Below are 144179 nucleotides of genomic sequence, written 5' to 3' on the forward strand. Positions count from 1 at the left end.
TTGCAAAACTAACCTGAATATATAAAATCCACATATTGGTATTAGATTAAATGAGGCTGGGCTGTTAGGTTGAAAAACTTAAATAATTCGCAGAAGGTGATACATATAAACTTATGCCTTGGCAGATGCTTGCACAGAAAGAATTATCCCTCCAATCACACACCATCAAACACCTTTGATGGTGCTGCTATCATACTGTACATGCATCTTGTATGATTGTCTCAAATATATAGCATAGTGAGCCTGAAGTATAGTTTTTTTAGTCTAACTTGAGTTTCGGGCTTGATCAATTCTGCTCATTGAAAAGTGCCATACTTTCTAAGGGAGTTATTAAATAAGTGAAACAGCAAACAAGGTAATATTTTTTTAGGGAAACTGAAAGTGACAATATAACTAAAGTAATTATTACAGTATATGAAATATGTAGCGAGAGGCTGCCTGTGTGTAAATAAATGAGAATCAAGAGTAAATAGAAACATCACAAGCACAGACACACTTATAAACTATGCTACAACTAAATTGCTTCCACACTCCATGGGCTCAATATGCGATTTAAAAGAACCTGGCGGTGGCAATATTCCTCTGATATGGTGTTTAGTTTTAATAGGAACCCTCAGCTCAAATATGAGCTGACAAACACAGCAAGACAAACACAGTCTCTCTCCGGCAATGAAATATACACTATCAAATAGACCTGTACCTTTTTGAATCCGCTGTGTGGGTGAAACTAAAGCGCAGAACAAACAGCATTCTGATATGGCTTTGAGGGTGATAACAGCGTCTGACAGGGTGGAGAGAGCAGGCTTTGGGCTCGGTGCGAAAACACAACCTGTGATTGACATGATTCCCTGGCCTTAGAGAAGTTTACCTTTTAATAAGAGCTCAGAGAGGCCCCCTCAACAACCTGGTCTGGGCTCTCTCCGACAGCAGGCGATGGTTGGGGAGGTGTATGCGCGTATGTATTTGTGTGTGTTAGGGCTATTTGTGTGCGTGTGTGCATGTGTACCGAGGCACGTGTGGATGTGCACGTGTGTCTGTGCCCACTTGTAGCAGATTTCAATCAAGGATTTCAGCCATGCCCAAATATCCCTTCTCTTTTGGGCCGAGTTGTTTGAAGAAAATGAGTGGATTCAGGATCAAGAGCCTTTCTGGAGGAATTTAAGTCTGTTTGAGGATTATGACTTCTTCATCCTGTACAAAGCCTGCAGAGAGAGCTATATACTAGCCCTTGGAGGCCTGGCTTAGCAATGCATTCCAGACCGCGATATAGAAGTGATAAAACCCAGGGAAGACATCACAGTTTTGGACACAGATCTTCAAAAATAAATAGGGAAGTAGAAACCTTTTCCAATTTTACTGTAGAGGGATAATTCTTTTATGATCTAAGAATATGCATGCTTATGAAATGTGTGAATGTGCAGTAATAGGAGGATACACAAGAAGAGGAAAGTTTTTCCTCGCCTCACATAATGTCTGCGAAAATGTTGCTCTGGAGGTAATAAACATAATTGCAAGGCGGCTTACTATGTTTGTGAAATTCTGCAAACATTTCTCTATACTTCTGACTCATGGCTTCTTGCTCATGCCAGGGCTTTTTTATTTTCTCTCTCTCTGAACTCAAACTGATGCAAAAGCCACACCTCTTTTCATCTAACTTATGAATTACAATTAGCACGCCAACACATCCCCTGCCAGCTCTGCTCAGTATCTTCAGGTTTCAGCCAGACTTCCGTTAGCATCGACAACATGCCCGATCTGCTTCTGAGGGACGCCGCCACTGACCTAACCTTCACCGAAAGCCAAAGTGACTGTGACGGCCAGGCCACAGAAACTTCCGCTGATGACTGAACTGTGTCAGCAGCACAGCCAGCTAGTTCTGGATCATCTGTGGAACGAGCTCTGCTCAAATCTGTCATTATTTACCCTGTTTACAGCATAACCTGAGAGCAAAACAAGAAATCAATAGAAAATAGGGACAAATTACTGTAAGCGTCAATATTTAAGACAGCTGAGATAAAGGGGCTCTCAGCCTGTAATAGATTCTTCCCATTTACCTTAAGCTTATTGAGCAGAGGGTTTGTCAATTGCTGATAAGCCCATTAGTTAGTTGTTGATAAAACAATTTAGTATCATTATAACTCTAAATATGACAAATGGAGGCTGTTCACATAACATCAACATCCAACAGTCACACCGCCTTTCTTTACAGCATATTCTGTGTTCTTGTTGTCACATTTGACAAATTTAAACGTGATCCTTGTTGAATACCATAAGGAAAATTTAGGCATTCATTGCATAGGCTGGTTCTGCAATTTTGTTATGTAAGAAATAGGATTTCACACACCAAGGTGCCTTAAAGTCTGGTGTGCAAGATGAGAAGAATTTAATCTATTGTTGATATGTTTAAAATCTGCTACCAAGAATCATGGATATCCCCAATATATTATATCATTAAGCCTAAAATGGTATGATAAAAATATCAAAATGCCTGGAAATATTCATGTCCAAAAAGTTGTTACTCAGTATTTTATAGTACACAACATCCACTTAAAAAGATAAAGACACACAACCTCCCAACAGTCTGTGAGTCTCAAGGGAGCTTTGCTTTGTTGAGAAGGTTACGGGACTTTGTTTGGTCCCAGAGCAGAGTGACTCCTGGAACTGTGGCTCTGCCGTACTTCACACTAATATCGTTTGTTCTTGATCAAGTGTACCCGGCCCCACACAAAATGCAGCCGAACAGACCGGGCGAGGTGATCATCCCGGGCAAAGGAAGCCACGAACGAGCAGGAAAGAGGAAGTAGCATCTCCAACAGACAGTCGCAGCAGGGGACGGACTAACTATAGCCACATCAATGACTAACTCTCACAGCAAGGACACCTCCCTTCACTTTGAAAAGAAAATAAATTAAACAACAAAGGGGGACACTGACATTCACTGCCTTTCAGTTTATTGCACCAAATAAGTGCTAGTCGTGCGTCCGGCTCGGGATCATTGTTGAGTTCAGTGGCCAAGAAGACAACAGTGAAATGAAGAAGGATTTTAAAAGCAAAGTTTCCTTCCCAGCAGGAGTGATGATTGCTATATGAATTCAGAGTTAAGGCAGGAAAAAGTTCTGTCATATTTTGGCCTAATATGGTCATTCCAACACAGGAGGACACCCATCTTTGTACTTCTTCATGCATTACACACACAATCAATAATGGAAAAATATACACTGCGAAAGGCCTTAGTCGCACTGCCTACAAGAGGCATTGATTAATGATTTTGTGCCAGTTATGACAGCAAGGTGCATGCAGTGAAGAGAGTGGAAGGCCTTTTTAATAGTGCAAGGAGAGAATTAAATCAAACCCAGGAGGGCCTCCACTGGAAAGGAGAGATGCTGCATCTCTCTGCTCTAAATCACAGCTCTACTTAAGCCCAGCCTTCTCTTTCCCCATTTTTCTACATTATCAAAGGAAACCTGTCACTGCTGTCTATGGGAAAGTTTACAAATCATGATTTATCAGAGAGAGGATCTCTAAACACCTGTGTGAGAAAATAAGCATCCCCTGCATTATTATTTATAGGCCAAAAACTTTTTTTAGTTAAAGTATTTCAAACCTGTTAAAGCACAACACTTAAAGATGCATTTGATACAATCAAGTCCTCAATGTTAAACCCAGCAGAGTAGACCTTATTATATTAGAGTGGGAAATTTTTTTTTTAAAGGGTGGCTTAAGAAGTAAAAATATTCCAAAGGTCAAAAATTAATCAAACTCATTACCTGTGGAGAAGGATCCTTGTTGTTGCGAACTTGTTTAGTAGATTTTTAACCTGTAGGGGTTTTTTTTTCAAAGAATTGGAGATCACCAGAGGAGGAGACGTCACAACTCCTTATTTACAACCGCATATGTGAATCATAATCATCCTCCCTGACCTGTTTATGGAGACACAAACGTCACGGTTTTAGTAATTGTAACAAAAAAATATAGCAGCATACAATCATCTTATGTATATATAAATACATTATATAGTACTTGATGGAATACTGCATCACTTGAAACCTGAAACTTTATGCCTCAAGAACCCTAAACCACAACCCAGTTTCCAGCCACTTTGTGCAGTACAAACTGGAAAAGCCACAGCAGCTGGGGAGAGAAAATCCTTCTTACTGGCCACCAAGGCCAGTTGCTACCACTTTATCCAGTAAATACTGCAGAAGAAAGCGACAGAGCGAAAGCCATACGAGGAGAGGAAATGAACCCAGGGTGATGGGCACTCAGTCTACTGTCTTGCCTTTGTTCCGAACACAGAACTTTCTCTGGGCAGGAGCTTTCTTATCGAGTTGGATATATATAAGCCAGGATAAGCACAGAGATTTATATTTATAGGAAATATATTAAGAAACCGCGGCTGCAAATATCTTAAAAATACTTAAATGTCAAGAGTGAACAGTGTGTAAATACAAATTGCTAACTGGAGACTGATGGCAGATAATAAAATCGAATAAATAATTAATATTAAATCTACATGATAACTGTAAAAATATGTAACTAAACAAAAACGGCAACCAAATAAATAAAATACACACAGTAAAATCTTCTGCTATAAAATCCACATTAAACATTAGCAAGGTTTTACACATATAATCAATTTGAATGCATTTGTTTTATTGTTTTGATGCTTCACATTTCAGTTTAATACTGTTACATTTCTTTAATTGTTCTAGTCTGAAAAAAGAAGCTGAAATTAATTTATTCTAAAACCAGGATCAGGCTAAATTGTTTTCTCACAGGGAAAAAGATACGAGGCAGCATTTAGGGTAATTTCGTATGCATAAATAGCTATGAGCCTAATTTGAACTGATTTGTGTCGTTAGGTTTATGGCCTAAACATGCCAAATGTTTGACGGTATAATTCTGACTGGGCACAGAAATGTGAAGACAACACCACTGTTAAAAGTCTCCATATGGTAAAACAGTAAACCAGTCATTGAGTCTGATTAAACAAACAATTAACCTCTGAATTCATCCTCCTTTCTTTTAAAAAATAGGATCTAAATATTTTATAGCAACATTTTTTTCTAACAATTAAACTCAGTCTCTGGTGCAAAAATTATTACATTTGATTTAACAGCTAAAAAAAACTTCAAACACTGTTATACTAGGCCTAGACATCAAAAAATAAAATTTATTAATTATTTTATTATTTAAAAATTGTTAAACTTATGTTGTATTTTCCTACAGGAAAAAAAAAAGAACACAAGAAACCCATTAATGCTCTAAGGGAAGTCCAGGCTGTAAATGTGCACAATATTCCACATTATATACATGTCATTTCAGAGTGCACTCCAAGTGACAGTGTCAAATCTGTGTGACAGATTTAGGTGAACGCTGGTGAAGGGAGCCCTGCGTGGGGAGAGCGGCTTAGGGCTGACTCAAGCAGCCAGTACAAGATCTCCAGCAGGCAGGAAGGAGCTGTGCTCTGTGCGGAGCCGCTGCCTGTCCAGCCCACCAACACTGACAGCCAGGCAACAACCTGACACCATTGCCATCTTCTGACTATGTTCACACACCACTTTTTATTGCAAGTCCTGTATTTGGTGATGGATTGACAAGAAAACTAAATAGCAAAAGGAAAATTTCAGAATTCTACAAAAAGGCCAAAGTCAAGCGTAATATGTTGAAAAAAGAAAAATAAAAAAAGATAATAAAATATAAACATGTGTAATAAGACTGACGATTTCTAAATTTTAAGCTATGTAGACTACAAAGAGACGTGGACTGAGACACTTTAGGCACATATGTGGAGGTTTCATATGACCTAATACTTTTCCTTATTTTTAATGTAATGTCTCCCTCTTTTGGTGGATGCTGCAGCAGTTCGTAGATGAAGTACAACAGAAGTAAAATTCACCTTGCAGTGTTAAGTCCAAACAGGAGGATTTACATGAGAGCAGACTTAAATATTTTCTGACTCACAATGATTTTTGTAACTCTCAGGATGATCTATCTTTTTATTATTTTAAACGTGCATTTGCAACCGAATTCAACAGTTGTAACCTAACATCACCGATACATCAATAAATTTTATTTAATTTTTTTTTTTTTTTTTTTTTTTAACAAATAAACACACATGATTTCAGGATTTTTTTTGACTTGGATCCTTTTTGGCCAATGATTTCACTGACAGCAGGATGCTGGTGAGTTCTTTCTGAAATCTGGGACCTTCCTGACATCTAGTGGAGAAAATTGAGACTTTATCCTGGAGTAGTACAAGGCAGCTGTATTGTTTCTGAAAAGCTTAAAATGCCATCTACCTTTTTCCAGTTACAGCACGTCTGGTTCAAATATCCTGACAGACTGTAAGTAGATATTGCACTTACTGTAGATTATGAATTTAGGAATCTTCTACTAAACTTGAAGTCGTCAAAGACGGAAAAACATGCTCTGCTTTCAATAACCAATTGTACCTTAGACATCATTTTTATAGTCATATATTAATGGTACTGTATTTGGCAAATGTAAAATAAATATTATAGCTCATTTGTTGGGTTGGGAGAACTCAAGACAAACAGAAGCATCACTACTGTGTGTTGCCGAGGTCCAGCAAGTACCAGTAATCAAAAAAATGTCAAATTATGGCTCATGGGAAATGTGCGAGCTTTAAAATGACGTGCCAAAATTCTTCTTCCATGTTTGACAGTAATTTACGCAAAAAACAGTATATATTGTTGTCAAATCACTGTCTCTCTGTATCTTTGTCAAGTCTACATCAAGAAAGTGAGACTTTACTGTTTAATCCTTGATACACAAAATTAATAGTTTTGCAGTATGTGTGAGTTGTTCTCCTTCCCATCATGCTCAAACTATTCAACAGCAAACAGAGCTAAAGCCATCTCAAACTTATCCAACTACTCAACAGTACATGACTCACCCAAAAAGAAGACAATACCAAAAGCTAGAGTGAACAATTTCCTCACTAGAATTATACTGTACATATGTTGTTTTTTATTTTGCCAACTTCTTTAACTGACAATGCTAACAAAGCAGAAGCATCAGAACCAAATAAGAGACTGGAAATTAATACAGTAACTCAGGCCAAGAAATTGCTCAGTGGAGGTAGATTTAGTAGTTAAAGATCAATCAATAATTGTCAACTACTGGGCTTTTAGGGTACATTGAAGTGTGGCATATTTACCCAATGAGTTGAAGTTGAATACATGGCTAACAATGGGCTATTTTATCTAATAAAGGAGCACTTTGTTGAATTTCATCAGCATAAATCAAAATGACTAATGAAGAGTTCTGTCTCCTCATATTGAAATGCAACTGAACTGGAGAAGCAACAGAAATTTAAGTTCAACCAGATGACACTGTAAATTAAAACCAACAAATGTTGTGTAGCACAATGGCAGTAACACAGTCACTTCACAGAACAAAATGGTTCTGGGTTTGAGCCTGTTGGTCAGCTGGGGCCTTTCTGCATGGAGTTTGCATGTTCTTCCTACATCTGTGTGGGTTTACTGAGCTCCTCTAACACTCCAAAGACATACATGATAAGTTCGAGGTGTTTCTAAAATTGTGGCAGAGATGAATGCACATGCTTGTCTGCTCTGCTAGCTTAGACTGCAACTTCATTCTCAGTTGGCTTGCTTGGTCTACAAAATGTAGAAGTCACTTACACCACACACTACTTCAGTTTTCTAAAGTTGAAACACTTCACAACCATGTTGCACATACACAAACAGATGACAACACATAAGTCTACATTTTTAACAAGACAAAACAACACATTCATGGTTTATATAGCATTTGTTGAAGGACGCTAGCTCTACTTGCAGCGCACACATTTAGTTAACGCTTTCGCATATTTAACACTATGTTGACTTAAATTGTACTAATTCTTTTGGCTTTACCTGTGTAGAGATATCCAAGCTTCCAACTGAGGCCTCATCTGACTGACTTCTGTCAAAAAGTGGCAGCGAGAAAGTGACAGGTTTAAACACAACAGCTGGTAATCAGGCTATACCAAGCGTCCCCCACATGTAGGGGGCAGGGATTCTTTGATTTAAATATTATGTATTTAAGTTGAGTATTTAGATATTTCATAGGTGTGTCAAATTCTAATATTTTGATAAAGCAAACTAACTGTGCTGTTTCATGTTGTTTGTAGTTTGTTCAGGTGTTAGTGTTTATATTCCCCCCCTGTGGTGTTCATATAGTTTGATCAGTTAGCATCTTGGGTTAGCAATCATTTCTGAGTGTTGTTGAGTGAGTACAGTTGCACTGTAAAGTCTTTTGTTGCTATAGTTTTTGTATTGTTCTGTGTGTCTTTTTTATGGGCCCGGAGTCTTAGTAGTTGCTTTTGGGACTTTGTTTTAGTGTTGTTTTTGGGGGGAATTCCAAATTTAGCCATGACCAGGCTTCACAATAGAGCAATAGTAAAAATGTTAATCTGCACTTCCCAGAGTTTAAGGTGGCAACCTCAGATGTCTTGTTTTGTCTGTAGCCCAAAGATATTCAGTTTACTGTCATAGAAGAGGAGAAAAGTAGAAAATATTTCACTTCAAATAGCTAGAATCACTGACACTTTTTCTTATAAGAAAGTACTCCAAACTGTTTTTAAAATAAGTTATCTTTGTTAGACTATAGTTGCCTAATCAGACCAGAAGACCTCACTGGAACAGGCTTCAGACCACCATAGCCCTAGATAAAATGGGTATAACTGATGTATAAATGGACAAACACAACCTGACACATGATATGATCACTGACAACATATTTCTTTTCTGCCTAAATATCTAGTCTTCCAGTACAAGAGCTCCTTTGTAGTGACTAAACTTTTTTTGTTATGTGTAGGCACTGACCACATTTGGTAAATAATGTGATAAATGTCTTTTCTCTTTTCCTAATAACTAAAGTATTTTTGTTCCCTAAACCTAACCACAGATGGGAGTCTGGATGGAAACTCTAGTCTCCTGTGTGAGAGTTATGTGCTTTGTGCAGCCACCCACCACTCCAACCAGCAGCCTCCTGCCAACTCTGATGCACTTCATAAATGTGCGGCTTCATTTGTTCAAAGCAAAATGTTTCCTCAGCATCCAAATAACAATTACACTGCCACCACAATGCAATTGGGAAAGCAATTTCGTTGTACGGGAATGTAATTTCTAGAATATGGGGTCGAAATGATTCATTCTAAAACAATTCAGGGTAAACTGCCTCTCGAAAAAGGCAGATAATGTGTGTCAATTATTATGAGAGCCCTTCCCAGAGTGATTCTAATGTAAGCAAGGAAACAAAATATACTTTGTTTTATACTGCTGAATGAATTCTGAAGTTTGGCAGAAATTGTATAATATGAGGCATCAGCAGTCTTAATTTGCCAAATCAATTGGGTTCAGTCTGACAGCAGGTTTTGTACAGAGTTTACTTCATTGCTATTTGGGACCCCCCTCATCTAAGTCGTGTAAAAGTTTTGAGAATTTCATGGGGTTTTTTTTATACCTGTTTTGTATTTTTTCCGTCAAAACATGTTACCTATGAAGCAATTTTAAGGATTCAGTATCTCAAGAAATAGAACTCTTACATTTTTAGCTATTGGCCCCTAAAATGGAATAAAGTGCAAGATTTTCAAACATCAGTAGCACTAGGGCTCAAGAAAGTTACTGTAAATGTTTATATGGATGTGTATAAATAGTATTTATATATCCATATATTTCCTACTATAAAGACAGTCTTTGGCCAATGTTTCACTAACTTTTGAAGCCTCTCACAGCAGTAGAATTTAGAGCCAAGGTTTCAGTTATTTTCCTATGCTGACATGCTAAAATGACGATGTGGACTAATTTGCAGGAACACAAACTAGTGTGCACAGGTTTCTGTTGACTGCCATTATGTGCTGCGTTACATGCTGTCTTCATGTTGAAATTAAACACCATACATGGCTTCTTTTGCCTTGCCTAATGTTCCCATGCATACTAGTATGCTTGAAATGAACACTGAACAGAGAAACAACATGTAACAATAAATTTCATGTTTATTGAAACCTATCATTACAAGTATTATAACAAAGACACACATGAAGCGTATATAAATGCTGTCCTTAGTGGATTTACATTCAATTTATTTTGTGAATCCATTTTCTTTTCGCTATCTTTCTTCCGGGCTTGTGCCAATACCAGCTGAATTAGGGCATAAGGCAGGGTGCACCCAGGACAGGTTGCCAGTCCAAATTAGAATCACCAATTAAAGCTGCAAGCAGCGTTGGACGGGTCCTCGCATCCTTGCCGGTCGGCGAATCCGCGCATGTCCACCAGGCGGCGCTGCGACCGAGAGTGCATGTCGGCCTACAGATGCGATGAGGGCCGGACTCTGATCACACGTGTAAAATTTCAGGCAGATTGGAGCATGTACAGCAGAGTTAGACACCACTTCCTGTGTCATGGCGAAGGATCAATATTTTTGGGGGCTGCTACGGCCACGCCCTTTGACTTTTGCGGAGCATTTTGATAACTTTTCATCAGGAGGCAGTGTTGCATATACTGGCCAAATTTGACGTCTCTCGGACTTACCCTCACGGCGTTATTAATCTCAAAATATTTATAGCTAATTCAAGATGGCCGACTTCCTATTGGGTTTAGGGCATGGCCGTGATTGACTTTTTCGTGTGTCCTGATGGCCTGAATATGCATCCAAAGTTTTGTAGCTGTAGATGAAACACTCTGCCAGTTGGCCTAATGACCACTTTTTGCAACTTTGTAGGGGGCGCTATGGAGCCATTTTACCACACACATGTGCAACTCCCATAAAATATCAAATTTTTCGCCAGTCCTGATGAGTATGCCAAGTTTCACGCATTTTGGGATATGATAAAGCCGCCAAAAAGGCAATTCAAAAGACGGTAAAAGAAAGAATAATAAATTAAAGCTGCAAGCAGCGTTGGACGGGTCCTCGCATCCTTGCTGGTCGGCGAATCCGCGCACGTCCACCAGGTGGCGCTGCGACCGAGAATGCATGTCGGCCTATGGATGTGATCAGGACTGGACTCTGATCACACATGTAAAGTTTGAGACAGATTGGAGCATGTTTAGGGCAGTTACACAGCAGTTGATGTTTCATGGCGAAGCATCAGAATTCACGAGGCCGCCATGGCCACACCCTCAGACTTAAGGTGAGCATTTTGATAACTTTTGATCACCCATGCCTGGAGTACATCCTGGCTGAATTTCATATCTGTCGGTGTTACCCTGTTTGAGTTGATAGCTTTTCAAAATGTCAAAAAATGACCCAAAATTTAAGGTTGGTGTAAAATTCTAGAAAGAAGAAGAAGATTAAAGAAAGAAAATACATAAAAAAGAAGCAATTAAATAAATGGGAAAAAGTTAAGACAATTAAACTTTTATAAAGTATGGGGGGGAAAAAAGATGTAAGAAATTAAAGAATTGTATTTAATAAAGAAACAGGAAATTTGTAAAAAAGTGTTGTAGTCTTTTGCAGTTAATTGATGGATAGGCGTAGTGAGAGACAGCCAGACAATGGGGTAGAAATAAGAATGAGAACAATTCATACAGCACGGGGTTGCGAGCGGGAATCGAACCAGGGCCTCAGCGTTGAGGACCTACTACATGCGTCAGTGGCTTAACCCGCAGAGCTACATGATCACACATGTTGCATGTCAGCAAAGGTGTACCAACCCAATAGAAGTCCAGGAGAAGGGTTAGGGTTGGAGAGGTAGGTCCTGACAGTTGTAATGTATCATAAAAAATTGATATATAAATTAAAATTTTTTCATAATTTAATATTAAGCCACTCAACCCAAAAAATTTATAAAATAAAGTTGGGGTTTTCCCTTCAGCATTGTGGTTGCACGTCTCCGTTAGAGGATATTGTGGTTGCACGTCTCCGATAGAGGATATTTAGACCCACAATGCTGAAGGGAAAACCGTGGATTAATTTCTCGGATTATTCTGTTGCTTAGTATTAATATTAAAAATATTTATGTGTCATATTAAATTTACCTTATTTTTCATTAATGCTGTAAGGACCTTGCTCTGTAACCCTAACTCTATCCCTAGACTTTCTATTGGATTTATACACGTTTACAAGGCGAGAACATATGTGCTCATGTAGCTCTACGGGTTACGCCTCTGACGTATGTACTTGGTCCCCGCCGCTGAGGCCCGGGTTCGACTCCCGCTTGTACACCCCATGCTGTATGCGCTGGCCTACCTCTTATTTCTAACCCTGTTGTCTGGCTGTCTCTCACTACGCCTATCCAAACAAAAAGTGAAAGAGACTACTACACTTATTTAAATAGTTAAATGTTTATTTACAAATAAACACCTTAAAGACAATAACACTTTTACTAGGAATTAAACACAATTTACTATGAAAACTTTAAATATACAATTACACATTAAAATCTACTACAAGTTCTTAAAATTACAAACTACAACAGTTTATCTAAACATTTAATATTGAAAATAATATTTTAACTCATCACATCCAATAATACTTTTGACTCAACAATTACACATTAAAAAGACAGAACATTTGGACATCTAATCTAATATTATAAAATCATACAGAATGACAAAAGACCAAGACTACACTTTTAAGATGAATCTAAATACAGACAAAAAATTTGAAAAACACCAGTGACACTTTTGAATATCTAATTACACAGAAGACACAATAACAAAATCCAAAAAAACAAATAAATTTACATATCTTAAAACGTTTTCTATTCTGAAACAAAAACATCTGGTTGTTTCTTCAAACAGTTCCTCTTTCAATGTTCTGGGTTGCACTATGAATTGATTTACTAATAACTCTTTTCTCAAAACTGCTTCCCTCATAAAGTCTACTAATAGTTGAAATCATTGATCAAACTAATGTTACCTTCTGATCACCACTAACTATACTTTTCAGTGAATACAATCAAAGTTTCTGGACCATTTCTAAATAGCACACAGGTGAACATCTCACCAAAACTCAAATGGATACTCTAAATGTGAAATCAAGACTCATGTTCACAACTTTTAAGGCTTCGATTAAACAGAAATTTCTAACTAACAGAGAAGTACTAAGACACTTTGCACATTTCAGTCCTCACACTATCTGACATTTCAAACTAACAGACAACTACACATGGACATAGAAGACACGAGTCCTTGGACTATCTCAAGGTTCTAGTTTACAGACAGCTACTGTGAAACTTTGAAAATTTCAGCCCTCACACTGTGTGAAAGCTCATCTCCTCAGGACTCAAGAGGTCTGTACACTTAGAACATCTTGGAAATCAGGGTTCAACCCTCCAGCACAAAGCCTAAAGTCCAACCTCCTCACAAAAACTGTCGAGTCCAAACTCAAGTTAAAAATTAAAGCTGCAAGCAGCATTGGACGGGTCATCCGTCTTTCTCTACAAAACTCCTTTATGTCCCCGAACTGTGGCCGTGAAAACAAAAAAAATAAAATAAAAGCTTTGCGCTCTTTGCGCTCTTTCGGGCAACTTCTGGGTTCTGCCAGGAACCACCCTTCAACTCCAATCCACTGACACTCCACCCCACAGACCACAACCTTTCCACTCCGCTATCATCCTCCGCAAGGTTCCCAGTGGGGATTCGAACCATGACCCTCCACATGACAGACACACAACCTATGTGTGAGCTATCTTTCACACAAGGTCCTTCGTGGACTTTGTTGTAATGATGGTTGAAAGAGGTTGTCATACAGCCAAAGTATGTATATATTGTAAATAAAGCTGCTGTAACAATGTAAATTTCCCCTGGAGTGGGGAGAAATAAAGAACTTTATCTTATCTTTATCTTATCTTAAAAAGTGTCAAAAGAGCCCTGGGCTGGATTCGAACCAAAAACCTCGTGGATGAGAGGCAGATAACTTACCACTGCGCTATCCTTCCTACTGGGTGTAACTGTTAGTTTTCATAAATGATGGTACACAAAACTATTAAGGAGGTGAAGATAATAAAGGTGCTAAGGTGGATTTCAACCGGGGACCTTCAACATGCCAGGCAAAAAACTTAGCTCTACACCACCTGTCCTACAAGATGCTGCTCTAACTTTGCTTAAATGATGCTAGCAATTAGTACTGGAGCATCCAAAGGACACATAAAAAGTGTGAGTGGGGATTTGAACCATGGACCTTCAACATGTGAGGCACAGAACTTACCTCTGCACCACATTTCCTACAAGGTGTTGTTGTAAATTGGCTTAAATGATGGCATCAATCAGTACTGGAGCAATCAAAGGACAAATAAAAGGTGTGAGTGGAGATTTGAATCATGTGAGGTACAGAACTTACATTGTAGGTTTGTTTCTGAGACTGAATACACCCAATCTCATCTGATCTGCAAAGCTAAGCAGGGTTGGGCCTGGTTAGTATTTGGATGGGAGACTACCTGGGAATACCAGCTGCTGTAAGCTTTTTACTTCTCCTCACAACCTGAACAAGACACTGCTGGTCATTCACTAGAGACAGCTATCAACTAAAACCTCTTGGTTTCTTTATTATACACTCTATGAGGTGGATAAGCTGCAGCTCATGCTGATTTATTGCTGGTTCTGGTTGGAGCCAAAGAACAAAGGCGTCACCTGTTGGAGCAGCTGATGTCCTGCAGCCTCTTCACCACAGAAAGCCTCTGACAGCTTCAATTCTTTACACTCTGACTGCAAGACACCAATCACATAGGAACATATACATGTGTGGAACAAAGAGCTGAGCTGACACTCAACATGTGTTTGACCATTTATTGATAAAGACATTCAAACATGTCTAGAGATAGAACACCAACGCACGGTGTAAGAAAGGTCAGAACAGACTTCACCTGCTCAGGAAACTGAGGTCCTTCGGGGTGCAGGGAGCAATTCTGAGGACCTTTTATGGTTGTGTGGTGGTATCAGCCATCCTGTATGGAGTGGTCTGCTGGAGCAGCAGCATCACGGCTGCAGACAGGAAGAGACTAAAGAAACTGGTTAAGAAAGCAAGCTCTGTCCTGGGCTGGTGTTAGACAGGAGGATGATGACAAAGCTGTTGTCTATCATGGAGGACATCTCCCACCCCCTGCAGGAAACAGGACCATCACCGGCAGCTCCTTCAGGGACAGACTGCTTCACCCACGATGTTTGAAGGAGGTCCTTCCTTCCTGCAGCAGTCAGACTGTGTTCAATCAAACCTGCTCCCAGTAGTTCAGATCACCCATGAAGTAACTGCAATAAAATGTAAATAAGTCAATATGTGCAATTTCACAAGTTTTTTTTTTTTTACAAGCATTTCTATTTCTTCTCTAAGGAGAAAGCATCTATTTATATCTGTGCACTGAGTGCTGCTTTTCTTTTTACTTTTTTTCCTATCTGCTACTGCCACACTGAAAATTTCCCCACTGCAGAATCTACCTATCCATCCATCTATCTATGGTCCATCTACCTCCCTACCTATCTATCCATCCATCCATCCATCCATCCATCCATCTCTCTCTCACAGGTGTGGGGGTTGATTCACCTGTTCTCAATCACCTTAATCCACGAAGGCCCGGTTCTTCATTCTTCCGCTCTCTGCCAGACCAGAGACTTTGAAACCAGAACCTTTCTCCTACAATTAGTCTGGTTTCCCCTTTTTGTTTTCACCTTGGTTTAGTTATCCTTTCTGTGTTGGTTTTAGTTTCATTCGTTAAATAAACTCCTTGTAATCTTTGACCTGTGTCTGCAGATGTCCTGTGACACCAATGATCCCATCTGATATTTAGCATGTTTTCAATTATTGGTCCCATTTCTTAAAAAAAAAAAAAAAAAAAAAAAAAGCCCCCTGAAATCTGATCAGATAAATGAATGTGAAACTACTTTGGGTCTGCTGCAGCTGCCTCCCTCTGATCTTGTTCCTGCCCACAGCACAATCTGATCAGTGAAACACTGAAGGACAACTTCAGCATGTAAAACATAAATAAGCAAAGGCTGCAACTCGTGATTATTTTAATTTTAACTTAACTTTATGTGCTGTTCAAAAACTTTATTTTTTCTGCAAATGTGTAGTGATTCCAAATCTTGGTTATTGATCTCCTTGATTACAAAAAAAATCTGTATCGACCCGGAAAAAAAACAAACATGTCAGGCACCCTATGATGTTAACTGTTTGCCTGAATGTTTTTGTTTAAAATCCTCAGTAATAACCTTTGACTGGTTGCTCTTAACCCTGTAAAACTCACTGCTGCAAAAATACAACATCAGCTTATTTTTTAATTACTATTTTCTATTATATATATCTGAAATAAACCCTAATCTGGGGTCTGACAGCAGCGTGAGGTCAAAGAAGCTGCCATCAGCTGCTGCACTTCTGTCCGTCCAGCAGATGGAGCCATGGAGCTGCAGTGAAGTGAAGAGCAGCACAAGGCAACCACCACTTCCATCCACTGACGCATTCAATTTGACTGACGCTAATGTTTTATTGACTTCCAACCACTAAACCAATAAAAGCTGCAAGCAGCGTTGGACGGGTCCTCGCATCCGAGCGGCCCGACTGGCCCACGCATATCCACCAGGAGGCGCTGCAACTGAGAGAGTAAAGTTTCAGGCAGATTGGAGCATGTACAGGCTACTTACACAGCACTTCCTGTTTCATGGCGAGAAATCCAAAATGGCCGCCAAGTGGTGCAAAGATGTGATTAGGGCCGGACTCTGATCATACATGTAAAATTTCAGGCAGATTGGAGCATGTACAGGCTGGTTACACAGCACTTCCTGTTTCATGGCGAGAAATCCAAAATGGCCGCCAAGTGGCACAAAGATGTGATTAGGGCTGGACTCTGATCATACATGTAAAATTTCAGACAAATTGGAGCATGTACAGGCTAGTAAGACAGCACTTCCTGTTTAATGGCGAGGAATCCAAAATGGCCACCAAGTGCCACAAAGATGTGATTAGGGCCGGACTCTGATCATACATGTAAAATTTCAGACAAATTGGAGCATGTACAGGCTAGTTAGACATGACTTCCTGTTTCATGGCGAGAAATTCAAAATGGCCGCCAGGTGGTGCTATGACAGTGAGTCTATATCGACCTATGGATGTGATTAGGGCTGGACTCTGATCACACATGTAAAGTTTGAGGCAGATTGATGCATGTCCAGGCTAGTTAGACAGCACTTCCTGTTTCATGGCGAGACATCCAAAATGGCCGCATTCTGCTGGTCACCATGGCCACACCGTCAGACTGTTGCAGAGTATTTTGATAACCTTTGATCAACCATGACTGGTGTCCATCCTGACCAAATTTGAGCTCTCTCGTGGTTACGGTGTTTGAGTTAATAGCTTTTTAAAATGTCCAAAAATGACAAAATGTCCAAAATATGAATCATATTTCAAAATGGCCGCATTCCGTGGCTCGCCATTTCCACGCCTTCAGACTTTTGCGGAGCGTTTTGATAACTTTTGATCACCCGTGATTGGAGTACATCCTGGCCAAATTTCAGCTCTCTTGGAGTTACGCTGTTTGAGTTTATAGATTTTAAAAAATGTCCCAAAATGACACAAAATTGTCTAAAATATGACTTACAATTCAAAATGGCTGACTTCCTGTTGGATTATGGGTAATGGTACAGGAGGCTTTTTTGTGCGTCTTGATGAGTTACATATGTGTACCGAATTTCAGAAGTCTAGGTCGAACGCTGTCCGGGGGCTGCATTTTCTTAGTTTTCTAGGGGGCGCTATTGAGCCATTTTGGCACGCACGCGTGCCATTTCCCAAAAATATCAAATTTTTCGCCGGTCCTGATGTGTGTGGCGATTTTCATGCGTTTTCGTGTATGTATAGGGCGTCAAAAAGGCCGATTTCGACGCCTAAAAAAAAAGTATAATAATAATAATAATAATTCCTAGGGTTACAATAGGTTCCTCGCACCACTTCGTGGTGCTCGGACCCTAATAATTCCTAGGGTTTCAATAGGTTCCTCGCACCACTTCGTGGTGCTCGGACCCTAATAATAATTCTTAGGGTTTCAATAGGTTCCTCGCACCACGAAGTGGTGCTCGGACCCTAATAATAATTCCTAGGGTTTCAATAGGTTCCTCGCACCACGAAGTGGTGCTCGGACCCTAATAATAATAATAATTCCTAGGGTTTCAATAGGTTCCTCGCACCACTTCGTGGTGCTCGGACCCTAATAATAATTCTTAGGGTTTCAATAGGTTCCTCGCACCACTTCGTGGTGCTCGGACCCTAATAATAATAATAATTCCTAGGGTTTCAATAGGTTCCTCGCACCACTTCGTGGTGCTCGGACCCTAATAATAATAAACCCACGGGTTTCAATAGGGTCTTCGCACCATTCGGTGCTCGGACCCTAATAAACCCACGGGTTTCAATAGGGTCTTCGCACCTTTGGTGCTCGGACCCTAATAAGAAACCCTAGCATTCCAATAGGGTCTTCGCACCTTTGGTGCTCGGATCCTAATTAACCTCAGCATGCCTTTCGACCGTGAGAGGAAGCAATACCACACAGTTAAAGCCATGCAAACACAGGGAGAAAATGCAAACCCCACACAGAAAGACCCCAGCTAAACCCAGGACCCTCTAGCTGTGAGGCGACAGTACTAACCACTGCACCATTTCTCATAATTTATTTGCAGGAGGAAAATTCTGGTCTTAATGCTAAGTTTGTGTTTTCTTCCTTATAGTAGCTGGAGCTGGAGTGCTGACAGATCACACACTACTGGCACCCAACAGAGATCATCCGATGGAGCCTACTTGAATGACCCAGCTGGCCCACTTGGTTGCAGAAACTTCACCCTCACATCCTGCTCCTCTTCATCCTTGTCAATGTTGAGTCCAGCCAACACTTACTGTCACACACACAGGCGTTATCGTTCAATTTAGAGGATATTAGACAAAAAAGCAGGGTATGCTTTAGGGTGCGGCTTCCTTGGCCTTGAATTGTATGGGGAGTACATAGTGTCCTCAAGCCTTCAGTCAGACCCACACTTTGCTTTTTAAATCCGTTTCTAAATAACTAAGATGGCTGTAGCCAAATGCCAAACTTGAAGCTTCAAAACAGCTCATCAATGACATTAAGGTGACTGCGTCCTTCTCTTATATGCAGGCTATGGATATATACAGCTGTCCTGGAGGACGTTATCCAGAACAACTAAATGCACCTTGTAAAGAGGCTATTTTGCCAACTGCTGTTTCTAGCGTCAAAAATGAACTTTCCAGCTCCATGTTTAAGCCACTGTGAAAGAGCAGCCTGTGAAGTGCTACAGGCTCCTGTGGTGAGATTGCTAAACTGCTGTTTTCAACGCCAAGAAAAAGCCTTCAATCTCAATTTTCAGTTGGTTATAAACAGGGGTGGTTACAAATGTCACAGTGCAGTGTAGGATTTCTAAATGATATAAGAAATGATTTTAACAGTTGGTTAACTTAGTTGAAATTCTCTGAATTGAAGTATAGATGGGTGTTGTTGTAAAATCCCTAAATACAAGTGTTTTTACTGATTTAGACATTTTTTAAATCATATCTGATCCAATAAGCACAATTGGTGTCATGATACGATTCCAAGGAAAACATAGGAATGATCTATTAAAGTATTAGCCACCACAGCTTGGGAGATAAAGCCCTTACCAGAGCTAATCCAATTTGAAATATGGCCTTGCTGTTGCTGGGATTAGATAACGCCATTAATCCCAGAGGGGAAACTAGCAGTTTCGGTGGCCAGCGTTCCGACAAATAACAAAAGCAGCACAAGTCCAACAGATCATAGTAAACAATACTCACCAACAAACGTATAGAAAAAAGAGAAACAAAGCAGCAATGTATTTCACACAGCCAATGAATTATTAAACCACTTGAAACAGAACTTCTGAAACGGCCAATAAATGTTAATTGAAACTTTAAATTTAATAAGCAGTTGCTTACAAGAAATAAAACAAGTGTTACCCTTCAGTAGATCATTGATTAAGCAATTAATCTACAGACAGAAATTGAATAGGGATTTACTTAATCATTCAAGATTCATTAAAAAGGTGAAATATTCTCCAGTTGCAGCTTTTCAAATGGAAAGATTTGAAGGTTTGCCCCCAAGAGGCAAATAAAGCTTTTTGAATTGAAAGAATGACTGGGTTTTTTCCTTGTCATTTATTAACAAATTGTTCCACCTATCTGTAAGAACTGGAAGATGAAATGAACTGTTGGTCTGATAAAACAAGCAAACTCAAGGCATTACTGTGGACACAAAGCAATGTTTTTAACATTTTAACATTTAAAGGATTAATCAAGAAAGTTTTGTCCAGGTGGGAAAAATAAGATGAACTTTGCCTCTTTTGACCAGTTGCTCCTCTGCCTTTAGAGGATGATTACCAAATGTGGCACATCACTGAAATTTGTAAAATGCATCATCAAAACTGAAAGTAAAATATCTGCTCCATTTACCTTGTAGTAACATCGTGATAAATCTTCAGTATTTCACTTTCATTTTTATTCCATATCTAATTTTGTTTTGTGCAAAGCTTTTTAGTGTAAAAAGTAGATCATGGCATGCGTAGAAATACAGAAAGATGACATAGCTAGAAGAATTCGGCACAAAAATGGAAATTGTAAGTAATCTTAAATGTGCTGCCCACTGATCATTTTATGTTTTAGTTATAGGGGATTGTGAAGGAATCCCTGATGCATAACAGATGCCCATAATATAAATTAGTAGCTGCTCTGTTGCAGTATATGTTGTAATAATTCCGAAAGGTTTTATGAAAGATAAACAGCCAGTGGTATGTTGTCAATAATCACACTGAGTTATTTTTTTCAATATTTCCCAACTAAAACAGGGCAAGGAAGGTGGAAACAAAAGCTAACATTGGACTGCAATCAAACAAAAAGTATGATTTGGTTTGTTTGGAATAATCCACTGCCAAAAGAAATAATGAGTGTCAGCAGTTGCCAGACAAATATCAGTTCTAACAGAGCAAATTCAGATTTTACAGGGTACATCTTTGATATGTTAATATTCAGCTTTCTTCACCACCACCCACCCCCTTTCATTTTTACAAAATATCACACCACCATAGCAACAGGAGTATTTTAACTGACACTTCAGCTGAAATGTCTTTGCCTACTTTCACATCTTACATTTCAACAAAATCACTGCTTTTGCTTCAATTGCAGTAACTGCTATCAGTGCTTACATGTCAGTAGGCAACAGTAGGCTTCAAATGAAGCTTTTAAACTGAGATATTTCCGCTGTCTATTGCACAGACAGGCCAGATGACACATCACAACAACAGGGTTTAATGACTTTTATCTCCAACATTTAAAGTGACTTTCACTGCCGTCAGTGCACACCAGCTGAAACTTTAGCTGCTTAGACTGTACACACCTCAATTATCTCCAGTACTTTGAGTTCAACAGAATTCTGTGTTGCTTTCACTAGTATAGCAGCTGTCAGTTCACCTGCTTTTATTCCTTTTTTGCTGCACCTCATTTCCTCTTCTCTCTTATATGTGGTGGTGCAATTACAGAGTGAATTATATTGCCATAAATTAATACATATGCAAATGCAAAGTCCATTCCACTTCCATTTTTTTTTAATTTTGAAAGTCTTCAAGTGCAAATTTGGCAGTCTGACTGGAGAATGAAAAGTTGATGTTCTCTGAAGCATTACGGTTCATCCTATAAGGACACTGATTTGAACTGTTTTATGGAAACTGCCATTGCTTTTTAAATCACAAAGCAAGGTGTTGTGGGGATTGTGACCACATGGTGGCACTGCAGTGCCAGGGTATTTGAGTTAATCCTCTGGAAATAGAGATTATCTTTGATGGATATCATAGTATGGTGCTAAAGTTTGACCTTAGAACAACTCAAAGCAAGTATTTAAATACACTTTGGTGTGTTGGTGGAAATTTAGGTAAAACTAGACCTTTTCTTGTATGTGTGTCTCTTTACTGTTTAATGTCTCAGAAAGTCACAGAAAATACTAAAGTATTTCCAAAATAATAAATTTCTGCCTCACCAACAGTTATAGTGCTGCAACAGAATTAGTGGTGCCAACAGAATCTGCATAAGTAAAGTTTAGAGCACAGTGTCATGCAGAAGAAATTCAGAGTAATGTATTCCATAGATTTAACAGGAGGACAGAACGTTACAGGGACATGCAACGTATGCAGAGGGAGAATCCTGACCACACAGGTTCATTTCTAGCCTCATTGCTGGGTGTAATCCTTCCTGACACTCCTCAGCTGTCCCTCTCATATAGGGAAAAAGCCTGGACAAGAGTTACTAAACTTGCATGAGAAATAAAGCCATAGGTTTTAAAAGTTTCCTAAACTTGCATGAGAAATAAAGCCATAGGTTTTATTTCTTAGATGACAAAAGGATGTCTTGGAGAGGATGGCATCAGTAACTCTGATTTTGAGTTGGTCAGTGATGCTAAATGAAGACTTAAATTTCAGCTGCAGAAAACTTTAGGATTAACATTTCCCAAGCAGTCAGTCAACAAATGATTGAAGTGGAATTGTGTGCAAATTAAATAGTAGAGGTTCATAAATAAACTTGTGAAACAAAAGTCCAGTGTTGAAAATAAGTATGGGACAGGCAGCACAGCTCTCAAGGATTTTAATTTAAATCTACTGGCTGACATTATTAAAAACTGAGCTTAGGCTGAGCATAACAAGCACAGAAAGATATTTTTGCAGTGGAAAACCTGGAGTCATTAACAATCATGATGACAGCTGTTTCAGGACTGTGAAAGTGAAGTAAACAAGAGTGGGATTTGTAATAAATTTGAATAGTAGTCAGGTATTCATGTACTTGAAAATAAATCACCTTTTCTGTTATTTTAGATCTTAGATCTGCTTTCCTTAAGTGATTCTGTATTTTATCTTGAACTTGTTTACTATCTACTGATTTTATCTGTTTTGTTCTATCTTAATGTATTTTATGTACAGCGTCTTTGAGCTTTTGGAAAAGCGCTTTATAAATAAAATTTATTATTATTATTATTATTATTATTATTTTTCTAGGATGATAAGGTTTAAAAATAGTTAAAGACCTGCTTAAAATACAGGTGAATATTTTTCACATTAGTAGGGGTCTAGTATCAGAGGTTTTAAGGAAAAAATCAAGTCTGCAGAAACAATCGTTAAGGTGCCAAGAATGGTTTTTAAAAAGTTTGCCAAAAGCAGATTAAAGGGAGAGGTGGATGATTTGATTTGGCTCATAACGTCAACAAACTTACTGGCACAGACCATGTAGAAATGATTTCTGCCAGGGATATTCTGCAGTTAAAGTTAAAATTGTGTTGGTTTTGGTAAATATTGTTGCTGATATTTGTAGTCTTTGTAATGAAGAATTTTGCACAGCCATTACATTTATTTTATTTATTAAAAATCACTGAAAATAGCTTGAGGAGGTCTGTTTCGTTTGTAAATCATTGAGGATAGGGTGCTGATACAAAGAAAAAAATACTTCTATGAGTGTTTGGTGACTTTTTTGAAAAATTCTAGTTGAATCAACATTTTTTGTAACCAAGGTTATGTAATAAAAAATACAATTATAGTCAGAAACCCTGAAGCATTCAATATTACTAAGAGATTACCAGATCAAGGGTATGGCTCCGTTGGTGGGTGGATTTGGTAACATGTTGAATCACATCGATTATATGAAGCACTTTAGTGGACTAGACTGTGGTAACTGATTTACATCAGTATCAAAGTCAATACTTCCAAATACGTTCCTGTAATCAGAGAAAACTCAAAATCAAATAAATCAAAGAAATTCATTTATATTACATCTGGGAAAGCTGGGTACAGAGTCAAAAAAATACAACTGGCACATTGAATAGTCAAGGTCGGCTATTCAAAGTTGTGTACTTCACCAAGTGAAATCTGACAGCAAATGAGACAACAACACCACTCTATTTTACCTAGCTGTGAAGTATTGCACCAAACACTACAGTATAAGCACTGAAGTGAAGAAAGGGACAAATTATTCTGCAGTATGGCGATAATCCCCTAAAAAGCACAGGTACTTTTCAGACAAATGAACTGGAGATGTGGAAGCAGAAAATATCAGTGCAAAGCATAAAAAATATATGAGGGTGGTATCTTAGATGGTTCCTGACGGGGACCATTGATTTCGTTATAAAAATGATTGAAGGGAACTTACAGGTTGACCTGTGCTGGGTTAGGGTCAGAATAAAGTAGTCGGAGTGACATTTTTAAAAAATAATGACGAAGAGTTTAATATAGAGAGCTCTAATTACTTTGATGTACACAACACTGCAGGTATACAAACAAAATCAGTATTTCTACATAATTTTATTCCTGCCCCTGTCCTCTATGCTAAACTTTTTTTTTTAATTTTTAAATTTTGCACAACCGTTGTATTTATATATTTATTTATGGGTATTATATCCTCTCTGAAAATGGCACAAACCACAATTATCTGATACAAAAAAAACTCAAAGTATTTTTTTTTTTGTATCTCAGCAAAGGGAAAGCCTGCTTGCTCCCACCACACAATGCTTTATTGTAATTCTGCCAAAAAATTAAATAAATAAATAAAACGAACATGACAACTACTGAATGTGGAAAGGGCTTGGCAACCTTGTCATCTCCATGCCTATGGAGAGTGCTGTCACTAACATTACTGTAGTACCTGTCTGGACTGATGGAGAGGCAAATAATGAGCAGTGACACATGATTTGAAGCCACCGCACTCCGCATTCAATAGACTACACCAGCCAGCTTTTGGCTTCGAACCAAAAGTGGCTGGGGAGAGGGAGATTTGAGGAGAGACTTTGTCGGGCTTCAGGGAACGTGATGCTGAGGTCAACCTGCTGAGCGTCTCTGACTGAAATACTTCAATCCCAGAGGGAGATGAAAGGACTGATGAAGGGGCTGGAGGTGGTCATTATTTTCCTCCAAGAAGAAGAAACAAAAAAAGGATAATAAGCCAGCACAGTGCTTTAGTTTGAACTTTGAAATGACAATTCTCCCTATGTGCGTTAGATGGCGCTATTGTCCATATAATGGTTAAACCTATGGTCAAATCCAAATGTTCTCAAGTCAGTATTACAGGTACAAGGACTAAACATAACACTAATATGAAGATGGTTTCTGTTTTAATATAATATGCATTTTATGACATGCATTTATTATGTAGCATGGCAACAGTTTTGGTATCATTAATACTAAGTTTGAATAGGGTTTGATTGCATGCTTATGTAATGACGACTTCTAAGCAAAGAAGAACTGCAGTCAACAACAGAAATAAACTACCGAATACAAGATAGATACTGTAACAAATGAGCATATGATTGTTAAAAAAACAATAAACCTTCTTTGACAATGAAATGAATATCAATGTATGTGTTCGTGCTCAGTTTTCCACTCCTGAGGTTCCTGCATAATTTCTGGTGATGTAACTAATTTGACATACCATAAACAGCCCCTTTTTCTTGTGATGCTTCCTGACTGTGTGCAGGCTGGTTTGTTTGCTTCATGTACCTGGGGTTAATATGGCACAAGCCCCATGTTGTCATATTAAATGAAGATGCATGGCACTAAAAGGCTTACATCCCGCAGCCACTTTGCCTTCATGTGATCTTGGTGCATTGAAGGATTACCTCACGTTCCCTTCCTTCTTGTACATGCTATAGGCTCCCACTTTAATGAAGAGGAGCAACTGTAAACACGCAGTATGTCATGATTGTGCTCATGTATTATTTGATATTCACAAAGGAATTGGCTTTGAATAGACAGATCGTGGTAATCCCATTTGCTTGGAAATATCTGTGAAGGTAAATGAAAGTGTCAAGAATGCCTCATTATAAATGATTCAGAAAGCATGAGAAGTGTACAGCAAAATTATAGAGCACACATGCAAACACTGACTTCATTACTGAGAAATTGTTTAGTTGCCTTTGAACTTATCTGACTGAACTTGCGACTTGTATGTAATTTTGTCTGTAATGTACGTGTTTTTTCGTAAATCCTATTAAATCTAGGATTTATGCACTGAGAATACAACAAGAATACAACATATCCAAAATGACAGAAACATACATTGATAATACCAGCTGTCTAACTGCACTTTCTGTTAATGTTAACCCTATTGTAAAAATTACAAAAAAAGTTTGAGTCCTGAAAATGCACAACTCTTAATGAAAAATTGATGTGCTCTTGGGGCTGTATAGTCAAAATTGTTTCTCCATGAATCTGAGATCGGTTCCAGGTGTACAGTAGAAACAGCATGAAGTATTATGCAGGAATGAGAGGAACACTTTCTCACAACCTCAACGGAGCAAGGTGGCCCGCTCCACATCAAAATGGAAAATCTTCTACACCTGACAGAGCTCATCTGACAGGAGAGCGGTGTGTCATTATAGGTGACTCATTATCTGCTCTACTTGGTGTGTGTGTGTCCGTGGTTGTGTGTCTGTGTGTGTGTGTTTTGCCTGAGAATTAGCTTGTGTGTGCACAACTGCATGGTATGACATTTTCCCTTTGAGTGCCAAAGCAATTACAAAGGCATCATGTTTGATGCAAATAGAGTGTTACACATCAAAGAGGTGGCAAGTTTTCTACATGTATAAGATGCAGCAGTGACAAAGGGAGTCAGCATTTTACTAAATGTGACAATTCTCTGACCTTTACTGCATGTCCACTGCTGTAACTCACAAACATGCTCACATTTTCTCTCAAAATGTGACAACTTTTCTCTTTCTTGTCCTTCCATTCATCTCTATATGCTCACAGGTGTATAACTCACCTGTGATCTCATAAGATCTTGCTTTGACTCTGCCTTGCTGGGGAGAGCTGTTCTCAATCCACAATTTACTGATTTCAATAGGTGGCGTGGCCGAAAAAAAAGCAAGCAAACAAATAAAACAAAAGGCGTTTTTCACTGGAGTGGCTGTGAGGATGATATTAATTAGCATAATTGCAATGACCATGTGGACTGAGATTATTGTGTGGCTGCTAGGCTGTCTGTTCTATTGTAGCTCCTCTTAGAGCCTGTGGATTGCTCATTGACTCACCCAGCAGTAGCGTTTCCTAGCAACGCCTCTTGAATGTACTGTACAGTACTTCCCCATCTCATGGGCGCCTTTAATAATCTGCTTTGCTATTTCCATGTAAGCTTTGTTAAAAGATTTATGGTGCATCTGAAACTGTAGCTTTTCTTGCTACTGTTTTAGTTCAAGTGTGTTGCAGGAAACATTGCAGGTTCATGGGACAAAATGTAGTTTACAGCAGGGCTTTTCCATGCACGCTTCTCTGACAAGAGAATTAACATGCTGCAGGAATGTACGGACTCCGGCTCGTACAGTGAGGGAAAAAATGCTGATTAACGTTCACTGCTCACTCTGAATTGCCCCAGAATGATAGCACTGTTCTGTTGAAGAATGGCTTTGACCGGGGCAATTTAATTAACTGTACCACATGCCTGATAGACAGTTTTAATAAGTGGGGATAATTTCACTGGAGGACCTCGCTGTCATGACAAAGCTCCCTGAATGCAAACATCATGGTGTTACACACTGTAACTGTGCTGCGGCCTCGGTATATTCTGATACAGAAGTGCGGCACGATTTAATGGATAACTAAATGTGATACTCCTCGGTGTCTCAGCAGCAGAGAGTGTAAAACTAGTGCTTTAGAAAGCTATGAGCTGAGGGCAGTAGCGATTGGAAAATGGTGATCTGTTTACAGGTGATGAATCTTGGCATTACATGTATTGTTGTTGCCTGAGTCTGGCTGTGAAATTTATGGCCCGTATAAGGGCTCCTCATCATGTGGCTGACAGACAGTATATATTCTCCCGGACAGGGAATCATGACTCTTGCTGCCTTGTGAAATTGCGACTGAGACCCCTCTAAATCACCATACAGGGAGTCTGTCTGCATGTGGGTTGCTATGTAGACTTCAAAGCTTCGGTCTTGGCATGGAAGTAAAGTGTGCATGCCTTTATGTTTTCATATTTTTATTTTCCAACCCCCTCACCTCCATCGCTTTACCTTTTTTCCAGGGTGATATATTTGTATTCTACGACCATGATGACACATCCCTCATGCACAGCCAGATTCTTCACGGTTCTATCAGCTGTTTTTGTCTATAATTAACCGGACATGTAGGGTCTGCGGCTTCACAAGTGCAACGTGTTTTCCCACATCGTGTTCACCTTGCTGCTTGTCCACCTCCTCTCGTTGCTTTGTTTTATTCACGTCTCCTATTGAACTTCCCTTCCTCATCGGGAGCTAACCCAGCCCCGTGACTGCTCGACTGCCACATCCAACATCTTAGTGTCACACACACTGAGCTCCTCTAATTCTGCTTCAGTTCCCTATTCTTTCTCTCTCTTTTCACCTGTTTCTGTCCACTGCTTTTCCCTGCGGTGAAGAAGATGTTGTCTCCCATCTGGCTGACTTCACAGCAGACTGACAGTCTCTTGCAGTTCTCGTGTACCTCCCTGCTGCACAGTGCCCACTGCCAGGAGCCCCACTGAATTAATCCAGGCAAATTTCTTTTAATGTAACCACCGCCAGACAGCCAGTAAAATCCGGAAAGATTCTACATTGTTGTAATACAGAAAAGGCCCTTTGTGGCTTTAGTGTGAGTAAGACATAGCACATTACTTTCTGCTGCCTGTATGTGAATAGGCCATTCCATTAAGTGTCTTGGATAATAAATGTACAGTGCAGTTTTTTTTCTTTCCTTTTGGATCATCAGTCATCTTGCATGCTTAATCGCTCTTTAGCTTCAGTGACTGCAGGGAAGAAATCTGACACTGATATTACCCCACTGAGATAAGATCCTTCAGCATCAGTTTTACAAGGATTTCAGAAATCATGTGAGCATTAGGCTTCCAGCATTAGTCACTTTTTTCTCCTTAAATATCCTCAAAACATTTTACTTCAGTATATGTTCATAATGCAACAACTGTGTACCTTTGATGTGAAGGTGCATTTAAAGAAATTCAAGTCCAAATCCTGCAGCACACATACAGCATAGTACTGGAAGATGCTGCCCTGCACTGTGTCTTAATTAAGCCATTAGGCAGCGCATTTTCGAGACCTGGACACGTCTGGTGTTAATGAGCCACCTCAGCTGTCCACTGTGGTTACTTTCAAGACCATGTGGTTATCTTTGGGCGAGGATAAAATGGAATGAGGAAGCATGAGCCAGCAGTGAGAACTCGCAGTGAGGTGATTAAAGGTAGTAGTGAAGGCCCTTTCTGGGAGCAAAAGATTAAGACGATGCTACTTTTCTCATCTTCCTCAAAGCCGAAGCCATTTCATGTGGCCTCTACAGGCTGCTTCATCCGGAGCCAACATTTCTCGGCTGCAGATCACAAATGAAGATACACATATTCAAATATGTTTTGATGAGAGTGGCTATCATTAGACGATAAATTGAAAGATTGGCTTGGCACATCACAGAGTGCATTTGAAATTCCTCCTGCTGAGGATTTGGCGACAGAAGAGATTTTATGTGTCCAGAGCCAAATATTTGCAAATATGCAAAGTACAGTAGCTCTTTTGACAGTGAGGTATCAGACATTTATAAAATAGTGTGCATTTCGAGTTGATTATCCCAATAAAAGGAGGCAGAAAGTATAAAATTATTTGCAAGAAAAAATGTGCAAACAAAAATGCCTGATTTTATGTAGTGCTGATTTGCTGTTTTTTTTCTGTTTTAGAGATATTTTCCTTTGGGATTTTAGTTGTAATGCTTGCTCTTATCTGCTGTAAGTTTGTTTTACACTATCAGTAGGTTTCATGACATTGCTATGGGTGAGATTGTCCTATTGATGGCTTGGCTTTTATATCCCTGGAACAATTACAGTCTTCGGTCCTGTGCCCTGTGGCAACCAAAAAATAAATAAATATCTCAATGTTAAATTGCTGAAAATTTTTGGTATTCATGAAAAATATATAACAGGTATCGTGTAGGTAGCATGGAAGGTGTTGGCATTTCTTGGGATCGCAACAAACTGAGTAACTGAAGAAGTACAAAGTCTACAGTTCATTAATTACACACCAGAGAAGAAGAAGAGGTGATGACATGCGACAAAAGGCCATGCAATGATACTGGATTTTGCCAATTTCCAATATGCCAATATTTCCCTGCTTTTTTAAGCCAATACTGAAATATACAAGTATATTTTTTCCATTTAATTGCAGAGAAAAACACCTGTAGTTGATATAACACATTATTCTGAATACTCTTACCATGTTGCCAGTTGTAGACAAAATACAGTGTTTTTCAAATGTACACATTCAACGAGCAAAAATAGGAAAACTATTTCAACTTCTATACAAAACAAATCACTTCCATTTTTAGATAAGATTTTCAAACTAAACTGGACACTCTAAGCCTGACAGTCATTATCTACCTGTTGGTGTTCATTTTGAGCAGAAGCCAATAGTTCATTTTCAAGCCTTTACTGGCTAATATTGATGACTTGCAGATACTATCAGGCGTCTCCACCATAGAGGGTGTAATGTATGAATCCCACCCGCTCATTTCAATGTCACTGGGGGTTGTGGGAACTTGTACAGGGCATTTTTCAAAACTAAAGGATTGATTCATTGAGATTTATGGATTTATTGATAATGGAAATAACTGATAGTTGCATCCCTGTACATAAGTGTTAATGGAAGATAAAGCTAAAATCATTCTGACCCCACTAATCTGCTTTTTAAGCCCTTTGTTTGGCTTTTCCCTCTTGCTTGTTTTATCTTTCATACGCACAGCTCCTGAGGTGACAGGCCTTAAGGACTTAAGTTTTTTAATCCGCATGCTGAAAGTCTTTTCCCTTTATGGTGATAATTTGTACCTATCAGAGGAAGGTCAGCGTCTTTTCAGGAACCGACACAAGCAATTTCTTCCTTGTGTCTGTAATTCTGTTCGGCATGATAGAAAATGCCTACGTGAACATGTACTTTGTGCATTTAGGGCAGTATGTGTGTGGGAGGTATGTGTTGATGTGCATGTTTTATATAGTGCATGTATGAGAGAATGTGCTTGAAAGCCCATTACAGATTCCAGTTCCATACATCCTTCATGTATCACTCAGGGGGATAATCAGATTAGAGTGAGTCACACTTGACCTCGCATGCAAAGGACTGAAATAGATCATAAATATTGGTGCAATGTGTTCACATTACTGATACGTTACTAATATGTCACACGAATGTTTGATAATATGCCACTTGAATGGCAGAATGGTGAATTTGTAATATCTTTTAATTTATGCTATATATTTCAGAAGGACAATTATTTCTGGGCTTTGTCAGTTTCAGAGGCGACAGAGCAAATGATTCAGATGAAAGGTTGTTTTGAAGGCATTCATAAAGCCAAGGTCTCCCTTCTTCGCTGCTTTCACTGATTTCCTGATGTGGAGCCAGCCATTGTACTGTACATAGATGATGCCATTAGCACAGATACATTAAACATGAGCCATGAGTCGGGCACTGGAATAAAATGGAGCAGATGGTAAGCATATTTTGAGCTGAGCTCGAATGAATAATTCCCCCAACTGATGACACAGCAATGCCAGCGACAGCTTTGAAAACTTCCAACTTGTTGTGTGAAAAGTTTCAGCGAGTATATTTGATGCCTTTTGTTCGTCTAGATGTTTCAAACCTTGGAATGGCACGTTTTGAGGGATTCTTTGAGAGATATGAATGCGAAAACACGTCAAAGTGTGGAAATTTGAAAAGAAAACACAATCAAGAAAAAGCCCAACACCTTTCAAGCTCGACTTCAAATTGAATCCCTTTCGTTTGCACTACGCTCACCGTGATGATCTTTGGTTTACCTTTATAAACAAGCTGTTGCTGTGTGTGACATTCTCCTTTTACAGCGGCTTAGCTTTGCAGGTTCAGATGCTGGATGCTTGTCCTTGAGGGGACAGTTGCCCTCAGACCCACCTGTCAGTTTAAATAAGAGGTGGCAGGGAATTTTGCAGCGCATTTCCTGGTCGTACTGAGGGTACAATCCATTACAATAAAGTGTTATACCTCAATAGAATTTCTTTGCAGAGTGAGGTTTGTATTTCCAAAATCCAAACTTTCAACCGATGCTTAGATGAATGACTTACTCACACACTCAGTCTGGTCAGGCATGCACAGCTCATTATGTGTTGAGGCCGATTTTCTTTTCCACATCAGCTCACATGTTTGGTAAAGGTTCTAGTTTTTGTCACTCCACTGGGTACTAACAAATCAAAGAGTGACATTGTGCTTTCAACAGTTTGCTTTTAAAAGCTCATCTCTGTCCGTAAACACTTCGTTTCATGTCACTGGGAAACATCAGAGCTAGCTCCCTCTAATAGCTCATTGTTAAAATCTTATTTGGTCTTGGCAGCTTGCTTTTTCAGTCATGATGAGCTTTGACATTCGATGGCAAGGCAACTCCGCGAAAGCACCATAGTCATTAGTTCTGCTGCATGGGAATATTTTTTACAGTAAAGTTTTGTTTGACTGCATTATGCATTACAGTTGCTGAATGATTTATTCCATCTGACAAGTAGCCCATAATTGAATGTAGCTTTCAAATGCAACGCTGTGAAAGCTATCACACTCACCCACGTTCGACTCCATCGCCTCCAGGAAGTATACTCCCCATTTCCCCCCAATTAAGATCATTTCTGTGTGTTATTACTTTCAGTATAACTCTAATAATGAAATCCGCAGAAAGCAAAGAAGGGTCAAATGTAAGTTTGAGAAAATGTATTAAGTTGTATATTAATACAGCTGCACTTCTCTGAAAACTTTTTCTTTTTAATAGAGAAGCTGCTCAGTCAAACAGATGTAAACAGTTGAAATGTTCTTCTTCTCTTGTGTATCTGTGGGGATTTACTATTCCCAATCTGACTCAGCCGCTCATTAGCCCATTTAACCGAAGTTAAACTGAAACACATCTGTTTCCTTTTGAGAGCCACCATACGTCACTCGTGCCAAAAGTGACCTTACCTTCCTCAGCTCATCTATATCTGTTATAGTCCCAGCTTCTGTCACTTCTATTGATCTAATCAGTCCTTCAAAATAACAGCAAGGGAAGAAAATTAAGCCCTTTTTGTGGCCACATGACCTTGACGCAAAGGAAGACAGAAAGGGAAAAGAAACAGTGCTTCATTCTGCAACATTTAGTCCAATCAGCTCCCTGAGGCTGAACGCCAATGGGAGCTCTGGCTCCTGTGGAGAAGGAAAGTGGAGGCTGTAAGCCTGCTCTATTTTTCTATAACATCAAAAATGCATGCGAGTGAAGTGCATTATGAATTACATGCAGAGCCACATCTAACAAATTCATATAGCCTTTAAACACCTGGCTGTTCAACAGCTCGGCATAATAACTAACTGCCACCTTCATTATGGAACATCCGGGGTGGATTATTAATGTTCTGCTGTGTCTGCTTTGAAGAAATATACACCGAGGAGACACAAATGTGACTTTTATTATTATGTACATGGCTGTTTTTTTCGCAGCAATTTACACACTAGCAGCAGAGATTCTTCACCATTTATTTTACATTGTTGTTTGGGATTCCTACCTTTTTATCTGAATGAACAAGTAATAGTAGCTGCACAGAACTTTTGATTTATTCAGAATTGTACTAACTAGGTAGAAAATAGGTAAAAGAAAATTGTACAGATGCCAAAATTCTGTTGTAATTGCATATTAGCAAACAGTCAAGTGTTTGTGTACAGTGAAGGGAGTTTTTTGGCAGCATGTAAACACCTGACTACTGAGGGAAGAATCCAACACTGTTTACAACCAAAGTAACAAATGGAACACAGTGTAGACTCCTGAAATATTCATCCCACTGCCACAGCAGACGCTGCAAAGGCAGTGAAAAGACAATGATGAAGTGAATGACCAACAGCAGGGCAGAGACTTTGTTCAGCCAAGTGAAACAACCCTTCAGTCGACTGTGGGTTTTATTCCTTCTGCTCTAAGTATAGAGAGAAATGGCTCGCCAAAACCTCCTTTCTAAAGAAAACATACAATATGCAAAATGTTTCTGCCTCTAAATTACAACATGTAAGGTCGTGGCAACATGGAGATGCAATGCATTCTGGTTGCAGTTGCTAGGTAACAAGTGTTTCATGGGGAAACCCTCATTATGAAGTATTTAAAATGCGTCATTAATTGCTAATTTGCAGATAGAAGTATTTGAACACTTATCTTAAATACTAGTGTAGTACACAGCAACAGCTTTTGGGCGTGTAACTTGATTTCATTGCATGTTTTTTTTTTTAATGCGATGTAAGTTTTGCTCACAAATTACCTCTATGAATGTAAGACTCCTTATGGACTTGGATGAGGTACTGTATTGTGTGCTAGATCAAAAGCCTTCATGTACGCTATGTCACGCTTGCAGAAGAACAGAGGCACACAGTTGCGTACAATCTCTTTCTCTTAGCTCCACATTTATCAAACAGTTGCCTCCACAGCCACAGAGCAGAGGATGCAGCCGAGAATCCGCCACCCTCGTCTGAACAGGCTTATTTTTAGCAGGCATGGATTGTGAGAGAGTACTTATTTTATTTCAGTCCTACTGGCTGTGCTTGAAGCACCACAATTATTTGGTGCCCTTCGAGTATGCAGAGTCATTTTCCTCAAGCATACATCTACCACATGGATGGACAAAAGGTGGCAGGAGCCGTTACTGCAGAAACATTCCTCTTGGCCAGTTGTTATGATAAGGTTTTGCTTATCCTGTAATATCACGTCAGTGTGAATGATGGTGTGTGGCCAGATTGGAATTTAGATGTTTCACAAATTTTCATACATTCAGTTCTTTTTTTCAGTTACACACGCAACACATTAAATTAAACCGTTACTCATTCTTTATGCCAAATTATTGCACTAATTAATTCCAAATCATTTCCTGCTGAGATTCATAGCTGGACCAAAAAAATAAATAAATAAAAATGGATCCTGAACTTCCCGTGCCCTCGAAGGAAAATGTTTGGCAAAGGAGGGCAACAGTTGCTTACTGATCTTAAAGCAAATATGAAATGGAAGGGGGCAGATAAAGCAAGCATCAGGCAAACAGGCTCAGTATTCTACTGAGAGAGTGGGCTCGGTGTGATGTGTCCTACTCAGCTCCTTTTTCCCTGCGCTGTTGGCGACTAAAGCAGAGATGGATTTTGACTCAGGTGCAAACTGAGCTGTTTTGCAGACACCCACACCAGCCCGTTATCTTACAAATACAATACACCAGAGACAAGGCATCTGTTGTGGCTTTGTGTGCGTGTGTGCTTGTGTGTTTCAGGGTTGGGGGGTAGCCACAGGGGGATGTGTTTGTGTGACTGTGTATGAGGATGTGAAATGATGGCAGATGATAGATTTTTTATTTTTTTTTTGCATCGCTTGTTCTCTCTCCACCTTCTCTTAACTGTACTTATGGCAAACTTCTTCTAACAATGCACCTAAGAAAACAGGAGCGTTGGGGGTGATAGCTGTGTAAACGTGCAGCACTGTGCTGCCTCCATAGCAGCTGCATTAGGCTGTGGCAGCTGTTTCCACATCGAATTATCAAACCTATTTGTATTGCTAAGAAAGGAGCTGAGGGATAAAGTGGGAACGTGTAAATGTAAAACAAGTCATGACAGAATCTGACAAGAGACAGAAATATCCTCTATCCCCCTCTGGTGTTCTCTTTTACACTCTCTCAACCATTTTAATCTCCCCCTTAATACCATCCCTTCCAGACTCAACTTTGATCACTGTCATTTTGCAAACTTACAGGATTGGAGGGATTGAGACAAATGTATTATTCATCCCACACACCAATTTGGGTCTCCTCTGCTGTCTGTAATGCACTTCTCTCATCTCCCTGTCAGTTTTGTCTTTTGTTCACTTTGCTCTGCTGTAGGAAGGCACTGATCTTTGGGGATCTGTAATGGACTACAAAGTTTGAAAGGAAAATGTTGCAAATTCACATGAATTTACGTCAAAGATTGTAAATAAATAATACCATCATCATTCTTTATGTTGAAATGTGTCATTTTAAAGATTGTAAGATTCACATATTACTCATAAATACTTCATTTACAAAATATATCAGCGTGCACAGATAATTTCTTCATTTCATTCCCCACAAACAGTGGCCCTCCTCAGCACTTCGGCTTCAATTTATGTTCAGCGTCACAAGGTATCTTTAAACAACAAACAGTAAAACCTCCCTCATATTTGTTTCGTGAAGCAGATATCATGCTGCACCTTCAGCTGCAGTGAGCGCTAAGCCTCCTGACCCAACCTGCTCCTCAGTAAATCACACCCAGAGCTCATGAGTCGGGAGCCACAGCAATAAAGACGAATTGGAAATCACTACCGAGGCCTTGAAAAGTTGATTTACTCTGTGGCCAGATGGGTTTTAAACTAATCTGACAACTTCAAGGAGATCACTGTGTAAAAACGCTTGACATTCCCAAAGTATGTGACAGCGCACAGTCTGAGCGTCAATCCAACAAGTTTGCATTAATACACTACAGCTGGGCTCATACTGACTGCCTGACGACTCAATTATATAGATGTGCTGGAGTTTTAGTATGTATTTAAACACAAAGAGATAACAGAAGCTTGCCTGAAAGGAATTTGCAAAGGGGAAAAACACACCTTCATCTAGGCTTAAGGTGTAGCATGATGCAAACAATGCAATAAAGCAATAGGCATTACTATGACCTTTCACTAAGCCTCAGCCTTTTCTTAACACTGTGATTTCCATTGACCTCACACATGTGCAGTTACATATGCACGATGATTAGCACTTGGAGTAGACCTTTTTTACAGCAGACATTTTGACTCGTCCGAGCAGGAATAGCAGCGGTGAAACTAATTTGGCTAACAACGGCTCAGTTATCCAGCATTAAGCCACGACAGCGAGCCAGCATGCACAACACCAGGAAGCTGGACTCGGCTCACTGAAATAGAAGGCTGAAATATCTGCAGTGAAAAATATCTTTTCTTAGTCATTTTTGAAATTACAGCAGATCTCCTGGTTTCAAATAGATCAAGGCTGTCCGTTTTATCTCACAACTGTCGATTTTGTCGGCTAAAATGAGAACTACTACCTGCAGATTTGATTATCTGGAGCTTGAAAAAGCATCCTCTCCATCTCTGTCTAATGGCTACAGTACAAGGTATCAAGAAATATTAAAGGCTACTGTACAATAACAGAGGGGCTTTTTAAACTGAAACAGTGCCTCCTCCTCCTCACCATACCTTTCCAGTATTGCAACTGGGGCAGCTAGATCCAGCAATTACTGTAAATTTCTTGAAAGTGGCAGTATGACATGCAAGACGGCTTCATGAAATGGCCCTGTGCGTGGAGATGGGAAAGTAGGAAGGGTTAGAAAATATTCTCTCTTGAGTCCTTTTTTTTTCTCTCTTGACACAACCACCTCTGTTACTTCAGCATATATATATGTATACTTTTGTGCAACAAGTGTGGCTTTTTGAAACTGTCATCCAGCATTTTATACAAACTCATTCTTGCTGCCTGTCCTAAGAAAAAGGTCAGCATCTTTAGCAGTCAATACCACGGGACAGAGAAACAGAAAAGACACAATATTATGCTGTACCTACATTGTAGGATAGTGAGAACTAATAGCCTCTTATAGTTAATAATATAATAAAGAAAAATGTGAGTCCTGATGATTTAGTTCTTATATCACTTTGGCTGCTTAGGTTACATACTTTAGGAAGAAATACAGAGATTTATGTGTTGTTGTTCACTTTTTGATGTTTCATAAGGTGTAGGATGACAATTAACCAATGTGTTTTGTAAATGTAACAGCAAAACACATTGAAGTGAAAACCTCCCCAAAAATCTATAAAATAGAGCAAAGCTTCCACTTGGTTATGGAGATGGTTAAAACAAAGTCCACATTCTATCACTTTTACTGCACCTTTATTTGCGGTTTTAACATGTGCAAATATCCTATTCAATGACTGAATAATAATTATTTAATCAATAATAATTGCAATGAAATGGCTAAATGATTAAAAATAAAAAACATAAACAAAAAATTGTGGCCAAACCAATTCCCCCCCCCCCCCCCGCTTTACTTACAGTTAATAATATTATCTCGTTTAAATTCTTTAATCACCCTGAGGGCCTGAATTTTTTTATTTAATTTGTTGGTTTTTTTGCCATGTAGAAAAGCATGTTTTTTCCTCTAAAATAAATTTTTGTGTTGCAATAAATTGCATACCAACACTTTATGCTAAAGGGAAACACAGCAAACTGCTGTAGCAGTGTGAGGACGTGTTGTTCTGCAGTGCGTTATGCAGCGCAAAAGCCATCAACAGTCAGATCTTATGCTGCAGCATTCTTCATATGTGATGTGTCATATATCATCCCATCTTGACGCTGGCACATAATGACGTGGCGCAAGAAATGAGAGAATTGTCCAACAGTCAGCAGCATGCCATATTTAACTTTGAATGTTCAATCAAGTGTCACTCTTTTTTTTTTTTTTTTTTTTTTTTAACAACATAGCAGTTATAGTTGCACATTTCAAACTCGGAAAACTGTTTCTCAAGAAGACAATGTATTCAACTGTGCACTAATTAGGGAAAGCATTTGGATTCAGTAGAAATTATGGAGGCAAACAGCAAATACTCACAGTTCAGTGCACATTTGTGCTTCATTCGTTAACGGTAATTGTCAGGTAGCGCCAGCTGTTTTCTTTACCACAGGTTGAGTTTGTGTCAAATGTTATTTGTCAAGAAATCATGATGGAAATAATCAAAACTCTCAATTCATTTTTCTTTTTTTCTGGAGTGCTAACAAGATTTTAAACTCTGAATAAACCTTTTGCTGCTTTCTACTACAGTCCTCCCACATCTTCCAAATCTGCTCAGGTCAATTATTTTACCATTTGCATGCTATTCATGTGGAGAAGCAATGACAGAAGACAACCCCAATACCACCATCACTAAAAAAACAAAAAGCAAAATGACATCTGGAGCAAAGATCTCCACGGTGAAAAAGGGCAATTGTTTTATGGCAGAACAAGTACTGATTTAAGTTAGCCTAAAGGGATTTGCACCCCGTCTCCAAAGAGTCAGAGGATAATGCCATCAGCAGTTCTGATATTCTCATTCATCCCATGGGTTTACTGAAGAAATTCACAAGAAAGGGTTATCTCAGGATAAAGACAGAATTAACTGAACTGTCTGTGATACCTACGATAATGGCAACGACTTCATCTTCACAAGTCCTTTAAGGTATCTCTTGAAATACAGTTTCTTGTACACAGCGTATTTAACAGCAACAAAGGGTGTACTGTGGAATATATGAACAGCAGCAGTGATTACACAGAGTATGATCAAAACAATGAGAAGCGCCAGAAGAAAAGACTTCTCACAGTGACGCTGGGTCTGTGTTGATGTGGGATCCTTTATCTGACTTATTTTTGGCCCAGATATAGAGATGGATTATATGAATTTGCAGGCCTGCATGTTGTGTCAATAAAGACAAGTGAAATGTACTAAAATACTATGGTGAATGTTATGTCTTTCATGTTTTTGGAAGAAAAAAAATCTGCAGAATGTACTACTGACTGTAAAAATAAATAAATATGAAAATCATCTCGTAAATAATCCGCATCTCTTCCTCGGAGATATGTGACGGGCTGTAGTTCAGTTATCAGCTATGGCACATGTTCAGCATCAGTTCAGCACAGAAATTCAGACAGATGGCTATTTTTAACAGGGCAGTGATTAAAAATCTATATGTACATGTTCCACTAAATCATTTCAAAATGAAGTATGAACGGATATTGCTGCGTGAATTGTCCGGTTTATGGAGGCAGTGTTTGCTTTTCAAAAAGTATTATATAGATTTTAGCTTTGGGAGGAGAGTGATAACAATATATCTGCACAGCAAACATACAGCTACAGCCAACAGCTGGTTAGCTTAGTGGAGATAGTGGAAAATAGGAAAATGGTAGCCTGGTTCTGTCCAAAGGGGGGAAAAAGAAGTCAAAACAGCAAATTGCCTTTAAATGTGTGTTTCTATGTTCCTACACTCTTTTTTTTTGTAGATTAAAACAAATGAAAAAAACGGACAGCTTAAACGAATGAGATATAATATTAATTAAACAAAACAAGGTCTGAAAGTGGAATATTTTCATGTCACTCTCTGCAAGAAAGCACTGTATTTCCCAAAATGTTCATCCTTTTGACCACCCCCTGTAATATGCATATTGGTAGTAATTTATTCACTGAAAGGGTAAAGCATGCCTTACATCTAGTCAAAGTAGGAAGATGCTAAACAGTTATGTTAGATCTTTATTCCTGAAGAAACTGGGTATCATACAATGTCTTAGATGCATTTAGAGAAAACCAGATTTCATGGCATGGATTCAGTAAACAGAATGAGTATGGGGCTGTGGTAGACCCTGTGGCTATATAAAGATTATAGTCATTATAATATTATTGCTTTCATCACAGAGGAGGGATATTATGGGCCCTTAAAACAAAGGTTATGATTTTCTTACAGGCCCACCAAATCTAACCAGTAACACCTAAGTTGAAATTCTAATGGAGTGTCTTACATGACCACAAAGGCCTACTGCAAATCGTGTTTTGTTATATAATGAAACAAAGTGATTGCACAGTACTAAACTACTGCTCTAAGCAGTTAATTTAAGACGAAATGCCCATAAATGCTTTCTAATATCACAGGGTATTATATAATGATTGTTTTGTGCTTATCAAGTACAAGTGTTGAATCTTTCAACTTAAGTGTTACTTTAATAAGCAAGTGAAAGTCGCATAGCGTTGTGCCCAGTTCAGATAGGACATATGATGCTAACGACGCATTTTTGAATGTAAAAATGCATCATCTAGCAACATATTCTGTATTTGATCACCTAATAAAGTCATAAAATCGCACATGGTAAAATAGTCTATATATGAAATACCAAAAATACAGTTGTGAACAAACATGAAAATGGAAACAAGGTAATATAGTTAAGGCTAAACATCTTTGTCTATTACCTTTGTATAGCTAAGTCAATAAGAGGAGCATGCAATCAACATAACATTGCCACGATTTTACATTAAACAACAAAAGCAATCAACTCAAAACAAATGTATGTGCCTTTCGTCACCACAAATTAGAACCATGTAATGTAGGTTTTCCATGTTGTAAATCATATGGCTTTGTGCAATTTTTCCACTGTCTGTAAATTCACTAATGAAATTGTTTTTGTAAAATAATATATCAATAAATGTCATGCCAGAAATTATTGAGATTCTGTTCTACATGCGCTGTTTCTTACATGCCAGATTGTGCTAATTGTACATCATCCTAAAAAAAAAAGTTAAAAAAAAAAAGAAAAAAAAAGAATCAGAGGTCTTTCATCATAGCATGTACACTTACATCCAGGAACAAATGTGCTTAATTCCATCACCCTACTTTATATAAGGTATTTGTGCACATATTCTACATTTCTTTTAATATAAGAATATTGTCCATTAATAAATTAGGAATTGTACAAGGACTTCAGGTAGGGAAATAAAAGTAGATGGCATAAGTTAAAATATGTTGCCTGCTTTATGTAAAGCGATCTGAATTCATCTTTCTAAGTTTAGGCGGCAGGTGTCCGTCCATCCGGCCCCCTCCTCCCCCAGCCAACCGCTGCAGCTTGGGGGGTAAGTCTGCCACCGACTTACTGATGGGCTCTGTGCTGATCTTGGCCGCCTTACCAGCCTGCTTATCATCAGAGACACCAGGAACAGAGCTGATTCGCTGCAACTTCATGGGCAGGTCTCCAAAGCTGTAAGTCATCTCTGAGGTGGTGGAGCTCATCCTCAGCAGCTTCTTGGGCAGACCGTCCCGCCCTGTGATCTTCTGGAGCTTGGTAGGCAGCTTGGTGGTGCTGTCATTGTCCTCCAGGGTCTCCAGACAGTCCAGAGAGCTGTTCTTCTCCCCGCTGTTGCAGAGAGACGGCGCCATGAGGGGCGAGGAGAGGAGCAGGGCCTCCTCCTGCTCCTTCACGCTGTAAGGGGGAGTGGGCACCTCGAATGTGGCGTGAAACTGAGAGTAGTCCACCTTAAAGAAACCTTCCTCCAAGGAGATGACCGGGAAGAAGCGGTGTCCCCACAGAACCTCGTCCTCGGTGTATGACGTCCTCGCTTGGCAGGTCATTCCTGTCAAAGAAACGCACAAGTGAGTTTGAGCTTCACAAATTACGACAAAGTAAATGTCACGGGCTTCTCATAGATCCATACAGCACAGGACAGTGTATGAAGAATACATGTTTCATGATTCTACTATTAAACAAAAGAGCCATGATTTAATTATGAGCTTGGCACTCTTCCCTGACAATCAATAATATGTTATTCAACAGGATTCTTGCCATTTTTAGATGACAAAGTAAACAATATTGCAAACAACACTGCGTCAGCGAATAAGCATTTACTGTGTTACAGAGCCAGCTGCCTAAATAAAAAGCCTAATTGATTTTTGCTTTCTAAACGTGATGTTTATGAACAATTTGCAGCCTAACTTGACAAATAATTAAAAGTATAGCTGAGTTATTTGCTCTGTGTGTTTTATAGGACTGACTAAACATTTCATCATCAAAGCCCCAATTTATTTTGAAATCATAAGGAACTGCCAGTACATTTGTTATGTATTCATAGAGTATACTTGATGTCAACATCATTTTCATCGTTTTTAATTTCTTCTGTTCTGTTCATTGTAGTTTCCACATTAAAAACTGGGGCTGACCTATACACTGTAATGATAGCAACTCATAAAAGTCAAATTCTTCACCAAGAAGAATACTTAAAAAACTGCTTCTAGTCAAAAACAGGTCCTCCTCACATCACCCCTTATGCTACTTAACAGTTCAGTCCACGCCTTAAGCTTGGCTAGTAGCTACAAAAGATAGGATTAAGATAATCGACAAAGCTGGGGAGGCAAACTCACAGGAACAGTGGCTGCAGGAAAAGGCTTCAGGAAGTCTAGCTTACAATAAAATGTCTCTCTTTCTCTGACACAATGAAGGGAATCCAATTAACTCCAAAAATAACCCAAAATGTACATTAAGTATCCGTTCCATTGCATTGTTGAGCCAAACCACTGTGGCAATTTGAGTAAAAGTGTTCAATTCTGTCAATTGGAGATTAAAAATTAAAGCAAAGCAGCCTGTTCAGTACGTACCAGGTTTTCAGGGTTTTTTTGTGTGTACTCACAATCACGCTTTGCAAATTCGGCAAATGATAGCAGACTGTGATACATTTGGAATAAATGTGCCCTCAATGGGGAGTTAAATCTCTGCTTTAAAACTCCATTCACATCCTCAGACACCAATTAATGCAATTAGCGAAACCATGAGGTTTGAATTAAACAACATTAAACATTCTTTTTCATGCAAAGTTATTGGATGCTTATTAGTGATTACTCATCACCATTATTCAGCAGCTGCTATCATAGCTCTCTGTGCATTATATCACACTCAGCTGCTCACAGCAAAAGCCCGATCTATCCGAGCGTAGTTCAAATTCTGCTGAAAAAACTGTTGTCATTTCTTACTGAAAGTGAGCACAGAAAATCTATAATCAGGTTATGTTGATTGCATGCTCCTCTTATTGACTTAGCTATACAAAGGTAATAGACAAAGATGTTTAGCCTTAACTATATTACTTTGTTTCCATTTTTATGTTTGTTCACAACTGTGTTTTTGGTATTTCATATATAGACTATTTTTACCAAGTGCGATTTTATGACTTTATTAGGTGATCAAATACAGAATATGTTGCTAGATGATGCATTTTTACATTCAAAAATGCATTGTTAGCATCATATGTATACAGTACATAGAAAGTTTTGCTGCAACACTCATGTTAAAACTTGTTGAAATCCATTGGGAAATCAGTGACTGCAGTTGGTTATTATCACTTGTTTTAATTACCAGCTTAATATTGTCCTAGCAGCGACGTTTGAGTCCAAAATAAGGGAAGCGCTCATTCACAGTGAGACACTGCTGCTCATTGCCAGGATGTCATCATCGAAACTAGAGGCATCTGTGATTCCATCCAATTCCCAAGGTCATAAAATAATTCACTGATAGCAGCTCTGTACACAATCACAGATGTGCAAGAGACTGAACATCAAGTGCGTTTAGGGTATTCAAAGTATTACTTCTGCACTATTGCTTCAAAGTCCCGGAGCCTTTGGGCATATGGAAGTGTGCAGCAGTGAATAAAGCGGGCAAAGCTAATGAGAACTTTAGGGCCAAAGCGACTCACAGTTAAGCGTGAATGAAAATCTTATTGCATAGTGAGCCTGCTAAACCGCCTCCAGCCAAACATAGTCACCATCAACAGGCGTGCGTGCATATAGTGATTCTGAGAAAACCGTGCTGTGAAACGCTTTCTGTCTAGGTTCTGTAGCAGCTACTTAACCACTACTAGAAGTCACGTGTACCTGCTTTATCGAACAGTTCTCAATGCCGCCGTGCTAACTGGACATTCATGCTGTATATACATTGCTAAAACATCGATACCAACTTTACTGGTGCATAAGAAAAAAAGCCTAGAACAAGCGAATGAAGCTGTGCCTGAGGCAAAGGGTTGCAACAGTAATATATAAGACCCAAATAGCTTCATCTTTCTATTAATAATGCTCTATTGGTCGTGCAGATGGTGTAGGAGGTGCTGTAAGTCTTCTTTCTCTGGAAACCCCTGAACTCTGCAGGCCTTGGGGCTCGAATCCCCGTTCAACCTGCTCCCCCTCCTCCTCTTCCTCTCGAGCCAGTTAGCCCACAAAACAAAGAAATCTCTCTGATGTGGATGGTCTAATTAGCTGTACCATTCTTCAAAAACTAACAATGGCACTCAACTTAATCATGGTCATTAATATACATTTAATTTCCATAAATTATGCAGGAATTGATGCCGGAGCGGCTGCATAATTATAGACACTGTTGCATCACGTATACAATTGTGTTGCTAAAGACCTGCTGTTCTGCAACGCCCACATTCATATGGCACACGGTATAACAGACACAGCAATGATACTGAACTGTGCACCTCGACTTTCTGTGAGGCCACGAGACAGTTCAGCTTCTGATGGAGATTTGAACATTATGTTAGATAAATTGAAACACTACGTCGGACAGACAGAAGACTGTAGATCGCATAGCAGAGTACAGTTAAACTGCTTAAAATAGCAGCAGTAGGAAAAAAATCAAACCTAATTTTAAAATTTTCTACAGTTACTCTGTGTTATTCCTAAAAATAGGAATCCAGTCAGATGAGAATACCCATATCAGATTGTATGTCGTATTACTGCTTAAGCCTTATGTAACTCTAAAATACACGCCTGCCCAGTTTCTATGGAAACAAAACTGTAGGAATGTGTGCATGCAACAGCCATAAACCTTTTCTCTGCTTAGTTTGGTCAAAAGTAACAGTGACACAACACAAAACAAAAGTCTCTCTCTAAGATCACGACAGGAGGAAAAAAAGACACACACACACACACACACACACACACACACACACACACACACACACACACACACACACACACACACACACACACACACACGCAAGCAAACTGCTCAAAATGGATTTTCCATTGAGAGCATGGTCAGATCATCCATATAGCTCCAGAGTCAGACCAAAATGATTTTACTGCCACTGAAAGCTGACCTTTTACAGCACAGCTCATAGAGCCTTTCTTTTGGTGAAGTGGGAAAATCATATATTTTGGTGACGTCTTCTCAGACGAAGCCCAGAACTCATATTACAAATGTCATCTTTAATAAAGTATTGAGCAATTTTCTCTTCCACTATCATCTATCACTCTTACAATATACTGACCTGGGTTATACTTGTGTCATCTTCATGGACCAGATATTCCCTATTATATACGCCTCGTGTCATAAACACAGAAAGCAGGAAAAAGTAAACAACAACAACAAAATCGTAAAAAAACAATCCTGTCCCATGTGTGTGCTGTGTGCTCCACTGGGGACAACAGCAGGACGTCAGAGCAGCGTGAAAAAACACCTCTAATGTGTAGTGAACAGTGTTGTCACAGCAACTTAGAGGTGTTGATAACATCAGTTCACATGTCAAAAACTGAAACCAAAAGCTCACTCACGACTTTATTTTACAGACACGTTTTTTATTCTACTTATAGTTGATTGCGTGTTCTTTATACGCGACAAAAATTGCCAAATTGTCCTGGGAGTGTTGTTGAACTGGACCCCCATCCCCAGCATCTGTTTAGATGGCATTTAACCCAGTGTATCCACCAGTTAACACATGACTTTGTGTCAAAGTATTTCTGAAGGTGCCATCTATAAGTATTTCTATTATTATAAGCTCACACAGTGGCTAGTTCAGGCCCATTTTGTCTCACATCTTATTGGCATCCAAGATCATCCCAACAGTGATCTGATCAGGGAAACGTGGTGGGTCAGGACTGGTTAGCAGTGATTGAATTTAAACTTAAAAATATGTACAGATGGCACTAATTCAAAACCAATATAAGTATTACATTATCAGATTCAAAATGCTATAGCTGTATTCATGCTGAAAATCAACAAATTGTAATTTTTAAAAATGTTTTGGGCAAAAATGCTAAAGAAAAACAACCTTTCCAACTCTCGAAATATTACGTTTTCTCACTGTTATGAACTGCATGATGGCAAAGAGAGTCTTTTAAAGTATGTCACTTAGACTCTGATATATTTGCTTTTTTTAACTGCCTTTTGCTATCCTATAAACCAAAAACAATGAATTGTTTTAGGAGACAAAACGACTATCAGATTAACTACTGACAAAAACACTATTTTGCAACCCTCAGAATCACCAGAGTGAAATTAAATCAACACATGAGTAGATTCATTCATCCTTCAGGTCATCAAAAACAAAAAATACATTTAAACCACACTAGCTCTATTACAGGAAAGGTGGGGGGTTGAGGCAAAAGAAACCAAGAGGGGAAAAAACATCACTCGAATTGGTAAAGAGGCAATTCCTCATTCAGCCCATTAGGAGAGAAATTTGTAACTCTGTGAATCCATTACACTTCTAATTTCAGTAAATGGTTATCTGTTCCCCTCTGTTACTCAGTGCAAGGCAATACCAGTACATTTCAAATCCTCTATGGATTGGCTCCTCTCAATAAAGTGCTGCACAATAACAGACTCCTGGTAAAGGGTCTCTGACAGAGAAATCAGTAGCATTCTGGCTGTTTTACCAACAACACATTTGTTTTGTGGGAGCAAAATACACTGTTGTGTATTACTTATCAAGTTACAAAGTTTTGTATTTGTCTCCAGGCGTCAAGCATAAATAGTATTTGTGCAGATAACCTTACCAGATACCTTTGCAAATGACTAAAATGCTACACTTTCACTTATGCTTGCAGAGGGTAGACTCAGATCATATTTTTTATCTGCTACCAGTCCTGTAGGTGACCTAAGTGGAGCAAGAAGTATCAGGGTCCTTTAGCTCAAGTAAGAGCATCTATTCAAAAATGGAAAAATACAACATTACAAGAAAATATCCTTCATTGATACAGAAATGAAGACTTCTATATAAACAATGAATAAAAGGTTGTTTGTAATGAAAAAGCCTCGTCAGATGAATGTTTGATGGTTGCATTTTAGCATCTTTAAGCTCACTGTTTTGGTTTATGGCCCCCCACTTTTAATCTTAATGTTTTTATCAGTATCATTTTTGGACTCACAAGCAGCACAAAACCTGCAAAACCAAACAGCAGACAGACAAAGTTAACTGGTGAACATAGCGAAACATTAGGTTTGTGGAACAAGACATGAACAGAGCTAAAAGGAGAGAGAATATATAATAGCAGACTGAGATGTGCCAGGTGGCCAGAAACAAGAGTCTGAATGCTAATGTTGCTCTGCTGGAGATATAATAACCCAACTGTTGACTCACACATTTGCTGTAATGAGTTTATGAGGTGAAAATGTGTCAATATTGAATTTGTAGCTCATTTAGCTGCCCCTAAATGTCAGAAAGCATCAGTTAATAAAGCCTTAAGTGATAGATAAAAACTATTTAACTATCTGTTGATGTAATACAGTAATATGGAAGCAGCATTTTAATGCCGTAACGGTCCAGATGTCTCATGCTGTAATTCTTACTTTTTCATTTTACTGTTGAAATTTAAATCTTGGTTGTATTTCATAGCTGCTTTCTGGCAAACCCTTGTCTCTCTAGTTGTTGAATCATCATTCTATCAGATAAACAGAAGGAGTTTCTCATTTTTCTACACTCTTTTTTATAGCATTTTGTTTTTAATTGTAAAAAAAAAAGAAAGAAATCAAAAAGTGATAGTAAGAATTCTATATAATTATTGATTGTCTTGCACATTCTTTAGGTATTTTTGATAAAACAAAAAAAGACAAAAAAAAATAAATTCCATAGATTAACGAGTAGTTTGAGTTCAGGTGTAAAAAAAAAAAAAAAAAAATACAAGCAAATAATGTGACATGTGAACTTTTAAGAACCACTTCATAGCATCTCCATTCATTTTTTCATAAAATTATGCCTCGAGTTCACTCACCAGAGTATATCTTAATCCTGCAAAAGTATGAAATCCCATCAGAAGTACCCCCGTTTGCGTGTGAGAGCAGGGCACACATGGTATGCAATATTCATGTGACAGCATGAATGGCATTAGAATAATCCTCTGCTGAATCCACAAATTCAAGACAGATATAAAAATGCGTCTCATTAGAAGTAAACTTCAGAGGGGAGAGAACATGAGAGTCAGAGAATAAACGGCATCGGTGTGTGAGGATGTGTTACATGCATACATCTCACCAACAGCCATGTTTTAGAATGAATTTTCCAAGTATGACCGGAGTGGGATTAAGTCGACTCTGGAAAACGACGACACACCACTGAGATGGAGAGATTAAAGGTGCCCTATCTGCACTGTACAGAATATGCAATATTTTACAGACCTTACACACCGATTCCATTATGGATGGCAAAAGGAAAAACAAAACAGCTTAGCAGTAGGAAGTTGTGTCAAGAATAAACTTTAGAGATTTAGATGCCCAAAAGCCATCGCAGCTTGAGACTCTAAATAAATGCACTTTTCTTGATAAGACAGAGCTCGCTGCTTCTCTAGTCTAACAAAGTGGAGCGGAGTGACAGCAAAGATAAAACGGGTTCTTTGGTGGCTGGAATAGAAAAGCACTGTAAACTCTGAGGCAGCCTGCCAGTGTTTCTTGATAGTAGCTGGAAAAAAACAAATGCTGCTCACAGACTCGAGCGTCTAAAAGAAGCTTATCCAGGTTATAGAAGCTGTAGGATCATATCCGTCTGCTGCCTGGCTCTGTCACATCGTCAGCTGCAGCTCTGCGCTTGACACACTGAGGACAAAAGTACAGTCCAGGGCTCGACCCGAGAGCAGAGACCGATTTATTTCAGCTCTGTCAAATCACAGGCAGAGTCTCAATCTAGGTTTTCAAATAAATAAGTCAGAGCTATTGTGTGATTAAACAACCCACAGGCGCAGAGCAAATGACACTCAGAATTGACGGTTATGTGAAAATGAAGGTTTATTCAAATGACTTCTCCAGATGAACTCTCACAGTGCGAGTCACTGAAAGAGGAAGGTGGGTGTCAAAGAGTCCTCAGCAACCTCATATTTAGTGACAAAATCACAAATAGCCTCCTTATCCCTCGCTCACTCTCTCACTGGCTCTCCCTTTCACTCAGTCACTCAAATGGTCATGTACACACACACACACACACACACACACACACACACACACACACACACACACTCGAACTCACTCACCAGCACAGTGCTGTCAGCAAAGTCCCCTGACAGTCTATCACGGCAGTGGAAAAAGCTCAAGTGTTATGTATGAGAAAAATGCTAACAAAAACAAGCACGAGAATCTGGACGTTACATACAGCAGAGCGCCATCGCACAACAACGTCCGAGATTCACCCTTTTTATCTCAGCTCCCATTGTCCGGGGTCTGTTTTAGCTGAGATTATCCACAACGTGCATTTTGAGGTGCAATTAGTTCAGGACAGTTATCGCGTTCTTCATTGTTGGATTCAGTGAGCAGCATTGTCTTCTTTTAGGATCTTTTTTGCAATATGGCAAGTCACCGTGCCGCATTAGGTAACGGAAAGCTGTGGATGATGGTGCGACTACACCTCCTGAAGAGAGGGAAGTTAACTCCACTGATCTGAATAATACAGTTCTGAGTAGTTTGTCTTGTCACAACTGACTTCAGCCGAGTTCTTTTCAATAAAATTCTACAAAGGAGAGCACAAACTGTACCTACAATACAATAAAAAAGCCTCATTTGATACAGATACTGCTATTGTGGCCACAAGTCCTGATCATCTGTTTCTATGGTGACCACCATCAAGTGGTAAAGTGTAGAAAAATCCAGAAGCATTCAGTGACCTGTTTTTCACAGTTTGACTTTTCAAAGATGGAAATAAGTCCCCTCCCCCTCCGTTAAACACTGTTCCAGTGTGCGATCCATTCGTGAAGGTGGCTTCCAGTTGTTTGCGGCGCTGAGATTTGATTCCACTCGTACGGCACGGGCTGAGCAATGAAAACAAGAAAGAAGCTGATGGAGGGAAAAGGCAGGGGAAGTGCACTGCTGTGGGGGAGGGGAGAGCCTGGATGCTGAGGCAATTGCTTGAGTGTGGAGGCTGTTGGAAAGGGAAGGAAGGAAAGGGAATAGGAGCAGGGCTGCCAACGATCTCCACACAAGGTGGGGTGTCGGGCAGGCTAGAGGAACATATGGCTGTGGGTCATTAGCACAGCCAGGAGAGCACATATTACCAAGTGAGGGCAATACTGAATACTGCCATAAAGGGAATCACTTGAGCAAAATGCCAATCAATGGATTTCCTTTAGGCCAAACAGTCCTAATCCGTCATGTAGGAAAAAACACTCTGTATGTGTCCACAGCAACTGGGACTATGAAAGATTTTCTCCTCATTATATATTGAGTGCAAAAATGATCAGAAAACCATTTTCCTGCCATAAAACAGACTGAATAAGTGAAAGCTATAATCTCACATTGATCGTGGCTATTAAATGATCTTAAGTCGAGTTACAGCTGAAAGGGAGGAGACAAAAGAGGGATTTTTAAGCCTTAAGAAATCTCAGACTTGGATGATATTAAAGAGAAATAACTCACTGCAGCCTCTCTATTGTTTTTTTCTTTTTCCAAGTTTGTCACTTGAACCAGAGAGCAGATTATTCCAGTAAACTCAAGCATGTCTGACTGACAAAAATAGAACGAGACCTCCCAGGAGAGGGTCTTGCAAGAAGACAAGCCTAAACAACATGTGGCTCCTGTGTTTAGCCCTCAGCATTGATTCACCTGCACTTCAGGGACGGTCACAGCTCCACCAATCAATGCTGCCGGTGACCAACACTGCAAGTGCATCACAACCTTCTTCAGGGTGACAACCCCTTTAAACAACCAGAGCACAGTATAATCACAGCTATGCTCATGTAGCACTCGCCCCAGGTGTCCATCTTCTGTTACGACTGGAGTCATGTCAACGTTGAGGTCTCCAGTTTGTGTTATTAATCAGCAAAGAAGTGACCTCCTCACAACAGAGTGGCACGCACGTCTTCCAAGACAAAGACAGCTGAGCCCAAGTCAATTATTTCTAACTCGTAAACTGAGGAATTGCTGCTTTCGTCACACAAGTTCATCTCAGGTCCACCACCACACCTCCTCCCCCAGTGATTTATTGCCATCCAACAGGGACTTGACAAATCCCTAAAGACACAATTACCGTGTTCCCCCTTGGGAAGCCAGCACAGTTCATCTAAAAGGGATAATGAATCCAGGATGTCATAGTTGGTTCACTGCAATGCCCATTATGTGGAGTTCAGCCCCAGTGCAATTATTGTATGTACAGTAGACATAGGAGGTAAATCTCAAAGACGCGTTGCGAGAATACCTTTGTTTGTTTATCAAAAATGACTAATTTCAGTGTTACTTGATACAACATGCAGGCTAAAGCAAGCTGCTTTCGTGCTTTGAGCATAATTAGTAGTTGCACAGTAGCTACAATTACACAGGAGTTAGATGAAATACCATACACACCTTTACAATGTAACATAATTAAGTCAGTCTTACAGCAAATCTTTATGAAGCTTAGAGAGCTCAGTTTCGACTGTGAGAGGTGCTGACTCATCTCTGTGGAGATTATGTTTCTGGATTGTTTTTAGTTGTTGTAATGAAGTGAATTATATTGCACATATAACCTGCATTACGCCGCACAGTACAATAACACAATAGGCTCTCTGACAGTATGCTTCAGAAAATTAGCATTGTATTGAGGGACTAATGTGACAGACTCCATTAAATATATACAGGACTTCAGATATTGTGTCTATTCCTTGTAAATGTGTGCACTACAGCCTGTAAATAGTAGGGTCAGATGAGCAAACCTCTGTTTTAGCACTAAAGATTTTTTTCTTTACCTGAGTAAAAGTAGAAATACTGTATTATTGATCTTACAAACATAAAAGTACAGAAGATTTAAGTGCTTAAAAGTCAATGTAAAGCTGAAGTTGAAGGTATATTTAATACTTTTTGATTGTTTTGGGTAGGTCAAGTGCAAAAAGTGTATCATGTTTTATATGTCTTGTAAAATATCGATCCCTATAGTAACTATGAACTGTCAGATGTCACCTTTGACACTTATTTAAAGAAAAAAATGGAAATATTCAAACACAGCTATCTCAAATGTACACATGGCTTGAGTAATTGTGTTATTTTATCTTCTAATGCGGATAAAAATTCCCATAATAAATAGTAATAGCATACATTACATTTAATTGTAAGTCTGCCATTACATTATTGCACTCTAATCCAGACTTTATGTCAGGCTGCCCCACAGTAACTACACATTGTCATGGCATTGTGAGCTTTATCTTTGTTTATTGTGCTGCCATGTTAAAGACAGATAGATGGGAAATGTGTTGTTAATCAAGTGAAATGAAGCAATAGCATGAAATACTTTTTTAACAAGAAAGCCGTGAGGGATCCATCACGTGATTTATCACCTCAGCAGTGCAGGTGGAGCTCAGCGGGGACACACACTTCTCTCCTGAGTTCTCACCCTGAGCACATTAGATTTAATTGGAAACGCCGGCTCTCACCTGAGCTGCAGCTTTAACTTCCCCACTGAACCCACTTTAACCCTTTGACCTGCAGGGCTGAGGCTCGAAGGCAAGAGGACACGCTCTCAGTGTAATGACTCAGAATGAATTATGGTCAGTTTCTCTAGTCTTTCACTGCTGGGCTTCACTTACGCCAGTGTTTACCGAAGCACTGAGGCTCCTGACGTCAGACGGCCCAGACCTCCGGGTCCTCGGCCTCCTGCTCATATGAGTGAATCTATCGGGCCCCTCGCACAACAGAAAGCTCTCAATTTTCTTTTCAATTACTGCTACTGATGATAAAACACAGATCACGCCATGACACTGGCTGCTCTGCTAATCAGTGGCAATAAATGTTTCCAATTAATTATGCTGGCTGGCTTTACTACTAGACAGTTTAAATCAAAGCAATTATTACCCTTAATTTCATTTTCTAAGTATGCACTTTATGTGTATTTGTTGCACCACAATTTAATTGAAGCTATGATGATAGCATTGTATAACAAAATTATTTTTTTCCACCACACAAGTCAGTTGATTACTTTTTTATTTGTCTAAACTGACTGGAAAGCCTCTTTAATTCCTTTTCATTACAGATTCATATATCTCAGGCTTAAATCTTAAAAATCTGTATAAATTGAACTCATAATATTCTGTGTCATCTTCCAAAACTTTAATGCAGGTCCCACCACAGACTTCGATTGGAAGACACACGGCGCAGATTCAAATATTGAGCGAACATGTAGGCAATTCAATATTCAGAGATGTTCTTTCCACTAACACACTGCATTTATGCACACAAAAACACATGAATAAACATTACTAGGTGATCCAGTCTATATGCAACCACCCCTGCCACCTACACTCATTTTAAAATGAGCAGATAGCTGGGATATTCTATTTTTCATTCTGTAGCAGTAATTCATAAGAAAGCCTCGGAGCAGTATGAAAAGAGGGGGCTGACAGAGATCTTTGAAAACAATCAAAATCAGTGCACGACTTAATCGAAGAAAAGAGTGTTTCTGATGTTTTACCCATAATCTGCCTCATAATTAAATCAAGAGACGAAATGTGATTCAGTGTTTCGTGTACAGTGCACATTCAGTGGAAAATGATTTGAAAACATGGCGATTATTAGTTAGTTCAGTAAGCAGACTGTGTTTGCGTGCAGTACAAATGTGCTGTGCCACCAGAAGAGTGACAAAATCCGACTGAAAAGTCACTGAGCAAACGAGCGCAAGCATCTAAATGAAGACAGCCGAGTTTACCATGAAGTAAACTTCATGTCGGTAAACCCCTAAAAAAGCTTGCGTACTGTGGTTGAAAACATTGCCAAATATGACCTATTTGCAGCCTTTATGAATTTCACAGCAAGTGTAATGATCACACTCCACACATTTGCATGAAAGTCCCATCTCTCTGAAAAGATAAAGGGTTTATGCTGATGATACACTTTATGCTCATGAATCATTGCTTTTCATAGCTGATGAGTGAATTTAAAAACACTTGTCAGAGCTTGTAAAGATTTTAACACCATGTTTTGCCACCATGTTAAACCTAAAATACTATACGAAATTTCAGGGACATACTAATGTGCTCCCAGACTTCTTTCTGTTCTGTAATGCAAAATGAGTTCCCTGTAAATTAAATCATCATCCTGTTTATCCTTGGTCGCTATTCTGTCTCTAATCCCAAAAGTGTTAAATTACATACATGCACATCTGATCGTCAGAATACAGCAGCTACGGTGTTGGTGTGTGTTGTGTGAATCATAAAATGAATTTAGTTGCAAAGCACTGATTAGTTCTGTGGCTGGAGGAATGTAAACGTCTGTTGTTGGCAGCTACAGTTTATTTTGGGCTCTCAGGAATCAGCGTCACTAATGAACAGAATGCCTCTGGCTTGGTGTTTAAGCCTTCGTAGTGTTGAACAGCATTACTGGTGTTAATAGGACACTTATCTAAACTTCTGGTGTATTTTAAGACCCTAGCAGTTGAATCAGTTGACAAGTCAAAGGCAGGTCATCATCTGCTCTGCAGCTGAACAGTGAAAATGACCTTTGTGCCAATAACTGATATGCCGATACTGTCCAATTCTCAATTTGTGATTCGGATGTGTAAATGTTAATTAATTAGTGGTTGGTAGCTGCCTCGATATCTCAGTCTTTGTCCGTTATGTCCACTAAGTGTTTTGTTTTTTTTTTTTGTTTGTTTTGGTTTGTTTTTTTTATATATATGTTTTTGTCAGTTATGGTCTTATGATGTTCTCTAATTTTGATCTGCCAATGGGACTCGAGACGGAAATTAGTCATATGGCTACAATCTATCGTATTTACATGAAAATGTACATCAATACGAATTGTCCCATTTTAAAAATAAATGAATAAATGAAATGAAATGAAATGGATATCAACCGATACCGATACTGATATATGTGGGCTATTTAACTAATTTTAGGTAACATATGATTAAATCGGAAGTATTGAAGGAAGAAGCCTTGGTTCCGCCTCGAATAACCAACGCTTTACAGTCATTGCAAATCGCAAGTTTAAAATCCGAAGACACTTGGAAATAATTCCAAACCACAGACATACTGTTAGTCAGGCACAGCAAGCTTATTACTGCAGCCACACTGGTTTACACGCTTCATGATGTAGTTTGATGATGCCATCATTTGCGCCCCGGTAAATGCTGGTGAAATCTAGGCATTATTTTATCAGATTTCATGGTAGGCAAAAAAACGTTAACCATTTTGACTGATATTACATTTATATGCCAATATTTGGTCAATAATATCGGCAGGCTGATATTATCAGACATCCCTAATTATTACTTAATTTGTTTTTGTATTATTTTCACACATGCATGGTGACCTTTATGTATTATTGTCAGGGATGCATGATATTGGGTTTTTGCCAGTATCTTTTGGCTGATTGTCGATTTTTCCATCTAATTGCAGTGTACAACAGACCTACACTCCTGTAGATTAACATAATATTACATCTGCTCTTATCATGATGGCCAACATGAAGATATAGACATAAAATACAATGCTTTTCAAATGTACACATTCACGGAGCAAACTAATATTCGCTTTAATGTGACATTTTCAAACAAATCTGTAAACTTTTAGCCTGACAGGCCTCTCCTTTTAGCAGCACAACTCTAAGTTCGTACATATTTAGAGTCATCACTTTTCATTTGTTGAGCTACACAACAGCAGACGTTTGTCATATCAAGAAAAGCACAGGTGTGCAACTGCATCTCATTCAGGCCAGCTGGATTGAAGGCCCCATTGTTCATGTTGGTTCTAAGTCGTAGCTTGCAGAGACACTTGATGGGACGGAGCCATCCTTAGCCAAATTTGTCGCATTTCTACTTTTCTTGCTATGTCAAAATGTCTTCCATAAAAAGGTGTTTTCCATCATTCTGTCTGATTCGACCTCTCGTGTGGTTAAAGGTGATTGGAGCTACGCTGGAATGATAACAGGGTTAGCTGTTCAGCTCTCACAGGTGCAACAAGACCAACAGGAGAGTAGAAGACGTCAATCAAGCTTAATTTGAACACATCCACACAGCAGACGTCTAATCAGGCAGCATAAGTCAAAACTCACGTCTGGGGGAACTATGGGTGAGCAACAAGAGCAACATTGTTTCATGATTACTGGTTTATCACAGATCAGTCCTGTGTACTACAAGTTACTTGTACATACATGGAGTTAGATTTGCCAATTAGGGGAAATGTAAATTCTGAATGTAAATGGATACTAGTAAGATTTTATAAAATGATGGAAGTGATACATTAATGTGCTTATACTGGTTTATGACTGGTGCGGTTTACTAGAAATGATTCATGCAAAACTACTGTGAAGTTCGGTCACTTCATCAACAAGAAAAGCATTCAGAGAGTCCAGTTCTCCGCCAAGGCTGCTCAGTCTTTGTATCATTTCTGACGAATGAAATCTTTAATAAAAAAAATTACCTTGTGCTGAGCACAGGTGTGTGTTATGCATGTGTACTTTATGTACAGATATTGAATCGCGTGACCTAAATGTGTAGCGGGCGGCGGGAATTGATGGGACTCTGAAAAACCCCCACAATTTAATCAATTGTTCCTTGTACCATTTCTGATGGATAAGTCCCTGTGGATTTGTAGCAGGATTGCAATCATGTGATCGTCAGCTGGCAGGTGACGTAGCGATCACTTGTTGTCATAGTTAAAGTGACGAAATGGGAAATACTTATCAAATCCATGGATCCAGACTATAAGCCGCATCACTGCCAAAATCTAATGAGGTGATCTTCTGTCATTTCTGACCTTCCCTGAAAATTTCATCCAAATCCATCCATTTTTGAGCGATGTTGTGCACGGACAGACAAATTTACGTACACTGATCATGACATAGCTCCGCCGTGTTCCTTGGCAGAGTAATTACTGTTTTTTAACTCTTTTGTCCCAGTCACTGACTGGTGACATCAGTTGGCCACTGCAACATAATTAGGCAACCAGTTTAGAGGTACATACATGTTGTATTCAGGAAACAGTGTTGCAGCAGTAACTAACTACACCAGGGAGGAGGTTGGGGTTGATGGTGGGCATACAAATTGCAAGACTTTGACACTGGTGTTTCATCGCTGTCTCCAAAAACTACATTCCTTCATAACTAAACTACATTCTCAGTTAGTTTCCCCCAGTAAGGTTCCAGTACTCTGATGCACTTCCACTTCAAAGAACCACAAAGTCTGCATTAGCAGTTCCACCAAAACTATTTGGTTGAGCTAAGGAAAATGTCATGATTTTAGTTAAAATATATCTCTCTAACGATATGTTTGAAGCTTCTCCTCCATTTCCTGGGTTACCAGGGTAGCAAGTTCCACCCCACCCAATATACGACTGGGTGGCTAAAAAGAAAAAGAAACGACATATGGAAAGCAATACAGTAAATGGCAAAGATATGCTGATTTGAAACACTTTTGTTATCTATTACATTCAAAAGTAATCAAAGAGAAAATGCATTTTCCTCAAAATGTAATGAAATATGCAGCTAAGTTGTGGTGGAACATCATTTCAGGTAGTGTCATGTATGTTGGTCACATTTATTAACAAATCTGTTAAGTTACTTTAAAATTTTACTTTACTAAACCAAAACCATGATCTTTCCTTAGCCTTAATTAGGCATTGTGGGTGTCTAAATATAGTCATACAGAAGCTGTATCGAACAATATACTAGAAACTATATTGTGTAGCAAGCATAAATATTGTACAATAAACAAATTACAAAAATACTTTGCCAGTGAACTTTGTGCAGCTATTTTCATTAAAATTCCCTTATTATACTGATAGAAAAACAAATCTAAGCAGCACTATGTTTCCTCCAAACCATATTCATAGTTACAAATAGAAATTGTATAAAAGAGCTCAAACAATTAGTCAATTAACCCATTTGCAAATGGAGAGAAAATTCATCTGGAACCATTTTGATAATTGATGAATCCTGTTAGTCATTTTTACACAAGAAACAAGGCCAAACATTCACTAGTTCCTCCTCTGGCATTGTGATGATTTGCTGCTTTTGTGTTGACAAAAATTAGGCTCAGAAGGGTCACAAATGCATATTATGTAATCTACAAATGAAAAATAACATTTACAGTCGTCTACCACGACTTGTGTGCAGATTTTGGGTATTGAACACGTAACAGAATTTTACAAATGAGCTCATCTCAACCTAGATGAACATTATTATGTCACAAATAGATTTTAAACTTCAATTTCACAGGTTTTCTGTGCACACAAGTGTATAAAGAAACAACTGTGACAGGTTATTTTGTCATGTAATGTATATTTGTGACCATTTTGTGACATTTTTTTCTACTTTTGTCTCTTAAATCACTGAAAACTTTTGTTTTGAGTAGGTGTTCAGACAAGAACAGCAATCTGAAGGCATCATCTTGTGCTCTGGGCTTTTGTATCAGTTTGCATCTTAAACAATAAATCAAGAGCACAAGCAGCGCATTAATCAATAACCAAAGATCACCGAAACAAAGATAAGTCGTTGTTGCAGTCCTGCTATATAAACATTTCTAGAGAACAGTGTTGTTCCAAGGTGCATACAACATGAGTACGAATATAATCATTCAAATCAGTAATACTGGGATAACAGAACAGTTAAGCGTAATCACTTTGCCCAGCTGACTCCAGCATATTACAACTGAGCTCATCTTACTGCCCTGCAGAGTTTAATAAGCTTATTGTCAAATATAAAATCTAATTGGTACATATTCCTATCATAACTGTAAAAGAACAACAACACTTATTTGTATGTATTACAAATTTCTATTAGCGCCATGCTCAAGCATCCAATATCAGCTGGGCTGCAGTCATTATTTGTTATTCACTGTAGCTGTAATAAATTCCTCTGTCTTTATCCAAGCACCTGTCAGGCAGCGCTCAAATAATGCAGGAGTAACTCAGCTCGGTATTACTGTGCCGAGATTCACATCAGCAATGAGGATGAAGCTCGAACACAGAGAACCTGACGTGCACATTTGCTCCGTAACCACTGTTCAGCTTCGTGTTGGCCAGTGATGTGCTGCTTGTATTGATTGATACTGTGATTACATGTGTCAGACGCTGGTTCTGTTAGTGCCATTAACTCATCCAAAACTCATTACTACAGGATTCTCATTTGTGCCTTTTTCTCCCCACCACAGCAAGCCTGTTCTTCAGACAGCATGTGAAGCCACATTAACTGCACCATGATGTAAAGTCAATTTATCCTCAGGAGCACGACGTCTCCCTGCAGATGCTCAAGAAAACCAACTAGATGCCACAAAGTCACAACTGGTAAGAAAACACGGTGCTGCCAGACAGCCTACACGTGTATCACAATGAGGTGGTGATCAAAAACACCTCGGGCCGCTGTTCAGCAGGAATGAGGATTAGCTCATTCCGTTTTACACAATGTGGAGGTTGTCAGAGGTCACAGCAAAATAGAACAATTCTGAGCTTCTTCATGCCCGGCTTTTCTTCCCCGCTTGTGTAAAGAGAACGAGCAAAAAAAAGAGAATATTTTGTGTGATCTCTGGGAACAAAAGGTTACTGTGTCAAAAAGGTTATGCTGTTGTGTCTGTCATAATCTAGTAGGAAGACCAGCGAGCCAGTGATGGTGAAGCTTTAGTCTGCAGAGGAGAGTACTGTAACTTGTTTTCCAGACAGTGTTTTTTTCCACACATAACTAAAAAGGAAAAAAAAAAAAAAAAAAAAAAGAAAAAACAGATCCGGGGAGTTGGGCAGCTTCTTCACTAGTAAACACCAAGCCTCATAAATATTTCATCTTATTCTTTCGCTGCTGTATCACCTGTTCTGGCAAGCACTTTATGGTACAGTAACGCCTCCATGTGCTTTTCATATTTCAGAAGAGATCCTCCATAATGCCAAGCGGCGCTGTCGACATAGCGATTTCATTTCATGTTTGGCATCACATGTTTGCCTGATTTATTGCAGAATTTGTGTTATGATTCCTATACCATAGGAATAAAAAAAAAGAAAAAAACCCTAAGTTTAGGTGCAGTGCTGCAATCCTGAATACTCAAGGAGAGGTTGCCATGGAAACAGAGTTACATTGGCCAGAAATGAAAGCGTCTAAGGATTTAGACTTTCACTGTACATCAATTTTTAACTATAGATTGTTTCTACATCAGTCTTTCCTACAGCTTCACATAACTGCTCCTCGATGCAGACGTTTCTATGAGGCACAACCGTGAGCATAACAATCCAAAAACACAACAAAGAAAAAGAAGCCAAGGATGATATGATGACACACGCTTCTCCGACACTGTAATACTATAAATATCTGCTAATATAACAAAGATAATTCACTCACACTGATGCAGGGGAGATTTTCATGCTTTGAAACTAAGGCTACTTGTACTCATCATCATCAGCAGCAGCAGCAGCAGCAGCAGCAGCAGCGAAGTACGAGTTAATTAACTGAACATACAACACACACACAGCAGACTAATAGAAAAACATGTCATAGTTGGACCATTCTGACACCACATGTTTACTGGTTTATAGTGAATTAATCATGAGCTGACAAAATGTTAAAGTCTAACACTGTTCTCAGACTGTAGTGATACTGCACTCTGTAGTATATTAACATCATTTAATAATACATGCCACCTTTTTGAGTATGTCAAGTCCCATCAAAATGATACAGCATAAATTCCGCCCGCCTTGAGCCGCAGGGTCATAAGTCAGCGAAATCTCAGCTGCAATTAAACTTTAATAAAACTGCTATAAATTACTATCATAATTATCTATCAGGAATTGAATGTCTTCGCTAATTACCGTCTGCAGTGTTAGCCTGTAAGCCTCCCTGTTGCATCTCCATATGCTGTTTTCTCTGAACCACCCATTACAACTGCTCCTCTGTTCAGTTTGGAACACTGAAGGAGCTCTAACCACTACCACTATATCAACTGTGTCAAATAAACGGTTGAATTTAAAATGACCACGGAGGAGAATTTTACTCGGGGCATTGCTCATCTCATGGAAATGGAATTCCCTAATTCCAAAGGGACCTTAGAAAGCAAATTATTATGCCGTATGAGAACAGCCGCCATGAGGTAAGTGCTGTTCAGGCACAAAGATGGAGGGAATGGAATTTGTTTCAGATGAGAAAAAGAAAATGTATATACCCTTACAGTGACCTACTAGAGTTTAAGTGCTCGACACTTATATGCCACTTGAAACTCGGCCTAATTCATCTAAACGCAGAGGGTTATAATGCAGGCAGTAAAAATTATTCCACTTAGTGCCTGCAACACCAAATGATAAATCACCAGTGATTTATAAATGCTAACCATTGCTGTTATTAGGTGCTTGGTGTGAAATAAAAATCAATGAAATGCAATCAAGAGGTCAATACTGAGTCCATTTGGAGGCCGGCTATTAACGCCTATGAAAGAGCTCAATATTATTTGTAGCATTTAGAGCAGAAATATATCTCAGCACCATTATAGAGATAATACAATGTGGACCTGTGCTGAACACGTAGCCTGGAGCCACAAAATGTAGCAAAAACAGGCTCTCAGGCCGGCGAAGATGCATGTTTGCTGCTACTCACCTGTGGTCTCTACTATTCCTTCTAATATCACCACGATTTCAAACTGCTCTGTTTGCATGGACCTCTGGGAGAGGTCATAGAAGGGGCTTTTGGTGTCAATCACATGGCAGATCGTGAGTGGTGAGACGAGAAAGAGCTGGTCTGCCCCGGTGCTGAAACCTACGTCCAACTCCAACTGATCCAGTGGAAGAAACTCGCCTTCGGGCGTCTGGCGAGACTAAAGATGCATACAGAAAGAGACAGACAGAGTTGTTTAGTGGGGGGAAGAAGAGCGAAGACAGATTTACCTACAGCTTAACAAGGGGCTTTGTGTATGTTTCCAATCAGACAAAATACTTTATAGATTAAAGCCCAATACGTATTTATGATGCAAGAACTTTCACTTCAGCTTGGATTTAATGTTCCACTTACTCTTAAACCAACTGAATTTAATCAGCTCCTTTATTATAGTGGATTTATTTGCTTTGTACTCACCTGGCGTTTTACAACATGGGATTTAGACATAAGAGGAATGTTTACTTGCATTGATAGACAAAAAAATGAATGTGATTTACATTTAAACTGAACTTTAAGGAAGGTCTGTTTTTTTTCCATTACCATGACAATTGGTGGACATGTATTTACACCAATGGAAAGTTTTTGATGTTTTTTAGACTTCTGGGGCCAGGAGGTGGACAGCTACAGAGATAAAACTGTCTTATAAGGAACAGCAGCACATGCAACACACTGCCTCCTTGTCATCTAACAGTTAAAGCAACCAGCTTATGAACAAAATGTTCTTGTCAAGATGTTAACAGAGTGATCATATTATGGGCTGGGCCTGTTGGCAAACTTGATGGATTACTGTTTTTCTACCATTTAAGCCAAATTTGTGCCAAAACGAACCTCCTGTGTTATGACTTAGGACAACTAAATGGTCTTTTTGGCACAACCTGCATCCACGGCAGTGCAGAAATTTTGGGAGTTAGAATGAAGCTTTGTCTGATAAACGCCTCACAGTTAGGAGTAGGCTTAAATGTCAGTGTGTAGGCCTTTCTGTGTCAGTTTCCTTTCTAAAAACTCAACAGTGCCTTGATGAAACAGTGGAGGGGATGCAAGAAATATAGAAGATGCAGCCCGGCTAAAAGTAGCGTCACTTACTTTGAGCAATTTGCAGCGGATCTGTGCAGAGACCATATGGCTGTTACGCAGGTTGCCGACCCTGAACATGAGAGTGAGTTTTCCATCTCGCATAGAAATCGCCGCATGCTCACTGAACATCAGAGTCTCGGCCCGTTTCTTGGGCTGAGACATCTTGATGAACATGCAGCCGATCAAAAATGCATCGACGATCGATCCGAGGATCGACTGGAACAGAAAGAGAATGATCCCCTCGGGGCATTTGTCTGTAATGTATCTGTAGCCATATCCTATCGTGGCCTCGGTCTCTATGAAGAACAGGAAGGCTGAGGGAAAGTTGTAGACGTTGGCCACACATGGAGTGTACTTATCATTGTGGGCTTTGTTGAGGTCTCCTCTGATGTACGCGATGAACCACCACATAGAGGCCATGAAGAGCCAAGCGACTGTGTAGGTGAGGATGAAAATAAATAGATTCCAGCGCCATTTCAAATCTACTAGTGTTGTGAATAAGTCTGAGAGGTATCTGCTGGTTTCACCACCCAGGTTCCCATGCTGGACGTTACATCGCCCGTTCTTGTCCACGAACCGCTGCCGCTTCTTCTTTTTCTCCGGGGGAGGCTGATTGAATCCAGACCCGCTAGATGAGGTGGTCACTACCTGATAATCGTCCCCAAATTTCTTTCGAAGTGCAGACATACTACGATGACAGCAAGCGAAAGAAATAACAAAGGATTCAATGTTTTGTTTTAATTTAAAAAAAAAAGTCTGGCTTGTACTTGCTGCAGTCGTTGGTGCCCGTGCGCAATGTCTCTTGTTTGGAAATAAGGCGTTAAAAGTGCGATGTCTTCGCCCCCAGTTAGTCTTGCACTGTCCTCTTTCGCCACACACTACTGTTGCTACACTCTACAGCCATGAAATATAGTGTACGATTAATTGCCAAAGCCCAGAGATAGAAGCCATATGAAAAATAAAAAGAATAAGCGACGCACAGGATAAAGGTATCCAAACGCGCCAGTCGCAGTCCAGGTTTTAGGTTTATCAGTTGCTGCGTCGTGGATTACTCATCGCCCGTGGAGGTTGGGGCTATATCGACCTGTTCAAAACTGTACTCACAGAGTAAGTTTTCACGGGAAACTTCAAAATCCTTCAGCGGTCTGTGGAACACAAATATTTCTGCGTAATTATTCGCTGGAAACGCTTCCCAGGACGAGTCCTCTCTGTGCGCACTTGCGGCTGCGTTGGAGATTAGTCGGTTTCCAGTCCTCCCTTTGTGATCTGTATACATAGGAGATAAATTGCATCCAAGCACATGACAGTAAAAAACGACGAGCTGGAGGAAGAAAATCACTGTCCCACTGTCGTCATTTTCGGCTGCGCGCATCGACGCTGATTGCCAGGCTCTTTTCGGGCACCCTTTCCCCTCTCTTAGAGAAATATCGACTGGATTCTCATGGTTCAGCGGCACAGATCCACCAGATGCTCCTTTTTTTTTTGCTGCTCAGATCCTTCTTTCTCTTCGACTTCCCTGCTCAGCTCCTGCGCACTTCCACGTTTCCAGTGATGCACTCACTGTTGCCTAGTGGTACTACAAAGACAGACAATTTGGAGGAGGAGGGAACAGGGTTCGCCTGTTTTGACTTTTTTTTTCTTCAAGTGATCAAATATGCGAAACTGCAGTCAAGATGTCTTTATGACTTGAAGATAATTACACTATTTTAGACTCCAGCGATGAATAAACAGGCCCCTGGCTGTTTGTCGTTAATATGTTGATCAATTCTAGCTGTAAAAATAGTAAAAGCAGGATTTTACGCATATATGCCTCTGTTGCAAAGGGACTACCATGACGCATCCTTGGTTTCATAATGCTGAACAAATATATCTTATTGTTCTCCTAATTTCCTGCTCAGTGTGTCTGCAGTTGAAGGAAAATCCCTCCTCTCTGCAGCGAACATTCACAGATGCAGCTTGCTTACTTGGTTATTCTTCTGGCTCACCTGTGCTAACAGCCACTGATGACCCCGCATCCATCTCACGGGTGACTGCACCCGTTTTATCCCGTGAATGCGACACACTGGAGATCTTAACAGGGTATAACACGTTGTTGCAGGGAGGTTGCTGACACTCACAGCAAACTACATTAAATCTCCGGGGGACAAAAAAAGCTGCAACCAGAATTCACTCATCATATTACCAAGATCATGGCCACAGAGGAATACACCCACACCTTAGTTACCCAAGCTTACGCACCGTCTCTCAAACACACGAGGCAGGATGAACAACATACCAGCACCTCTCTAACAAAGAGTTCACCCAGCTCCACCTCTCTTCCTCTCCCTGCTACTTTGATTTTTGTGATGGGTTTTTTTTTTTTTTTTTTTTTTTTTTTGATTTCTGGCATCATTTCTCTTGTGCTATTCTCAATTAATAAAGATTTCACTATGATAGCAGCTCTAGCAGGATATACTGTATAATCAATGTGTTTTCTCCCCAGAAAGGATGAAAAAATCAGTAGATAAATAAATGAATCAAGTTCAATAGTCATCCACAACGTAAGCAAATGGATGTGGAACATTAATCCGTCTCTGCTGCCAGGCCATGCAGCATTTGTTGATTTTTATGTGCCAAATACATTGTCATGTCTTTTTATTTCTCTTTTTTTACAATTTCTGGATCCAGTGTCTGAGCTCAAAGGGATCAATATGCTGTTAAGTAGGTCTGGTTCCAGGCTAAATCTACACCCCCCATTATCCTGTAGCTCCCTGTGGTTCACCACATGATATCCCATGTCCAGTCAGAGTCCAGTAAAGCCCTACTGTACGACTGGTAGCTTCTAAAAACAGCACCCGGTCCTGACATAACTGTTTCCAAATGAATGATTGCGTGGCAGCACAGTGAAAAAGTTGAGATGCCTCCAAGCGTTGTCTGCAAGGGGAACACACAGGAAAAGATTTCCCCATCAGTCCCCAGCTCCATCATAATTGCTAGGTGAACATTAGCCAGAGCTTCTGCAGGACTCTGTGCTTTTATAATGAGTGCAGGAGGACATGGGTCATCCAATCTGTGCATTCTGGCCCTCATTAGGAGGAAAAAACTATTCACATATTTGCAGAGCAAAAATAAGGCTATTAGTGTGGACTGGACAACAGCCAACCAGCCAGCACCTTGAGGTAGAAATTCTTAATTGCTGCATTTCACACATAAACTCACCGAAACAAAAGTTTTTACACAACTTTTGTCACTGTGTCTGTCATGCATTCACTTTTAGAGGAAGCTGTAACTCTAGGAGGCAGTGTTTTGTTTAGTTATTTTGTTTTTGTCTGTTATTCTTGAGTTTTAATTATTTGAAAAAGCTTCAAATCACAGTATTTCTTAATACCATTGAAAAAATAATGACTGAATACAATTAAAGTAAGAAAAAAAACGTCGTTAGGTATTATTTATTGAGGATTAACAGTCAAAAACAGATGAGAATATTTAAGTGTATGCGGTTTAATCAGATTTGACAGATTATCAGATTCAGATGTTGCTAAATTTTGGAAAGTATGCACCATCACTTTTCTAAGTCTTGCACCACCTAATACCAGAAAACAACAATCTCACATGTGAAACAGGTAATATCGATGGAACTTTAGCAGAATAATGTATTTATGAAGGATTTCCATCAATCATATGGTCTGCCAGCCAAAGGCCGAAATGTCCCTCTGACCCCACAGTGTCTGATATAGTTGTTTTCTCTGCTGGTTATTTGCCATTAGGGTGTTTATAATGAGATGTTGGGTTCTGTGGATCTGTCACCCTCCAGCAATTTTAAATTTTCATGGATGGCATCCAAGATGGCTGCCATGAAGGACAGCGACTAAAAAACTTCCTATTATTCCAGTGTTTTCTGCTATAAAGCAATTATTTTTTGGCCAAGATGTATATGTTTGGGTCCAATTTATTCAATAGAAAGGGTTTGAGAAGACTAGCTGTATTGTTGCTATGGTAACTAGCAATATGGATACCATTAAGCTAGTAAAATGCAGTAAAAATTGAAAAAAAAAATCCAGAAAATGTTTATTATGGCATTATTTTTATTTCCTTATGTATATTCTATACTAAACTGTTGGCATGGCAACCACAAAGATCAAGGGAACAATAATGTTTTGATAAATATCTTTTTCTACTAATATCAAACTGATTACCAAGATGTTTTAGATATTGTGGGAAAGATAGGAGTATAAAGTTTGAATGACATGATGTGAAGTGTAACATTGGTAATTAATATTTTCTTACTTAATTTTAATTTAGGGCTAAACCATGGAGCCGGGCTGCATGTCTGAGTATGATGAGATAACGTTGTTATCATGGTGTGAAATGAACAAAAACAGTTATAAATTTAAAGTCTATGGGGACACCATGCAGGACTTGAAACATGGCTTGCTGAAAATGAGAACTTGAAGGTTCCACTGAAACTATGCATCTTGGTATAGATCAAAAACCAAACTTGCCAAGTATGAGAATAATCAGGGTTCTCCACCAGCCAAAAGATTACAGCAGTCAATGACAGTGTCTCACTCCAAGCTTCGCTGCCTGTACTGTGGCACCTACACTGAGCGTGATGTAAGAACAGCATGCTCTAGAAAAAAAAAAAATTCTCACAATTACCACTGAGCAAATGAGGTCCAAAGTCGAATTGAAGGTGCCGTCAGTGACTTTCATGCAGCTGATGCTTATCTAGTGCTTGCGGTTGCAGGCGACACTCACTGCTTTGTTCTTCTGCTTTCTGTTGCCAAGGTGACACACCAGCCTCAACTTCTGTCTCGATAGTTTCGCCAATTCATGGTCGTGCAGTGACTGATCGAAGCAGTTTCACTGTTGACAAGCATTTTGAAATCATCTTAGCAGTACATGGACCCACTGGGTGAGACGCAGTGGAAACATACTTTTGACTGGAAAAGCTGTGGCCCCAACTCAGAGTCCTCAGAGCTGGGGTTTATGCTCTAAGCTACATTCTGTCAGTGACACAAGTCGCAATCTGTCGGAGGTCACCACCCTGGCCCATTGATTCTATCCTCTTATAGCCAGACTAAATGTATATCATTGACAGAGGGCAGCCAGAAAATGTGGGCAAGCAAAGTTGGCCAGAGTGTGTTTGGTGCACCAAAGTTGGCTTCAACAATCGAGGCATTCAAGAAAAATAAACCCTCCTTCAGTTGATAGTTTAGAGTAATGCACTGCAACCATATCTAAGCTGGATCCAAAATCTAGGAGGATGGTTCCAAGATAATTCTTCTCTACAACTCTTCCCACTGGCACCCCCCAGCACCACTGCTCTATGACAAACAACACTGAAATAACAGTAATTATATTCTTTGGCAGCAGCAACCTTGTTCACTACCTTGAATTTTAAAAAATTGCTCAAGGGTGACAGGTCCACACCTGCCAGGATCTCATTATTTACACCTCAATGATAAATAATCAGCAGAAAAAAAAAATATATATATATATCAGGGAAAATAGGGGTTGACTACTGGACTAACAGCGAGAATTTGATTGAGATTATATATTTTCAGGGCCTTAAGGGATACAGCTGCAAACTGTGTGTAACGGACCTGGTTAGAGAAATGGATTATTGTCAGGTACAGTTTATTCTTCTTTTCAAAGCAAAGCATTTTCACGCGCTGCACATTTAGAAGCCTTCATTTCCACAGGGATTCATTTCAGGAACACTCACAGAGGCAACTGAACAATATCCTATTTATTCATGTTCCCAGAAATGATCAGCCATAAGGGAGACTATAGAAACCCTTATTTGAACCATCATTCAAACCTTCCAAACCCCACAGAAAGGCTTCTTATTTCTGCGCAGTGCATAGGCTTTGTCACTGACAGCTAAATACAAGAAAGAGGTTAAGGTCCGGGCTTGTTCCTGTCACACACCAGGAGGCAGCTGATGTGTAACACTGTGCGCTAAATTGGAATATATGCAGATTAGTTCTCGTCTAATAATGGGAGGATTTTACAAAGCAGCACATTTTGCTTGCACAAAGCAAAGGTATTTTATAATTACCCCCAGAAAATGACTGCTTTTTTCTCAACTAAACACCATCTTCCACTGCCATCTGTGACCAGCGTGCTGCGTGTCGCTGCCACCTCTTGCAGCAGCTAATATCAAACTTGCGTCCACCAGTGATCAGAAATACTTTGATGATCTTCTGTAACCCATTTCTTAAAAATAGCCCGGACACAACCTGATGGGCGGGTGGGGATGGGATTGATTTATTAATCTAATCAGACCAATGTAGGACACTGGATGCATTTGTCCCCCTCTCTAAATCAACCAGGATAGCACTTGAGGTCATTCTCCGCGAAGATCAGCCAATCACATCAGGCAATCTTCTCCAATTTTCCATCTTGCTTTATAATCTCTACAATCAGAGACAGCACAGGGAAAACCGCCTCAGCTCTGATGTTGGCTTTGACTCTTTCGCTCTTCTATGCCCCCCACAAATTTACAAGTTCCTGACAAAAAAAAAAATTCTCGGTAATCTTTTTTTCCCTTCCTGCTACAATATTGATTTTTGAATTTTGAACAAACAGCCCTCATCTCGTAATAGCCATGTGCTATGATTTTCTCTCTGAGAAGATGAGGTTTTAACATGATCCGAAGCGCGCTCTCTGAATGTCGAAGCACGAACAGATTCTCCTCTATGCTTGGCATGTAATATAAAACCATGTGGTGGAGGAGCAGAGCAGCATCTCTAAAGCAGTGATTCCATGGGAGTCAAGCAATTGGGTCAAAATATGGAGCCTCCTATTGGGACACATGAAACGGATATCTTGTGGTAATCAAATGGCTTGACAGCTGTTCGTGAGCGACTGAAAGAAGCAGCAACATTTAACCACAGAATAGATTCTGATAATGAGGAAGCGGGCTCTTACTGTCACATAGTGTTGAATTAAAGATCTTTGTAGATGCTGTCTTTACACTAAACAGCAAATGGAATACTGTTGTAGCGTAGTTTGTTGTATTTTTTTCTTTCACCCAACAGAAGTAAGACCTTATTAGTTGTTGCTGCGGTCAAAAATAGCATCTGAACAGGAGTGCTTTGTAGAACAGCTCCTGGAGATTGATGATTGATTACTACACAATTACTGCTGAAAGCAGCAGGGCCCCTCCTCCTAATCACTGCTTTCGTTGCTAAAAGGAGATTATCACATAGGAGAAGCTTGTTAGAGGCACTTCCTCCCTGAAAATCAATAAAAATTACTCAAGAGATTGCAAGCATACATCAGAATTGTCTCAGTTGTATCCCTAGGCTGGCTCTGCACTTTTGCAGACAGGTACTGCACATTATTCTCTCTGCGTGGGTGTGTGCGCCTCCTGTGGCAGTGGATCTGACCCCCTCTGAGATATTGGCCTCAAACCATGTCTAATTAAAGCTGCTTTTCAATGCAGGCGCTCTGGAACTTCAGGTCCCCTCAACAATTAAGTGCAGGATTTCTCCCTTTGGTCTCAAGTGAGGAGAAAAGGCACATCCAGAGGGCTGATTATCCCTCTCCCTCTCCCCCACTCTGCCTTTACCCATTATTGGATTCACTTACTTGATGGAACCCAATATATATAGAGCAGGGAGAGGCGGGCAGACCAGCACACAATCAAGCTCCCCAATCAGACAGTGCTGTGACCTAAAGCAGCATAAAACAGTGTCTATAGCCTCACTGATTTATTGTGTTATCGACACAAAATTTCAATTCAGTTCTACTTACAAAGTGCCAAATGACAACATGCTGTATGTCATCTCAGGGCACTTTACATAGTGAGGTCAGAGAAACCCAACAATTACCCATTGAGCGAGCATTTGGTGACAAGCGAAGAGGAAAAAAACTGCCTTTTAACAAGAAGAAACCTCCGGCAGAGCCAGGCTCAGGGTGGCCAGAGGGCCATCTGCCTCAGCCAGTTGGAGTAAAGGAAGACCAGAGGAAGAAAAGAAGAGAGAAACAACAAACAGCGGAACAAAATAAGGACAAATGGGAAACCAGCATTGCCTGCTATTTAAGCGTACTGTGAAAACTACGGTGCTTAAATAAACGCCTCTGGTTTCGAAAGACCCACTAAACTTTTTAAGAGAGAAACAATAGAAAACGTTAGAGAATTATTTAAACAAATAGAGGAGTAGAGGAGGCTTAAGGGCTTAAGTGTGTGAAATAAGGGAATTAGACAAGGTGTAATATTGTTGTGGGTCTGTAGACATAGCCACAGTTTTATATTTCTTGTGCTTAAATGAGGCCAGCTTTAAATAGGCAGGAACCGTGCAGCCTCCATGGTGAGCATGTTCTACCACCAGCAGCCACAGTGAGCTGCAGATAGCCACAGATAAGGCTTCCATTAGGGCTATTATTTTGAAGCATCTCACCCCTTAATGGACTCTCCTGGCGTGGCCACAAACCCGCTATCTTATCCTCCCAGGGCCAGTTAACCAGCCTAGGTTTGGCTTCCTACAGGTGTGAGACTGACAGAAACTGCAGTGAGTCCCACAGGGCCCCTGCTGAGAGTGTGGTGAGGCGCTGATGTGTTGTCAGCTCCACAGCAACAACAGTTAATACCTCTGCAGCGGCTACCTCAGAGAGGTTTACAAAACATTTATGAAGACGCTTAGTAAAGGTAATGAAAATGTACACTATATATGCGCTAAGAGTGAGCGTTATTAAAAAGGGAATATTTTCCCCTGCGTTATGTTGAATGCAAACTGCTTTTCTGCATTTATTATGTGCCATTAATGAAATAACTTCGGTTTTCTTTCATTGTAGGGTAAAATGTTCAGTCGTTTAAAGGTGTAGTTTTACATTTGGGAGAGAGGTTTATTAGTTTACACCACTGTCATGTCTGTACTCTGCTTATGAAACCATAGGAAGCAGCTGGTTAGGTCTGCTTAGCATGATGACCAGAGATGAGGCAAAACAGCTTGCCTGGTCTCTGTGCATATGTAACTAAAACCACCTAGCTCACTAATTACATAAAAACAAGAATTTACAGGGGCTATGTGCTGGACTAGTTCTTGAATGGGAGCCAAGGCCTCTCTGTGAGGCTGTCGGGTCTCCCAGCCAAGAAACGGTGCACCATATGAACTCTTGTAACTACAAATTGGTGTATTTACGCTGGATTTTGTATGGATTAAGCAAACTAGATACAATGTGTTAATAAGTGAGCTTCAAAGGTGCTGATAGGCAGAACCAGGCAAGCTGTTCCCCTGGATTTCCAGTCTTGATGCTAAGCTAAATGTTTGCAGGATGTATAGCTTCATATCTACCACAATGACACGAGAGTGGTATCGATCCTCTCGTTTTGTTCTGAGAAAAACAAATATCACAAAATGTCAAATGATTGCTTTAGTCAACAAGTTTGATATTTAACAGCTCGAGTCATTTTTCTTACGGTTCCACCTTCTGAAATGTGCCGATTTAGACTTGTTGGTTGATTATCTTTGGGGTTTTTAGACATTTGGTTGCACAAAACAAATACTTTGAACATAACTCATTAATCAGCCAATTAAAAAACAGAGAATAAATGTTTTAAACAATAATTAACTGAAGCTGTGTGACATTCATCCTGTTCGGTATCAGTTGGATATTCTGTGTTTTTCCTCTCTGTGGACCTTCTAGCTCTCTTTTTTTCCTGTGAGGGAGAGTAATTTTGCCTTTCAGACTTTAACAAAGCAGAGCCACCTGAAAGGTCAAGTCTTCTTTGCTTAAATATACACAGAATAATGATCCATGTCAGGAGGACTTTTGTCAGCTGACAATGGCAGGCTCCTTTACACAGGCTGGACAGAAGAGGAAGGCAGCATCCACATGTAATTCTTATGGCATCCTATCGTACTGATGTTGTCTTCTATCATAATGGAAGAGGCTGCAATTTACCCCATTTAAAAAGTCTACACACTGAATGACGGCTGGTAATGGGATGTACGGGGGTCTTAAAAGCTTATTAATCAACTTGTTTTTTTCCCAGCAATGTGCTAGCGTTCACACTTTCATCAGTTGCTTTACAGTGAAATTAATGCTAATTCTAAGTTCAGAAGAGGTTTTATTTTTTTTGCTACAAAAAGGCAAAACGTACAAACAGGTAACATCACTTTGCAACCAGCACATTGAAACATTACATTCCTATTTTAACACCATGCACTTTAAGATAATGAAAAACAATAAACGTGTGTGCGTAATATCAAAGAGGTCACTGAATTTTTCATCTGAATGCCGAGCAGGAGCATGGCAAGGATTCAGTCTCGGAGCAGCATTGGTAGGATTTTATTCTCTCATTTCCGCTCGCCTAAGGTCCTTTAGGAAGTCTGACAATTGGTTTTGTGGGATTCATTTTGGATTTTCAAAACACACCGAAATTTCAGAACCCAAGGTAAGCACTGGTTTTTATTACCTCGATTAGAAACAAAAGAAAAAACACTGCAATACCCCGTGATCTTTTTTATCATTCAATGTCTTTTCACTGAGTGTGTTCAAGTTTTACAGCATCTTAGAAAAATAATTGGTTCTGTATGTACAACAACAATGGTGCTAGAAACAAGCATTATGTACAACAGCATCTGTTGCCTGATACAATGCAGTGAAATGTATCCGTCACATTTGGATTAGTGAATATTCACTTACTGAACCATTAACTGAATGTTTGATCAAGAATTAGCATGAAAGCCACATGTTCAAGAGATATGACAAATATTAAATATCAATATGTTTCTGTATTTAACCTGAAATGAAAACACACTTTAAATTCAGATTTTTAACAACAAAATGATTCAAACACTTAAAAACCAACGAACCAAACACAAAACATCTTTCTAAAAGGCACACAGAACTATTTCGCTTCAAGACATCATGATTTCTCAAGATTGTCTTAGTAGAAGAATCTGAAATCTTTCTGAAATTGATTTCAAGCAATGATCCTCTCAGACAGCCATGATAATATAGTGTAATTTTTCCATATACAGTTGTTGTCATTTGGGGAAAACTATTACATTCATTAGAAAGGAATCAGTCTATCCAGAAAAAGAGTCTTGATTACTTGCACTTCTAATCCTACACCTGTCTTTTCTCTCTACAAGCATTCTGTCATAAATAGACTTCCAGTCTGTAATTCCTGCTACATTAACATGGAACATTAGGTTCATATTATTCTTCACACTTCAAGATAGCCATCTAAATTAAGAAATTTCAGCACTAGAATTTCAAAGATATGTTTGAGGTAATTTACGAATAGTGTCTCCACTACAAGGGTTGTGCACAAAAGAGCACAAGTTTATTCTTTAACCATAACTTGAAACATAACAGTACAATACATAATGACTGTTTAATAATCAAATATAAGGGATCCTTGTAAGAATGTTACTTCTGTTTAGTTAAACTGAAATAAAAGTCAATTGTAAATATATAATTAATGTTTGTCTTGATTTTACGTATATATTTGTTCAACACTGTAATTGCAAAACAAGAAATTTACTTACTTTCCTGCTGTGCAAAGAAAAGTGACCCCACATTAGTGTTTTCCAGGGGTGTGAACTGTCTGCAGTTTGATTGGTGAGCATCTGAGAAGGGCGGCTTCCAATTTCTCTCTGGGAGCCTGTTAGCCATGCTTTCTAACTTTCACTTTCCAAGCTGAAAAAAAAAGCATAATAGCACAATGATTCCAAATTTAGGGAAAAGACATACATCTTAAATCACTAATGCTACAGCATGTGGGCTTGTTAAAGAAGTGGAAACAATATCTTGTATCAGTGTTCGTAGATTATACAGAGCTACAACTTTCTTCATTCAGAAAAGCACCACAAAAGTTGACAGTGTGTCTCCTATCAGTGGTGAATCTCACATGTCAGGCAACTGTTGCCATGGGAAATACCCACCAAGCAACTTGAAGCAGAGAGTTTCCAGAAATATGCCCACCTTCTTTCAATAAATAAAAAAGTATATGCACAATAGCTGCAGTATCATCATCATTTGTAACTCCTTAGACCAAAAGTGATAAAAAAAGAAATATCAGTTGATATATTGTCATCAGTTAGTTTAACTCTCAAATATCAACAGCAGCTTCACAAATCCACCTCACTTAACCTTCTTTTTTTTTTTTTTTTTTTTTAATGTAACAGCTTGTTTTACCTACAGTAAACACATCAATGCACTGCCTGGCCACAGCACAAGGAAGGTCATTAATATTGCAGCCCATCCTAGAGATGCGTCTTACAATATTACAGATGAGTTTCTGTTGAATTGTTTGTCCAGCAGCTAAGCAGCAGTCTGAGCAGCGCAGCAGATGCACAGCTAGCAGGTGTCCGACACAGTGTGATTGCTTTGATATCAGTGTTCTCCATGCACAGACCCCACACCTCGCTCTCCCGGCTTGGACACCGAGACGTTCCCCAAAGCTACAGCTCGTCGTGTTATCGAAATGGCAGGTGCAGCTTCTCTTAGACCTGTAAGCGGAGACGGCTCCATAATGGAAGATAAGCCGCCGCTGCCTGCATCTGTGTGTTTGTCGGCCCGGCTGTCGCAGAAAGAGGCGTATGATGTGTGTGGTAAGAGCCACCTGGTGAGGGTGCGGAGAGCCAGGACTGGTTAGCAGGACATCAGAGCAGTGGAGGGGAAGCAGAGAGGTGAGGGATCAGACGCTCAGGGTCATGTTACGCAGCAGCCACTGCTGGGAGCGGCTGCCGTTGCAGTCTCTCAAGGTGGGGACCATCTTGTCCTCCTCAGACGGCATGTCCAAGCACTGGTTGCTGTTCACGTGCAGCAGAGTCAGCCGCTGGAGAGAGACGGATTTAAAAAAAACAAAAAAACATAGATGTAATGTACAGACAAGACACAAAAAGGAACATCTGCTTCCTTGTTTCACTGCATCAACTACGCACCCTCTGTTTCTCTCATTCGGGAAAAAAGTTACATTTATGTGGCTGACTCAGATGAACCTTCACAGACACACTTCAGCTATTGATTTCCCACATTTCACAAATTTACCTGTCAACCCAGTGAATGAGCCTGAGCCTGCAGCTTGTTACACTCATTAACTGTATTTAGAGCAAGAAAGAAACATTAGGAACATCAAGAGAGACTGTTCTAGGCGATGAAAAGTGAAGGTGCTGCCCCTTGAACAACAGACCCACATATTGAGGCTGCTGTAAGAGTTAAGGCTCCTGTTCTTGGCGAAACTTGTCATTAGCAATGATTTCTCTGTGAATGACTGTTGAGCATCAGAGGCATCAAAATGTAAAATGCAATCTACAAAGAAATATTTTCTCTGCTTCAGCGTAACTGAAACCAACACTTACCATTATACATTTCGATCATTTTGGATAATCTAATGAGTTCTTTTAATGTTAACCTGTTGCTCCACTCCATTCTGCAGCTCTTTTCAGCTTTCTGTCACTTCAAATGTTTAGGCTTGCAAACAGCTTTTATGCTTTCCGCCCTGCATAAAATGGCAAATGGACAAAGTGGAGAAGTGGTTGAAATAAGTCAAACCAATGGGAAACAACATTTTCTCAGGAGCTGCCAGGTTAAACGAGAGAAAATAGCAGGTAGTCAGCAGTGAGAACCAAGGAAGAACTTGTTAAACGTGCGCTCTAAGATCTTAGAGTCATATTATCTGATCCTAGCAACAACTTTTTTGAGACACTGGGGACAACACGAGTATGTTCATAAAAAATGTAAAAAAAACACTGACATACCCACCTTGAAAGTTAACATGGTGAGTTAAATTACTATTAGTTGCATATTTACACATCCAGCAGTTACACAGAAATATTATCACTTATTTGGAGTCAAGTTTCTGGACACCTGTAAGGCCATTCACATTTTCTTATAGCTCTATTTTGGTCTCCACCAATTCCTGGAAGAAAAATATAGTCCCTTATTTAATGTTCATCTTCACTGGCTTCATTGCAAGTCAGAAACACGCACAAATAATCAATACAAATAATCTTAAGAGTCAGAGAGAATTAGGTCTGTTCTACGAGCAACCCTTACAAACGTACATGCAGTCATGAGATCCACTGTTAATAACAGCAACGATTATAGCAGCTTTAAGTATTTATTCATTCTGACTATTAAAACCCACTTTTCACAAATGGACTTTATTGTTAATCCTGCTGTGTCTTAAATTGACTTTGGAACCACTGTGATATGTAAGAGGTACCATTAGTACCAGCAGTAATGTTGCGTTGCTTGTTAGCAATAAAATCGTCAAGAATATGGATGTATATGAGTTTAAACTTCATTAAACACTTACAAGTCATGTATCTGTATCATTAATGTAACCATTTCACGTTCCATTTAGCTGACCTGTTCACAGATGTGTGTTCACAGATCATACACACAAGAAGAGAAAGTACTACAATACGACAGTGAGGGCAACAAAGATCCCTGGCCTAGTGTGGTAAATCCTTAAACCAACACACAACACAGACATCTTCACAATTGTGAATTCTATCAATGCTGATAACTGTAAATACTGCTATTTATGGGCAGTTCGTTAAAAGATAGATAATATATATCTACAAAAGCATACATATGTCCTTTGATATAAAGTCATGCTATATTATACTGTTTGTATTAACCTTGATGTAGTATAAAATCCACAATATTAACAATTCCATATTTACATCATGATGTATAATAGTGACACAAATAGACAAAAATGGCTGCAAACAAAATGTTGCTGTTCCAAAAAAAAATGAACCACTTTGCTATTGTGGAAGTGTGTTCATAACATTACCCTTTAGACAAGAAGAGCAGAGGAACTACATTACACTTCATAACCCAAATATGCCATCACCTAATAACTACAATGACAACAAGACATGTTCTTTCAGCATGGGTCTGATTCAGCTCAGGTAAATTGGCTTATTAACAAGCCTTTTCCATTTTAGTAAAATTAATCATGACCGGCTTTTCATTTCGTTGCTTCCGTTTCAGGGTTCTGGTTTTTGTGCAAAGTGCTCTGTCACACCTTACTGAGACACTTGAACAGAAGAACATGGTCATTGTCAATGTAATTATTGTATTCCTCTCCTGCTCCACTCCACAGCTTCTTCCCCCTCTGCTGCTGTCACGTAAACCAGAAAAGACAGAAGACAGAACAAACACACCTGTTGTGATTAGCTGAGCTCGAGTACCACACAAGCATGAACCACAGGACAGAACCTGTGGCCATCTGCCACGGGGGTGCCAGAGATTACACCCCCCACAAACCACAGCTCTCAGTGAGCTTGATTAACCATTTTTGTTCATTCCCCAAGAGGTACCATGCTTCCGCAATTTCGCTCCTCACTTGAGTTGCTTTTCTCGTCCTAATGATCGCATGCAGACAAGTAAAGGGCTTGGAGTTGGTTTACAGGGAGAAGAAGACCCTCTGCTGGGGAAAACACTGCCATGAGAGAAATTGGGGAAATCACAGAAGATGCCACTAGGACATTAAGAAGTGTTTCAATGCATTGGATATATGGATTTATGAAAGAAAACTTTGCAACAGCAAAAGGGAGAAAACCTCAGTTTTACAGTTATTTTGGGAGCCATTCTCAAACAGTGCAGATATAAAATATAACATGTGAACAGCTATAAACCACAGTTGGTGTACGGCATAAAAGACGTGCATTGGCATGATATTTTTATCCTGCAGCTGAGCCATAATTCTTCATTAAAACAAGACTGCGCCTTGACTGTTGACAGAGGATATTCAGACTAATGAGCTCACAGAAACGCTCAGGCCATGTTTGATCTTAAGCTATAAAACACAAGGGCCTGACATTCTCTGCCTGGATACAAAGAAGTGCTTGCTCGTGCACACGCACACTCACACACTCACACACACACACACATCTTCACTGAAGTACACATTGCAGACCGCCCGACAGGGTACATTTGTTCAAACAGAGCAAGAACAAAGAGAGCAGGTGGCATATGACCTTACACACCTGCCAAAAAACTAAAAAAATAAGAACAATAAGGTTCCTCTGCACAACAGACATTTTACTTTTTGTGCTTTAATTTTAAAAAATATACATTCTGTAAACAAAGCTACAACTTAGTAGCAGAGGTCTCCTTCCACTGTAGAGAATAAACAATAATTAAAAAATGTAAAATGCTCTCTTAAACCAGACTGAGAAAAATACTATATTTTTGTAGCATGTGCGGATGAAAAGCACTATGATCATATTCATACATGGAGCTCCTCTGAGCTGGAGGTACAACTAATCTATTAATCATAAGGCTGGCTGAGAAATTATTGGTAATAGTATTTTTCCTTCATTCAAAAGATCCAAAGCTACTCTAATGGCAGTGAAGACAGAAGGGAAGTATAACGGCAGAGAATAGAAAAAATGTTCTGCGTTTAATGAAATTACTAGAAATGAGGAGGTCCTGTCCTTTGCTCATAATTATTTCATGCCTGTTTTGGGGCAGAGAAAACTCCCATCTCAGCCTCCCAGCAAATCAAGCAGTGTCTCCTGAGCAAGTTACTGAGTGTGTGCACAGCTGAGACCGGCTAATTAAATGAGGATGCTTTCTAACCATAAGCCCCGGTTGAGGGAAAGTATCTTTTTTGTCACCAGGCAGCACACTGGACTTGCTGAAAGGCACAAGAGTTCCTGTTTGAGGTGATCTTGTGCTTGGTGTGGAAGGAGTTCTACTGAGCTGCACCGCTTTTTGTGGGAGGTACAGAAACAGCAGATACCTTTTATCTCAAGGCAGAGTCAGCAACAGTCTCATTTGCTTTAATGGTGCCCTGCTCTTGTGTACATGCTCTCCTCCAGGGCTATCTATGCCAGGAGGACCTCTGAGTGTGAACAGCAAATCAGGCCATCTAACAGCAGGTCACTTTACTGCTGCAACTCTGACACACACCAGCAGTCCTGGGAGCTCCTTACCCAATTTAGCCTGCTTGGACACAAAAACTGTGGCATGCTACAGTGAAATTGCTCTTTAGCGTTTTGAGAGATACAATTGTACATGACTCTGAGGTGCAAATTCCAGATAACTCAGCAGAACAGAATTGGCTATAGAGAAAATGACTGAGAAACACAAAGACGGAAAACGGCAGGAAAATACCGACCTTGGAACGGAGAGAAATGCTAAACGTTCCTTACAAAAGTATGTAAATAAGCAGGGTAAGTGGTGAACGGCATTGAAAACTGGAGTACATTGGTTTTACAATATGTACATGCACACAGCGTGCACAGCTGCTTTTGGCCAATAAGAGTGGCCAGAGATGCCAGGGCCATGAAAGGTAGGTTCACAATGAAGGATCACTTCAAAGGAACTTGTAAACAATGGCAAGCCCATTTCAATCAGCCCCGCACGTAGATAATCAGCTAAAAATAAACACGTCCTCCTCCATCTCAGGCATCATTCACCAAGCGCAGGCAGTCCAGGGGACAGCCAGTGGATTTTCACATCAAGATAAAATATTTATGTTAGAAAATAAATGTCAAATGAGATCTAATTTAGCATGAAGACTGGCTAAAGGTCTTGAAGATAGCATCTTATACACAAAACCATCTTGATGGGACATCTGTCATCGCTTAACATGCCTCTGGCCCCGTCTTCATGTATTCCCTCTAAAAGGTCACCGGTAAAAGCTACCTAATGCTTCCTAAAACTATCTGCATGCAAATTCTAACACCTGGAAGATCAACAACACACTCAGAATTTATCTTTTCTCGCTGGCAAAAACAAGAACATAAAAAACAGACAACAATAAAAGTCGAAACAGGTCAAATAGATCTACTACAATTTCTACCAGTACAAAACTACATTACTACAGAGCAGCTAAAATGACCACCAGCCTCTAATCTGCTCACCTCAGGCCCCCCACAGCCCCAAGAGTAGAGGTGAGTTTAGAGAAAATAATCCGTGGGACTGAAGTAGAGGTGTCTAGCGACCTCCAGACGGGTGTGGTTGTGGAGGGTCCATGACTGTATGGGACTGTTGTTACAGTACTCCACAGTGGGGCCATAGGTGCCGTCCTCCAGACGGCCAATGGTCAGACATGATTGGGTGATGATGTGGAGGAAGGTGTGCTTCTGCAGCAAGCCGGGAGGGAAAAGGGACAGATGGTGGTGAAGTTAAGTCACACAGTCATCAAGTTATTCTTAATTGAAACGTCTGTTCTTCACAGCACACTCCAATTTTTCACTGACAGCTGAGTCAAAAGTGTGTTATTTATTTATTTACAGTATTCAAAACCTGGACTTCCTGGATGATTTTTGACAAAGAATAGTAATATTTCATGTCAATGGAGCATAACTGTTAAATACTTAATGCTTACAAAAGACTGCCTGAGTTTATTTAATCTAGTTTTTACTTAGTTATTAGAGACACAGTGTTTAGTAATGGAGAGCAGTCATCAAATTTATGGCAAAAAAACACACAATAAAAATATGTTAACGCTGCATGAAGCCTAAGTTTAACAAAAGGGTAAATAAAACAAGTCATATTTCAAAAAACAGAGACAATTTGCAGATCAATAATTGATTGAAAAACATCATTAAACTGAGAGATAATAGGTGTCAAAATCGATATTAGATTGGCAATGCAAGAAAGTATTTTTTATTATTATTGTTATTATTATTAACAACAACATAAAAAAGAAATACAAAAGAAAGCTCTTAGTCAAGGTATTTGGTTCCCATTTTAGGTTTCCTATTTCTGACTCTATGCTATGCTCATGTCATATCGCTGATATCATAACTAAACCTTTCTCATTTGCAAACATCTATCTATCTAATATGACATGAAAGCAGCATTAGAATAAAGACAATGTAATTTCACATTGTGAATTTGATGCCTGATAATCCATGACTCAAACATTGTCTATCCAATATACTCATTAACTGCATTTTCCTGCACTCCAGTTCACTAAGCATGAATCAGATAACACTTAACATTTCGCTTAAGGCTTGTAAAAAATAAAGAACACTGCCTTAGAGAGAAGTGGAAACCTTTCAGTTGAAAAAGTGGAGTCTCTACTACACTAAAGCAAAGTAAAAGGTGCAGCGAAAGAGCTGGAAAACTCAGCAGACGAAATTCTGTGATGATGAATTTTAATCACTACAATGTTTGTTACTGGTATATTTCTGTGTGTTTGATTGTGAGGAAAGCACATTAAATTAACAGCATATTTCTGGCTGAAACTGCAGAGCAGGTGAAGGAGGAGGGCTGTCGGTCACTGATGTAGACGAATACAGCAGGAATATGGAAAAGTCAGGTAGCCCTGTGAAAATGAAACTGATGACCAGATGAAATGTTAATGGTACTGTAGTCACCCAGGATTCAGTCCCTGTCAGTCACACCTGGGCTAAAAATAACATCGGCCACTGACAGCGGTGAAATCCCAATGCTGTTTACAACAGAGACTGGTTCTCTTCCTTTATGAATTATTCAACTTTTTTTTCATTTTAAGAATGCACCCAGAGAACAAAGTGTAATGAAATGATTTCTCCTCGGGTTTGTTCAGTGCTTGATGGAAAAGCCTCTGGGCTTCCTCACCTTGTCATATCAACATGTCAGCGACAGGACATCTCAATCACTCATAGATAACACTGTATTCACTGCAGTCTTTTTCAGCCATCTCCCAGTGGTTTAAAAATGCATAAATTGTTAATATAAAAATGCTTTTGGAGTTGTGTAATCCATAATGTATTCTTACTTCTGAGGCAACAAGGCTTGAGGAGAATATTTTAGTTCTCCTGTGAGATTCAAAAAGTCCTTCTGTTTTCTGCATGCAACATCTGTTTCTTCATTGGACTGACTATTGAAATTGTCAGACTAGTACAGCTTGCATAACCAGGAATATTAGGTAAAATGAAACCCTGAAGTTTTTAGCTTCATCATTCATCTCATTTTTGTAGTCTTTTGGGCGCTACAGTACTACAAATGGTCGAACTCCATCAGACACATTTGAATATTATATAAATTCAGCAGTGTGTTTCATGAGTGTGTCTACATGCTGAAAGGTCTGGGATGAACTACAAAACACAGAAATGCATTAGACTACATGAGATTTCCTGGCTCAGAATGGACTTTTTAGGGGTGAATATGAAGGACAGTCAGCATGATCATATCCGTGTACAGTAAAGGCAAATTGTATGTGTCACCTTTTTTTCACGTAAATCTATGCAATCATTTCCCACTGTTTAAAAAAATGTGTAGAATGCGTGAGTACATGAAATCACACTTAACAAAACAGGTTAAAAAAACAGAATTGTAATTTTTATTCTCAGTTCTTCTCACCTAGATGCTGGTGATTTTAGTTTGCTGCTGTCTAAAACCTTTTAGAGGCCACCAAAAAAACATGGATTTCTTTTTTTTAACCTCACCATTTTGCAACTACTCCACATTATTGCTGTTTTGGTTTGACTTCTAAAATGTGTCCGATCTTAGTAGGTAACATTTTGCGTTGCTTTTGAGGACTCAGTGTTCTCTCCTGTCCTGTCATTGGTGTAAATCATTTGGCCACTTATGGTTTTAAGTGTTTCGCAGCAGATATGGTAAATTAATGCTGACTACAACTCACTATTATTTGTTTGCCAAATTTTGTGACAGGTGCGAAGACTAAATGAAAATGTTGTTTTTAAAAATGTCTTTCATTCACATTTCACTGCACAATTTCATTCTTCTAGGAAAATGATTTCAGTTCACATCGATTAAAATGATCTACTCGAATATCAACTGACACTTCACAGTCCACACACGGTTTGAGGATCTCACAACACGGGAAGCACACGATGTAAACTACAGGGAAATATTCGGGATGAATGGCTTGAACGGCTTACCTCGAAATCATATTCCCACTTGCCAACATACTACATAAAATGAAAGAAGATGAGAGGAGAGTCACAGCTGCTGGGCGGAAATAGCAACTCAACTTCTGTGCTGCTTTAAAAAAAAAACAACATACAGCACCATCTAGTGGCAGGAAAGAGGTATTCTTTTTTCCCCCACTACCCAAATTGGCAGAGCGCATCACTGCCCACGCAATCTTCTCATGACACAGACAGGTACAATCAATCAGCAATTCATCCGTCATTCTTCAGTAAATTAGCCATTAGGAGGGAAGGATGGCCACCTGCAATGAGAGCCTAATTCTTGAGTATTTGCTTGTTTCAGGAAATACAGATCCTACCTCAGCGTCGTACTCAAACATCTGATTGCCCTTCATGTGGTGACACTTGAGCATGACGACAGGCCCGTTGAGGCGGGATACGTCCAGACAGAGGTCATCTGTCCTGATTTCTTTATCCGCCGTGTACGAGAACACCTGGAAAATGAAATCTTGTTTAGCCCTTCAAAAGAAACACATCAGCAATGTCAACATTATTCATCTTTTTCATTCAACAGAGAGATAGGGATTTCATTTTGATTACCAGTCTACACCTTTGCGATTTGTGGTGTAATGCAAACCTGATTGCAATTGATTCTGCACTACATAAGGTGTTTTTAGCACTTTCGACAGACATCATGTTTGACTCCCCTTTTGTCTGTATTCTTGTAACTACAGGATTAGATGGAGATTCTGTCTTGTGGGCTGTAGAAGAAACTATAGCAAGAGATGTAAGGATGAAGGGTGAAAATGATTAGATCAAAATACAATGAAATCCTTGCCAAAAACCAGTGAGTCTAATCAACACTGGACTTCAGAAATAAGAGGGGAAACTTGGCAAAAACCAAGACTTCAACTGTATTGAAAATCTCTGGATTGAAGTTGGCAATTCACACACACGTTCCATCCAAACTTCAAGCTTTCAGACACAGATGATAAGATAAAAATGTGATTCTGTGGGTTTAATGTAAAAGATTTTCATTCTAAAAATATATATTGCATTGTACTTTCAGTGATTATACAGCAATTTGCCTGAAAAAAAGACAGATTCAATGCACAAAAAACAGCTAAAAAATATCACGTGTAACTACTTTTGATCACTATATCTAAATAGCAGTAAATACTACATTCAGACCAGTATTTTCTCCTCACCTGGTTTCCCCCCATGCCGTGGCAGTTGAAAAAGCCAACCTTCTCATTCTCCTTTCTTCCCATGTTGTCCACACACTGGTTAGTCTCAACATTTCTGATCTAAAAACAGAAAGCCCATATAAGTTCAATTAAATTTCAAAATAAAATTTACTCCAGATATGAAAGTCATAGTAGTGATTCAGAAACTCAAAACATGTAGTTTTTAAATACAGGTGTAACCATTGGATATCTATATTGTATGTCTTTACTTTAGTGGTTTACAAAGTACTACAGAGTATTGTCAGGATCCAAATTTTAAACAGGTTTCCTGACAAATACTTGGCTACCGTAATAATCAATACTCACTCAGTTGTTGAAATGAATGAAATACGTTGGATGTTATTAATCTTTTCACAGTGAACTTGAGTCATGATGACTTAAAATCAGAACAATCCTCATAGCTGAACTACATGATGGAGAGACTTGTTCACTGTAGTTAACGTTAATCCAGCTGCTACAAACAGCTGCTCAGGCAGAACAGATGTCCACAAATACTGTTGCAGCAACTTTATCAGTCCAGGAAATCTGTCACTGTTTATTGCCACCTCTAAAGTGAATTTATACTCAGAGCAGAGTGTCGCTGAAACACTTCATCACTTAAGTTTTAAAGTTGTTGGAGGGATGTAATCAGAGTCCTGCTGCTCCTGAACGTTAGCAGCGTTGGCAGCTACAGCTGCTCTCGCTGACAGATACTTAGCTCCCAGCCTGTGTTTAAAAATTCTACTTCAGTCTTTCCATGAGCCTCAGGTGCCTATAGCTAACTTGGACAGCTGACAAACTATGTGGGGTTTTTTTTGTTTGTTTTTTTAAATTAAACTTTACACAGCAGAGTTCATCAGCATGACAGCCACAGTTAGACAGGAGGGAGGTGCACTCGTTCTATGCAGACCTTTAACATACCTGTAACTCCTTCTCCACAAACAGTAAGTGGCTCCACCTCATGGCACAGTCAGGTAGTACAGCAATTCGACAATACATTTACTGAAATGTGTGCCCTTTGTTTCCTGCCTTATCGATTAACATATTTAAAACCGATTCAATTATTGACGGCAATGACTCAGTTAACAATTTAGCGCTAACATCCCCAATTCTGTTCATGATAGGGTGTGTTTATTTCTTTACAAAACCCTAGGTTGCATGACCAATCAAGACAGCAAATACGTTATTTTCAGTGCTAAAACAAAGGCCAGTCAGGTACTGCTCAATAGTATTAATAAATATAAACTTGTGGTCTAAACTAGCGTTTACATTTACGTTTATGGCTAACCTTTTCTTCAGTTTTTATCTCAAGGGATTTTTTTTAGCATAACATTCAGATGTTACATGTATATATTTTAAGACAGTTTGAAGCAGAAACACTGTCTAGATGCACTGGACTAGTTTTTTGGCATAAATTTGAGCAGCAACCACTCAGTCTAGTTCTGTTTTTCTTGTAAACCTTCTCTGGATGCAGCTTCTGAAATATGATCATTTTGTGTTTTTCTGGAATATCTTCAGAATTTGATGCGTTTGTCAGATAAAACAAGTCATTTGAACAGTTTACCTTGGGTTTTTGGAAAATATAAGGAGCCGTTTGATGCAGTGAAAACAGCTTGCTGTTTAAGAAGCGCGTGCTGCTGATGTTAAAGCCAGATCACACACAAGTCACAGATTTCAAGACGCTTTCTTCACAGAAAACCCAAGTGAGAGACAAAACTGACAGCTAGAGCAGCCAATTTTAGCCCAAATTTGTCAAATCATTTAGTCATTACTGGCTCAGCTGTGACTGGTCATTAATTTTTTGGATAATGAAAAATGTTTTTTGTCATGTCTTTCTGACAGAGTCCGCTGTTTGATACCATAAGAATTAAAAATATAACAGATAACATGTCGCAAAGTTATGTCAGTCCCACTTCTCCTCATTATCTCCGCTTTTAAAGCTGAAATAGAGAACTGACCTGACTACACAGTTCTGAGAAAACCTGTTATCACAGCTCCGACTGACTTACAGTCAAGTCAGCTGTCTAATGAACTCATACATTCACAGAGCTAAAGCTGAGCTGACTGTATATGTTGCCTAAGCCATTATTATGCCTATCAAGCAGGAATAGAATGACATTCATAATTAAGTGATATAAAACCTAATGGTTCCAGCTGTTAAAGAAAGGCTGACTGTGTGTTACGGGGGGATGAGAATCAGCTAGAAGTAGTCTGGTTTAGAGAAAGATGGGAGGAGAGGTGCTGCAGTGGCTAAAGGGAGAGAGAGTGAACCAGGTTTTACTGCAGTATAGCAGAGTAGCGCAGATGAAAAAAATCCTCTCATCCTCAGCTGCATGAATGTTGAAGGATTACAAGCTCATTTCACCATGAGTTCTTCGACTGACATCACTTTTAAAAGGCCTCCGTCTATCGTTCTGACAGCGGAGCTCACATCAGCGCTGACTTTACTCCGTGCTGCACTGCTGTCGTCACAGAGTCACGTGCATCAAGAGGCAAATTCAGGTCACTCACAAAAACTGTTATTCAAAGTGAATGGGAACCAACTAATGAAAGGGGCTTGAACCTCTATTATCTTGAAAACAATAGGCTATGAATTCTAACGTCTTGGCAGGAAATGATCAGTTATCTGTTCCTGCAATCTCCTATTGCTTTATACGCTCCATCCTATGAAAAATGGCCTCTATTTTTAAAGATTTTATGAAGAAGAAATAAATATTTCCATCTACTACATGAACAGGGAGCTGGATAAAAATTTACAAGAGTGTCTGATTTATTTTTTAATTTTTTTTGTGAAAATATTTTTTGTTCATGGAGTAGAAAACAAAATGGGACTGTGAGACTGTGCAGAATGTATACATGAGCCTTATCTCATCCAAACAGAATGCATAGAATAATTGTGTAAACCTGCAAAAAGGATCAATATCGATTGCACATAAACGTCCATGTTTGTTTATCATACATGGTCAATGCAAACAACTGGGTCTGTTTGTTTTTGTCTTGTTTTGTCAAGCTGGATCCTGAGATCTTTCCGATTTACCTCGCAGCGGTACCGTCTTTCTAAAAAACACAGCCCAGAGGCTACAAGGACATATCTGACTGAATGCAGAAGGAGCCGGTGTATCCGCTGCATTATAGAAGATCAGAGTACAAGAGTGCTCCTACTTCACCAAGCGAGTAGTATCTTCTTGGGATCTGGGAGTCTGGGTAGATGTTCTCTAGATACCAGGAAAACGGTTTGCACTTCATGGCTTCGCGGAGGGCTTTACGGGAAGAGACGTCTCCGTAGTCCACCCGCATCACGCCTGCAGATGAAATGTCAAGACAGAGATCCAGCCATACGTATCAGTGAACATCATCAGCTGGAATTTATCTTATCATTTGCACGTCTTCTTCTGAATACAGAAGGGCAGTTTAATTTTCTTGCACCACCAAGACCTAACACCAGGGGGACTCTTTATTTTAAAAAAAGACTACAGTATTTGAAAATATGGGCCATGTGGATGATGATGGAAGGATTTTCTGATAATACACAGTGAATCACTTGACTTCTGAAGTCCCCTTTATGCACACACTGTATTGGTAAAGATCTCCTTCAGAAATGCACAACCGCAACAATTGTGGAATATTGCGTGGCATGACGTATGTTACTTCAGCCAAAAGGAAACTGTCTGATGTATCAGACCTGATGAAACTGAAGACTGTGGAAGGATTAGACAGCAACTGGGCACAGACCCTTGCAAACACATTAGGCAGATGGTTTCTCCCTAGAGTGCCTGCTGAGGACTCATAGCTTGCGTGTAGATAGATCCAGGGTGATAATTTATCATGAAAGAGCATGATTGCAATGAGGGAAAATAGAGTTCAATTTTCAAAACCAGCCAACATGTAAGACCTGCAACGCTGTATTGTAAATATCCATCAAACAGGAGCAGGACAATGCAAACGGCACCCTCTGTAATACCAATAACACCTTACACTTTAATCTGGGAAATAGAAATTTCAAGTTGGCACATAAAAGCAATGAGCCGAAGGCCACTTTTTCTCCCTGCGGCTCTATTTCCCCTTTTCTCTTTCTGTCTCTCTCTGTCTGAGCATCACATGTTGCAGATGATGAATAGCCTCTTTGATCTTGAAATCACCAGCGCAGAGGAGGGACAAGGAGGGAGACACACTTTTAATAGGATCACTAGGTGCCACTCCCAAATTCAGCCTGAGCAACATACTGTGGTCCTCTGTGCCAATAAGTGAGGTCTGGCAGCAGTGCAGCCCAGATCATTCTCCCTAATGTCCTGGAGGAACAGACAGTCATTGCAGGGCCACAATACGCAGAAAAACTCATCCATCACAACCCTGGCTCTGCCTGCACACCTGCCCGTGGAGAATCCTGCCTGCCTGAGTGGAAGAGAAGGTCACAATTTGTGCAGTAAGATCGTCAGATTACGGATGATCCCTTATAGGTTGGCTGGCATCTAAAACACTTAACCGGAGATTTCCAGGAAACTGCTGTCTGCTAAAGGGTAATCACATTACTAAGTCGACAGATGGAGCCGTACTCATCTCTCAATCTGCGCTGTCGTATTGTTCTAGTTTGTCCGTATGCATTCGACCAAGTTTGACATATTTCTGAACCCAAGGTCAAGAGCACGCTAAAAATGTGTCTGAAAGTAGGAATGAAATAATCCCACTTTGAGGATGACAAAGCAGCATTCAATTCCAACATGAGAGTAAAAAGAAAAATGTAAATTCTTATATGAATGAGAAAAAAGTACCATGCAAGAGAATGAGAGGATAAAATAGAGCAGGCAAGTCTTTTTTTTCACACCAATTTGTAAAACGTAATATCAGAGCGCATAAGTAGCACAGAGGGGTCTAGTAATGAGGATTATTTATATCTGCTTTTGAACAATGGTGCACACTGAATAAAACACTCATTAAAATCCTGACTGAACTACGTATTCCTTCAAACTTTTAAAACATGTAAAATTCAAGTCATTTTATTGTCTGTGTCATCAGTGTTATTCTACTTGACTCAGTGGCAGTTTCACTGTTCTGTACCTGGTGATATGATATAGAAGAAATCTTTGAAATCATCCATCCAGACTTCGGCCAGGCGCCTGTTGTTTTTGTTGATAACTTGGCCCGTTCCTCCTGGGAAGCTGTATGGGGTGGCCTTCCGGAAAACATGGCCCACATGTGAGCATGTTACAATTTCCAAAGAGCCACCGCATTGCCAGATCTGTAGACACATAGAGACACTGTAGATTTATATGGTATGTAGTGAGAAAGCTGATAAATAAAAATCAGATAAACTTATAAAACAGACAGTAAATGCCAGGTCTTTTATTTGAGGCTCGAGGGACCTGGCAAATTGATTTGTCACCAATAAGGAATTTTTACTTTTAAATTTAAGAGCCGCAGGGCATCTTGGTAGAGTGCAGAAGACATCTACTTCTTTGCTGCAAATCTGTCTGTTTGGATGCTTAAGCTCAGCAGCCAGCTGTAAAGCACCATTTCATTTCTCTCCTGGTTCAACATTTACATTTTATGACTTGCTCATATTGATTCATTCATGCAGAATCTTCTTTTTATGATTATTTATTTCCCAGTTATTCTGCATCTCATGCGTAACAACAAAGAAATTAGCCTGTGACCAAAATTAGGGCTCTTTAGTTTGCCATTAGGGCATATCGCCTTTAAGCAATAATAACATTTTAAAGCTAGCAGCATGACATTAGGGGTGAAAATCTTGCTCTACATTTTGAGCACTTTGGTCTAGACTGAAATATCTCAACAACTATTTGTTGTACTACTATGACACTCTGTACACACATTCATGGTCCCCTGAGGATAAATTACAGCAGCTTTGCTGACCTCATAGCTTTTCATCTAGAAGCATCCTCAGGTCAAATTTTGAAACTAATGGCATTCCCATGATCTGTGCTTTGTCTTATGTGCTAATTAGCAAATACTAGCATGCTACTATACTAAACTAAGATCATGGACTTGCTAAACATGGGCATATTAAGATGGTCTTTGTGAGCATGTTAGCATGTTGACATAAGCATTTAGTTCAAAGCACTACTGTCCACCCATCCATTATCGGTACGCCGCTTAATCCGCATTAAGGTCATGGGGGGGGGGGGGCGGCACCCTGGACAGGTCACCAATCCATCCTAAGACTATACAGACAAACAAACAAGCGCACTCACATTCACACCTACGGACGATTTAGAATGACCAATTACACTCAGCATGTTTTTGGAGTGTGGGAGGAAGCCAGGCAACCCAGTGAAAATCCACGCATGTACAGGGAGAACATGCAAACTCCACACAGAAAGATCCCAGACCCAGGCCGGGACGCAAACAAGATCTCCGAGCTGCAAGGCACCACTGTGCCCAACATATTCATCAAAACACGTAGAAAATAATATTTCAGATCCATAAACTGATTGGAGGACATCAGCAACACAAGCCTGGTGTCTGTGTGGAAACATACATTCTTGATATTATTAAGAAAGAACACCACTTCACATAATACATATAAACATCAGCTTCAAGGGAACATCACAGTGCCATTTAAGCTGCCAGATTTAGCTGTGCCATCGTCGTCAGAAACTGACATCACTGTAGATGAGACTCTGTATTCATTTCTTGAATATCTCCCCTGAATATCAAGCAAAAAAGGACTATGATTTAAGTAAAATATGCAAGTGTAGAAAATCTGGACAAAGATCAGGAAACTGGCATGTACCCACTGACATCAACCAAGTCTTGTAACATGATAACGTCATTACAGCATCCCTCCTGTTGTCTGTCACTTACTCTAAATGACATTTCAAGGTTCTCTCCACCCCAGATGTCCATCCCTGGATCATAGCTTCCAATTTCTTCAAAATATGTTTTGTCTATAGAGAATAATCCTCCTGCCATGGTGGGAGTCCTGCAAGAGACAAATTAGGACAAAAAATAGAAAACCGCTTTGTAATTTTACAACTCCTCATGCTGTATTTGTTAGCATCTTATTGTTACTCAGGGGAACATTGAGGATATTACAAAAGGCCAATTTGTTTGATGATTTGAAACAAAGCCTTAGAGGGGTAATCACTTTTATCTTTTAATTCATTCTATGTTGAAGTCGCTCCTGAATTCGGGATATTGTTTGTTACTGGGAATGATTTGCATACACATGACAAATTGTTCCTAATTTCGTGAAGCCAAGAAAAGGCAACTGTAAGCAGAGTTTCTATGTTTCTCTTTTTAAAACACACAGATTCTTAAGACTACAAAAGAGAAACATCACAACTCTGTGGATGCTATTTAGGCCGTAGCTTGCATCAGTGGGATACACAGAGGAAAATGATCTATTCCTAGCTGCAGATAAATATGGCACTTTTCACAAGAGAAGTTCTTGTTTAAAAAAAAAATAAAAAAAACACCTATCATTGTTTTCTCTGTAACCTGCTGCCAGCACCAAAAAATCAACATTAGCTTGAACTTACAAAAATGTCTTTAATTTTTTGTTGTATAATCTGACCTCCTCTCTCTTTATTCTTAATGAAAAGACATCACCCAGGTGGAAAGTCAGACACACAGTTCCCTGAAGATAATCTAAATTTATCTTCCACAGAAGAAGAAATATTTTCTTTGAGTACCTGACAGGCAGTGTTCTGTCCCCTTTGCGTCGATCCATCTCCCGCTGGGGAACCGGGTACCATCGGAAATTTAGTTTCCAGTTGAATCCACCGTAAGTCATATCAGAGCCTGCCATGTATTCAAACGTCTCATCACTGATGACATCTATGATAGGACACACCACTGCTGTCCTGGAAGACACAAGGTGTAAGATCGAGATAAACTTGATGAAGGCCGTGTTAAGCTTTTGGTAAATGTTAAACATGATGATGATTCAACAAATGTACTGGTGGTGTATTATTATTTTCACAATACTAACATCCCTACCTGAATAATCCAGCCAAGTCTAAACAAAATATGCCTGCATCCAATTATTCATTTCATTATTGACTGTTCTGCAGATTTTTTTTTTCATTAATCACAATGAGCTGCAATCAGTTAAAAGTTTAATTTTCAATTGATCAATTAATATTCTATTTTTGATTGTGACAAAAGCATCTTTCTGTGTATTGTCATGTTGTTTAATCTAGTGGAAGACAGCAAATATTTGTCTTTTTTGATTGATTAAATGACACAAACTATTTAGCGATTGACCAAAAAAAAGCTGCATCCTCTTGGCATTCTTTTGTTTTAATGTCCTGAAAGCTAAAAAATAAAAAAAGAAAAAGCAGTTTTGTTATCAAAACAGTTTCAAAGCACCCGTTTAACTTCATAACTACACTGGCCATCATGAACACAGATATAATAATACAATTACTGTCTGCAAGTTAAATACATGCACTTCCTCACTGGGAGGCCATGGACAAAACGAAATTTAAATGTAAAGTGATGTATCTGTCTTTTTTTATAAACCATATAACCACTGCAAAGGTCAAAAAGCATGACTGATTCTAACTGCTGTAAAAAGCACATTTTCTTGCCTTTGTTTTAGGACTGGGCATCATTCAGTGCTATTGTTTATTGAATTTCAGTGTAAATGCATCATAATTATATGGTAACATTGTAATATTGAACAAAATGCTCATGTCCGAATCAATCATTTCAAGTGCACCGTAATAACAAAATGAAAATTAAATTTGAAGTGCCCACTTTTTACCTTGGTGGTTTACAGTTTCTGCATCAAACACTTTTATTTGCACATGATTTTAACATCTGTGAAACGGTACACTCCTGAGCAAAATCTTAAGACCGGAGAAAAAATTGCAAGTAATCACATTTTGCGTTGGTGGATCATAACCAGGTTGTAAGTAGAGCTTCAAAATGCAAAAAGAAGAAACAGGAGCAAGACGAAAAACAAAGAGTAGGCGATTTATTGAAAACTGCATTTAAACTCAAACAGGATGTTCATCTGCTGATTAAAAGTTTAAGACCATAGCGTAAAAACAATCCAAAACAGAACTAATAGTGTCAAGAAAGGACTCGGTAGTGAGTGGACCCACCGCCATTTGACACCAGTGCACTACCTGCAGCTCCATTGTTCTATGAGAGGAAAATAGCACCCCAGATCATGATGGAACCCCCTACACTGTGTCACAGAGAAAACATCTCCAGTGGGATCTCTTTGTCATGCCAGTAACGTTGGAAACCATCAGGACCGTTGAGTTTAAATTTTTTCTCGTCAGAGAATCAAACTTTCTGCCACCTTTCAATGTCCTATGTTTGGTGCTTCTTGCAAGGTCCAAATGGGCAGGTTTCTTCTGTAGGAGAAGACGTGGCCTTTGATTTTTGTTCTTGAAGCCCTTCTTTTACAGATGTTGCCTTATAGTTAGTGGGCTGCAGTCCGCATCAGTAAGGGCCTTAATTTGGGTGGAGGGTCGGCCTGTGTCTTCACGGACAGCCCATTGCTCAGCGCAGGTGAAATTTTTGGAGTTTATCATTTGGCCTTTTTTGTCCCATAACCCTCAGGATCTTTGAAGAAATTTAAAGTGACTGTGTTACTGCGTCCAACCTCTGCAGTTGTGGCATGTTGCGGGAGGCTCTGCTTGTGCAGCTCAACAATCCTACCATGTTCAAAGACAGAAAGCCTTATTGCCTTCAGGAGGTTATGACAGTGTGAATACCTGACAGAAAATGACATGAAAGCCAGATTTTTGCACAGATTCTGCTTTTTAAAGGCTATGGCCTCAAACTTCTGATCAGCTGAAGAACATCCTGTTTGAGTTTAAATGCAGTCTTCAATAAACTACATACTCTCAGGTTTGTTTCTTGCTCCTGTTTCTTCTTTTCGCATTTTGAAGCTCTACGTACAACCTGGATATGATCCACCAACGCAAAATGTGGATACTTTTAATTTTTCCCCCGGTCTTAAAATTTTTTTCAGGAGTGTATATACAAGCATTGGGGAAAAAATATGAATAGTGTGCCATGAACCTGTTTTCAATGAGCACTTCTTGGGATTTAAAAAAGCTACCTGCAGTTACAACAAACAGCCATGCACCATCTCATCACTGTGGCTCAGACTTTAAGACATCGATACACGTACACCAACATTCAGTAAAAGTGAAATGGCTCCATAATATAATATTCCAAGTCATATGATACCAATTTCTTCCTGAGGGAAAATGAATGTGTCTGACCTCAAATAAGATATGGATCAGTGGAGGGTCGTTATCAATCCATCCACCCATTCATGTCACACTCACACATACAGTAGATGCACTTTGTTTTCTATGAGAAGTATCTCTAAAGCGAACAAATGCCTGAAATAATATTTTAATCCTGATAAATAACATAAACTTAGTAAACACTATATCACTGTAAAGACAACTTGTTTAATAATTGTGCGAGTTGGAGAGCACATCCACAGTAAACACAAAAAAACATGTCTTACTCACTCACCCCATGTTTGTTCCTAAACATGGGGTGAGTCCAATTTAATCTGGACTCTGCTGGCATCTACTAGCATCGGTGGTAGATTTAATACAACAATAGAGTTACAGTAACTGAAGCTAGTGTTTCCTTAGAGGCTGCAGTGGAAGCAGAATGATTATCGTTTCCTATCAGCAGCGTCAGGCTCAAGCAGTGTATTCATAACAAACAGTTTGCTGTCCCATCAAAATTCAGACAGAGCTTTGGCTCAAGGACCCAATGATGCAACTTGGGTGAAATGTGATAACAGCAATATTAATAAATCATGTTATAGGACTCACTAGGCAGAAGATTAAATTGGCTGACATTGAGAAGCTTTGCAGGATTGTAGTGCATTGCTCCTGAAGAGCAGAATATGCTCATTATTTCATATTAGTACCTTCAATATCTGTATCAATATCAACATTGAATTCAAAGCGCTCAGTGAGGTCCACTTCGGCTCCTACCTGTCCTCTTTGATGCGGGCCAGCAGAGGCTCCAGCCAACCAACAGTACACTCGCAATGAGCGTCCAGGAAGGTGATGACTTGTCCTGTAGTGGCAGCCGCCCCTCTGAGCCTGGCTCTGATGAGACCTGAACGCTGCTCCATCCTCAGGATCCTCACTGGGACCTCCAGAGTCCGAACATAGTTCTCCAGCTTCTTCTTCAGGAACTCTGAAACGAAGCAGCAGACAATCCAGCACTTGTCTATCTGCAGATAATTCAACTGAGCTGAGCTGGTCTATTCACTGGTCAATGGTAGTTGCATGTGTCAGATTTACTGTCCCTCCAGCCCACTGCCCCCTGCTGCATCTACCTTCCCCCTGCCTTCCCCCGTTTTCTGCACTACCACAAACATGCACAGAACATGCTGAAACAGTGTTGTGTGGATCAGTCTGGCCAGCTTTGTGTGTTGCTCATTTACAGAACCAGCACTGCGTACGAATTAGTCCAGACTGCTAGAGGATTGTGAGGTATTCACTGAACTTGATGGAAAGTGTGTTGGACTAAAATCACATAATGAGCCTTGATTGGAAAGCACTGTTTTAAACCTGGTCAAAAAATACATTAAAAAAATTACATAAAAATTACTAAAATTTTCTGTTCTAAGCTAAGTGTCATTTTTGAGGATGTTGTGTGGACAAATGTAAAACTGCAATGTTCCTATTTCTATTACACTGTTACTATGGTTGGCTTTTTTTTCTGAAATCTAAAAACAATAAAATGATTTCTCTATTAATTAGGAATATAACTGATAATGAAACTTGTTTTTATGCATCTGCACCGACGACAGCTGAGCCCAGAGGCATCATATTATTCCATTCATATGTCTGTCCCTTTGTCAGGATCACCTTGAGGGAATTTTATTACATTTGGCACAAAGATCCTCTTGGACTCCAAAATTAACTGAGTAGATTTTTAATAGTTAAATGTCAAGATCACTGTAACCTCAAAAACCTATTTTTGGCTATTGTTCAATAATTTATAATTTATTGAATTCTGACAAAAATCACGCTAATTTCTATCATGAAAAAAGATTTAGATGCAAAAGGTCAAAGGTCAACTTTACTGTGACATCAAAATGTTCTGCAAAAACACTTTTCTTGTGATTATGCAACACCACAACTCAGGAAACGCAGAACAGATTGTGTCTGCATTTCACATGGGGTGAGATACTGAATTGGTGACACTAATCTTGGGTGCCCACCTTGAAACTGTGATGACTGTGAAGAGATTCTTTGCCGGTTTGAGGATTTCTGTGAAACTTCCATGTTTTAGAACTTCTGTGCACTAAAACCCCATATTTTACATTGTGTACTTTCACGGCTACAACTCTGTGGCCTATCAGGAACAGTTTTGTTGGCAAAACATGAACAAATACCAAAAAAAATCTGAGCTTGTATATTTCAAAGTGTTCTTTACAAATAATATGACCATTTGGAAAGATATGGATAGAAATTGTGGAGGCATTTATTGACAATAAGTCTGGTTTGTAATCAATACATTTTTTATTGGTATATACCACTTATCTTTCTTATAATACTACAAGCATATATAGCAGGGATCAAAAGCTGGTGCCTGTTCAATATTTCGGAGAAACGTTAATGTTTAATCCAGTAATATTATTTAACAAAAGCAGCGGGAAAAAAAGGAAGGCAGACGGCACCAAACGTCAAAAACTACTGATCTCTGGGTATTCCCTCATTGTGTGTATTCAAAGAGGGTAAGGAGCGTAAAATATGATGAGAACCTGGCAGGCTTTCCAGGGCTATAGTGAATCCTCATGACAAATTTAGAGCAAGCTATTTGATGAACTGGATTTCTCGAGGTCATCATCTAAAGGTAAATCTGAGGCATAGTAGTTGATATTAGCGATATTTAAGTCTTTTTGATGGATATTACATACTACCAGATGAGAACTTGTAGACAGCACAAGATAACAAAAACTCTGAAAACCTGTTTATTATGTATTTAAACCAATAATATGCGCAATATTGTTATTTTGTACATCCAGAGGAATCTGTACCATTTGCAAAGTATCAGCACTTATGTATATTTTTGTTCATTTGTATTATATGCTGATGTTGCCTACATGTTCGCGCTATCCCTTTTGCTGCTCTAACATTGTAAATTTCCCGCTGTGGGATTAAAAAAGGCTTATCTCCTCTCCTCTTACCTTATCAGTTGTAACTTTACAAGTTACTAAGAGGATCTGGATAGGGAATTAGTTAAGATCTCAAGGAGAGATAAAAGAAAAAGGCAGGACTCGTTTTTTATCCATCTTTAAATGCTGTGTGTCTGTTGTCAATGTTCCTCTCCAAACGGTGGAGAAAATGTATAGAGTAATGGCTGACCTGTTTAAATACAGGAATGTTTTGGTGAAATTTGCAGGAATATTCCATGATTCCTTCAACATTGAGATGAAAAGTAACTATAACATACCAGAACCAAACCTGACAACCTGACAAAGATTTTGCAATATTAGAAAAGGTCCTGTTTCTCATCAATATGATTTGACTCTTGATTGCTCAACACTTCACTAAGCATGTCTTTTTGTAGGTTTTAGGAGTACTGGATCTGAATGCAGGGATGTTGTTTTGAATTCAGGCAGGAGGTACAGAGTCCTGCTGTGCAGGCTCAAACATTTTAAAAACTCTTTTATCCCCGTCTCAGTCAGGCTCATTAATGAGCGGCTAGGTGCAGCTAGCAAAGGGAGGTAATTGGGGAGGTGCTACATGTATGTATGGGGGAATGTGTGTATTTTAGTCTGCTTATTTATTTTATTTATTTATTTATTTTTTTTACTTATCTTAACTTATTTATCATATGTCATGTATTTATTTATTATATGTCATGTATTTATGATGTATTTTTTAATAGCATGTGTTCTGTTTTATTGTGTTGCAGTGCAGCTCGATGTCTTGCTTTGTCTAAGACAAATTTCTCCCATGGGAGACAAAGTGAACTTTGAACTTATAGAATTAAAGAAATTCTGATTCTGAAGTGTAATTCTGAAGTATTGGCTGCATAGACAGAAACAAAAACAACTTTGGTATTGCCTAAAATTGTTTTTGTGATAGCTATTCTACCATATTTATCACTGTCACAATCTAAAAAAGTTATTGGAAGATTATTTTTTTTAAAAACTGTTAGCTGCAGTCCTATATCCCAGTTTAGGTATTTATCATCAGCTGTTCCAAATAGTAAATATTGATTCCAGAGATTCTTTCTGTTGTAGTAGAAGCTACATGATGTTTTTTATTCAACTACCAAGCTGATGATCTTTTTTTTGAGTTTTGTGTCCCACGTCGATTCTCTTCCGATGTGTGCACGTCCCATATGCTAGACTACAGTTACAACTGTCAGATATCACATGCGGTCCATTTTGTGAACTGCCACAGTGTGGACTTCTCACCTCGCTCACTGGCATCGTCGACCAGCACAACCTCCACCAGCAAGTGTCTGGGAGAACGGTTGATGACGCTGTGGACAGTCCGCAGGAGGGTGCTCCACGCCTCGTTGTGAAACACGATTACAATGCTGGTGTTGGGCAGGTCATCTGAGTACACCTTGGTCTTACAGCTGACAAAGCAACAGGCGAGAAAAAGAAATCAGTGACACAAAACTGAACAGAGGAAAGTTGTTCCACCAAACTGTGGAGATTTGTGGTTCTGAAATCTACTTGGGATGTATATCCATGACTTCTGAACAGCACTTTTTCCTTTTCAGTGGCAAATATTGATGACGAAAAAATTAAACATTTTGCAAAGCAGAATTTTTCTTCCTATTTTTGTGTACGTATCTGTAACCTTCTGGGTTTGTCTTGAATATATATTTGCATTCCACCTATTCAGTAACAGATTCATGCATTGATCTCGATGTAACAAATAAAACAAATAGTTGATTTGCTGTTGAATCAACAGTCATAAATGAACAATTTACTCAAATAAATTCTTAAACATCACAAGTTAAAGCTTCTCAAATGTTAAAAATAGTGAAGAATCGTAAATTTAATATATATGTTGTAAGTAAAGGCCAAGTGATGATTATTTGTAACTATTTGTAATTTTTTTTTTATTTTATTGACTAAATGAATAACTCATTTTACAAAAGCCGATGAACAAAATATCACTGGTAGCAGCTAAACTAAATGTAATTGTGACTAATCTAATATCTACTCTAGCCATGCATACTTCTGCTTAAACCTAGGTATGATTGCATATACTCCGTCTAAATGTGTTGGTCTAAAACTATGGTGTTGGTTTCAAAATGCAGCTCATTATTTTGTATGAAAAGCTGTCTGAGAAGAGAATTGGAGTGTCCTGCTGCTATCCAATGCTGCCGTCAGTGCAAAAACATTGTCACGGGAGATTCACTGACAAATATCTCCAAAGAAAGTAGAAAAAGTAAAACCAGTGTTGACAGCTATGTCAGCACATCCTTGGCTTGAAGTGATGTCTGTCAAAGTCAAAGGGTGAGAACGTGGCAAACTTGAGACGCTGCTGAATAAAGAATTAGCTACATTACGGAGGAGTAGGTGGACAGCGAAAGCAGCCTGTACGGCAACGGGAGGGGTAGAGGAAGGTGAAAAAAGCCACCGGAGCAGACAGCATTGCTAGTTCAGTTCTGTCTATTCAACATGACAGCACTGACTGACACAACTAGGCCAGGAGGCTGCCTTCAAGACAAAATGTTATTGCCCTTCAGAGGCAGCGACTGGCAATTCTGCATGGTTCTGGATAATTTTCACTGCACAGCTGGTGAAATTTTGCAAGGCTAAGCTGTGTTCTGTAATAAAGCTGCTGTATTATTTATCCTGAGAGAATGATGGAGCCATAATGGACAGAGAAACTAGGAGTGGAAATCAGCTGAATGTTCACTTTTTCCTCTAATATAGGTCTTCTTTCGCACTATGTAGTCAAAATGATTTTTAGATTTTCCCATTTTTTACCACATGGCAGAAAATGTGGAAGTGTTATTTTCTTGGTCTAGGCAAAAACAGCACATAAAAAGTGAAGAATGTAGGTGCATAAAAAAGATAATCTTGTGGCCCATTTCTCATGTTACAAGTAGACACTTTGGCATCCACTTAATGAAAGTGCTGTGGAGAACTCAACTGGAATATTTAAACATGAATCACTTGGATATTGTCTCCACGCGAGGCAAATGTCTGCATATCAGCAGCCTTAAATGAATGTGCTCGTGTTCCATACAGAGTGCTCAAATAGATCATGAATGACAGTAACGAAACCCTACTCCCATTCCGAAATCAGGCCGAATGTACACAACTTGATGGATCTCAAGGATTCGGCACTGAAACAGTGCACATAATTAGATGTCTTTTCATAATGGGAGCAGTTATTAGCATCAGTAATGGACTCAACGGTTTAACTTTTATTTTAATTGTCAGAATAACTTTCCTTACTTTAGCAACCCTGGTGAGACAGTTTGACGAAAGAAAGACTCTCGCCTTGCTGAGCCATTTAGCACATTAGTCTGAATACTGAGACAGTGTCTAAAGAAATCAATGTGAAGTCTGCACAAATAAATGGGTGAAAAACCCTAAAAACATGAAGAAAGAAAGAACCAAAAAGCAGAAAGTATCAGCAGAAATGACAGCTTTTTGATTAAAAAAAACGACAAAAAAACGTGGTCCTCTAAAACGTGTGATGGGTATCAAAGGTATTGAAATTTACAGGCAGCACAGAGTGAGGACTGTGTTACGGCGGTTGGTTGGAGGGTAGACATGAGTGTGTGTGTATGTGTGAAAGTCTTTGTCCAAGTACATATTTGATTCTGTAGGTGTTAAGGGGTCAGTACAGCAGTGTGATTCACAGCATTCATCTGGCAGACACTCAAGCGTACGCACCCATCCAACCTCACATCTGGCAGACTTCTGTTGAGTGCAATCATGTCACTGGCCATCAGATTGAACTGGTTAATCTTAAAGAGCTCCTTCATTTTCTCCTGGTCGTCCTTGGGGATGTTTACTGCCTTGCCCATCTCACCCGGACCCTCATGGCTCCGAGATATCACTGCTGTAACATAACCGACAATAGAGGGAATAACGGTTACGAAAAGAAAGTAGCATCAAACTGCATAATGCAAGGAAGCCCGCTGTACATACAAATATTTGTGGATCAGAAAACAACACAAAAAGGGTCTGTTAGTGATCTTTTCAGGCCGAAGAGGATGCAGCAAAGCATACTTGCTCCACTTCTCCCTGCTCTGTAAAGTGTCATTTTTATACTAGCGAAAAGCCAGAGCATAAAAACACAATTTTCCAGATCAATGTGCATATACAAAACCAGCTTTACTGTATGTATATTACAAAGATTCATGTACTGACAGCATGTATGGAGGGTTTGCACATATGAACAGGATGTCATACACATTTATAATAATACTGCACATACAGAAAATGCGATGGTGTGTGAGGTCACACTATTAAAAGCTAGGAAAAATATGTTTCCTCAAACATCAGCAAGCATGAAACAGTGAAAAACCTTTAACACAGACAGCGTAGGCACTCTGCTTAAGCTCTCTCCTGGTTGCACTGGCTTAGGCTGACTGGGTATTAAGCACTGCAGAGTCTGGTGGCTATATTTAATTTTAATTTAATGTATTAGGAGGTTTTGAGTTCAGAGATTTAGGAGAATATATTAATAAATGAAAAAAAAAGGCTAAATGACTGCTACTGATTTCTTTGCTATATGCGCCTACAGTCAAGTGCCTGCAAAAGATCGGCATGTCAGCATTGCTACTGCAGCTGCTGCACAGAGCCAGGGAAATAACCCAGCATGGATTTATGACTTTGTTCTCTCTCGCTCTCTCAATTCAATTCTACGATACAATAATAGTAATTTAAACATCAACAGAACATTGAGATTAATATGTATTAATTATATACAGTATATAGTTTGCGTGTGAGCCTGTCTGTGTTAATACATGTTGTGTGTGTGTGTGTGTTTAAGATCTTTGTCTCTCTCCCTCTCTCTCTCTCTCTAGTAATCTCTTAGAACAGAGGCAGTGATTTCAATGAAAGGGGGACACAGTTCACATTAGCTGCATGGCCTCCAGTTAAGAGGATTCCCTGCCACCCTTCGTGGGGACGGGCTGGTATCGGCTGGTTGTTTAACCTCAAATGATCCTGCTCTTTTCTTAATGGTGCTGCTGACACTCTCCATTTGGACAACAGCTTACATCGTGATGGGCACAGCTCGACAGTTGAGCTGGATGATTGAGCAAAGTGTCCATCAAAACACATCTGCAGCCCGTTCCAGCCAGACTCCAATCCATCAGTGTGAATATATGGATAAACACGAGGTCTGAAATCATCTCACTCAAGGAGATCATCGAGCAAACCATTAATGCCGGTTTGCGTTTCTGAAGAAAGTGTGAAATTGCCACCAGCAAAGCTGATAGTGAGCTGTATTGCTTTATGGATGGGAGCCAAACTGCACTGAAAAGCTGGAGGCTGAACTGTATTGCTTTGTATTTACCTGGGAGCTAAACTGCACTGCTGGTTTAACTTTACATGAGCAACATGCTGAAGGGAATTGAGGAGTTGGGAAAAATAAGAAAGGGATAAAGGGGGCAAAATATGATATAAACAATGGCAGGTGTTGAAATGAGACTCATCCGTGTAAGGTTAAGTCCTACGTGTATGGAAAAGGAGTTGAGGTGACATTTAAGTCATGGATATAGGAGGAAAACACCAGTTCGGTTTTAAGTCTTGTAAGGACTGTCATGTCTTCATGTAAATAGCTCATGAAGCCTGCTGTCAGCTAATGTTTTTTCTTATTTTTTAAATAAATCCTACATACCTCAGATTAAAATTAGGGTAAGGTTAGGGTGAGGCATTTAGTTGTGATGGTTAATGGACTGGACTCTGTCTATGAGAGAGCTAAAAGACACGCTTGTGATTGTGAGAATGGGTGTGCACAATTAGTCAAAGGATCTGTCATGAAACATTATAATATATCTGTAATATAACATATCGTCCGTGTGTCACATCAGTCAAGAGTGGCGACTGGCTCAGACTAGAATATGAGAAGCGAGTCTCAAATGCCAGGTCAACACTCAAAGATTAAATAACAAATCAATTACATTTGAAAATGTTAAAATGTTTATAAATGTAACACAGTCTTCCTTGAAGGTAATGTAAGATCTGTAGCAGGAGTTTCACAGAAATGGTAATCAAGGGTTTGGTAAACACGGCAGAGATCAGAGAAGCAGTCTGATCAGCTCATCTGAATTAGCTGTGTGTGCCCACCTGCAATTAAAGGTTGCCATGGTGATGGTAACTGCTCTGTTACGCCTGGGTCGAACGGTTCACGCATGAGGCGTCACCTACTCTGACCTCAGAATGTTACATCAGTTTATTTGAATAAAGAAAAAGAAAATGAGAGCATACGTTGAGTAGTTTGAAACATATGAGAGATATGAGCAGGAAAAATAACAATGTTCTCAATGAGCTGAACGTTGTGACGCCTGGAAAGGGTTTCTATGTTGAATGGCAATAAGGCAGCTATGTTAAAAAAAAAAAAGAAAAAGAAAAAAACAAGTGAGTGGAATGTTACTGAGGATTGCAACAGCAATTCCTCCAGTAATAGGATTTGCATTTAACGTAGTATGAACTTGTAAAAATTAACCTGCTGTTTTACATTGTCTATTTTTCATCTTGTTAACATGTTCATATGGTGTTTTTAATATGCTAGACGGCACATCATGAGCGAAATAAGAAATCAACATCATGGCTGAGTATTTCCACCTTGAAACTGCAGAGAATCAATGACAGTCTCAAAGACACAGATTCAGACTTTCAGAGTTTAATATGTAAAACGCTTAAGGAATTAACCCTGTCTATATGCAGAATGGGACTCCACATCATTATTCTTCAGGATCGCTTGCCTGTTTTAACATGTATGGCTAGGTAATTCTTCCTACTGTGCAGCACACAGTAGTTTTCGAGGAGTTGTTTGCAGGGGTGAGCTTGTGTGCTCAGCTGCAGTGGGGGTAAACAAGTGGAAATTACATTTAAGCTATTTTAAGGCAGGTTATTTTCATGAAAAAAATCTAAATATCTACCTTAGATACACAGAGATGAGTTTTTTACAGTTTAATCAACGACTGGAGAGGGACTGGATATGATACTAGAGCTGTTGTCTCCAACTAATATTCTTTTCCTGTTAACTGTTCATACCTCAGCTTTGTAGTCACACTCTCAGGGTTGCAGTTTCGATCAGTCGACTACTTTCAGATTGAAATATCTAAACAATTATTGGAATAATTAGACTAAACGGACACTTTAGCGACCACACGACTGTTCCTCTATCACCAGCATTAGTGGCTGATGCTTTTGGCTTAATAGTATCTCTCATTGACTCTGCGTGCATCTCTGTGCACATTTACTATTTTGGTCTCTGTATGTGCAGCAGTGCAAAGTGCAAAGAGGCTGGGGTAAGTAGAGTATAGATCAGAAGACATGGTGATCAATAAAGTTATTCTCAGCCACTTACATTACTGATCTCATTCTAACACAGCTGTGCCAATCACATTGAATTCAAAATATATCAAAACAAAACGACAAAAAGATTGCAAGTTCAAGGTCCAAACATAAACAAAAGTGTCAAAGAATCAAAGAAATTATTTATAAATGTCTGTGCTAGTTCTCAAATTAACACTTTAGGTACGTCATTAAGCCTACATGACTTATAATAAGCAATTTTCATCATATAAAAGCTAGAATATAGAAAATAAGGTTTTGTTCAGCAACATACAGATCAGAGGAGGCTTGGAAAAGACAGTTGTTTTTTCCCCCCAAGCCTGCCACATTCTCCTCCTGACACAGAACAGTCATTATAAAAGATGATCGCGATCATCTGGGAAGGAAATGGAGGCTCTGCCTGTCCTTGGGTCAATCAGCTTTATTCAATATCCCTGCCTGCAGCTTTATCCCGAGATATAACAGGAAAAGGTTCCCCTCACCTTCACAGGTAATGAGTCTTCTGAGACGCTATCACTAACACAGCTGTACACAAAAGTTTGGATACCCCTGAGCAAATTGCGTGTTTGCTTGATTTTTGAAGTGAAACCTGTGCAGCAAATGAGTCGACTCATTTCAAGATCTGAGGCATGTTTTACACTGTCTTGTATGTGCCCCATGTTAAACATCTACCTGCAGATTTTCACTAATGTTTAAGTCAGGACTGTGAGGGTCACGCCGCAAACTTAAGCTTGCATTTCTTAAAATAGCTTATAGTGAAGTCTGAGGCATGGTTTGGATCATTGTCCTGTTGTAGAAGCCAGCCTGCATTTCTACTACATTCAGGATTTGATGTTAAGAGAAATCCATTGTCCCTTCATCTGTGTTTTCTCTGCCACTGGCTGCCACACAACCCCAACATTAAATTTACCCACTGATGCTTCTTTCCTTCTTCTTGGTGTTTTTTTTTTTCTCAAAAAGCTCAATTTAGCTCAACTTCAGATGTTGATTTTTGTGCTGAAGTTGCAGGTAAGGTTTCGTTCCATGTGGACCATGTTTGTGCAACAACGCTAGAGAATTGAACAGGTCCTCATCAATTCTGTGCCAGTGAAACTTTCCTGCAGATCCTTTGCAGTCATAAGTGGGTTTTGCTTTGCCTTTCTACCAGCAGACTTTCAGACTTATCTGACGGTTTTCTTGTTCCTTCAGATCTTGTCCTGATTTCTGCAGTACCCCTTAACTGCCATTTCTTAATGACATTTTAGAGAGTGGAAACTGTGAACTGGAAGTGTTATCTTTTTATAGCCTTCCCCTGCTCTGTAGGCATCAAGTAGCTTCATTTCAGACCCTCTGAGTTCCATAGAGGAGCAGAGAACATTTGAATAGTCAGACAATTTCTCAGTCTCTGTATTGTTATTAGCTGACAATCCCTAATGACAGTTCTTAACCTGCTTTTCAAGTTCTAATGAGAAAATTAAGGCCTGAGGATTCAATGAAGTTTTGAGAATAAACACATTGAACGGTGCCTAAATGTTTGCAGGCCACAATTATTGTTTTTCTTCGCTTTTTTTTAATATCCATAAAATAAAAACTGTGCATTAGCATTTTAGTAAAGGCTTTCAGATTGTATTTACTGCTTTCACTTCAAAAATCAACAAAATATGTAATTTCCTTGTGGATCACCACACCTTACAACCATACAAATATGTTTTAGTGCTGAACACAAATGAAGTCTTGTCTAACGGTCCATTATTTCATAAATAAGCTAATAATTCTGGAAATTAGAAATAAATGAGCAATTTTAGACTTCTGCAAGAAGCGCTACATGTGAGTCTACTCTATATTATATTTTACTATTAAAACGTTTGTCATCAAGCCTGCCTCAGTTGGACTGTTAGCAAGTTCAGGATTCTTCATGTCAAGGTGAACGGTGATCTGCATCCAGATTTTGCACTGAGCTTTTCATCACATAGCTTTCCCCAAGCTATTTCCATTCTCATTTACTTAGAAAAAGATCTGTGTAGTGGTGCACAGCTGGAGGCTCCTTCTTAGGCTCAATCTATTCTTATTCCTCCATACGTTGGCTCCTCTTCTTCCTGCCTGCAAGTCTGACACAGCTGGCATTACATTATAGATCTGAGAGGTTGCTCTTCAACACAAATCCACAGCAGACCAGGAACACCCACCATGCAGAGTACTACCTCACTGCTCTAAAGTGCACTATAAGTCTAACTGCACCATACTGTCATCCTATATGACAACCAAGTGAGCAACTTTGTTCACACAAAGAACAAAGATTCAAGGCAAATGGGACCAGAAAATCTGTTTAAATGTATTTAAATGTAAAATCTGTAGAGGTATGAAAACCGTGAACATGCTATGCTTCTTCTGTTCGGGAGACAACTTTGTAAACACATAATTCACTGTGAAAAATAAGACTTTTTTAAAAAAAAACATTTTTACTAAAAGTAGCACTTCACGAAGCACTCCTAGGTGTCATAGCAGAGCTCTCCCCACCTGGGTCCGTTGTGTCATTACAATAATAATTCACCCATGCTGTATCACATTTAAATCAGAATACTATTAACTTGCAGCCATCTGTTCCACAAATGGACAGAGACATTAGAACCAAAGAACAATTATTTCCTGAAATTCCTTCCATAAATAATGGCTGTCATAAATGTTGGTGTCATTTTGATCTCACTATTATCAATATTGTCTCCTGGTTGTCAATTACTTTAATGGTCATGCTTCAACGCCTCCAAGGGAGTAAAACTGCAGAAAAAGTCAAAGTTAAAAATATCCAAATTTAACATATTAGGGATGAAAAAATCTGAATGTATGTTTAATTTCAGTATTTAACTTTGACATAAACTGCAGTGAGAAAAAAGAGAGAGAAAGAGTGCAACACATAGGAAACAGGAAATCATTTACAGCACTACATATCCAAAACATCACGTGACACACAGCTTTGCCTTGTGATTCTCAGCCTCTTTGTGTGACTAATACTGCAGTTACAAAATAAAAACAACAATCCCTTTTTTGTCTCCAGTGTAGTGCATCTGCCAGGCTGTCAACACAAACAGTATTTATTTTACTTAATAATGTTGAACATAAAGAAAATGCCCAAATACATAATTTATAAACCGTTAAAACATTTATTTTCAAATATAGATGAACTAACATTACAAAAAAATGAAATCTACTCAAAGATTTTTCAGTAAATGTTATCAGCTTCCACAACAGCCACTTAAATCATCACACTCTATTTTATAGACTGGATTATTATGGCAGATTTATTTTATCTACAAAACTCCAGCAGTCTCCTAGTGCAAGCAAGTGTCATAATCAGAAGTTACTCAGCCACGCTTTTCACTTCATAAATGGAAAAACTGCTATGGAAAAACAGTTGCACTGGATGAACAACTGCACATGTGTCATCAGAGCTCACAGGGTCTGTGCTGCAGCCACATCAGGGTGGATCGCCACAAAACCCAGTGCAGTGTAACAGATGGTTAACTCAGCCAGAAATACAAACAGTAGTAGTGCAAGGTAGATTCCACTCACTTTACATGAGGGTCGGTTCACTCACGTGGGGAACTACTCAGCCTGCTAAAACTGTTGCATCATAACTTCTGTGGGTCCACAGAGAGCTTTCTAATGGCTGAGAAATTAAGTCAGATAATGACACCATCAGGGTTATCTCGGGTTGGGACTGGGAAATGTTTAACTACACAGACTGCCATGGGTTGTAAGGCATTTGATGCTCAGTTAATGAAAATTACCTTAGCATGTCAGGGAAACACAAGTCTTATATAAACATAGTAAACAGGAGTGACTGGCCATAAAGTTCATTGCGGTTAAAGTGGAAAGAACTGACGTAAGCTAAAGTGTACCTGCTCTTATTAGGAATGTAAGGCCTTCTTTAAAGGGTCAATGCCCACCTGGTAATGAGTGATGTGGGATCACTGACCCCCTATCAACACTGGATGCAGTGGGGTAAAAAACTCACTACCAGCCTGAATGTCACACAGCAGTAGATTCTCTCAGGCGTTCATGGAGACCAAACAAGTACTAAAATCAGATTAAATATTTGGTGTGGATTCATCAAGTGGTCAGAGACACAACGTATGCTATTAATATTTTTCAAGTTGTGCATCCATCATTGTATTATGATTTTCTATCTCTAGTTGTCAGAAATCAAGAATGCACCTTGAAGTAATCCAGTTTCAAAATTCTGTGACATTTGGACTATTTAAAGCAGTATGTGCATGACAGCTGCTTTAATATGATCTGGCATTACCATTAATGCAATGCAAAGAACATTTTCATACAGTTAAATCACAATAGGGTTCAAAATGAGTTATTCTGCCTACTTTCTGATTTTCGTATTTGGCTTGCGGTACCTTTCCTTTTGTTTTTGATCAATGAGATTTTACTGTTGGCATTTTTATGTGGGCCCAAGGGACGACAAGTGACCGCTTTGTGGAATCTAATGGGGATCCGAATAAAGAACAAAGTGATTCTGCACATGTGAAGTCATGTCATTTGAATAAATAAGATAACACTGAACCAGGTAAAAACTTGAAACAGCTGCAGTGCCACTAAAACCCGTCTGTCTGAAAATAACCTTAAAACACTGTTCATATATTTAGCAAATCCTCAGATGTAACTTATGTATCTTAAGAGCGCAGTAACTCCGATGTAACATTCGACTTTTGTATGGTAATCAGCTAGAGTAGCTGGCAGCCCTGCCTCATTCTAACCTTAAAAGCAAAGGAGATTAGTAAGCCTCTTAGAAACCTGCTTACTTGAGGGCATGTGAGGAAATGAACTCTGCTAAAGAGGAAGTGTTTTGCATTGATTTCAGGAGCACACTCATACACACACACGCCCACAGAGACATTATTTTAAACTTAAAAAGGTGAATTAATAATATCATTGTCGGCCCTATTTGAGATTCGAGTCAGAGATAAAGATTCACTATATCAAAATTCACTAAAGTCTAAGTATCATAACAGTAAATTACACTTTTATCATATCTTTAAATACAAATCTTACATTGTTTTACAATACAGTCAACTACTAATTTTAATTTTTTCCCCCCTGATTTTTGTATATAAACGTTTGTGTTCATAGGATTTGTGACAGATAATGATTTTGTTATACTGGGGTGAATTGATGGAATGCTTTGAATACAGTTTACATACTTAAGCACTAACTTTAACTATTGCTGAACAACAGGTAAATTCTATAACATCAAAAATGCAGACCCTAAACAAAAAAGAGAATTTACCATAAACTATGAGCTTGATCACAAAATGGAGCTATCAGATTCACTGGTCTTAAGTTACAATTGCCAAAGCTCTTTTCTTAAGATGGTTTGTAAAACACATTCCAAGCTCACTGTTTGGCAATAAGAAATTATTGGTATGAATTCTTTGTTTATCCATTTGTTTTAATTGGGTAATATTTTATGAAAAGAATCGTGATTCCTAAAAGCTAAAACATGTCTCCCCGTTTTCTTCAACAGTGCAGGCCTCAGAGTGCTCTGGGTTTCAGTACAATTCTACAATATATTACAATCTATTTGTAGAAACTACAAACATGAGGTAGGTTATCCACCCCAGTGAATTTCATGATTCTGTTTATTTCTGTCAAAACGACTTTTTCATTTTGTGGCAATATAGAAAAAAAATCTCAGAAATCAATCAAGCTGCAAACAAATACAGTGATATTGCTACCATAGAAGAAAATTAGACAAGCATATGTGCTGACGATAGAAAAACAACCAGCATTTCAAAACTCGTGGAAAATGTGGTCGTTTTCTGTGCAGAAATGTAGTTTGTGGCGTCATTGACAAAGACATGCAAAACCCCACACTTTGTCCCTGAGCTTGATTATAGATAATCCAGTGCTTCTATTTAAAGTGCCTCAAATGTGTTTGAAGGTTATGTTGCAGTTAAAATTAAACTAAAAACATATTACAGACTCAAAAATTGCTTTGGGCTAACTCTTTTCGTCTCAACACAAATATAACTAGACTTGAGTGTCTTTGCTCAATTATTCCTCTTAAATCACTGCTGAAGCCATTGAAATCCATAAACAAACATTTTAACTCCCTCTGAGATTTAATATCAAGTCCTGCAACGGTGTGTCCCTTCAATATCCTTTTAACAAAAAGGAACAGAACATTTTGATGGAAAAGTCTAAAAACTGACAAATATAGCACAGTTAACAATAAGGAGACAGAACATGGGAAAACCAGACTTCAATCAATCAATCAAGCCAGCCTGTGGGTTAGTTCATCGCCTGTGAAACTTAAGGTCTCGTCAGATCTCTTCTGTAAATGAAACGTGCAGCAGCGCTATTGTGGACTCACCTCGGAGGGCAGGGAGCAGCGAGCGGTCCTTTCTATCATCGCATTTGTTGCACTCACTGAAGTACAGCAGCAGGAACACGTCCACCAGCACCCACACTAAAGACGTGGTCAACACCACCTTGCAGTAGACAAACCGCCGCATCACCTCTCTGGGATGTCAGCCAGGCAGCCAAACAAGGAGGCTGGCAGGGGGAGTGCTCAGGAGCGCTCAGGCTGCGGGTGAGGCGTTTCAACTCTGGAGACGGGGTGAGGAAACAGGGGTGAGACCAAGCGGGTTTGACCAGGGGGCATCATCCTTCAGGAGGGAGGAAAAATAAATAAGAAGACAGATAAGTCATAATTGTCTAAGCCTTCCTGCTAAGAATCAAGATAATATAAATATTTCAAATATAATGATTGGAAACAAATTAACTTTTGAACAGCAATGTCAGAAAATCTGCGAGGAACTACATTCAAAGCAGATCAATATTTGTTTCTTGTAGCACTGATCTGTAATCACCTTTTTCAGGCTTCACTTTATGCATTTCATTTCTCTATACAACCAGGGATTGGTTGGAATTTTTCAATTTCTTTGTCTTACTTTTAATGAATAAAATGGGATACTACGAAAACTTTGACATGATAAAATGTACGGACAACAAGACAAAACAGATTCAATGTGCTGGACACACTAACACAAGTGATTTGCAGATCTATGTATGTTAAAGGGAGAACTACATTGGTTTTTGTAGTCATACATACCAACTACTATGGATACTTCTGTATAACCCAATGGGAAAAATAAGTAAAATTTATATAAAATCTGTAGGATTCAAAATAACAATACTTCATTAACTTAGTCCACAAAAATCAATGGTCAGCGGCATCCTCACACTGGCAAAAAACGAAGAATGCACAAACTAACAGTCTGTGTGTGAGACATCAAGGTGGCAACGTCTGGTGTGTACGATACAAAGGTACATTTTAAACTGAAACTGCATCAGAGGGATATACATCAGACAGAGAATCTGCCACAGATGACAATGTTTGTGCATCCTAAATCCTGTTCCAAGTCTAGTTAGTGTTGAAGTTACGCTTTGCAACTTCACAGCAAACACAATCTGCTGATGGCTAAAGCAGACCACCAGACAAAACTGCTACCACGCATGTGACTGTTTAATTTTTTTTATTTTTTGTAATCCGTATGATTTTATGCATATGCCTGTGAGCAATTTAAACGGCAGTAAAATCTACAAAATGTATAGAAATTCCATATAAGTTGACATGTATGTGTATCTGTGATAATATTGTATTTGTAAGCTATATAGGACTTTGAACCATAAACCACAATATATGAGCTGGAAAGAGTCCAGGTGGGATATTTGATGGATTTTTTGAATTCCTTTTATCCACTGTACTGTCTGGAACACAGGCATTAAAATTCCAAAAACACATTTCTGATAGAGATCCATTAAGTTTGTTTCTTAGAAAAAAAAAAAAAAAAAACATCAATTTCACTGGAAGCCACTCGATTTTTAGTAAAGGAAAAATTCAAGTGCTGACTTGCGAATCTAGGTCTGAAGCAGGGTCACCACTACGTTGTTTGTCTACCAGCGATGACTGACAGCTTGATATTTACACTGCAAAATGGACAGGGAGTGATATTAACATTACCTGTGTATGTTACAGTAAGTACAGTTTATTGCATCTTACATTTATTTATATTTATTTAATTTTTGAATCCTCCAAACATCCATGTCTGCATCAAAAATCTTGTACTAGAGGAATTACAGAACGTAATCACCAATTTTAAACTGGTCTGATGTCCATCAGACCTGACAGGTTCACATTTAAACAGCTTCGGTCATTTATTTAGCCATTAGAAACTACATTAAAAAAGTTAGATTGGTGTATCCAAGATATGTAGTGAGCAGGATGCATTTAAGTGTCAGTGAAATCTAGAAAAATAACTGCATTAAACATATTTTTTTTTACTATAGCTTCTGCAAATACTTACCAGCAAAACTTTCTATCAAAACATACATAGAGTACATGAAATAAACTGGCCAATGTACCAACCCTGGTATTCTGACATTCAAGCTGTAAAACTAAATTCTTAAAGGTTTCTCTAAAGTTCTTTCCTTAAAAAAAAACAAACAAACAAAAAAAGACACAGAGGTTTATGAGAAGGATGGTGTGTTGGAGTTCACACCCACAATAAACTGACCGCAAACCCTTTACATTCTTCCATTTGAAAGGATGTCTGAATGCTCATTTCCCCTTTACAGCCTTCTTCCACTTCATCTGCAGTGCTGCTAAGACCATCTGGGAGGCTTTAATAGCAGAGGCAATTTGTGGGGGTTAAATATCTCATTGGCATGGAATGTATGCCTCACAATATTTCTGATGAAAAACAACATCATTTCCTGTCAAACAGGATTTCTACTTCACTGAAATTACAGGTTTTTGTTGACCGAAAAAGCTTATGAAAGTATAATCAGAATGGAAATAGAATGATGGAAAAATGCTTTCAGCCAATCAAACACACAAATACAAAGTAGTCTTTTCCACATTCAAAACAGGAATACGGGCCACAATAAACACTGTGTAGCATGCTGCTTTTACATCCCAGTGTAGGAAAATGGTGAATAATCCTCTACTGTTGCTGTTATGGCACATTACAGATACTAAAGATATCAAAGAATCACAGCACATGCTCCAGTATGGACATATATAAAACATAGATCTGTGTACTTCAGGGTGCATTTAATGCAAACGCATGTAGCAATAATTTAGGCACTTTTAGAACTAGTCGAAAATGCCTGCAGCATTTCCTGCAGTGAATCTGACAGATCTCCTTATCTTTCACTTGCAGCATGGTAATGACTTTGCACTCCATGCGCACACATATTGTCCTCCCCACTCGCTGTCTAAGTGTCCATCACAGGGGCTGACACTGCTGCCCTGGGCCAACTCTTATCTCATTCAAAAACAAAGCAGCCACTGTCCAGCTGCATCAAGACTCTGATCACAGTGCCATGGATGATTTCAGACAGGCAGAATCCAAACACCACTCGTGGACTTCTAACCCGAGTAGATGGATGCAACATAGACTTCCACACGATGAGCGTCATCAGCCAAATGGTGTCAGCAAAAGTCTGCATGTAGCATATCACCTCCACTCACACCGCAGACACATGAATGATGATAGTGCCTCGTGATGTCTGTTTGCATCGCTAACCATCTGCTTTGGTGCATCTGTGGCAAACATGTTTGGGTATGATTCCACCAATCACACTACCAGCAGCTTGCTCAAGTCTTGTCCGAAGAAGTCTGACTCAATTAGTCCAACCATCTGCACAAATGAATACTTCCTGTCTGCTGTACACAGCTCTGGAAATATATCTCTTCAGTCTTTACAAGCCACTTTTTCCACACTTTTTTTTTTTTAATGACAAGTGCAAACCGCCAGGCATTATTTCATTAGCTGCTTTCTCAAGTGACAGTTAATTGTGTTGTTAGCAGTCCTCTTTTGTTGTGAAACGTCTGGTGCAGTGCTGCGAGTTAAATTCCTTATTCAGTCAACAGCAGCGCTTGTACTGTATGCAAATGAAAGAGGTTGCTTAACAAACTGCATCCCACAGTAACATAATTGGACACGCCTCACATCAGCACTCCACAATGGAAGCATGACAGTAACATGAGAGAAGCACCACAACACAGAAAAGTGATCAGATAGTGTTTGCATGCTTCTTTTCCTCCTCCGCATTCATCAGTTTCCTCAGAGGCAGCCAATGCAAAGCACAGCCATCTGCTGCTGACCACTGAGGGACTGACAGGGGTTTGAGTGCCTTGCTCAAAGGTGCTTCACATGATCAGACACAACATTTGAATTTAAATTTTTGGGATCAGAAAGTAAAGCTGCGTCTCCAAGATCAATACTTCTTGAGTGCTTTGGAGATTTTGTCTGTGGTGTCAAGTGTTGAAAACTGTCGAGCTGGCAGGAGTGGATAATATGAAACAATGAATACTCAAATTTGGCATATTGGCACATACTAGAATTTGATACTAGAAAACCCTCTAGGCAACTGACTTCAGCTTTTTTTTTTATAGGCTAAACAACACAAAATAGAAAAGCATTAACTAAAAGACTTACTGTGTGTCTTACAGGCTACACAATCAGGGGGGTTGCCAGTCAATCTGTCATCCATGCGAATGCATATTAGGCCAGTGTGGACTTCTTCTTATACATTATTATTCCATTAATTGTGTGATGCTGCATACATAAGATGGACAAACCTTGTGACAACAGCTGCTAACCAACAAACACCCATACAAATACAACACATGGCAACCTGCATGACATATAATAGAACTCTAACCATCATCTCTGCAACATCATGACCATCCATTGCAAGCTGTGATGTGTGAACGACAGTGCCGTGACATGATAGATTTTTTTTCTTTGCTCCATTGCACGCAACAGAAAATGCTTACCTAAACTGTGGATGTAGTGAACCAGTGACCTGCTCCAGCTTCGCTCTCAGGCAACGTGTTGAACGTGGACGACATGACCAAATGCACAGATAATTAGCGGCTAAATTACACGAAACGCCTCAAAACGACACCTAAGTTAGAGTCCACCCGAGCGCAGAGGAGTCCACAGCCCCGGTGTGACAGTGTCCGTCCAGCGCAGCCTCCCATGGTACCTGTTCGGACTCCTTCACACGGTTTCGTGTCTACACTTGAGCCGCAGCGACGCTCCGCCGGTCGACGTGAAGCGTCTCCATGGATTTTCCCCGTTCGCGTTAAACGGATACGAGCTCGGGGAAGGCACGCGTCCCTCCACGTACCTGTTCTCCGAGTGACTATTGTGACGGCGAGAGGACAGGCGGATAATACTCCGCACAATCTAACCTCAGCTCAGCCCGACCTGCCGCTGTCCAACACGCTGCTCTCTGATTGGCTGACGGAGACGTCGATCAGCAAGATCCTCATCCAGCGCAGCTTCACGGGCGTCTGGTCAATGTAGGCGGTGCGGCAGCTCCTCAGCAAAGATGCTGGGTTTGGAGATTGTAGTCTAATACATGCTAAAAATTAATGAAAAAAATTATAATAAAAAGAAAAATTACATTTCATATGTGCCAAATATATTTTCTTTAAATTTCATGTTTAATTCATTAAAGCTCCCAGGGATTTTTTTTTCACTTTTCACTGTTGTTCAGAAATTATTAAAATAATTTCTTCTTCATCTTCTTCTTCTTATTATTATTATTATTATTATTATTAGTATTATTAGTAGTAGTAGTAGTAGTAGTAGTATTAGTATTATATTTTTAATAGTAGACTTAGACTTAATTAATCCCCAGAGGGAAATTCTGTTGTTACACCAGCTGGGTTTTAACAACAAGGGGGTAGACAGCAACAAGACAACACAGAATATTAGGTCAGCAGTAGTAGTAGTAGTATCAGAAATAATATATATTACAAAACATAGGGGCGTTTTTTGTTTTTTGTGATAGTCATAGATGAATTGAATCAGGAAAACTAAAGACAGATTAATATTTCTCTGCATTCATTTTTTTCCCAAAAAAATACGTACTAGTAGTAGTACTATAGTAGTGGTAGCAGTAGTTGTTTACATTGTTTTTCTTTATGTATATATTTTTGTGTTCGTATTTGCCACAGATATGATGAATCTGGAAGACTAGAGACAGATTAATATTCCCCTATATCCTTTTTTTTCAATTTAGCTTAGAGCAACTATAACATAATACAGTAGTAACAGCAAATCTGGCCTCCACATCCTCTCAGGATTGACCAATTACCGACCTAGCTGATTATTATATTGTTTTTTTTAACTAATGCATGAAAAAATATGTACTAGTAGTAGCAAATGTAGTAGTATTAGTAGTGTGTATTGTTTATGTTTATGTGTATGTGTATGTATTTGTTATGTCTGAGAATCTGAAGAACTATGACAACGTTTCCATATCGCATTTTCTTTTCACTTAGTTTAGAGTGACAGTAGTATAATACAGTCACTTCAACAATTCTGTCCTCCCTGTCACCTAGAAATTGACTGATTATTGTATTGTTTTTGCGTGTGTTTTACAACCTCACTATAAAATATGCTGACCAAAAACATCAAAATACAACATGTAATATTTAATTAAAGTTTATTCATTGTTTTTACTGTAGGGGAATTAATATTTGTTATTCTAACACACTCCATCTTTACAGCAGAATGCACATTATGAAACCATTGAGTATGCACTATATTGAAAATGATAAAGGGCAGATGGAGAGTGAGGTCATAGACAACAAACCATTAGCCACAAGGCTTGTGAAATGTTGTCCCAGTTTTCCTGAAGGGCTTCGGTGAAGTTGGCAGACATATTAGATCACATCCATCCAGAGCATCATAACTCGTTCTTGTCTTTCTCTTATCATCTGTGGCATCGCGTTATTTGAATAAAGCTGCATTTGAGGCAGCCTTTTATAGCCACCGGTCAAAGGAGCATCTGTGTGCTGGTAACACTATCTGACCAATGTCCTTTAAAGCCACACCAGGTGTGTATTCACTCAGTGGTTGACAATTTGTCACCAGTTGAACAGCTCACCTTTGTTTTGTGCACAATTGGCACAAAACCCCTTTTTAACTGTAACCACAGAGGTAAGATTTATAATGTATTTCTAAATCAGAATAGAAGACCATTTGCATGCTGTGTTTATGTTTTTGTTCAAGGTAAATTGAATAATAAATGTGCTCCTTCGGATCAGATGCAGTCGCCTCTCTGTCTCTTTGATCTCCAGCAATATCATGGGCACATCACTAACTGATTGGTCATACATCATGACCAATATTCTATCAACATGAAAGGATAAATATGGAAAAGGTCTGTGTTTCTTCTTTTTAAAGTTATTTTTGCCTTTAATATAGTGCACAGTGGAGAGAGAGACAGGAAACATGAGAAGAGTCAGGGAGAGACATGCAGTAAAATGCCATGGGTGGGACTCGAACCCATGACCACTGTGTCAGGAACTATAGCCCCTGTTTATGGGTCTCCTGTACAACTATGTGTTCAGCTACAGGGGCTACCGCTTCGGTTTGCATTGGAGTTTGTGCTATTCTGAATTCTGAAACCAAGATTTTCATTTTTACTGCAAATATGCATTGGTTTCAAATAACGATATATCAATCCCCTTGACTATTTCTGATCAGCATGTGTATTGTCTCAAAATAATAACTTATCGTTCAACCCTTACTAGCTTTCAAGTATCTTGAGACCACTATGGTCTATCTCAAGCATAGCAAAAATGACTCTGGGTCCTTCTCTGCATGTAATAAAGATTTTTTTTTTTGCATAGTTAAGTGATGGAGCTTTGGAAGAACACTCTCCTGTACTTCCTAGTCTGACTTTTTAGTTTTGCCATCATAATGCATTCAAGCATCTCTTAGAGAGTATTCACATTGCTGATGTTTGTTTTCATGTTATGCACGCAGCGAAACAACAGAAGGACAGTTGAAGTATAGTGGAAGAGGTAAATAAATAATGAAATTGGCAGCACAAATTACATACGCCCTGGTGTGCATGTGCATCTATGGGGTGGGTGTTCATTTAATTTTTAGAATGACAATGTTGTTTTCCTCACAGCTATTTTACAGCAGACTTTTGGTGAATCATGTTGAACAATGCTGCCCTCTGCTGCCATTGAGAGGAGACCTTCAGTTTTGCATTTGCCTCTGGGCAATGTAGTAGATCAATTCGGGACTTTGCATTTAATCAACATTCAGAGAATGATGATAACTCTGATGTACTGTCAGTGCAGCAGCAGAATGTGCACTGTATTTTCATGTGAAGCTTTTATTGCTGTTTCACCGAACTCAGCTGTAATGCTGACAAATACTGCAGTGTGCGCTCTGTGTGATAAATCTGGCCTCCAATCGTGATGGCATTTTGTATGCAGATATTCAAACACTATGTTCACAACAGATGCAAAATATCCACTAGATGTCAGTGCATGCTTGGCTGCTTCCTTGGTTCAAGAAGGGAGAAAACCTAATGATACTGGCTTTATGCAACTGGTTGGAAGATTTATTAGAAAACATATTGTGAAATGTTACGCTGCACTTCAACTTGTTTTTATGTTTAGGGCACCTTCTTGACAAAAACTTGGGTCTAATTATGATGCTTTCCACAATGTATACACCGTTTTTGCTCGTTCAGTAAGGAATGTAGTAGCTGTTGCCACCAAAGCAATGTTTCATAGCATACATTTTTACATGTGACAGCAGGAAAAGCTCAAGCGTAAATGATACAATTTCTCCAGCTTTCTGGGACACTTGAATAGAACAGAGTCAGTCTTAGTGTTATATGTAACACGAGAAAATGTCTGCTGTGGAAGAGGCCTATTGTGTTTTTTAAATCAATCAATCTATTATTCTCAAAAACACAAAAATTTTTTTGCTAAAAAAGGGGGAAACTTTATTGGAAATCCCCAGTTTTCAGATCCCCTCTGGTAAAAGTCACTTTAAAAAAAAAAAAACAACAACAAAAAAAAAAACCTTTGTTATGTCGATTTGGTGGTTTTAAATGCTAGAAGGCATATCACGAGTTGTGGGGAAAGATGAAGCTGAGTGTGGGATTAGAGTCCTCTTAGTCTGAGGCCAAGGTTGTCTGATGGAAACTGGCAGTTGCTGCCCCAAACAAAGGAGTGTAGGTATCTCACAAATGGGAAAACAGAGAATAAGATGGACAGTCAGTTTGATGTAATAATGTAGGCATGGTACAGAACTGTCATGGTGAAGTAGGCAAAGCTCTTGATTTATAAGTCAATCTATGTTCCAATCTTCATCTAGGACATTGACTAAAAGAATAAAGTTGTGAATACAAGCACAGAAAACAAGTTTCCTCTGTAGGAGACCTGGGCTCTGCCTTAGAGATATGAAGCTGGGTCATCCAGAGGGAACTTGGAGTAAAGTTGCTGTGTTGATAGCAGCACCAGAGGTGGTTTGGTCGTCTGATTAGGATGCCTCATGAATGTCTTCCATTGGAGGTTTTCCAGGAACATCCAACTGCCAGGAGATCCTGAAGTAGACCATGAACTCACTGGAGGAATTATATATCTCATCTGGCCTGGGAACATCCCCTGGAGGAACCAGAAAGCCTTGCTGAGGGGAGGGACAGCTAGAATGACCTGCTTAGCCTTCTGTACAACCCTGGACAGATGGATGGATGTCATGAGTAAAACACTGATGACAGCCCCAGAAGCGTCATTTTCCAGGGTATCATATGTACCAAACCCAAGAACCAATCCTCTTAACTTGTGGGATGAAGCTATTTCTATTCTTCTTCTTTAGAATCAGTTGTTCATTTGAACTTGTAAAGCTGAATTACTCAAATATTACAACTTGTTATTGTGGAACACAGAGTGATTTTACATAGTTTGAGCAGATCTGTAGGTGAGCTGGTGTGCTCAAGTGGTGGGTGGAGACAGAGGCGGGGCTTCATAGATGAGCAAATTCTAAGGAAAGGGGGTACAGTTACATCTAAGGCATTTTAAGGTGGGAAAGGATTATGTTGGGGAAAGATGCATTTTCAATCAACTAATACTTCATCACATCTCATCTCAGCCACTCTATTACGACAAAAAAAATAACAAGTGAAATATTTATATAGCTTATAATGCCCACATTTTGTTGACAGAAAAGTGTTCAGATATTTCTGAGCGGTGGTTGAGGAGTTCAGCTCAGGCTGCTGGAAGTTATTTTATAATATACTGTCTGCTAGAATACATGCATGTCAGTAAAACACAAGCTGGCTCAGACTCAACAGATAACCTGCTAATGGACCGCTGTGCATTAACACATGCCTCATACACACACTCCAACACACAGCAGGCTACAAACACTCAAACACACACGACAGACATGGTACAAAATGTCCTACACACATGCACATTGGTGGCACACATGTATTGTGGTCGTATGGTGGCGCTCTTGCTGCGTCCTGCCTCCTCCCTCTCCAACAGATCCAGTCTGGATATTTAACCGCGGGGTTGGCGGATTCATTTCGTTCTCAAACTGGCAACGCAACACATGAAACATCCAGTAATGCGATTCCAAAGCAGCTGGTTAAACTCCAGAAGAGCGCAGGCTGATGTGACGGAACTTCTGCAACTCGGCGCCTCATCATCTTCACTTTCCACTTGATGATTTATTTCTGTGGGATCGTGCCGGGCGCGCGTATCCCCTTTCTCTGCCTTTCGCATCTTTACGCACTGAAAGTTTGATTTCAAAAAAGGAAAGAAAAGGAAAAAAAGTGGAGATGAACAACACCGGGTTCAACCAAACGGAGGGCGGACTATTCAACAAGACTGAGGAGTTTTTCTGCTGCAACTTTTCGTCCGTGGTGACTGATAACGGCTTCGTGGCGGCAGCTCCGGATGAGAGGAGCCTCTTCATCATGAGGGTGGTCCAGATAGCCGTCATGTGCGTCCTGTCCCTCACCGTGGTGTTTGGCATATTTTTCTTGGGCTGCAACCTTCTCATAAAGTCAGAGGGGATGATAAACTTTTTGGTAACGGACAGGAGACCGTCCAAAGAAACGGAGGCGGTCATTGTTGGAGCCTACTGATTGATGAGGACCTTTTGCGCTCTGGTTGCTGTGATCAGATGGAGACAATGCCATGATCTACAGCCTCAACGAGGCCTCTGTTTTCAGATTTAGACCAGAGGAACGGTCACTGTGCAAGAGGTAACCATGCAGATGACTGAGGCTCACTTTATCTCTTGTGGCCTTTTTCTAAAAAGAAAAGAAAAAAAAATGACAACAAAGACATTTCCAGGAGGTACTGTGCATTTGAAGCCTCTTTGTTTATTAAATATTCAATCACGCACTGTTGTAATTTCAGTAGTTGCACTTGTTTGTCAAGCAGCATCCTTTGTCATTTTGGTGGCAAAGTCTTTGTATTTGCTGCTTTTGAAATACTCTCCTGCAAATGCAAGGGAGAAATTAATGTATAACATGTGCTGCATGTTGTGTGTGTTTTTTGCATACAGCGTGCATCACTGTGTTCAGTGGATTTCCTGGTGATAAGTGTCTGCGTGGGCGGTGGAGGAAGCCCAGCATGCTGTGTATCATGTTAATTGGAATAAATTTATTCTGTAATTAAAGGTTTTCTCCTAATTAAGGTTTATTTTCTCATCATGAATATCACCCCCTCACTGCCACGCCCTCTGAGTAGATGAGATTTCAGGAGCTGCAGGCTCTAAAATTTCCAAGAGATATTTGAATCAGAGGCATATTGTGGAAATTATGCGCACAATGTCAAGAGGGTTATTGATCCTGACAAGATTTGGAAAAAAATATGTGCTTTCTGTTTATTTTAAATGGAAATCAAGTCTTAGAAATTCACAGGGATACACGCAGGAGGAAATGCTTCACTCTCATTTGCATTTCTTTTAATCAGTCAGACAGTCGATAGCTAAATATGAGTTCAAATCATTCGACTGAAACTCTTATTTGAAACAAAAGGACACCCTAAACAAATTACATAGAGACTAAAAAATACCCTTCCTGTTATCTGAAGGTGTTTTGTGTCTGGGTCAGATTCTGATCCATGCACCTTCCTTCCTCCTTCTGTCAAAGCATCTGTTACGCTCTGCCCCCGGCTCACCTGGGTTTCAGCTCCCTGGGAGCTTCAGAAATGACTTGTCTTGTCAATGCAGGGAGGATGAAGCCATCGGGCAATATGCTGCTGTCTGATTGCCCACCTGTGCACCGCACACACAGTTAAATACAATCAGCTTACTTTCTCTAAAATGTCCTTCACCCCAGTTACTCCCTCCTCCTGCTTTTCCCTTCCTGATCCTTCCTGATTGACGAGGCCTTATTCTGTCTTGTGATGGATGTCCGCAGGCTTGTCAAAGCTGAAGCAAACTGGCCGCTGTCTGGGGCCACACTTGATGTCCTCATGTGGGATCTGAAGAAATCTATAAAATCAATTCTTTGTGAACTTCAATTTAATGATGATACTGTGTGTAAAGAGACAGGTGCTGAAGTTGAAGGAGAAAGTAGTATGTGTGGTCATTACTTGAATTTCTACACTTGATGGTGTAGGAAAGACCTGTCATACTGTATGTGTATGAGTTGGAATACATACTGAGTATAATGTAGTCCAGTACTGTGGAAATAAATACTGCCTGTTATAGCTTACAAAGCTCAGTTTAAAAGTTTTGAAGATGTTTTGATTGTGTATCGCTAATGGATCTTCAGTCTTGACATAAACCTAATGTACATTTTTGAAATTCTATTTGATCACTTTTAGTCTTGCTTTCTTGGAAACCTTTAAAAAAGGATAGCTGAAATGAAGTGTGATACCTAGACGTTAAAAATGAGCAGAAAGATTGCTTTCAAGCCAAAAAAAAATTACACAGATAAATTTGCACTGATAAATCGCAGTCTGATCTCTTCATAATCTAGCAGATACATTTAGTTTTTCAAAACCGTGCATATATTTGCCTTATTTTCAGGTCGTGCATAACTCTAAATAGATGAGGTAACAAACTAACTGCAACCGATTATTTATTTAAAGATATTTTTTTATGCAGACATAAATTGGATTTAGCAGCAGAGAAAGAAATGTTTTGCATATTTAATATAGTAGACAAAAATCTCTCTGAATAACAAAATAAAATGTCCTCCTAAATATTTACTGACCTGAATTCATATGTTATACTGCAGTGACTATTGGATAAAATCAGAGTACAGTGCAGCAGGCAGGATTACTTTCTATATGTAACATCAAGTGTTTCTCCCTGCCTTGTATGATTGCTTTCATTAGGGAGGGCTGGGAATAGCTCACAGGAAAATATCGGGGTGGTTAAATATCCAGCAGAGAACAATCTTCTGTCTGCAGCTGAACCATCGTTAGTTTCTCCTGCAGTATCTCAGACACATTTATTCAGACTGGTGGATGTACAGCTAAAAACAAGAACTTTATCAGAGGACACATGGTACATCCATCTCAAAGATTTCACACAGTGGTCACACACCGATGATCAGAGATTTAGGAGATACTAACAGCCAACAGCTATCTCAACCCCTGGCATCCCGGCTGTCAGCAAAGTGATAGTCCTTCGCAGGGTTCCATGAGCACCTTCTCCCAGGATATTTGGGAACGTGCTGATTTTTACTCTGCACAAACCAAAAGCACGGAGTCAGGTCATCAAAAAATAAATAAAAAAGGGTTCAATTTCTGACTTTTGACTGGTGTTACAGTATGTTCTCACTTTTCCTCCCAAAGGCAGAAAGTGTTGTAAGTCTGGTAGGAAAAAAAAATCACTCTTCCCATTTTCATCATGTACTTGTAGAGAAACTTCTATCACCACTATAGCAAAGGCCATAAACAGTATCGGTTCACTTTTTCCCATGAGGACTGTATGTGGGCCGTGTTCAACGGTGACAGCATCTGCAGGGTGTTGATTGTGGGCTAAAAGAGGCGCTGGGTCCTGGCTGGCTCTCTTGTGATTGGCTGGTGAGCGGAGTTCTCATTGATGAACTGGATAGTCACTAAAAGCTCCAAATAGCAGCAAGGCAGCCACAGTCATCTCCTCTGTTCACTCCAGTTCTCCCACAGCTCATCTCCCATCCTTCCTGAGTTCATTTCTTACTTTGTGGTGGTAGATAATATTCATGTCAATGAATTGTGGTTGTATTAAATGCTACTCCTCTGTATCTCTTTACAAGAAAGTAATAACTGATTATTGATTTTGTACTGTGGTTCATTTAGAACATCAAATCTACCATGACTCAGGAGAATCTTTTTAAAGAAATGAACACAGACTTTAAAATGCAGCTATTTCCATCAGCAGCTGTAGCCGACGTCACGCAGCATCAGGATTCTACAACAACAGCAGTAATTGTGGAAGTCAAGCTGTGATAAATCCATACAGGCTGGTTTTGAACAATGATTCCATTACTTCACATCTCCAATCCCAGTTATGGGATGAGTCATGGCTGTGTTGTACCGCTGATTGTTTCACGCTGAAACATCACAAGGATTTAACATCTGAACAATCCTGCAACTAACACTGTACTGTAATCCAGTGTTTGTGTGTTGGAGAGAGAGTGTGTGTACCTTACTAACACAGTGGAAACAAAAATGTGTTCAGTCACAGTCACACTGTGGAGACTCCCCTCCAATACAGTGCCAAAAACTAATCCCCACAATAGAAATCATTCAATTTTAAGGTCAAGATTTGGTTTTTGGTTTTACATTCAGGCTACACCAGCTTTTGTTGTTGGTGCTGCTGTTATTGAAGGCAATGGCTTGAAGTGAGAAAAAATTATCTCAAAACTTTGCAATACTTTTCAGCCCTATGGAGCATTGTATCCATTTTATAGAGCATATGAGTAGTACATTACTGTTGTCTTTTAGTCTCGGCACTCTTATCCGTGCTTCCTTCATTCATGAGGTTGATGTTTTGAGTGAAAAAGGTCTGCACATCACCAGCATAGCAATAAATGATGCAAAGATGAAAGATAGAGGATGATCTGATGGTTACACTGAAGGATACAGCACCAGGTGCACAAGCTATTTGCAGGTCAAACATATGTGTGAGCTTAAGTGGAAATTTACAAATGACAAACTTAAAAAGAGGCTTCCGTCACACACATTAAATCTGACATAGCACTTGTATAATCAGTGCAAGTAAAAGTGAAAAATACCAGATCAATGCAGGTTTGATAATAGGGTTAGGATAACAGTGAAGTTATGCATTATTATAGTAAAAGTGAAGTGAATGCAAAGTGTCCATATGTGTGTGTTGCAGCAGGACATACTGAGGTTATTTTAATGCTGTGAAAGTTCAAGAAACTCTTCTAATTAGAAGATACAGCAGATTTTTCTGTGATGACGAAAATGCAGGACAGACATTACGGATGGCCAGCAGGAACTCATTATTCACTGCAGTCATGCAAATGTGTCATGAGTGTTCATTGCTTTAAAAATAATAGCTGCGAGGATGTGATATTGACCCAGCAATCCATTTCAATTCTTGTGTGAGCGTGTTTCAGGCTTTATTGACCTTCTAATCATGCCGCTCTCTGGCAGCTACATCAGCTCCTGCTCAGCCTTGTTTCTGAAAGGGAACTATTACTTTACTTTCAGAGGAGGGTTTCTTCATACACTATTACTGAATAATAACCTTTTCAAGAAAGCACTCAGAGGACCGAAGGAGTATCAAGGTTTTTTTTTGACAATGAGATAAACTTTAAAAAGCTCTTTTAAACTCACTGTTAAAGAATGTGAGCACAGACACACTACTTTCAATGCAGTCATTGCATAAGCTTTCGGGGTGTTTTTTTTTATCAAAGTAAAATCATAATCACTTGAAGTATTTCTCAGCCACTATGCTTTAAAGCGCTTAAGCTGACCTACGGTACAGTCTGTGCAGTACACTTTATAAACATACTCTGCCACAATTCAGCTTAATTCCTCTAAGCTTGAGTAAAGACACCATTAGCTGCCTTTTTTTTTTTTTTTTTTTTTTTTTACAAAAAAGCAGTTTGCAAATCGCATTTTTATGAAGTCGCCTTTTACCTTGGCGATAGTTATCAATATTGTATGGCAGCAAAGCTCCCTAATCATACAGCAAGATGCTTAATAGAAATATGCATTATTTAGTCACCTGCTTGTCTCGGTACACCTGACCTGTGTCTGTCTGCTGTTTACACCATACTTCATGCATGTTTGATTACGACTGTGGTCACTTTTCTAGAAGTTAGGCTTATCCAGGTCTCTTGTGGTTGTATACAACATGCTAGAAGGGCAAACGCTACAGCTGCTCGTGGACGGAACAGACTGTCAGTAAAGATAATGTAAAATCTAAAGTCATCTGATTCTATAAGCATCTCTCTGTGTTTAACCTTTGGATATTTCCTGCTACAGTATTTTTGTTTTAAAGATGGTTACAACAGAACACCAAAGAGCCTTTGGCTTTCTTTTTTCCTCTTATAGTTTGCTGCATCACATATTTTTCAGACCTGTCACCATGACTAAAGTGTATTTGCACATGTATTTTTTATCAACCATTGAAAAGGTCTTTCTTTTGTGCCCACAGTTATTTGTGTTGAGTTCTGACAGACAGTTTCAGTGGCCACGACGATACCTGAAGACCTCAGTTTGACACCTGGCTCACGCTGGCATCGTTGACTCATCTGTGGGCTTTATGTCATCTTCTTCATCATCATCATCATCATCATCATCACCATGGCCATCACTCGTTCTCCTGTGACCTGGATGACACAGAGGAGTTATGACTCACTCAAATGTTTTACCACTTATCTAGATGAGGAGAGAAAAAGAATAGGCAGGACCACAAAGCAATTCTAACAATTGTAAAGCCACACAAAATTATAAATAATACAATAAATAATTACTCTGTTTTCAAAAGCACAAAGGTCTTTGCAACATTTATGCAAAGAGCAGAGCTCTTGGCTGAGCAAAGATACACTGATGACAAGCGTTCTCGTCATTCCTGACTGTAGAAATCAGCTGTGACAGTTTGGACCTGCCTGCCCACCCCTTGCGTCCTGCCTGCCTATGTGGCGCACTCCTGCGCCCCAGCTGTCAGCTGCATTCAGTCACTGTACCGATAATGAACCACCTTTGGCCGAGCCATCCCTTATCACAACATACAGTAGGTCGTCACCTGATCATCTGAACCACAGCTACATCTTCTCTGTGCTGTAGTCACTGCAGGATTTATATATAATGATGCTGTTTGCCCCAGAATACATATCTACGAATGTTATATATAATACAATTTTTACAATCAATATCATAGCACAATTCTTTATATGAGATTGTAAAAGCTATTACAGTATTCTATATGAAATCTGCACACAGGAGCACTGAGTTTGCAAACTATGCTGTCGACATCCAGCATGAACGATAGGTCAGATCTGATTTGCCAGCTGAGCAAAGTGTCCCTTGTTTCCGATCTGATGCTATACCTTGGGAATTCATGCCTAATGGTGCACCTCCTGGTTCTGTCACAGCACATGAAAGTAAGCCTGAGTGCTGTATGATAAAACCTTTACAGGGTCATGACTTATTGAGCTTCCTCAAATTGCTTCTCACGGTGCTGCAAGCTCTTCCTCCCTCAGGCCTAGCTCCATTATCGCCTGCCGCTGTCTGCAGGTGCTTCATGGTCACATCACTGACTTCCTCCATTTGAGCTATGCTGGAGCTCATCTCCAAAGAAAACTACAACGCTGCATGTTGTTGATAACTTTGGAAAAAAGAGACTGGCCAAAACTGAGATATCAGCAAATACACAAATGAAAACACGATTGTTACATTAATATCTGTTAAAGTTTGTGGCAGTCTGAATGGCGTATTGGTAACTAACAAACTTTCTTAATAAAAATTATGCTCTGATGAAAGTGAACAATTACTCCCATGTGTGATTTCCATTAAAGGTACCATATTTTATAAAAGACAGATTCCCTAAAAAGGAGGACTTTGGTGAGCAAAGATAAGCAAGTGCACTGACAGACCAGATCTATCATATAGCAGAAGAGACAGAGGGAGATAGACAGCGAGGGAAAAAAGTAAAGACTGGAAGAAAGAAGACGTTAAAGCAAATGAGTCAGAAAAGTAGATGACTTGAAATGTTATTTCTGTGCAAAAGATGTTATCTGAGCACAGAAAAAGATCTCAGTCACTCAATGTCAGAATCATCCACTCCACTTCATGTGTGACTTTATAGCAACAGAACAGGATGACATTCAAAAACGTCACTAATATAACAGCGCTGGTCCCCCATATAGAAAATCTGTTGTGTTGTTTCGCAGCTCTGTGTACCAAAATAACAGCAAATAAACTAGGAGATTGATTTTGTCTGCAGACTACCCTGATAATATCCTCCTTTCAGGCTCCTTTTGTTCAGTGTGAGCTGCGGTCTTCAGTGTTATCTCGACCATGTGGTGCATGTCTTTCTCGCCTGTGCTTATACGCTATAAGGTTCTGCATCACAGGTGCAGCTGCGACCACGAAGTGTTGCAGCGATGTGTGTGAAATGACATCCCAGCCTAGCAGAGCCACACCTTACAGCACAGCAGCTGTCACAAAGGATCAGCATCCAGCCTGCCACACTCCAGGAGCTGCTTTCTAAAAGACCTCTGCTGTTCTGTTGTCCTCGCTGCTTATTCTGACAAATGAAAGGTCAGCTCCATCATATGACCAATAAAGATCCGCCTGTTTAACTGTGTCAGTTTGCATTAACTCAGGTTTACAAAGAGTCCCACAAAGCTGAGTGTTGTGGGTTATTAAAAGTAAAGTTTTCAGCAAAAAATATTGGGTTATTAAACTTATTTCACACCATCAAAATAATACTTTGACAGACATCTAAAATAACATTTTAATCAGTAGTCACAAACATGTAATTTAGCCTTTAGGTAGCTCTTATTAGATGCTACAAATGAGCTACAAAGCATAGCTCATCTAAAGCACCAGACATCTAATCAAGCATTTCAGGTGTGATTAGCCTATTCATGACCATCACATGCTACGTCACCCATTTAAAAGACAAAGCCTGGTTATATTATTGTCAGTTATCTACACAGCTGCTCAAGTCGTCGTATAAAAGGTTTGATCCCAGAGTTTTGCACCTGGCTAGTGTTAGAGACGCTTTGATCCATGTCTCCTGCTTGTTTTCCGCTCTTTGTAACCATTAAATGGCTCCCTGGTCCCTTTGAGGGCAAATTGATTAGTGATTAAAAAAGGAAAGAGGAGGAAAGGCGTCTTTGTGTCTAAGCAGACTCCCAGTTGTGTGGGTGGCTTTTACAGGGCAATAAGATGATCCACTCCACTATGGCATTTAAATCTGAAAACACAATTAAAGTGAGAAATTAGCATTTTCAGATCGTTTACGTGAAGATCTCTATCTACACTCAAAATGCCTGAATAACTGGAAAACAAGTCTACTGTATTTCATACCACCAAACTCACGACCAAGCTGTTCTCATTTACACATATGTTGTTGCGTCTCTGTGTAAGGCTATTTAATCAACATAAACTGCTTATATGATCACACCGCATTTAGTAGATGCTATTGCAGCAGATAAACTGCTTTATTGAGATGTTGAGATTACACTGAGACTACAGTGGATTCAGAAAGTACTCCGATCACTTCACTTTTTTGTTCTAAATTTCACTCTACCGAATTTTTCCTTTAGGCATCACACAAAAGCCCTCAAAGGCACATATATACACAACAAAATAGCCATTAAACATGAAAGATCTAGTCAAAATACCACTGTAAAATCTTTTTCTGCAATGGATGATGGCACTTATTGTTTTTGCCCCGAGCTGCCTCTTTGTTGAACACAATACAGACGCACTGGATGTATAAATTTTCACGCATACATGTTTTAATTCCTCAATGTACTGTAGTAAAACAAACTAAAACTGAGTGTAAATGTAAATGCATTGTGACAATATGCTACTGATGAAGAATGCAGTAAAACAGGACTGTCAATGTATCTACTGATGTAAACCAATAAGAAAACTGTTTGCACATAAGGAAAGAAATCACTTTTTTTCTGCCTCAGCATCCCGTCTCTGGTCATCAACATCACAGGCAATATTAGAACGAGCCAGGCAGCGGGGGAAGAAAAACCCGTGTATACCTAATCCACCCCTGGCAAGCCTCAACTGTAATTTCTAAACAAGCTTCCTCCATGACCTGGAGGAGGTGAACATGGATGCAGAAGTCTCGGTCATGCACCTTCCAATCCACACGGGGATTACGAAATAGAACAGAAACTGACATGGTCCCAAATGGCAATGTAGCATGGTTGCTGTGGCCGTGCCGTCTTCCCCTCTGGTCCAGTCGGTATACATGATCTTATAGACCATAAAGGAAAGCCAGCAGAGGCATGGTGTTGAATAGATGTGGTGTAGCACAGCAGTGGAGGAACCCCTCGGTTGCTGATGGTGGCAGTCGCATTCCCTTTGCACTGACACCATTTCATTTCTCCTACTTTTGGTAACATTAAATCCTGATTTAACAGAGACAAGTTCACAAGGAGTGTCTCTGGTATCAATATTAAAGATTCTTGACAAAAGAGATGAAACACCGTACACTTAATGACTACATTAAAATCACATTGCTATAGTACACAAAAGTAGGTCATCATTTATCCTGCATTACAGTACACAATGCTGTGAGGCATTACTGTTCTCAAATAACTGATACAGCATATTAAACGAAATATACACATATTTCAGCAACGGTGTTTGAGTCCATTAGAGCTCTTTTTAAAAGGAACACAAAAGGCCCATTTTTTCATCCTCATCCTATTCTATTAAAGAATGCAGTCAGCTGGAACCCTGAAGAATCCCCAATCCTCAATAACTCTCTTTTGTATCTCCACAAGTCATTGATGTTGTTGGCTATGACCATATTGATGAGTTCAAAAATAGCCACCCTCTGCCTGAAAGAGGTTGTCTCTCAGGTTTGAAAAAATAGTCGTGTTGATGGTATTACAATCAACCATCCATTTTACAAAATAGGAGCATACAGTAACTCCAAATGAACTGTATGCGATGTAATACAGTAATAAAATGCATTTCCGGCAGTCTACACACAGCAAACAGCTACAGTGCCAACAAATGATAAATTGAAGAAAAACCCTGAACCCTTGAACCCCAAAGTGAGGAGATTGGGTGGCTCTGGTATGATGTGGTGGGCTTTTGCTGGCATGATTTTGGGTCCACTAAACCCCATTAGAGGGAATAATCACTGCAAATCATTACAAAGTTGTTCTAATTGATCGCCATCGTCCCATGATTAACATTTCTATCCTGATTGGAGTGGAGTGCCTTCATCCAGGATAAAAATGTCTCCCATCCTAAAGTGTAAAACGAAGGCCAATGGGTTACTAAATGGTTTGATGAGAATGAAAATGATGATAATCATATTCTATGACCTTTCACCACCTGCAAGCAGGTCTAAGCACAGGTTTTGGACAGACAGTACTCTCTATCACCATCAACAAAACAGCAAACGATGGGATATCTGTAAGTAGAATAATGTTCCTTCCCTTCAGTAGACTTCCAGATATTTGGAGAATTGATGCCAAGGCTCAGTGTAGCTGCTCTGATAGCTCAATACCTTATTAAGACAGTGTATGTGGATTTTTCTTTTAATTTGTCACCCATCTACAGTATGTAAATCAACTTAGATGGTTTTCTCTCTGGAGGTCCACATTATACAGGTTATGGTGGAGCTTCTTAGACCCAGCTTCCCTTGTTGACATTCGATGGACAAGGTCAACCAGAGTTGAAGTCAGTTCATCAGAAACTATTTGTGTCTTTGCCCTTCCTCTTCCTCATCCACCTCATCTCCTGTGCCCTCTTCCTTGACTGTCAGGTCTTTGTTCCAAAACAAGTGAACTGACCCATGGCCCTTTTATCTATTTATTTTGAGGTTCCAATTGGTGTGTTAACAATTTTGACTCTTAGTGATTCCATCTGGGGAATGTATTAATTGGGTTCCAACTGTGATGACTTGAGTTAATGATATCAAATGCCAGTGCTTTTTAAATGAACACATGGTGCAGCCAATGATATATGAAAGGTCTGTGTGTAGGTCTTCGTAAGTCCACAGATCTGACTCAGGTGTGAAAAAAAGGGGAATAGTTTAATAGTTCTGGAAAATGAGTCTGTTTTGTGGTAGGTAGTAGATGCTGATTGAGCAATTGGGCGAGTGACGAAGATTCAAGCAAATCAAAAACTAAAATTTCTCATTTTCAAAAGTATTCAAACCCTTAATTTAGCACTTTGTGTTAGCTCCTTAGCTTCATGTTTTCTTGTGAAGGCCTCTACAAGCTTTACACATCTGGATTTCAGTAATTTGTCCTTGGTTGGGCCACTCAAGAACAATAAAAAACTTGTCCCAAAGTCACTCGACTGTTGTGTTGGCTGTATGCTTCTAGTCATTGCCATGCTGGCAGGTGAACTGGCACCTCACTCTCAGGTTACTGCTTTCTAGGTTTGGCTATATTCACCTTTTCCTCAGTGACGATCAGTCTCCTTGTCCCCCTACATCCCTACTGCATGATGCTGCCACCACCATGTATCCCCTTACAGATTTGCAGGATGATGAGCAATGCCTGGTTTTCACAAGACTTGATGCTTAATTGTTGGCCAAAAGGTTTCAGTTTTTGTTCACGTGTACTTTTCTTTACTTTGTCCAGCTGATTTAATTTACCACAGGTGGATTCTAATTAAGTTCTAATCACCTTTCAAAGATCAGAATTTGCCACAGCAATGAGTCTGAAAAATGTGAATTGGCTTCAATTTATTGCAAGTTTGAGAAAGAAAAGTTACCAAAAAAATAAACTCAAACATAGGCCAAAAGCTACATCCAGAGTTTTTTTTTTGAAGACAGTCAAATACAATAATTAAATGCCTATATGCATGTTGAAAGTGGGAATATCTTACCTAAAACGACTGTGGCTGTTGATGCCCAACTGTGGTTATGAAGGGGTTTTTGCTAATATGGACAAGAGGAATATTAGTAGTGTATTGAACAGAAAGTTGTTTTCTTACTTGACTTCCACACAGTGTCAGTTAGACATGTTTCAACTGTTTCACAAGATTCAACTACTGACTGGAAAATAAGCAAGTTCAGTGTGGTCACAAATGAGAGAAAAACAGGCATTTCCAACTTAGATGGTGCTGCTCATCCAGGACTGATTATAAACCCGTCAGGTCTATGAATACGATGGAGCTCTACTGTATACACATTCATAAAGTGTGGAAATATGGAAATAAAGATGTTTAGAGAGCTATCAGCCTGCTGCACCGCTGCTGTTGTTAGAAAGGCGCAAGAGCATCATGGCTGTCATTAATCTACACCCTGCAGTTGAAGCCGATCTCAGAAACTGCAGCTGGTGTCTCTGACTCAGACTCTGACCTCCTCCCCTCCACCACTGCTTGCAGAAGTGATCATATCCCTTGACAATGCCTCAGGGTTTCACCTGACTGATGGTGCCTTTCACTACACCTCTCTTCACACACTTACCTTTCAACGGAACGTGCAATGGTGCCTGATATGGAGAATCTGTCCATTCTGTGTCCTTTTCAAACCTTTTAAAAGTCATAGTTGCATAAGTTATATTAGTTTGTTTACTGTGAAACATGTATCAATTTCTAAACTATTGTCATATTATTAATGGTACTTGTTGCAAGTACAATGCTACTCTAATGTAGTAGGTGATAAATGCTATATTAGGTCTACAACACCTGTAGAACTGTCACAAAAAATGAAAATGTGACAAACTCCAGCCACTGTCTGTTGTCATTGCTGATTTCTGGTGTAGAACTTCAGTTCACATGCCGCCAAGCGAAACCATGTCACCTGCTGCTGCCATGTTCGCCCACGTTCGTCCAGCAGTTTTCATGTATGAGAGAACTGAAATCAATGTGTATGAATCCATGTGATTTTCCACTGCTGAGAGCAGCGACCCGCAGCCTGTCACGTGTGATGCACAGCACTGAACGGACAGGGACACTCCTGTCACCGTTTCACCAATACGCCACACTGATAACAGCACAGGAGGGTCAACCTCTCACATTGGCGTAAATAGATCACTAGCCAGCACTGCAAGCTGACCAGGTTACACCAGTTCAACACAAAATCCCTCAACTGACAGCCAGTAAGGCTGAGCAGGTCCCTGCTGGAGCTGTCCAAGGGCAGAGAGAGAGAAACTAGTGCTCTGCTGCCCCTCGCTTTCATCACGCGATGCACATCCAAGCATCCCTAAACAGCCAGTCTCTGGAGGGGGCCCTCTGTCATATGTCAGACATTGACATTATTTTGTCTGGGTATTTGAAAGATTATTGGAGAGGCAAATTGGTTTCCAAAGGTTTTCTCTAAAAATAGCTCTGTCAGTGTGGTGCCATGCCATGTTAGGTTATTTTTACATAGCAGATGTGATGCACTGACAGCGTCATTACACCAAATGGATGGAACTCACTGGAAGCCAACTGGTGACATTGACAGCTCCTTTAATTTTTTTCTTACTTGAGAAGATACCAGCATGAGACAGTGGCTGTGAAGGACTAGAAGAAATTCACTTTTCTTATCGGGCATGACATTGTATACGCATTTTTAGGATTAATGCCCTCTGACAGCTAAGTGACAGCAGTCATCCCTGAAGCCCTACAGCAGTGGGCATGTAGGGGTTAGGAAAGTCCAACAACTGTCAGTACAAGCAACACACACATACAGTGCAAAGGTACATGAAGATATACACAAAAAAATATCTGAAAAGGCGAAGATGGAATATATATAAAGGTCTGCTGGTCAGCTGTTGACAGATTAAAGCCATGAAAACTACAGGTGGCATTTAGAAAACTGCTTATTTTGTGACGACAATCTAACAAAACATGTCAGCTGCCAGATTTCTCAGGTAGACCAGGTTGAAGTGAGCAGAATATGAGAACTCTGTTGTGAAAAAGTATCAAATCTGTCTCTCTCACTCTCTGTGTCTCTGCATCCTCATCTATATATTTGTCTCTGGTTTTACAGTTGTCTCCATTCCTCTCCTCTCCTCTCTTTTCCACCTTTTTAAATCTCTGAGTGTGTTGCTGTCTCGGGGGTCATCAGCGTCCCTCTGCTTGCTTTCAGCCTGCATTTCGGTGACAACGATGTCAAAACACATCAGCCGTACTCAGAGCTGAGCAGGTTTCAGTGCCACCAGGCTGCGCAGACCAGCTCTGTAAATGCAAATCTCTCACTCACAGGGGCTACAGACACCATCATGTTTCCCTAAAACCACAACATAAAGCTGCTCCCACCCAACAAAATAAATGTATTGTTATTGTAATCAGTACCTGACAGACTGCTGGAGGCTAAAAGGAACATACCGTAAACTGAACTCTAACAATACCTATAAATGTGATAATGTGTGTACTGAAGAATGATAGGACTCTATATAGCAATGTACATAGCAACGAGACGCATGGAGACAAAAACAAAGAGAGATGTAAAAGATAGTAGAACTGCTTTAAGAGACAAACAGAGTGATTAACTCTGCCATTATCAAGCAGCACATTTTTCTGGTCAATTGACTTATTGCGTCTCATCAGATAACAATTGCAGCTCTTATCCTTGTTAGCTTTTGTAAAAAAAAAAAAAAAAAAAAAAATTGCAGCAAAGTGTCTGTCTGCAATCAGTCAGTCTCATTGTGGGGGAATACAAATGCTCAGTTATGCCATCTGCTCAAAAATGAGACAAGTGCCCACTGCTGCTGAGTGCCTCTGAACTGGTTAGCTTCATAATCCCCACTTCATTTAGTGGCATTCCATTTGAGAGACTCTTCTTCAATACTCCTGTGTGGGTTCGGCTCTAACGGAGATGTATAAGAGAAAGAAAGGACAACTGCAGCTTTAAAAAGGTAAATGACACCATGAGGGTGGATATAGAAACTGCCATTTGCACGTTGGTCTAAAAAACACAACCTTTATTATAGGCACAGTGCTAGGGGGTGCAGACTCTGAAGTTAGCTTGATAAGGTTAAAAAAAGTCTAAATAAATTAACAAAAACTAAACTTACTGCACATCGTATCATCAGATACTAATACATTATACAAAGCATACTAATATGTGAGAGTCTTGATTAATTCCTTATATGTACACCTTCAAAAATTTTCTACTGCATTCATCAAAATTTGTATATTAACCTAATAACAACACGATTTTGGGGATTTTCCATTGCATCAATGTAAAACTGGTTTATCTGGAGACCAGTCTCCACAACAAAGAGCTTGGTTCCCATCTATCAGACCTTATCAGCAACTTCACACCTTTTCTAGATCTATCAGTAAGACAGGAGTGATCTAGAAGAGTGGGAAAGAGTTTTAGACAGAATCCATTCCTCCTCCATCAGTGCCCGCCACGGTCTTATCTCATCAGAGCTCATTCATCGGATATACTAGACCAAGGTCAGGCTGCCTGAAGTTAAATCTTACATCAAGCCTGTAAGCGATGGATGTAAGCAGGCTCCTGGTATTTTGATGTACAAGTTTTGGCTTTGCCCCATATTATTCACCCTTTGAAAGACAATTTTTTTGACTGGCTGTCTCTAAAGCATTAAAAACAATCATCAGCCTTTCCCTATTCATTGCTCACCTTGGCTTCTCACCCAAAAACACCCCATACTCCCAGAATGGGAGCCCTGGTCTTTCCACCTTAATTGCCACACAGTTGATTCTCTTGGGCTGTATGTCAACTCAACCACCTTTCCATATACACTGGATTTAATGAGCTGTCTGCATCTTGAAAAGATTAGATATGCACGACAAAGCAAGGCAGAGAAATTGAATTTTATTTGGGACTCATTTATTTCTCTCTTCTCCTCTCTCAGTGTGGATAAGCTCGTTCCTCTCCTCCTCAAGTTTATCCCCATAAACCCTACCGAAATTCATACCACCATCAAGAGATATGACATTTCCTTTTATTGATATAGGAGTGTTGTTTTCAGTGTGTGTATTTTTTTATGTTGTGAGGGCGTGTGATTCTGTTGCTGTTGTCAGGGAATTGGGAGGAGATTATTATATTGTTTAATCTTAGTCAACTACAGATATGCCTTGACTTCTCTGTTCTGCCTGAACAATAACAAGGTTAAAAAATGCAAGGCTATTTTTTAATGCACAAAGTGCCACATTTATGAATGGCATCTGAGTCAACAACAGGTGGTTGTGGTGGACGATGGGCACACAAAGCACAAAGGCTGGGATTTGCATTCACACTTAGGCAACAGAAGCACTTTAGCTTAAGGTTAAGAAAAGATCTTGGTTAAATGTCAATAAACACATTACGTCTCCACTCATTGTGAACTTTTTCTATATTGAAACACACCACAATCTCTCTCCAAACTTAAACAAGTGCTGCCAGTGCTTCAGCATGACCATAAAAAAGATTAATAAAGATGCAGTCACTCAAAGTGGAAATTATACTGCAAGATCTGACGGTTCGACTAAAAAAAATGTATAGTGTATTACGCTGGCACTTTCAGATACTTTCAGCATCAGTATAATGCAACGTAATTCACGTCAAAGTGGATGATCAAATGATATAAACTCATATTGTATGCACACACCCTATAAAATTATGTATTCTTCATACATTATTTGACAGACTTGACTTGACAGCATAATTGTTTTTTCTGCTGTACTCTGAATGTCAAGTCTGCCTAAAAACTGATTATCAAAGCAGTGGGAAATAACTGTCCATGTCTAGTCCAGAAAGGCATGTCATATAGATGGACACACTCCCATTTCTTAACAGGGATGTCATAGCTAGCTGTGAGCAGTATACTGTGTTTTCCTAGAAAGATGCGTGGGGTGACACGCTGCATGGGTTTGACAACTGTCACATTACATTAGCCTTTGAATGCAGGCTCTGATTACTGGCAGGTTGGACAGATTTGACAGAAGGCAACTGACACTTTGAGATTCACATTTGAGCAGCGACTGGACACTGGAATGGTATCCGAAAGCTGGTTGAGAAATATTCAGCTATCACCTGCATGATTCCTAAACCTTGTTTTTGTGTGGTCAAAGCATCTTACATAGAGACAACGAATGGCTGCTCAAAGGACTGTTGCTTCGTTTTTATTCCTTTATAACTGAATTAATGTCTCCAGTTCCTGACCTTTACTGCCATTTTCAGGACTAGAGGTAACAAGCATCACATCCTTCAAAGATTCTTATTATGGAAATGAGCACGTGAGTGGGCTTGCAGATTGAATATGCGACTCTAACAAGGAGCAGCTGCCGCTCAAACAATAACACAATGACTGGTGAATTTCACTCTGTACTCAATGTAAATGACTGCATAGGACAGAGTCACCTTTCAGTTATTTTTAGGTTAGTAAATGTGATTGCACGTGTGCCCTTAGACATGTTATTTTTATTATTTCTTTAGATACCAACACTTAGCCGGTGACAATCTGAAGCAAAAATAAATAAACACATAAACGAGTGGAAAAAAACTGAACAATTGCTTCCACGCAAGTGTGCTGCATGATGAAAAGATATGCAATTAATATCCTATCAACCTCTGTGACATGCATAAAAATGATGAGCACGCTCAGCTGACCTGAATTTAATAGGAAAAGATCTAAGAGACTCTGAAAGATGGTTCACTATTGGTTGAGAAGGGCTTCAGTCACAAATACCGCTCAGCTGAGTTTCAGCAGAAACACTGAACACTGGAAGTAAAGTATGCATTTAGATCTATGGGAAAAACAAAAATAACTGTTCTGCAGGCCAACAAGAAGGTCAGCGTGCTCAGACAGGTGATCAGACACAAACCCCTCATTACACTGACATAATTGCTAATCATGTTTAAACAAGATACTAATCAGGCATGAAGTCAGTGAAGCTGTTTCATGCAGCTGCTGCTAGTTATGCTTTGCTCTTCTACCTGTTTCACACGACTGTTACTCATGTTCATCAATTTCTCCGGCTCCTCCTGTAATACTTTCTTATTACCATATTTATTGAAGGCATCTGCTGCTTTGTGCAGGTAATATCTCACTAATGTGCAGCTGGGTTTGGCTTTATGTAACACAGAAGAGTTATGGGCTCTAAGAGAATCCTGTAAAACTGCAACATTTCTTATGCAATATTAAAAATGTGAAATGCAATATTTTGTGTTTTTTTATTTTACTATTATTATTATTATTATTATTAACAGTAATATTCTTTATTTATCTTGCACTTTTCACAATCCTGTTTACAAAGTGCTTCAAGGGGCAGCGAAATAAAACAGACAAGTCAAAAAATGACCAAATTTAAAAGACTGAAAAAAGCACAATAAGGTGTATAAATCCAACACAGAGTTAAAGAGGTAGAAAAATAATGAAAAGAAAAAAAGCCAGTTCAAAGGAAATAAAAAATACAAAAAAATACAATTTCTGCAGATTAGGAAAACTCTATACATAGGCATAGTGGTGCTTTGAACTCAGTGCTAACATCTGCTTACTGATGTGCTCACAATGACAATGGTTACATGTTAAGGATTAGCAGGCACCTAAAACTGTGTAGGCAGCATTTTTCTTGTAATCACTGGCTAAAACTCCATAGTAACCATTCAGGATATTGCATATGAAATGATCTGAGAGGAAACTAGATTTCTACACCTCCTCGGGGCTCCGATTTTAGACTTCAGAAAGTCTTGCCCACGAAGGGTGACTGTAATTAATCACTGTTTTTTTCATCCAGAACAGACAAGAAAGTATAAAACCCCATTCATACACTTTTTTCTATCACTGACGACAGCTGAACATGGCAGCTTCGTGTCTGAATGAGCTCGCTGCTCACTTTCCTGTAAAAGTTGTGACAGCAACCTAACAAGATCAGGGTAAGTAATATTTCATGTATCGTATTCAAGAAGGTACAAGCCTGAGCTGCACCGTCACATTAATGGATAGGCATGTAGAAGCAACGGTACTTAGAATTGTGTGAAGTGATTTGGGGAAGGTTGTTGCGATATTTCAGCACCAATATGGGTCCAAAAATATGACAATATTGTGTGCTAAAATTCAAACTCAAATATCTCATTCACTCACTCTGCTCTACAGTTTCCAATGTAAGAAGTTACAAACTAAAATGTGTCTGTGCATTTACGCACTTTGAGCAATAGAACAGTGGCAGTAATAACATTAAACACTAAAACTGAAAATGAGCTCTGACATGGATGAGTCTGCATCAGGAAGTTAGTGAGCTGTCACCGAGCCACAGTTTATAAGCTGCAGTTAAATTATTTGTTATATAGCAGCCCTCCTCAGGTTTAGTCCTGAGCTCCATCACAGCTGTCAGGATATTTTTATTTTACTGTTGGTCAAGTATTAGTTAGATTATCATCACACGTGGATGGAATTTTCACTGATTAGGGAAGTCATAAATAAACCAGGCTGTTAGCTATTTGGACAACTAGAATTAGTCTTTTATTTACTATTGCATTATTATGTATTATACATCCCTTGATGTGCTGTCCAATCTAAACGGCAAATACTGCTGCATATTGTGGCTCTCTCTCTCTCTCTCTCTCTCTACTGGATAGGTCTGAATGACAGCAGCAGAGTTACATATCCCATGTCTAAAAAAAAGCTAGCAGCAAAGTCTGCAGTGAGAAGATGTGGTGTCACAATGTGTTACATAGAGGACTTTCACTTAGGAGAGCATGGTTGAAACCTGGCTGAAGCCACAAATTACTGTTGCCTTTAAGCTTAACTGAGGGGTTCAGAATAGAGAGAGGAAAAAGCTGGAGTTTATCTTTTCCACTTCCACTTTTCTATTTCTGCCTACTAAACTTCAATTGATCATGCTAACATCCTAACAGCTGCTAGTAAGCACTAAACACAAATTCGAACTGCGACTGATCCTAAAGTCATAAAAAGTTTAGTTTGCACAAGGAGAATTTTCATATGATGATGGTGCCACAGAAGAAACGCCTGAGAATCACCAAAGTTATTACAATTCATCCAGAGGGGGACATTAATGTCTGCAATAGAGTTGTGGAAATTATCGGACAAGACAGCGTCACTTAAATTACTGTGGAGGTGCACCAGAAGTGGCTGCAATAGAGATGAAAGGTACTGCTTAAATTGGAGATTCAACATAAACAAGGGAGAATGACTGTTATTTCACTTCTGTTTTGAACCAACCATTTTCTGGTTCAAAGTGTGCCAGAGGAGAACGTCGCTTAAAGAAATAGTAGTATTAATCCAATACCAATAGTCCAAGGTCTTAATCAGGTTAAAATGATGAATTATTTTTACATACAGGGGCTCCTTGGTTTACGACGTCCTCGACCTACACCATTTCGTCGTTACGTCAGAACTGGCTACGTGGAACTAGTTGTCGAGCGGAGCGGACAAATACGTTGTCACGTGCCGCTATAAGACGGCTTTGTTTACAGCCAGTTGTACGCCACCTTGGATTGTGCTACATTCACTAACTTTTTGCCCTTCATTATGGCTCCCAAGCACGATCAAGTAGATCAAGTTGTAAAAACAGTGCAACATATTCTGTTATTTTGTTATTCTGTTGTAGTTGTATTCATATTATGCCCTCTTATCTTCTTGTAAAATGACTCATACATGTATGAAAGTCATTGGTATTCAATCAGTTACTCAAAGTTTATTTGTATAGCCCTTTACAACAGCCCAAAGGGTGACCAAAGTGCTTCACAGTAAAAACAAACAAAACAAGAAAATAACTTAAAAACAATACAATAACTTTAAACAGGACAAACAATCACACTCGCACTCACACCTACGGGCAAATTTAGAATAATCAATTAACCTCAGCATATTCATGACTTTTCTGAAGAACTGATCAATATGGTGATGCACCTAATGGCTTTGTTTACATTTTGGCCAGAGTTCCGACTTACAGCAAAATTCGACTTACGTCGGGCTGTAGTAACGGAACTCCTACGTAAGTCGAGGACCCCCAGTATCTGCAATGGATTTTTTTGTGTCAGTTAGATGCTAAAAAGAATGTCTAAACCATAATCTAGGTAAGTCAGATTTTTGGTCCTTTTTAGCCTATTTGCAAGTGATAAAATTCTTTCAACCCAAGTAAATAAACAATGAAGAAAACCTTACCACAGGAGGCATTTTACTGTTACCGTTAAATAGCTGTTCATGTAATTTTACTAAATGGTAATCAGCACTAATGGTTTTCCTGGGACCCTCTTTTCATTTACTTTATTTCTAAGAATCCCTTACAGATCCTCTGAATCTTGTCATGTGTTTCTACCTTCATTCACATCAGTGATCACAAACCACTTCAGAGC

General features: G+C 39.3%; 3 protein-coding genes across 8 annotated transcripts; 1 reads left to right on the top strand and 2 right to left on the bottom strand.

Moving 5' to 3' along the window:
• Positions 1 to 40202: 40202 nt before the first annotated feature.
• Positions 40203 to 66022, bottom strand: kcnj3a (potassium inwardly rectifying channel subfamily J member 3a). Its single transcript, XM_023277411.3, has 3 exons — positions 63446 to 66022; positions 62306 to 62522; positions 40203 to 42164 (listed from the first exon to the last, which is right to left on the bottom strand). Exons 1-3 carry the CDS (start codon positions 64121 to 64123, stop codon positions 41569 to 41571), a joined length of 1491 nt encoding a protein of 496 aa, XP_023133179.1. The 5' UTR covers positions 64124 to 66022; the 3' UTR covers positions 40203 to 41568.
• A 7679-nt stretch (positions 66023 to 73701) lies between these two features.
• Positions 73702 to 117217, bottom strand: galnt13 (UDP-N-acetyl-alpha-D-galactosamine:polypeptide N-acetylgalactosaminyltransferase 13). 6 transcript variants are annotated; one of them, XM_035951501.2, is made up of 14 exons: positions 116783 to 117217; positions 112307 to 112601; positions 102307 to 102472; positions 99853 to 100019; positions 96404 to 96611; positions 93110 to 93280; positions 92280 to 92397; positions 90513 to 90693; positions 88620 to 88759; positions 85440 to 85538; positions 84591 to 84725; positions 84241 to 84270; positions 81268 to 81489; positions 76078 to 76217 (listed from the first exon to the last, which is right to left on the bottom strand). In XM_035951501.2, exons 2-13 carry the CDS (start codon positions 112446 to 112448, stop codon positions 81304 to 81306), a joined length of 1743 nt encoding a protein of 580 aa, XP_035807394.1. In that variant the 5' UTR covers positions 112449 to 112601; positions 116783 to 117217; the 3' UTR covers positions 76078 to 76217; positions 81268 to 81303. The 6 variants fall into 6 exon arrangements, with proteins under 6 accessions (XP_035807396.1, XP_023133166.1, XP_035807394.1 ...); XM_035951500.2 differs by having other exon boundaries at positions 102307 to 102475; positions 112307 to 112541; positions 116783 to 117215; XM_035951499.2 differs by having other exon boundaries at positions 102307 to 102475; positions 116783 to 117215.
• Positions 117218 to 122330: 5113 nt separating this feature from the next.
• Positions 122331 to 123477, top strand: rprma (reprimo, TP53 dependent G2 arrest mediator candidate a). Its single transcript, XM_023277422.3, has one exon. The coding sequence runs from the start codon at positions 122617 to 122619 to the stop codon at positions 122923 to 122925; it is 309 nt and encodes a 102-aa protein (XP_023133190.1). The 5' UTR covers positions 122331 to 122616; the 3' UTR covers positions 122926 to 123477.
• The last annotated feature ends 20702 nt before the right edge of the window (positions 123478 to 144179 follow it).

The sequence above is a fragment of the Amphiprion ocellaris genome, chromosome 11, assembly GCF_022539595.1.
Source record: "Amphiprion ocellaris isolate individual 3 ecotype Okinawa chromosome 11, ASM2253959v1, whole genome shotgun sequence".
NCBI classification, from domain to species: Eukaryota; Metazoa; Chordata; class Actinopteri; family Pomacentridae; genus Amphiprion; species Amphiprion ocellaris.

What these genes read in the sequence shown, in the direction of transcription:
- kcnj3a (XM_023277411.3), bottom strand. Translation starts at nt 64,123, where the DNA reads ATGTCTGCACTTCGAAAGAAATTTGGGGACGATTATCAGGTAGTGACC. An exon ending in TCCGCTGCAAATTGCTCAAA is followed by an intron (nt 62,523 to 63,445) that starts GTAAGTGACGCT and finishes ATGCATCTTTAG; the next exon opens with TCTCGCCAGACGCCCGAAGG. An exon ending in AGGAATAGTAGAGACCACAG is followed by an intron (nt 42,165 to 62,305) that starts GTGAGTAGCAGC and finishes TTTCTTTGACAG; the next exon opens with GAATGACCTGCCAAGCGAGG.
- galnt13 (XM_035951500.2), bottom strand. Translation starts at nt 112,448, where the DNA reads ATGCGGCGGTTTGTCTACTGCAAGGTGGTGTTGACCACGTCTTTAGTG. An exon ending in GACAGAACACTGCCTGTCAG is followed by an intron (nt 92,398 to 93,109) that starts GTACTCAAAGAA and finishes TGTCTCTTGCAG; the next exon opens with GACTCCCACCATGGCAGGAG. An exon ending in GATACTACTCGCTTGGTGAA is followed by an intron (nt 85,539 to 88,619) that starts GTAGGAGCACTC and finishes TTCTGTTTTTAG; the next exon opens with ATCAGAAATGTTGAGACTAA.
- rprma (XM_023277422.3), top strand. Translation starts at nt 122,617, where the DNA reads ATGAACAACACCGGGTTCAACCAAACGGAGGGCGGACTATTCAACAAG.